General features: G+C 45.5%; 1 protein-coding gene and 1 long non-coding RNA gene across 5 annotated transcripts in view; both read right to left on the minus strand.

Annotated features, from left to right (window-relative positions):
• Positions 1-7,283: 7,283 nt before the first annotated feature.
• On the minus strand, positions 7,284-73,457 carry SLCO4A1 (solute carrier organic anion transporter family member 4A1). Of its 4 annotated transcripts, XR_013987913.1 has the most exons (13): positions 73,366-73,457; positions 39,514-40,506; positions 37,766-37,856; positions 33,718-33,839; positions 31,230-31,341; positions 21,254-21,408; positions 19,588-19,783; positions 18,616-18,781; positions 16,635-16,804; positions 15,228-15,292; positions 13,729-13,877; positions 8,289-12,447; positions 7,284-8,155 (listed from the first exon to the last, which is right to left on the minus strand). XR_013987913.1 is itself a non-coding variant. In XM_081011162.1 (12 exons), exons 2-12 carry the CDS (start codon positions 40,331-40,333, stop codon positions 12,298-12,300), a joined length of 2,196 nt encoding a protein of 731 aa, XP_080867288.1. In that variant the 5' UTR covers positions 40,334-40,506; positions 73,366-73,457; the 3' UTR covers positions 7,284-12,297. The 4 variants fall into 4 exon arrangements, 3 of the variants coding, with proteins under 3 accessions (XP_080867288.1, XP_080867289.1, XP_080867290.1); XM_081011162.1 differs by having other exon boundaries at positions 7,284-12,447; XM_081011163.1 differs by lacking the exon at positions 73,366-73,457 and adding an exon at positions 65,079-65,267 and having other exon boundaries at positions 7,284-12,447.
• Positions 73,458-128,115: 54,658 nt separating this feature from the next.
• The window catches only part of LOC308480314, a 97,737-nt gene continuing 81,673 nt past the window's right edge, over positions 128,116-144,179 (minus strand). The window contains exons 2-3 of the long non-coding RNA XR_013988028.1: positions 132,784-132,877; positions 128,116-128,439 (exon numbers count right to left, since the gene is read on the minus strand). This is a non-coding gene — a long non-coding RNA (uncharacterized lncRNA). The remainder of the gene's footprint in view (positions 128,440-132,783; positions 132,878-144,179) is intronic.

The following is a 144,179-nucleotide window of genomic DNA, read 5'->3' on the forward strand; positions in this document are numbered from 1 at the left end:
AATGGCAGCCTCATAATCAGCTGTGGGGCCACCATTTTATTTTATACAGAGGATACCACAGTCAGAGTGGTGCTAGGCCAACAGATCCCTCTCTTTAAGTGTTATGCTGCTACAAAGTTTACTTCTTGTTTTGTTCTTAGTAAAAATGAATCTAGATTCAGGTAGGTGTTGGTTTGACACAGTCGAAAGAAGAAGAAGAAGAAGAAGAAGAAGAAGAAGAAGAAGAAGAAGAAGAAGAAAATGGTCTAGCAGAACCTTATAGACCAACTAAGTTTGTTCTGATATAAGCTTTTGTGTGCATGCACACTTCTTCATTCAGTAAAAATGAAGTTTGCCACGGATTCCTGTGAGTTCCTGAAAGGCTATGTGTACCTAACAACTTTGCCCCCATGTATGCAAGAGAGAGGGATGTGGGTGGCGCTGTGGGTTAAACCACAGAGCCTAGGGCTTGCCGATCAGAAGGTCGGTGGTTCGAATCCCCGCGACGGGGTGAGCTCCCGTTGCTGGGTCCCTGCTCCTGTCAACCTAGCAGTTCGAAAGCACGTCAAAGTGCAAGTAGATAAATAGGTACCACTCCGGCGGGAAGGTAAATGGCATTTCCATGTGCTGCTCTGGTTTGCCAGAAGTGGCTTAGTCATGCTGGCCACATGACACAGAAGCTGTACACTGGTTCCCTCGGCCAATAAAGCGAGATGAGCGGCGCAACCCCAGAGTCGTCCGTGACTGGACCTAATGGTCAGGGCTCCCTTTACCTTTACCTTTATGCAAGAGAGACAGGCCGGAGTGGTCGTGAAGATGCATTGACCTCTGGCGCTGTCTCTGATGATACAGACACAGACCCCACAAGTGTCCCTATTTTCCAGGGACAGTCCCGGATTTACAGAAGCCGTCCCAGTTTCTGATTTGATACCGGAATGTCCCGCTTTTCCTTAGGACATCCCTATTTTCATTAAATAAATGTTGGAGGGAATGGTAGGGTTTGTTACCATAAAGCACCAATGCTGCAGCAAGCAAAGGCTCCAGCAGCTCAGCCAGCTGCTTGTGGCTGGAAAGCCAGACAGGATGTTTGTGACTGTTGCCATGGGAACAAAGGGGCAGTCCATTCTGTACTGAGCACCGGATGTTAGCTCAGTGTGTGTGTGTGTCATATGACCCGTACTGGATGTACTTGGGAAGAGTTTTCTCCTTGCTGTTGTTGAGTGCAGACATGATTCTCTGTACTGATGTAAGAGGCAGAAATAAATGATGTAAATAGTTTTCTGTCTGCTTCTTTCCCCTCCCTGGGGACACCAAAGGGGAGAGGAGAAGAACGGTGTGTTCCTCTCATACATCTGAGAAGAATCGCCGGACCTCGCCTGCTTATCAGCAGAGGTTGGGAGACGCGGGGAGGTCGACAGGAATATCTGCCGGTGCCTACGCTCTGGCACATTCCTCTGACCAGGCAGAATTCCAACAGTGGTAGCAGAGGATGGTTGCGATTCATCGGACATCTGCATGAGAGGCTGGTGGATTGTCCTCCTCTGCTCCAAGGAGGAAGAGAAAAGCGTCTGAGAAATGCCAGAGGCTCCACAGACAGCTGGTGGAAAGAAGAGGTGTTTTCCAGAGCAACAGAGCCCAAGGTATGCTGCATTTCGGGCTAAAAGTGTGAACGCAGGAAGATTAATTCCCTGGTTCACGGAGCTGCGTTTCAAAGAAAACAAAAGCTCCGGAGGAAGAGGCCTGCAGCTTGAAGGCTGAAGCCTGAAATTCCACAAATTTTTGTGGTAGATAAGAAGTCCTCTTGAAATGCATTGTTGCTAAGTAACGGAAATTTACTGGCAAAGGGGCTGGACTCTGAGTGTAAGCCTGGGAAAGCGAAACAAAATCAGAGAATGTTTTGGCTACAAGGTTTACGAGCTCTTGGAAGGGACTTTTCAATAGCAGCCTGAGTTTAGCTGCCAGGTGCAAAAAGCACAAACAACTTGCAGTTTTGCTGCGTGAGAAAGGAAAAAACAACTGTTGGATTTTACAGTTTGTTTGACATTGTGAGCCGGAGGCTTGGCTTCAAGATGGATGCCAAGAAAGAAGGAGGTTTGCCTTGCCCACCTTCCTTAACCAATGACAATTATTCATCTTGGTCTGTAAAGATGAAGGCCCTGCTGCAGAATCAGAGGCTTTTTGATGTAATTGAAAACCCCATCCCTGCAGCACCAACCAGAGGTTGGGAGTCACAGAATGTAAGGGCCAGGACTGCTATAATTCTGTGTGTCTCAGATGATCAGTTGGTGCATGTTCAGCATTTAGAAAATGCGAAAGAGGTATGGGACACGCTGCGTACAACGCATCAGAGAAATGCTGGTTCTTCAGCGTTGCTGTATTTTGAGAAATTGACCAATCTGAGACTTGCGCCTGATGGAGATGTTCAAGCGCACCTGACAGAAATGAAGTTTCTGCGTCAACAGATGGTGGAACGCAATTTCCGTCTTCAGGAGGAAGTGTTTTGCTTCATGATGATAAACAGCCTTAGCCGCACCTACAAGGTTGTTGCCAGTCAGCTTGGTTCCCTACCGGCCGCGCAGCTGACCGCGGAGAGAGTTTGTGCTGTGGTCCTGAATGAACACGACAGACTTGCTGCACTGGAAGAAAACGACAGGGGGAGGGAAGAACAGAGTTCTAATTCCCCCACTGCTGATGCTACTGGAGAGCATGGTGTAGCATTGAGTGCTGTCCGATGCTACAATTGTGGACAGACTGGGCATCTACAGCGAAACTGTAAGAAGCCGCGCCAGTCAAGAGGAGCAAAGAGCAGCTCTACGAAGCCTCAGGCGTCAGGCAAAAGCCATACCAAGTGCCAGGTGAAACCTGCAAAGGCTATGATGGCGAAAGGAACCACGCCAGATGTTGGGAACTCGTTCATAATTGACACGGGCGCCACGGTTCATATGTGCCCGCACAGAGAACTGTTTTCGACGTTGAAGAAGCAAAGCTTCACTGTGAAACAGGCCAACGGTCAGGAGTTGGAAGCGACTGGAATTGGGACTGTGTATCTTGAGAGTCTGAACTTGACTATAAGCAATGTTTACCTGGTTCCAGAACTGAGATTTAATCTGCTGAGCGTGTCGCAGATTGCAAAGAAAGGACTGAAACTGTCCTATGATGCTAAAAGCTGCAAGATCTACAAAGATGGAGAACTGTTTCTTACTGCCAAAGAGAAAGATGGACTGTATTTGTTGACTTTTGATCAAAGTGATTACATGAAATGTAATTCTTCTGTTTCTAACGAAATCTCTCTTGCAGGGGTGAGCATGACCAGTGTGAGCACCAGGAAGGTGACTAAGACGAAAAAGGTCGACAGAGCATTTCAGCGGGTGTATGCTGATGTGATTGGTCCTCTAGAACCATCTAGAGGCGGTGCACGATTTTACCTTGTGTGTGTGGATTGTTTCACTAATTATTCTTGGGTTTATATGATGGAGAAACCGCAAGAAACTTTAGAAAAGTTTCAGGAGTTTTGTGACAAGGTTAAAAATATGCATGATGCTAACATTGATTGTCTTTTCACAGATGACAAGCAAGTTTTTCTGTTACAGAAGTTTCAGAGGTTCCTAGATGGAAAAGGGATAGACCACAAAGTGGCAGTTTCGCAAGAAGCGTGGAACAGAGGGGTCTGTGTGAGAGTGAACAAAGAATTGCAAAAGGGGATGAATGCGCAATTGCTGAGTTCACATTTGCCACATGAATATTGGGCCGAATCGCTAGCGTCCTATCTTCATGTGTGGTTGAGAAAGGTCTCAACAGAGTTGGGATGTTCTCCTTTTGAGAAGCTGTTCAATAGAAAACCTTCTGTTGCCTATTTTAAGGTTTTCGGGTCTCATGTGAGAACAGAAGCTCCAGGTGGTGTAAAGAATGCCAGAGGCATTTTTGTGGGTTATGAAAAAGGTCTCTACAGAGTAATTTTGTCTGAATCTGGTCAGGTGATTCTCACAAAGTTCCTAGAGAGTGCTCCAAAGCAAGAGCGGGTAGTACAGACATTTCCCACAGGAAACGATTCAGATGATGATGATGATTTTTCTGATGTAACAGATTACAGTGGTACTGATGACGATGACACTGATAGCTCAGAGAGTTCAGTTGTCACAGTCATTGAGAGGAAATCTCACATAATGACTAGACCCTCAGAAGAGGAGGATGAACCATTGATTAAACTTAGTACTGGTTCTCCAGAGAGTTCAAAGGTTGAACCGGTGAGCACAGAGGATCAGAACCTCATACGCAGGTCTGAGAGAGCAACGAAGGGTGTACCACCCAAGAGGTATTCAAAGGAGTTTGCTAACCTTGCATATGTTGCTATTGTAAACGACCAAGGACAGATTGAAGCTGTGTCTGAGTCAGAGACAAAGGCACAACAGAGAGTTGTTAACCGAGGTAATGCGAAGTCACACAACCAGAGAGGTACATTGGTTAAACCAGTGGCGGGTAGTTCCAAGGGTGGAACTGAAACAACAGGGGAATGTTATAAGTATAACAACTGTTTGTTTTCTTCTCTGGATGACGCTTTGCTCGCAGCACACATTGATACTTTAGGGGGAGTATGTTACCATAAAGCACCAATGCTGCAGCAAGCAAAGGCTCCAGCAGCTCAGCCAGCTGCTTGTGGCTGGAAAGCCAGACAGGATGTTTGTGACTGTTGCCATGGGAACAAAGGGGCAGTCCATTCTGTACTGAGCACCGGATGTTAGCTCAGTGTGTGTGTGTGTCATATGACCCGTACTGGATGTACTTGGGAAGAGTTTTCTCCTTGCTGTTGTTGAGTGCAGACATGATTCTCTGTACTGATGTAAGAGGCAGAAATAAATGATGTAAATAGTTTTCTGTCTGCTTCTTTCCCCTCCCTGGGGACACCAAAGGGGAGAGGAGAAGAACGGTGTGTTCCTCTCATACATCTGAGAAGAATCGCCGGACCTCGCCTGCTTATCAGCAGAGGTTGGGAGACGCGGGGAGGTCGACAGGAATATCTGCCGGTGCCTACGCTGTGGCACATTCCTCTGACCAGGCAGAATTCCAACAGGGTTTCCCTAGTTTCATCAGAGAAATATTGGAGGTTATGGAGTTATGCGACCCCTGAGTCAAGGATATAAATAACTATACAACCTTTAGAAGACATCTGAAGACAGCCTTGTATAGGCATGGTTTTTTAAATGTTTAATGTTTTATTATGTTTTTATATATATTGAAAGCTGCCCAGGATGACTGGAGCAACCTAGTCAGGTGGGCAGTCTATTATTATTATTATTATTATTATTATTATTATTATTTGTCAGGGCTGCCTCAAGTCTCAGCTCACAAAAGACCAACGCCTATCTCTTCTTATATACAAAAGTGTTTATTGCAGTTCATTGTTTGCTTCACATCCGAGGCGCGCAGCCCTACGTCTGCTAGGCTTAGACCGCTGAAGTCCCCTCTGAATCTGTCCCTCCCCTGCACCAGTTTAAGAGGCTTGCGCTGCTCCACCTCTTTCTCTCTTTCCTTTTCCGCAGGGTCTTTCTGCCCGCTGGGGTTTCGCCCCTCCTGGATTCCTCTGACGCGGAATCAGACTGCTCTTGCCCCCTCCTGCGGGCTTTGGGACCTGGCCCCTCCTCCGGGCTCCCTGTACTTCCGCGCGCCTCTACATTTGAACTTGGCGCGCGCGCCCAACCTCTAACCTTCCTTTTAACAGCTACACTACTCCCTTCACTACTCCCCTCCCCTTCCGGGAGGGTGGCTTGCTCCGACCTCCCTCCCTTCTCTGCTGCCGGAGCCGCTTCCCCTGATACACTGAAACCTCCACCCCCTTCGCTGCACTCTGGCGGGGAGGCTGGTCCTGACGCCCAGCTGCCACTTTGGGATCCCCCGCTGGCCCCCTGCTCCTGACACGTCCCCCCTGGGGCTCCCCTGGCCTTGACCACCGGCGCCCCCTTCTGGGAATCCTCTGATTCGCTGGAAAGACTCATGGAATCTCTTGAGTCATTGTCATCCTCTTCCTCGCTGTCCTGGGATTCATCCCCATCGCTCTCCATCTCCTGCCTACCCTGTGCCTCTGTCCCTGAACCCCTGACATTATTATTATTATTATTATTATTGAATAGGACATCCCTATTTTCATCTGAGAAATGTTGGAGGGAATGCAAACATTTTGCATTTTGCAGGAGGGACTCATAATGATAGTCAATACAGCCAAGATAGAGTCCAAAAAGCAAGGAGCTGTGTTAATGTATTATGTAAGTTGAGCAGTAAAGTGCACAACAACCGGTCATTCTGCACATTCCCCAGGCTGCATGGAGAATGTGCAGACAATCCTTAATTGAAGAGGGACTTGTCGACATTTCCTGGTGAATACACATAATCTCCAGCAGGTCTTGGGAAATGTTCATATACCAACTGAATATTTTGTCCATACACTTTCCTTACAGATGTGGCATGGCTCACTTGTTTGAGTTATATTGAAATACCCTCTTGATGTGATACACGAAGCCCATCCCTGCAGTGACTCTTGGAGATTGCACATGTGGATTAATGTGGAGATCCAATGGACAGTGGGCCATGGTTTTGGATGGAGGCAAGGGGCTGCTTAATACTTTTCTAATCCGTTCTGCTTTATATTTCCACAATTCTATTCCCAGTAAGAATGAACTCCCAGTTACCCAAATAGGACAATTTGATGAAAGTGTTGTCTTTGCTACCACCTAGTGGCCATATGGAACCAGTGCAGAAAGGTTATCCTTTCAAAAAAAAGTAGGTTGGAACCCATTTCCTTCGTGGCTGATTTAGCGTGCCCGTTTAGGAATGGATCAAAATTCCCCCTCATCTGAATTTCTCTCCAGATTCTGGAGCTCTCAACACTTGGTCTTGCTTCTGAAGTGGAACAGATGCATCAAGTGTCTTCAATTGGTTCTGTGCATGTTTTTAGAATCTCATAAATATGTACATCATTTTGTGTGGCTATCGGTTAATCCTGCCCCAGCCAATGCCCAGATAGGGACATATCAGTGCAATTCAGTTCGGGATCTGGGCCTCAGCCTTATTTGGTGCATAGCCCTCATATTAGCAGAAAGGCACATTAAAATGCTGGTGGATTTTTGTGAGAACTTTTTTTTTTTTAATGGCAAACTAATGCAAAAATGTGGCAAGCAAAACTTAAGAGTAGAAACTGAAAATGGCAGTTTTCATCCACACCTATTCCCAGCTGGCACCCCTGTGTTTGTGACAGGCATTTAGCATGAATACCTAGTGAATGGGAAGCGGGGAACAAACAATGACCATTCTGATTTTGTTTTTTGCATGTATCTAAAATCAGTTTCTTTACAGAGTACAGCAAGCCAGACATTGCATAGATCCATTTTTTCTTTAAAAAAGAAAAACATGTTTCCCAATGGAAACATCAGCATAGGTGACAAAGCACAATCACAACCAGTAAGTCAAACCTTCGTTACAGTACATTGAAAGAAAGGTGTCCATCTTAAAACAGTAGGACAAAAGCAGGTTGTGGCTACGTAATATGGTAGTTCTTCTCTTCGAGCCCTGGGAAAAGGGATCGGGATCAGACTCAGAAGTGCCAAGTCTGAAAAGACTTTGGTGGAAAGCAGGTGAAAAACAACAACTCTCAAGTTTAAGCATTTGAGTTTTGAGACGGCGGCATTGTGTGGGATCCTCTGACAGGGCTGGGCAGATAATCTTTCCCCTTCTCTCACCCTTCTTCCATTGCAAAGTAAGTAACATGAAGCTATCAGGGCTGTATGTACAATATAAACAAAGGGCTTAACACTTGGGGAGGGAAGACAAAGACAGCTGCAAGAGCGATTGGGGAGGAAAAAGTCATGGGAGGAGAATTTCATTCATCGCATATCGGGAGGCAGAAACGTTGCAAGTCAGATTATTAGCCTGCTATAGGGAAGATATTTTTGGATCCAAAATTGTCCAGAGAGAAGTCTGTATAAATTCTAAACATATGAGCCCTGCAGTTTCAGGCTAGGGTCTCATCCTGTCCATCGTCCTGTTCTCACAGTGGCCAACCAGATGCTTACAGGAGACCTGTCCTCAACACAACATCGCTCTCACCTCCTGTGGTTTCTGACTGCTATTCAGAGGCATAGCGCCTCTGACAGTGGAGAGAGCATCAGTATCAGTAAATATGGACTACCTATTATTCCACGAATTTGTCTACTCCTCTTTTAAAGCCATCCAGGTGGTGATCATCCCTGCCTCCCGCGAGAAAGCCACTTCCGAGCTGGAGAGGAGGTGGGGTTGCGGGCTTCACGACCTCCCCGCGGGACTGGGGGAATCCTCGGCCGCGTCATCTCCCTTGCCAGCCAATCGGCTGGCCCGGGAGGCGTGGCCCGCGCTATTTAGGGCCGGCACAGCCGAGGGTTTTCCTCTTTCGTCGCTCCAGCTGCTCCGGTTTCCCACCCTTCCCACCCTTTAGGTTTGGCTCTCTGACCTTGCTATGGACTTCGGTTGGTCACCGTCAAGGGGCCTGGTAGGAATTTTTTCCACTTGGCAAATTGGCACCAGACATATGGTTTTTCGCCTACCTCGTAGCAAACCGTCACAACTTTCTCGGCATTGGCGGTTAGGCATTGGTAGGGGTATTGTTATGTAGATGAGGGGGGAGAAGCGCCATCACCTTCCACCAAATCGAAGGGTAGTCTGGTAAAGGATTCCGGGGGGCGTGGCCCTGTCCGAAGCCTATGGAGGTGAGGGCCTAAGGCACGCCTCCAAGCGGTGACCCCGGGGGAGCTCCTAGTTGACGTGCATCAGCAGGACTCCCCCTACTGGCGGTTAACCCTTCCCGGTCTTCAAGCAATCAGGCTGAAGCCGGATAGTCGATAGGACCAATGCCTGAGCCAATTCTCTCAGTTCCTGTAACCAATAAAGTTGTGGCCAATTTTCGCCCATTAACCTAAAATGCTGGTGTCCTGTGTCTTTATTTCCGAGGGGGAGGCGGAAACTTGCCACGCAACGAATTCCGTACCTTCTCTGTGTGTTGTGCGAAGAAGGATTTCCTGCTGTTTTAAAAACCCGGAAAAATATGGTTTTGTACATCATCAGGAGATCTGAGCTGGGGGATTTTAGCCAATTGATACAATCAACAGAGTTGTGTGATATTGTCTACTCTGGCTGGCAGCTGTTCTCCAGGGTCTCAAGCTGGAGGGCTTTTCCCATCACCTGACACCTGATTCTTTGACCTGGAAATGGTGTCCAGGATAGACTCCAGGTCCTCCCTCACATCCTACCAGCAACCGCTGACCGCCCCCCCCCAAGATGAAATCCCAAAGCATCTTCGTTTGCTTCCCCGCATATGCAAAAGTAGCAGGTCAAAGGGAAAGGGCTCAGTCTAGCCTTCTCCTTGCCATGCCATGCCATGCCATATTATTATTATTTCCTTAATTGAGGAGTATTTCAATATACCACCACCACCCCAGCAGTCAGAAGAAATGCAAGTCTCGACAAGTTGTACTCCAAGATTTGGCAGATTGTGTAAATTAATTGATCCCAATTAAAGCAAACTCAAGCAATCACCAACAAGAGAATACCCCACTCTTTTGGCAGTTTGGGGGCGAGCTAGAAGAATGGAGCATGCCTTCATTTTCTCCCCCCGTTTTGAATCCCCATTGAAACTGTGCTTGGCGCAATTTCCCCTCATTTTGAAATTGACCGTGGCCTTTGGCACCGTGAAATACAAGTCTCGTCACGCTCCCTTACTAAATATTGTGAGGAAGGGAGAAAGAAGAAGTTCCATTACACTCATCAGAAAATGGAACTCCTCACCATGAACTGATGTCTCTCATACACTCATGAGATCTCATGGGTGCTTACTTCACATATGCTGAAGAGCTGAAGTCAGCTCCTAGTTGGAAGGGGCTCTCTGAAAAATGTCTTTTGACTGGCCCTGTCCTCTGTCAGTGGGGCTTTTTCTTGTGAGGAATCCTATTCGGAATAAGGGAATTTCCCTAAAAAAAAAGGGAAATGTTGACAGCTATGCAGTGGAGTCTCTTGGTGGGCTTACTTAGCAGTGACAGTGGTCAACAGTAGTCCTTTGACCAGCACTAAGTAGTGTCTTGGAGATACCATTTTAATGTTTCACGATGTCTCGAGGCATTATGGGAAATTAAAATGGTGCCTCCAAGACCCAGTGGCCTGGTGTTGATGGAAAGTTGGGGGCAGGGTTAAAGGGGAGGGGAAAGGGCAGCAGGAATTTAAAGGGGTCTCAGTAGCTGCATTACAAAGCAGCAGTCTCAACTAAATCATATAAGACAGGGATGTCCAGCTTCCAAGAGAATGCGATCTAGTTCCACTATAAAAAACTGGCAGTGATCTACCCAAAGCTGTTGAGCTTCTTTTTTGGGGGAGGGGTCAGGATCACGCGATTGACCAGGATTGACCAGGGATGCTCCACGATCGACCGGTAGATTGTGATTGGCCTGTTGGACATCACTGATATAAGACAACCACCCAACCTCTGCTTAAAAACCTCCAAGGAAGGAGATTCTACTACCTCTTGTGTGAATCTGTTCCACTGTTGAGCAGCTCTTACTGTCATAAAGCTCTTCTTGATCTTTAGTTGAAATCTCCTTGCTTGCAACTTGAAGCCATTGGTCCCACCCTCCAGAGCAAGGAAGAACAAGCTTGCTCCCTCCTCCCTCCTCCTTGAGATATTTGAAGATGGCTATCATATCTCCTCTCAGTCTCTTCTCCTCTTTTTCCAGGATAAACATACCCAGTTCCCTCAACTGTTCCTCATAAGGCTTGCTTTCCAGACAGCTTAAATCCCAGAGGAGGGAAAAGGCATAAATGAATATGAGGAAAGATTTTGTCTCGGTGCTTCTTCTCACACCAGAAACAGCTGTACACGCAGTCCAGGCCTGAAAAAGAATTGATTCTGGTGCCACACACCCACATCGGGGAGTGAACTCACAGGGGTACAGAAACAGTAAAATGGTTTCTGGCGGGAATGGGGTGCCAACTCCAACCACCCATGCTGTGCACACATTTAAAGCACATTGCTTCCCCCAAAGAATCATGGGAACTGTAGTTTGCCACTCTCAGAACTATAACTCCCAGCACCCTTAAAAAAAACTATTGCTCCCAGGATGCTTTGGGGAAAGTCATGTGCTTTAAATGTATGGTGCATTTTTGGCATCAGTAGACAGCAAGTATAAGGCCTTCCTTTTAAGATAGAGCAAGTCCAGAGAGCTTCCTTCCCATGGGGCACTTCCTGGGGAGGGTTACAGTGCCTGGGAAGCCACTTGGAGCACCAAGAGCAAAATATACATGACAGACAAAACAGCTGCAAGAGAGAAGCCTAGACAGGAGTTGTGTTGTTAAGAGGATTGTTCACAGTAAAAAAATAAAATTAAAAAGGCCGATCCAACACAATTGCATGTTCCTCACTTAGTGACTCATAGCTAAATATATGAATGGTTTCCGTTAGAAATGATGTTTCAAGGTGTGGCGATATGGAAATTCTGCCTGTCATATTTGATCTATGGAGGCCAATACATATCTGTGAGTCACCGCAATGTTGCACCCCCCGAGTGATGAGCAGAAAACCCCCAAAAAAGGAAGAGGACCAAGAACGTTACCACAGAACTTCCTGTCTGAGGAGCAGTGACAAACCAGCCAAATTACATTTACACCAGAGAAGAGCTTGTACCAGCATCCACACACGGCCCATGGGGTGAACTCTGCTTGCCTCTTTAAGTGCTTTATACAGGAATGGTCTAAAGCTATGTTTAGCCCTTCTTGACATAAATTAACACTGTGAGGTTGGTTGACGCCACAAAACATTGTGGCATGCTGAGGTTACGCTTAAAGTTGGTCTCTAAATGCAGGGCTGGGACACTTCGTAAAGTGAATGCTGCCCACTCGAGCCAGGTAGAACACATTCCAGTGCCTCACAGGTGCTGTCATCTTGGTTTAGAAAAATAAATAAATTTCAAAATGGCGGCGCTCCATTCCAAAATGGCAGCAGCCACGTGTGAGAGACATCTGAAACCGGCTGTGGCCTTTCCATAAATCCTTGCACCTCCATCTTCTACACTGGGAAAAAGGGTCCCAAACCCTGGTGATAGGCTTTAAGGTGGCAAGGCCAGTGCACAAGTTTTGCAGTGTGCTTTTGCTGTTCAGAAAATACTAAATTATATACCATTAAATTATTCTTCCCCGGAGGAGGGGGAAATGAAGAAAAATAATACCAATCATTTAACAGGAAAAGACGAATACATATTCTTTAGACACAGTATCTTGGAAATGGTGTGAAAGTCACTTGTCGTATCCTCCGTGCTATACGTCGTCTTGAGATTGATGTGGGTATTTGTTCTCTTGGACATCGCAGTTGCCATTTTCAGAGGCGTCAGAGCTTCCCGGAACAGATTCAGGGGGAGGTGGTTTGTAGAGCGCGCAAGCAAGCAGGAAGAAGAAGGATCCAATCACCTAAAAGACACCAAGGCTTTCAACTTATGTACTCTTTCCATAAGTCCTGATCTTCTCAGCAGACGGCAAAACTAAAGACCACTGTTGTCCCTTTTGATGGGCCATCCAATGTCGGAGCCAGCCGGCAATATTACAAGCCTTTGCCGTGGCTTTATGACTCCCACAATCCAAGGTGTTCCCCAGCCTTGTGTCTTTCTGTTTTGGAAAAAAACTCCCATCACCCCTGATCCCAGGAGTATCAGAAGTTGCCAAGCACTGAGTTAGACCACTGGTCCATCTTTCTCATCATTATCTACAGAGATTGGTGTTGGCTCTCCAGGGTTTCAGGCAGAGGACATTGCAAGTCCTACCTGGAGATACCAGAGATGGGACCTTCTCCATGCAAAGCAGGAGCTTTATCCCCGAGCTATGGCCCTTCCCTATAGCTCTGGACATGCTGGGTGGGGTTGGTGCAACTTGGGGTCCATAAACACCTAGCACTCCTGGCTCCCTCCCTCCCAGTGCTAGAACATTGAAGTTTGTGCCAGTCTTCATAATGATCACCACTTCTAGAGGAAGGAAACCTCTGAGTACACAGACTAGAAGCAAAACCAGGGGAACACCTATGGCAGTGGTGGCGCACCTATGGCACACGTGCCAGAGTGGGCACTTAGAGCTCACTTAAACCTGTTGCTTGCTCAGCCTCCAACCCGTCTGCACCCTCTTCCTCCTCTGGCCTGTCTCCTGAACCCCACCACCATTCTCCTGGCTTCCCACTTGGATGCTTCCCTGGGAGCATTCCCCAGCTGTAGCCCCCCACCAATTCCTCCCTGTCTAGTCAGTCCCTGACACACCTGGGCTGTACCACTTCAGACTGCAAGTGAGTGCAATCCCATTTAGTTTTGCATGCGGAGCTAAGCTTCTAAATGAAGAACCATTTGGTCGTATGAACAGCAAGCGAAACCTGAATTAGTACAACACAGCCACACGTGTGTGAGGATTCAGCCCTAGTTTTGGCACGCAGCAGAGGTTCCCCCTTGAACAGCAGAATCTGACTTATACCAAGTCAGACCACTGGTCCATGTAGCTCAATATTGTCTACACTGACTGCCAGCAGCTCACCAGGTTTTCAGACTGGAGACTCTCCCAGCCCTACCCGGAGATGCCGGGAATAAACTTGCAAAGCCAAGTGACCAGTCCTCATGGTGCCCCATGCTGACAGATGCAGGATGGAACAGAGGGCTGGAAAAGTTCTCTGTTGAGGTTCACTAAATGGTGGAGACGAAAATAATTTAGGACTACCTTGTATATAACACCTGCGACCAGGGTATATCGGCTCATAGCAAAGTTCTGGTAGACATAGCACGATCCTTGTTCACCGCACTGGTTCTGCCAAAGGAGACACGACCTGTCAATCATCGACCCAAAAGCAATTGGTCCTGGAATACCACCTATGCAAAGACAGAAATGAGAGAGATGCCTGCTGTTGGATAAATCTCACACTAGCCGTGCTCCACCCAAACCGATTCTAGCATATCTGGAAATGCTGGTATTGTGGACCTCCGCGGGAAGCCTTCTGTTGTGTTAGTTGGCATTAAATTTGGTCTGAAAATCCTGCTTCAGTGATTAGATGGAAATAATCACTGGAGAAGACTTGGGAAAACAATACCTGCTTAGGTCATTTTATGATATCTTTTAAAAGGCCAGCTGCAAGAGCAGTGTTTTATATATACACAAGGACACACCCTTGAATAATAGCATGAATGTGTGTTTCTTGGGTGAATCAAAGTTCCCAGTCTGTTGGCACAGCACAAGGATCTCTGCTCCACACTTTAATTCCTCAGAATGCAACAGTGCTCTCTAGAAATACAGGGCCGGATCCAATGCTAGCCATACTCGGAGCAGAACCACTGAAATTAATGGACATGACTAACATGGGTCCAATCTTTTCAATAGTTGTACTCTGACGCGGGTGGCGCTGTGGGTTAAACCACAGAGCCTAGGACTTGCCGATCAGAAAGTCGGTGGTTTGAATCCCCGTGACGGGGTGAGCTCCCGTTGCTCGGTCCCTGCTCCTGCCAACCTAGCAGTTCGAAAGCACGTCAAAGTGCGAGTAGATAAATAGGTACCACTCCAGTGGGAAGGTAAACGGCATTTCCGTGCACTGCTCTGGTTTGCCAAAAGCGGCTTAGTCATGCTGGCCACATGACCCGGAAGCTGTACGCCGGCTCTCTCGGCCAATAAAGCAAGATGAGCGCCACAACCCCAGAGTCGGTCATGACTGGACCTTTACCTTTACTCTGAGCAGAACACAATGGACACAGAAGGAGCCAGACTCTAGGCCCAGCTAGTCCAATTTATGGAGATCTCTATGCTGTAGTCTTTTCAGAATGGGGAGGTAGCCCAATGCTAAGCATTGGGTCATAGGAGCATCACTGCCACAACAAAAGTAAAAAGAGGAGAGTGTCATCATGCTTGGACTAAATGTGTGCAGGTCCAAGACATGCTTGGACTAAATGTGTGCAGGTCTGCAGATGCTGACCATTTCTGTTCAAATACACACCATCCTACCTTCTCAGCTAACTTGTTTTTGTGGTGGTGGTTGTTTTTAAGAAGGAGGCAGTTGTATATTAAAGGTCAATGTGCCAACTGGTCCAGCATTTGTGGGCTGTTGTTGTATTTTGCTTCTACAGACATATAGAATGTCTTCATAGCCTACATGATTTTATCCTGAGCAAGAGTTATGTCAATAAACATCATATGCAAGGAGTAGATTATGAGATCTTAGCTGTATAGTGTACCAAGTGTCCGGACTACAATCCATTGGATCCCCAGAGCAAACGATCGCTGCCTGTCTGAGACGCACCTAGGAAGCATAAGACAAAACATTTATAAATGACAGCGAGCAGGAACAACCCTTGAGCAGCGCAGCAGCTCTGTTTCCCATAATACCACCAAATTGTGGGTCTCAATAGTTAAGGGCACAGTGATCTGGTTCATGTTAAATATTAAAATGCCTCTGATATATAATTTTGTAAAAAGATCCTGATGGCTCAAAGTCATGGCAGTTGTTTCTGCCTACCAGAAAAAAAGAGACACAGATATTCGGTCCAACACATGTTCCAAAATCCTGGAAGCTATGTGATTCTCATTATACAGAACTCAAGCATGCCCATCTGGCTGCTAAGTGTCTCTGACTTGGTTGCATATATATGTGCAGCCAATATTAAACCAGACTGTTAAGTCAGGGGTGTGGCCCTCCAATTGTTGTTGAAGCCTGAACCCCAGTAGCTGCAGGCAGCGTGGTCATGTCAGTTTGCATTTCTTATTACAGAAGAGGGCCGTCTTTACCTGGGGGTGCAAGGGGTGCAGGGCACATGGGTGCCAAATTCTGGGGGACGCCAAATGTATACCGGCTCCCTCTCAATTGGCGGCAGTGAAAAGCAATGGAGCGAAAGTCTCCCCCCTCCCCCCCTCCACAGCATCAAATATTTTTTTCCCTGCTGCGTCGTTGTTACAGGTGAGTGATTCCCCCCCCCCCAAAAAAAAGCTCAACAACTTCCTCCCTCTCCCAAAAAAGCTTTAAAAAGTTAATTTGGGGGCAGCTAAACTAAATTTGGGGGCGCTGGGCAGATCTTTGCACCCCGGCGGCACATACGCTAAAGACAGCCCTGTTACAGAAAGTATTGATCTGATGTGTAGAGATCTTTCCTATTCTACTTAATTCAAGAGGGTTCTGTAAGCTTCTCTGTGTGAAAGATGCAAGCAGAAGGTTCATGATGTTTGGGTTATTCTTTCAGAGAAGCTGAGTACAGCTGGCTTAAACTGGTTCTGATATCTTTATTCAGTCAAGGTCATGCTGGCTATAAAAATAGGCTGGAAGGAGCCTGGCTTTCACTCACTTTCTCTTCCTATCTCTTTTCTCTCTGGTGTGGTCTTCTGTATGCTTAGACTTATTATAAGTTATTGTAAGTTTAAGTTAAGTCTGCTGCAACTGGATTTCTTATGGACAGTGGCAATCCTGAATGTATTGGATTTTTGACCATTATGTTCATTTGCCTTCAGTAGCAGTAAAGCTCTGCTAGATGAAATATTAATTGCCTCTGGCCTATTTTTGGGGAATCCTACAACGTGTTTAAGTTTTTGCTCTGCTAACTGTACATTGGAATCTGCTCTGGATCAATATGGAGTAGAATTTTGCGGCTTACCGTAAAGTGGCCGTCAGAGCAGGAATGCTGCTCAGGAATGTGAAGAGGATGACCACAAACATGAAAAGCAGGAGGAGGGTCCTTCTCTCACACGAGGAGGTACACTTTCCTGTGGTCGCCAAGCCAGATGCAACGGGAGCATCAAGTATACAGCTGCACTCGTGGTAAACCTTGTCAAGCATACAACAAGAGAAGGTCCCATTTAGAAGAAATCCACACGCTCTGCCAAAACATGCTACTTGCCCACATGCTGGGAAGCAAAGATGCTTTTCATTTGCATATTGAGGTGGCACCACAACTTGGTGATAGAACCTGTGTTTTGCATGCAAAATGTCTCAGGTTCAGTCTTGGACATCTCTAGATGGGACTTGAGAAGACCTCTGTCTGAAACCCCAGAGAGTCACTTCCAAACAGCACTGAGCAGCTTCCGACAACCTGGTGAGCTCCAGATGTTTTGGACTACAACTTTCATCAGACTAGTCCAAAAACATCTGGTGGTTACCAGGATGTCGGAAGCTATTATAGACAATGCTGAGATAGAGCAACCAATGAGGCACACACCTCATACATACCAGGATGGATTCTACACTTTGTGTTAATACAATTGAATAAAAATTACATGCGCGCGCGCACACACACACACACACACACATCTGAAGGGGAAATTGTTTTAGAACCCCCTCCCTCCCAGTTAATTTTAGCTCTGTCCACAGCTTGACTAAACTGTGATGAAGCAGGCTTCATGGCATCTACAGGTGTCAGGCGTCAGAGGATCCAACCACCATCGGTAGATTGCCAGGAATGTATAAGACAAGGAAAGTTCTTACCAATGCTTTTTATTCAATATTCACAGAGAGAGGCTTCGAAATGCAGCATATTGGAGTAATGGTGTTGCTCCAAGTGAAACCCCACCCCCTCCATCTATCCCACTTCCTCATGAGTCATCACTACAGGTGCTGGAGAGGGCCTTTTGCCTTTGAGTTATTTGCTCTCCTACTTTCAAGGCCCGCTGTGTTCTGGGAGGGGGGGGTCTGGAATGCTTTATAAAGACACTGAGTCCATCAGCTGTCTCTCCCCTGGTGCTTCTTCTTTTTCCTCCTTCTCTCCCATTATTTCCCAGCTTCCCCTCATCTGCCTTTGAGCTGTGACTTCTCTCAAACCCCTGTTATAATTCTGAATTATCTCCTTCTTCTCTGGAAGGGTCAGGCTGGGGAGGCTGTTAGAATATTCTGTTCCACCTTAAGAACAGACGTGTGGAATTGTTGTATGTCACATGTCTGTTTACACTCCAGCACAGCTTGCTGGGAACTTCTGTTTTTCTATAGCTTATGCTTATGCTGCCTTGCTTTGGACACGACAGGGATCAGACATGTTTTCCTTTTGTCCTGATGTATGGGTGGCGCTGTGGGTCAAACCACAGAGCCTAGGACTTCCCGATCAGAAGGTCGGCGGTTCAAATCCCCATGACGGGGTGAGCTCCCGTTGCTCCGCCCCAGCTCCTGCCAACCTAGCAGTTCGAAAGCACGTCAAAGTGCAAGTAGATAAAAAGGGAAGGTAAATGGCATTTCCGTGTGCTGCTCTGGTTCACCAGAAGCGGCTTAGTCATGCTGGCCACATGACCCGGAAGCTGTACGACGGCTCCCTCGGCTAATAAAGCGAGATGAGCGCCGCAACCCCAGAGTCGGCCACGACTGGACCTAATGGTCAGGGGTCCCTTTACCTTTACCTATGCTGAATAAACTGCTTGTAAATCTGCTCACACATACTCTCCTGGCACTTCTGTTTGTGTGTTGTCTCTGCTTTTGAAGCTGTGAGTCGCAGATGCTGCACCAAGGACTGGAGATTGCCCGGCACACTGGCTGGTGGGCTGGAGCCAGCTGGGGGCCTGCCAACTGCCCCCATTTCCTTGGTTGTATGCCACCATTCCTCCTCTGCCCAGACCCTACAACAAGACAGAGCAGATCTTTTCCGTAGATCATACCTTTTTCCCGCTGTCGTGGCTGGTTGATACCTTCTTGCACCCTGCATGGCAGGGGGAGTAATACATGATACCATCATTTCCACACACAGGGCTGTACATCTCTCGCAGACAATCACACTCCACATTGCAAGGGGCGGACAGGTTGAGGCGGCCTTCGGGTAAGATGCTGGACAAAGCAGAGAAGTTGCCAACACACACAACATTTAGCCTCTCAAAGTGTCCACAGATGGGCCACATTCATAAGATACATTTAATGCATTATGATACCACTTTAAGGGACATGGATGGCACTGTGGGTTAAACCACAAAGCCTAGGACTTGCCAATCAGAAGGCTGGCAGTTCGAATTCCCGCGACGAGGTGAGCTCCCATTGTTCAGTCCCTGCTCCTGCCAACCTAGCAGTTCAAAAGTACTTTCAAGTGCAAGTAGATAAATAGGTACCGCTCCGGCGGGAAGGTAAATGGCCTTTCCGTGTGCTGCTCTGGTTTCCCAGAAGCAGCTTAGTCATGCTGGCCACATGACCCGGAAGCTGTACGCCGGCTCCCTCGGCCAATAAAGCGAGATGAGCACCGCAACCCCAGAGTCGGCCACGACTGGACCAAACGGTCAGGGGTCCCTTTACCTTTACCTTACACCACTTTAGACAGCCATGGCTTCCCCCAAAGGATTATGGGAGCTGCAGTTTGTTAAGGGTGCTGAGAGTTGTTAGGAGGCCCCTCACAGAGCTACAATTTTCAGAGGGGCTTAACAATCAATCCCTCTTCCCAGGGGAAGTTTCCCATAGTTTCTCTCTCTACCCTTCCATTTTAACTAGGCTGCAAGTCCGAGGTTACTGGCCTGAGGTCACCCAGGGAGCTTCATGGCTGAGTGGAGATGTGAACCCTGGTCTCAATTTCATACATTAATAATCCTTTGCTGCATCCTCAGCATCAATAGCATCAGCAGGGTGACATGGCTTATCATGTCTCCTACCTTCTGTCATACATCTGTGTCACTCCAGCCATGGGCATGTTGGGGCAGTCGATGAAAAAGATGAAAATGGCCAGCAAGCTGGACATGGTGCAAAACAAACAGAACTTGATAATCCCCGAACAGCGCAGCTTAAATTTGTTCACGATGAAGCCTCCGAGGAATGTGCCTCCTCCTCCAGCTGGAACCACGAGGTAGCCTTCCAAAAGGAGAAGAAATCGGCAAGATCACATATGTGGTTAAGGTGCTTTCCTTTATCTTTTGCAATCACGCCCGTCTGAAAACACAGAGGAAGCTCTTGGCAGCACAGACCAAGAACCCCTTTGTGATAGGACAGATCTCCCACTGATCTCGAACACAGGCTGCAGCAACATTGGAAGGAATAATGAGTATCTGTTCAACAAAACAAATAGCCCCAGAAAGCTTGTGATGCAATTGGGTCCCTCCAGGCTGGTAGGGTATTTGTTTGTGGATGGGCAGACTCTGCAACTTGCATTTGATGCAATAATTGTGCATTAGTGGTGCATTTATATTGGGCCACCCCAAAACCATTCTGCTTTATTAGTTGCTCTGCTTCTTCAATATTATCACATTTTTTGCAAGCTGGAGGGGCACTCTTTGCTACAGCACTTGAAATGAATGTTTGGCAGAGGGGACCCAGATCAGCAGGGAGCAAATAGGACATGAGCCAATTGGGAAATGAAGCAGCGTCTCCAACCTGAGACTTTACTGAAAGCAGGATTGCATAAAACCAACTTGATGCCAGCTGGAACATACATCATTAGGAATGCAAATGAAAAAGGCTGGCCAGTATCTGGATGGAACACCACCTAGGAACTACCATTTAAGCAGCTTTGAATACAAATTACACAGCCATTTACTGTGTGGGGTGCTATTTAGGAGTTGGCTACCTGGTGACTGTAACCACTAGGGGAGCTGGTTGTGCAGCCTGGCACCAGGCTAGAGCCAGCACCCTTTGGATTGGCCCTCTGCTATCCCAGACCCAGAGCTGGAGGTGAGAAGCTTCCATGCTTATACTGTACTCCTCGTTTCTGGAGAAATTCTGTTTACCCAGGCAGCCCTTCTGGAGCTGGCAGTGTTGTAGGGGCTTCTGGGTGGGGTGACCGCTTCCACTTTACAGAAAAGAAAGATAAAATCCACCAACACCCCTATTCCAAAAAGGGGGGACAGAAGAGGATGCAGGTTGGCATACAATTTACGTAATAGAACCAATCACTCCCCCCCAATATTTTATTCAAGTTGGCACCCCTACCAGTTCAGACAACACACTAAGCCAAACCTTGCCTTAGGCCAACACCATGTTGAGTTGCAAAACTGGGACACACATCTTCCCATCTGTACTCACGTGACCTGGGCAAGATAACAGAACCCAGAAGACGTGCTTTCTTTGGTGTGAGTTCTCAGCGCACAATTGTGCGAGATCACCGTTTTTCTGGGACATTTGTGGGGTATGCAACAAGGTGCAGCAGCAAAAAGGACTGGTTAGCAGCAAAGTGGCTGCCAGCCTCGGTTAAGGGACACTTCCATTCATGTGGGTCTAACTGTACCAACGTTTGGCTTGGCATGTTGTGCGAACCGGGCCGTACACGCCCAATCGCTTAAGAAGGTGTAAGCAACCTGCAATGGCCCCTAACCAATATTTCCTTACCGAACAAGGTTGCTGCTTCCGAGGCACTTAAGCTAAACTGGGATTCCAGAAACTTGGGGCCGAAGGTGGACATCCCAGCAATGAGTGTGGCTTCTGTTGCTCCAGCTAAGCAAAGGAAGATGAAGGTTGGGTTCTTCAGGAGCAGCAGCACTGACCTGCATTGAGCAGAGGAAAACCAGCATGTTGAAACAAGCTCAATCTCAATCATCTAAACTCCCATTCAAGTCCCATATTAATTGTAAATGCTTTAATTGGTAATTCTATGTGGTAGCCTGGTTTCTTCCAAGTTCTTGTATACTTTACATATATGTACAACATTTTTGTCCCATTTTTCTTCCAAGAAGCCCATAGTCCCCCTCTCATCTTCACAGTATCCTTGTGACGTAGGCTAGGCTGAAAGAGTGAGTTTCCATGGCCCAGCAGGGATCTGAAACTTGGTCCTCCCCAGTCATAGTCCAGCACTCCAAAACTTACACCATGCTGCACCTCTAGGTAAAGGTAAAGGGTCCCTGGACGGTTATGTCCAGTCAAAGGCAATTATGGGGTTGTGGTGCTCATCTTGCTTTCAGGCCAAGGGAGCTGGCATTTGTCTGCAAACAGCTTTCTGAGTCATGTGGCCAGCATGACTAAACTGCTTCTGGTGCAATGGAACACTGTGATGGAAACCAGAGCACACAGGAAGGCCATTTACCTCCCTGCTGCAGTGGTACCTATTTATCTACTTGCACTGGTGTGCTTTTGAATTGCTAGGTTAGCAGGAGCTGGGACAGAGCAACCGGAGCTCACCCCAGTGTGGGGATTTGAACCACCAACCTTCTGATCGGCAAGCCCATGAGGCTCAGTGGTTTAGACCACAGTGCCACCCACGTCCCTTCTATCCCTGTTATCTTCCACCCGCTGGTTCATTTTGGCCTTCTGTGCAATATTTAACATTCTGCTAGGGAATCCCAGAGCCACTGACACAGATATGTGGAAATCCTGGTGCTACACCAGATGGTTCCTTCTTACCCTCCAGCTGTTCAATAAGAAACACTTTGAGGGGATACTCTGCAAGAAGTTCTGGTGCAAGAGGACCAAAGCAGAGGAGGAAGTGTCTCAGCAGAGAGGTTGACTTGTGTTCCTTGCAATATGCCAAAAGCCATCCATGGTTCTTGTAACTGCATGCATGCAATTTTGGAGATGCACTTGCATTTTGAAGTTTTGGAAAGCTGTATGGCAAGACTTGAAATTCGGCTATTCATTTATCTTATCCATTTATCCTTATGCAGGCGTCACTTGATTATTTTGAACTTTTGCACGGTCAGGGCAGATAAAAAGTTTGTGTTCCTTTTTTAACAACTTGATGTGAGAATGTATGTGGAGAAAATAGAAGCTGAAACTTAAGTGGATTTACTGAGAATTAAATAGATGTCTCTGTTTCCATGGAAATTGTTTCCTGCATGAACTTGTGATTAGCATAAAGGTATATGGTTGTGTTTGCAACTGCCCCCACCCACTCTGACAGCTGGAATGTGGCCCCAACATCTTTTAATCAAGGAAATATGGCCCTTTATTCCTCCCCAAAAAGGTTCCCCACCCCCAATTTAAAGAAAACTAGATGGGAAAACACAGAACACTGACATTAATACTTGTGGAAATAAGAACCAAATAATTAAACAGTACCCAGGAACTGGACATATGAATAAGCCCTCTGCAGGACGGGTGTCGAAAGATATTTTAGCATATACGACATGTGGCAATTATTTCTGTATTTTTCTCCAGAAAGTGATTCCAGCTGTGAGCCTTTCTCTTGGGTACAGAAAAGGCCTTGGGGAACTAAGATGGTCCCAATTATCTATCCCTCTCTCGGATATGAAGAGCAACCAAATTCAACAGGATTTCTTCTGCACCAAGTTGAATCTCTTTGTTATACAACTTTATAAAGTCCTTTACCCCCTTTGCAATGGAAGTGACAGCACAGTTGCAGCCCAGGGAAGACTTGCAGTTGTTGGTACGTAGTAAACTGCACTGGGCTTCTGAACCAACTTGGAAAACGCCAGGCAGCTGCGTTCTTCCCCACAAGTGACTCTCGGAATGATTCATCACTGTTTTCTGATGCGCTTCTGTGACATATATCCGAAGATATATGCACCTAATCTGATAGCAGAGTCCAAGCAAAAGCTAGGCATTTGAGGTGTGGAATCTAAGCTACTTTATTACAGTGGTACCTCTAGTTACGAACTTGATTTGTTCCAGAGGTTCGTTCTTAACCTGAAACTGTTCTTAACTAGAGAAGAAGAAGAAGAGTTTGGATTTGATATCCTGCTTTATCACTACCCGAAGGAGTCTCAAAGCGGCTAACAATCTCCTTTCCCTTCCTCCTCCACAACAAACACTCTGTGAGGTGAGTGGGGCTGAGAGACTTCAGAGAAGTGTGACTAGCCCAAGGTCACCCAGCAGCTGCATGTGGAGGAGCGGGGAATCGAACCCGGTTCACCAGATTACGAGTCCACCGCTCTTAACCACAACACCACACTGGCTTTCGCTAATGGGGCCTCTTGCTGACGCTGCACCGCCGGCACACAATTTCCGTTCTCATCCTGGGGCAAAGTTCTCAACTCAAGGTAACTCTTCCAGGTTAGTGGAGTTTGTAACCTGAAGCATTTGTACCACGGGTACCACTCTATATACAAGTGTTACAGAACAAAGGAACATGGCTCCTCTTTCCTTCTTCTTCTCCAAGAGAGAAAACAGACTAAAAGCAATAGTACAACATAACGGAAGAGTATAACTGAACATCCATTCTCATGACTCCAACAGTATGGAATGTCAACACATACATGTGATGAAAACAATCACACATCCAGCAAGGGAGGAATGAAATCCCAACAGTAGTATCAGCAACCTGATCCATGGGTTGAGGTCTCCTGGCTTTTGAGCCATCACTATAACTCATACTGAACCACTGCACTGATGTGATGAGTGTCGACTCCTTGGAATACAGGTGTATCTGCCCTGCCTTGGAATACAGGTGTGTTTAGCTCTGCCTTCTGAGAAGTGCTTAGAAAAGGAATGAGGAAGATGTTGCTGACAAGCTGGTCCATGGCTGTACCAGCCAGGTCTACCAGTCTTTGGGGGCACACTTGCAAGCCACAGTTACTGTCATTGGTGCTACACTACACTACAACTCAGAACAATCTGCAAGCTACAGTGGTACCTCGGGTTAAGAACTTAATTCGTTCTGGAGGTCTGTCCTTAACCTGAAACTGTTCTTAACCTGAGGTACCACTTTAGCTAATGGGGCCTCCTGCTGCCGCCACCGCATGATTTCTGTTCTCATCCTGAAGCAAAGTTCTTAACCCGAGGTACTATTTCTGGGTTAGTGGAGTCTGTAACCTGAAGCATCTGTAAACTGAGGTACCACTGTATTCTTTTGGCTACAATAGGATGCTTGGTTCAAACATAATTTCAGTGAGGTGGAGAAGAGACAGGGGTGGCCACCGTGTGCCCAGGGGCACCACACTGGCCATGCCTAATGTAGAGCAATGCTTTGCATTCCTTCATAGTAGGACCAACACATAGGGTTGCCATATTCCCAAAATCTGGACAAAGCTGTTGAGCTGTTTCCCCACTCCCTTTTTGGTCTTTTTTTTTTTGAATTTTTAAATGATATCATCATCATCCACTTGCCAGTGTGAGTGTAGTGGTTAAGAGCGGTGGCCTCGTAATCTGGTGAACCGGGTTCAATTCCCCGCTCCTCCACATGCAGCTGCTGGGAGACCTTGGGCCAGTCACACTTCTCTGAAGTCTCTCAGCCCCACTCACCTCACAGAGTGTTTGTTGTGGGGGAGGAAGGGAAAGGAGAATGTTAGCTGCTTTGAGACTCCTTAGGGTAGTGATAAAGCGGGAAATCAAATCCAAACTCCTCTTCTTCTTCTTCTTCTTCTTCTTCTTCTTCTTCTTCTTCTTCTTCATACATCTGGGTTTCCCCAGACATTTTGCTGATTTGCCAAAAATTCACCCGGACAAGATTTTCTGGCCAAATTTCTGGACGTGTCTGGGAAAAACTGGGCATATGGCAGCCCTACCAACCCATGGTCTGCAAAAATGGCATTGTTTTGAAGCATGAAACAATTATTTGAGTACAAACTTTAACTGTCTTGGGACACAACCCATACAATCCAGAACTTTAAAGTCATTCTAATTTTCATGGGAACAATTTGTAGAACTAGTTATGGTGAATGGGCTTTCACCAACCTGGGAGCCTCTAGATATTTTGGACTACAGCCCCCCATCAGCCCCAGCAGGCTAGGTTATAACTATTGCTTTCTTCCTATATAAATACACATGTAAGGCTGTCACCACGCAGCTCCCATTGGAGAATTTGTAGCATCTCATCAGAATTCTGCATTTGCATGAAGCCAGGGGTAGTTAGGGTTGGAGAACAACAAAGCAGAGGTGGCAGCCACTAGTTAATTTATAAAAATGCAACACTGACTCCCTTCTGTTTCATCTTCATCATCTTCAGTAAACACCTGATGCAGGAAAATGAAAGGAAAGATAGTGTCAAGTTTTCGTTTATCGACTGAGAAACAGCTGACCTTCTCTGATCCTTTTTGATGATGTTCTGTAACAACAACTGTTGAACTATCCTCTCTCCCCGGGTGTTTTCTCAGATAGGCATGTGGTTCAGGAACACAACAGTTAGTGAGAATTACATGTCTCCAACCAGCAAAATCCACAGAAAGCTACTCTTGTTCTTAAATGTTACTTTGAGAACAAGACCTGCTTGTACCAGATTTCATTCAATTTGTTGTGCTTTGTGGGGGACAGTGCTTTGCAATGTTTCCATTCTATATGAATTTAGGAAAAAGAAATTAGCAACACCAGAAATATGTCGATCTGAGGAGTGCATAAGAAAATAAGAAGAGCCTGGTGGATCAGGCCCAGCTAGTCCAGCAAACTGCTCTCATGGTGGTCAAACAGTTGTCTGTTGGAAACCAGGGAGCAGAAACTATTTCTGCCGGCTTTGGTATAAAGGTAAAGGTAAAGGTAAAGGTAAAGGGACCCCTGACCATTAGGTCCAGTCGTGACTGACTCTGGGGTTGCGGCACTCATCTCGCTTTATTGGCCGAGGGAGCCGGCGTACAGCTTCCGGATCATGTGGCCAGCATGACTAAGCCGCTTCTGGCGAACCAGAGCAGTGCACGGAAACACCGTTTACCTTCCCGCTGGAGCGGTACCTATTGATCTACTTGCACTTCGTGCTTTCAAACTGCTAGGTTGACAGGAGCAGGGACCGAGCAACGGGAGCTCACCCTGTTGTGGGGATTCGAACCGCCAACCCTCTGATTGGCAAGCCAGTATTTCTGGCAGAAAATGTGCACCATTTGGACAAGATGCACATCCATACCAATTTGTTAAACACCCAGGTACGTGTGTGTCTGGGTATTGGGTAGGGGTGGCAGGTAAAGGTAAAGGGACCCCTGACCATTAGGTCTAGTCACGGACGACTCTGGGTTGTGGCGCTCATCTTGCTTTATTGGCCAAGGGAGCCAGCGTATAGCTTCCAGGTCATGTGGCCAGCATGAGTAAGCCGCGTCTGGCAAACCAGAGCAGCACACGGAAAGGCCGTTTACCTGTCTCAGTAGTGCAATGGGGCCTTCCACACCCTCTCCTTCCTCCATGCACCCCCATGGCTCCCCCAAATCAACTCTAGAAAAACCCCAGAACATAGCACAGGGAGGGGGGCGGGAGGGGAGATCATCCCATCAGCCAAGCAGAAACGTTTGTGCTGGCAGCACAATACCTTAGTGCTATGTTGAATTCCACCCTGAGTTTGCTGTTTTCCTTTTCCTTCCCTGCCCCCTTTCCTTTTGTGCTGTGTCGTTTTTATTCTGAGGGAAGGCTCCCTGAAGCTAGAAGGCCTGTAAATCATGGGTGGATAAGCACTTGAAGATAAGCACCTGGAGTGAAAAGTAAAGCAAACTCTTGAGTTCTCGGCTTCTATTTTGCATCTCTGTTGTTTGGGTCATACGCCGACCAGCATTTAAATGCTATTTCTGAATTTAATTTCCTTATAGAAGAACTGAGCCATAATCTTGGAAAGTGGCACCAAGTCAAGAATTTCACTCAATAACTAGGCTGAAATTTCTTCAGGATACTCTTTCTGCATAATACATACAAATTGCCTGGCAACCAACCCAGGTGGGCCACACGCCAGAGGAGACTTATGGGTGCTTAAGCCCACCGGCATCCTTTATTATCCTCTATTATTATTTATTTCAGCAGGCCTACCAAGGCATAGACTGCTGTTGCCTATATGTTTGAATGAGAATTATTTTGTGCACATTTTAATATAGTTACTGCGAGTTTTAGCTGTGTTTTACCTTTGATTTTATTACACAAACCCAGTGTTGTCTGGTTCCTATTGAGGCTGGTGAGGCAAAAGCCAGTATTCCTGGCAGAAAATGTGCAGCATTTGGACTTGATGCACATCCATAACTATTTGTAAACACCCGGGTACGTGTGTGTTTGGGTATTGGGTATGGGTGATGGGTGATGGGTAAAGGTAAAGGGACCCCTGACCATTAGGTCCAGTCGTGGCTGACTCTGGGGTTGCGGCACTCATCTCGCTTTATTGGCCGAGGGAGCCGGCGTACAGCTTCCGGATCATGTGGCCAGCATGACTAAGCCGCTTCTGGCGAACCAGAGCAGTGCACGGAAACACCGTTTACCTTCCCGCTGGAGCGGTACCTATTGATCTACTTGCACTTCGTGCTTTCAAACTGCTAGGTTGACAGGAGCAGGGACCGAGCAACGGGAGCTCACCCTGTTGTGGGGATTCGAACCGCCAACCCTCTGATTGGCAAGCCAGTATTTCTGGCAGAAAATGTGCACCATTTGGACAAGATGCACATCCATACCAATTTGTTAAACACCCAGGTACGTGTGTGTCTGGGTATTGGGTAGGGGTGGCAGGTAAAGGTAAAGGGACCCCTGACCATTAGGTCTAGTCACGGACGACTCTGGGTTGTGGCGCTCATCTTGCTTTATTGGCCAAGGGAGCCAGCGTATAGCTTCCAGGTCATGTGGCCAGCATGACTAAGCCGCTTCTGGTGAACCAGAGCAGCACACGGAAATGCCGTTTACCTTCCCACCGGAGTGGTACCTATTTATCTACTTGCACTTTGACAAGCTTTTGAACTGCTAGGTTGGCAGGAGCAGGGAATGAGCAGCAGGAGCTCACCCCATCGTGGGGATTCGAACTGCCAACCTTCTGATCGGGAAGTCCTAGGCTCTGTGGTTTAACCCACAGTGCCACCTGCGTCCCACTAAAAGGCAGGGAGGCTAGGAGGAGGAACCAAGTCAATGACAGGCAGTGGCAGAGCCAATGATAGGTGGAGCCAGAGCCAATGACAGGCAGAGCTAACTATGGTAATTCTGGTTCCATTTTTGCCCAAGGTGGGGGTCGAACCCATAACTCTGAGATGGAGAGTCTCCTGCTCTACCGACTGAGCTTTGATTAAGCAGTTTAGGCATCGTTCAAAATAAATGAATAATAAAACACACGAGGTGCATAAGAACATTTAGCAGTGCATTGGAAATGTGGGTGGAGGAATGGCAGATGAAAATGATGGACTACATGGAATTGGCGGAAATGACTGGCAGAATCCGTGACCAGGGAAAAGAGTTGGTGGAAGAAGATTGGAAGAAATTTAAAGATTATTTACAGAAACATTGCAAAATTAATGAATGTTAGAGTGATGATGGATTGAAGTTAAGTGGCTCCTAGCTGTACAGGTTTTAAAGCTATAAATATATCAAGATTAAGGATTAGGATCAAAAAGGTTAAGAGAAATGGAAAAATTGGTTCTAAATAGGTAAAAATCTAATGTCATAATATATTAAGATTTAGGATTGGAATTAAAAAGGAGGGAAAGAAATTGCTGGGTTTACAAACTGAATTGGAATACAAAAGAGGGAGGTATGAGGAAGTCCGGGAAACAAGTAAATGTAAAAGAAGTTATGAAAAGACGGAGCTATTTTTAACTGTTTTTTTCTTTTTTTCTTTTTCTTTTTTTACTTTTTTCTATTTTGTATTTTTTATTTTGTATGGTGTATTTTTCTCTGTTTTTGTTAAAAATTTTCTTGTTTATTAATGTGATTTTATTATTTCTGAAACTTTAATAAATATTAATTTTAAAAAAAAGGAAATGTGGGTGTAAAGAACGTCATGTAGTAATGATTCTACCCTGATCACATGGGGATGGGGGAGAAATCTAGTCAACTAGGGTGGTCATGAACCCTACTTCACAGAGGACAGTCCTCTGACTGACTCAAGACCCAAACATCTAAAAGACCATCTCCTGCCTACAGACCCTCTTGGATGCTGAGATCTGTAGAAGAGACCATCTTGTTACTTTATAAGCTTGACTGCACTGTCTGGCATCACAGCTGTTCCATGCAAGGGGGGAGTCTCAGTTGGGCCAGGATCTGTGCCCTTACACTAGTATGGACGTCGAATCACTTCACGTGTTGCCCAAAAGCACAGAGAGGGAGCCTGACTGGCTTGCAGAGCCTGAAGACCCCACTCTTGTGTATTCTCCCAATGTCTGCTGCTGTAGCAGGGGTCATCTGAACTCCCCTGTGATGTCCAAGCACATACTACTACAGTGGTACCTCAGGTTAAGAACTTAATTCGTTCCGGAGGTTCGTTCTTAACCTGAAACTGTTCTTAACCTGAGGTACCACTTTAGCTAATGGGGCCTTCTGCTGCTGCCGCACCACCGGAGCATGATTTCTGTTCTCATCCTGAAGCAAAGTTCTTAACCTGAGGTACTATTTCTGGGGTAGTGGAGTCCGTAACCTGAAGCGTCTGTAACCTGAAGCGTCTGTAACCCGAGGTACCACTGTATTCAGTGCCTCTCTTTAGCTCTGATGTCACTTAGCTCGGCCTGACTGGGGCTGATGGAAATTGTAGTTCAAAGCATCTGGAAAGGTTAGCAAAGGCTGCTCTAGTCAAAGCGATGCACTTTCAGGTCGACCAGTTCTCTAAATCATTCCCAGTGAAATCAGGAGGACTTGGTTTTATAGGTTGTGCCTACAAAATGCTATACTGCAATAATTATCAATCACCATGTAAATAAATGTCTTTTGCTTAAGGCAGCCTTTCCTAACTTGGTGTTCTCTAGACTAGGTGATATGGAAGATATCTCCCATCATGAGGATGGGAGTTGTACTTCAAAATATATGGAAGATCCCAGGTTGGCAGAGGACATGTTAGCCAATAGCAATGGATTGTACTCAATGGGCAGTAATGGCTAGTGTAAGGCAGTGGTGAATATGTCAATTTCGATTTCCCTCAGTTTTTCATTTTTCCACTCATAAGTTCAGTTTTCAACATTTTTACACTAGTTTGAAATTATATATATATATATATATATATATATATATATATATATATACACACACACCTCATGAAAATGTATACCATACTATTTTTGTACAAATTTCTCCCAATACCCAGATTTTTGTATGCAATATTGTCTAATGGACACATTTGTTTTGGTAAAGCAACATTCCGTAACATAACACATTTTTTGTATGTTATTTTCACGCATATATGCATTTTTATTCATACTTTATTCTAATATATTTGCATTCTTGCTCAAATTACTTAAGCGGAGAACAGTACTGAAATGATTCTGAGAAGTGCGACTTTTGAAGGACGGTGTCAGTTTTGTTATGGAAAGTGCAAATTAGGAAGATTCACCTTTAATTGTGAAGTGAATCAAATTTATTCCCCAATCTGTAACATCCATTTCCCGTGCCACAATGTGGCAGAACATTAACTTGTTTGTGGTTGAAGATCCAGGGGGAAGGAGCAAGACTGTTGCAGAGTTTAAAGACAGTTAAGAAATAAATTGTTAAGATAACACTCCCTCCCCCAATAAAATACACAGTTATCTGAACGACAGGTACAAGAAGTTCTCACCGTGGCAGGTCTTTCACCGTCTTCCCAAAGTCAGGATCTGAGGCTGTTTTGTGGCTGCCGTCTTTCAGCTGATGGGCCTCTGAAACTCTCATGACTATGTAGCGCTGAGAACCTGAAAACATACAAAATTCAGTGTGCACCTTGCAGCCGGGGGATTTGGCCAGACTGGGGGCTCGTCCCAATTCAGAAACGTCCTCCATGCAGTGTTCAAATGGCTGGGGGTTGTAGAGAGTGCCCTTTCCAAATATCAACCTGCTTGCCAGTTCTGACCTCTGATCTCCGTGCCTTTTGAGCCTGTGTAGTGTCCTTGGCTAGAATATGCATCTGGGACAGGGGAGAACAGCATTCAAATCCACACTTGCCCATGAATATCACTGAGAGGCCATGGGCTAGTCACTATCTCTCAGTGTTGCCTACCTCACAGTCAGGGAAGAGTTTCCTATGGAAATAATGAAGTTTAAGCTTCAGGGCTGCAGAAGCAATTTTAGTTCACATTGCTTAAAATTCTGGGGTCTAGCAGACCCAATTTGAGTGGCACGACCCGTATTCATTTATTTTTTTGTTGCATATATTTCCACAATCCCATATCCTCCAAGATTTCTCTGATGAAAATAAGGACTTCCTATTCCATAATAATAATAATTTTATTATTTGTACCCCACCCATCTGATTGGGTTGCCCCAGCAGCTCTGGGTAGCTTCCAACATATTCAAAAACATTAAACATTTTTTTAAAAAACCCTTCCCTATACAGGGCTGCCTTCAGATGTCTTCTAAAAGTTGTATAGTTACTTATCTCCTTGGCTCGAGGGTCACATAACTCCATACCCTCCAAGATTTCTCTGATGAAAATAGAGATGTCCTACCATACCCTCCAACATTTTTCTGATGAAAGTAAGGACATCCTAAGGCAAAGCAGGATGTTATGGGATCAGATCAGAAACCAGGATGGCTTCTGCGAATCTGGGACTGTCCCTGGAAAATAGGGACTGTTGGAGGGTCTGCAATCTCAAAGTTTGAGAGTCAGTAGCACAGATGTTGTAAAGGTGTGCTGATCTGTTATGGAACAACCCCACTGAAGCAGGTAACAGTGGTTACCCAGACCTCATTGTTGGTCGTAAAGAGGCCCCTGTGACACTTCAAGCTTCGGGGCCACAAAAATGTAGGTCCACCACTGCTCACAGGATAGGATTGGGCCACAAGTCATCAGCTATCTATGGTGGCCCAACAGAGACCCAATCAATGTCCTGGTTTTGCTGCCTGCACAGGCGTGCCACCAACTCATGGAAGGCCACAGAGTTTCCACCTTACACCAACCAGCAGTGGCAAAGGCTCTCTAGACAAAGGTATTTCCTAGCTCTGCTTGCAAATGTCAGGAATTGAACCCTGGGACCCTTTTACATGCAAATCATGTGCTCAGCAGCAAGATATCAACCCTCCCGTGTAGAGTTCAGTGCATGAAACATTATCCGCAACTCCAACAGACCAAGAGAAGGTCAATTGACACATCAGAAGGAGGTGAGCAGGGTGGAAATGGCATAAAAGGCAGCAGCAGGCCTGATCCAGAGGCTGAGCGGAGAATTTCAGTGCCTTGTCTGCTCTGAGCTTGGCTATCCAAAAGTATCGCACAATGAAAAGGGAGGGTGAGGGAATCTTAGGACACCATGTGTGTGTCATCAAGCAAGTTGCAAAAAGCTCGTCAGCTTGCTTCAAAGTGATTTGGGACAAGGCCTGAGAGGGGAAGGAAGGCAACTGAGCAAAAGAGACGCCAGAGGAGGAAGATGCGGGGGAGAGAATTTGCATTGCTTTCATTTCTCCCCCTCCACAGGCAAATATGCACAGCATGACCGAGGTTCAAATGATAACACACAGGGCATAACAATGGCAGATTAACAAAGGCACGCTGTTCTGCAAATTCTGTTTCCTTTCCCTATTCGTCTCCCAGGGCTCCAGGATTCAGTCGGTCCGCTGCCAGCTAGCTGGTACATCCGTGCTAGGCCATGGTTTGGTGGAGCATAACGTACAAACAAGACCACTGGTTATTTTGTATTTTGATTAACAGAATGGTAAGCAGAATGAACTATTTCCCAAGCCTTACCATTTGTTATGCTGCCTATCTGTATTGTCCAGCCACATGCTGAAAGAGAATCTGACCACATTCTTAAGAACATCATGGGAAACTGCCTTATTCTGGGCCACTTTGTTTGTCCATGAAGTCCTGTATTGCCTACACTGGGTTACAGCAGCTCTCTAAAGTTTCAGGCTGGGGACATTCCCAGCCCTACCTGGAGATGCCATGGAACTGAACCTGGGATTTTCTGCATGCAAAGCAGGTGCACCAATGCTGTGCTATGGCCTCTCCTGCTCCTTATCAGGACAGGAGGGGTACAGTATTAGTATCCCTGCCACTTGGCAGCCCTCCACTCTCTTGAGAAGGGCAAGGACTGCTGTGCTGCAAAATGAGTTTAGTTGGGACACTCTTGACCTACCTGGCAGGCGATGAGGGTACCCCAAGATGGGGATTGAGATCAAAAGGGATCCAGCCCCTGCACCCAGGAATCCAATCCACCAAGCTCCAACCCACAGAGTATTGTCCGGTGTAAGATCAATTCTGCAGGTAAAGGGCAGAGGAGGAAGGTTACTCATTTATGAAAATTCTCTTCCCGTAGTCTGACAAACTGACGTCAGCCAAGAACAAGCCAGGGATGATCTAGACAAAAAGCTTATGACGATGTCATAGTGCCCCTACTTCCCAGACAGGTGGAGACTTTTGAAGGCGAGGGAAGCATTTTGCAATGTTTAGAAATGAACCTGAATTCCACTTGAGTTGGAGTTTAGCAGGCTGGGCTCACGTCAAGGCTCAAAGGCCCACTCTGGGATTCAAGATTAATAGATTGTAGGCTTAACTGCTTAAATTAATGTAAGATGAAAGTTTCTACGCAAGATCGAAATACCAAAACAGAGCGAGTGAGCAGAGTTTTTAATATCTGCCAATAGCTTTAGCAAAATTATCAGCACAGGTCAAACGGCCTCCCTTTCTTTTAACCAAAATTATCTGTGCATTTGGCATATGCCCTTAATTCATAGGACCACTTAATTGCTTATTGCTGCAGTAATCACTCCATGAGCAGTGCTTTGGCCAGAGATAAAAGCACTCCTGAAAAATAGCAAGGCATTATCCTTCTGCCTTCCCAAAGGTGCCCTTGACCCCAGAGAGAACCCTTAAATCACCCTTATGTTGAACAAATTTTTTTTGCATGGGACTTCCTTGTAGAAACAACCATGAACAGATAAACCTTCCAAAAGGAACCGTTTGGTCACATAATAATAATAATAATAATAATAATAATAATAATAATAATAAATTTTATTTATATCCCGCCCTCCCCAGCCGAAGCCGGGCTCAGGGCGGCTAACAACAATCAAATAATACAACATTCTAAAATCATTTCATTAAAATTAATTCAACTCAAATTGATGGCAACCATTAGGCTAAAGTTCTGTGAAGATTGCCAAAGGAGGGAGTCAGGCTGTGCCCTGACCAAAGGCCTGGTGGAACAGCTCTGTCTTGCAGGCCCTGTGGAAAGATGTCAAGTCCCGCAGGGCCCTAGTCTCTTGTGACAGAGCGTTCCACCAGATTGGAGCCACAGCCGAAAAAGCCCTGGCTCTAGTTGAGGCCAGCCTAACCTCTCTGTGGCCTGGGACCTTCAGGATGTTTTTGTTTGAAGACCGTAAGTTCCTCAGTGGGACATACCAGGAGAGTCAGTCCCGTAGGTCCTAGGGTCCTAGGCCGTATAGGGCTTTAAAGGTTAAAACCAGCACCTTAAACCTGATCCTGTACCCCACCAGGAGCCAGTGCAGCTGGTATAGAACCGGGTGAATGTGATCTCGCAGCGAGGACCCCATAAGGAGTCTTGCCATGGCATTCTGCACCCGCTGGAGTTTCTGGGTCAGTCTCAAGGGCAGCCCCACATAGAGCGAGTTACAATAATCCAGTCTGGAGGTGACCGTCGCGTGGATCACAGTGGCTAGGTCAGGGCGAGAGAGGTAAGGAGCCAACTGCTTAGCTTGGCGGAGATGAAAAAATGTCGCCTTTGTTGTAGCTACAATCTGCTCCTCCATGGAAAGGGAGGTGTCGAAGATTACACCGAAACTCTTAACGGACGGTGCTGGCACTAATTGCACCCCCGCAAGAGATGGGAGTTGCCCCCCCAATCCCATATCGTCCCTTCCCAGCCAAAGGACCTCTGTCTTCGAAGGATTTAACTTCAACCGGCTCCCACGTTACCATCCAGCCACAGCTTCCAAACATGTGATCAGTGTGTCTGGGGCCGAGTCAGGATGGCCATCCATCAACAGATAGAGTTGGGTGTCATCAGCATACTGATGGCAACCCAGCCCAAAACTCCAGACAAGCTGGGTGAGGGGGCGCATAAAGATGTTGAAAAGCATCGGGGAGAGTATCGCACCCTGAGGCACTCCACACACCAAGGAGTGGCACGATGACAATTCCCCCCCAAGCGCCACCCTCTGTCCCCAACCAGAGAGAAACGAGCGCAGCCTTTGAAGGACTGTGCCCTGGATCCCCACGTTGGCAAGGCAGTGGTCCAGGAGTTCATGATCGACCATGACGAAGGCTGCTGACAGATCTAGAAGAATCAGCAGCCCCAACCCGCCTTGATCCAGCTACCTGCGGAGATAATCTGTTAGGGCGACCAGAGGCGTCTCGGTCCCATGACCAGCGCGGAAGCCGGACTGGAATGGATCCAGAGCCGATTAGACCATTATCTAGACCATTATCGTCTAATGTTATGGTTGGTGGCTGTCCAGGGCATGGGCAGAAGTTTTTCCCTCCCAGCCCTACCAGTGGGAAATCACATGTGACCTTCCACATTCAAGTCATCTGTTCTGCCATGCAAATACGGCCTCTCCTTTAGCATCTAGAGTACCACAGTTGTACTGGAATGGCTAGGATGCCATAATACCTGGAGTGTACCTGAATTGTGATGTTTTTGATCCTGGTTCACCTGATTATCCTGATGTCTCTCTAGCCCTGATGTTCTCCTGTTCTGCCACCAGGTTTACCCTATGCTCTGGATTCCTTTTTATCCCCAGCTTCTAGTTCCTGGTTCCAGGCTGCTGTCTCCAGCCCTGCCTGGTTCAAAGACTGAACCTGAGACTTTCTACATGGAATATAATAAGAGCATCAGGAGAACCTTGCTGGATCAGGCCAAAGACCCATCTAATCCAGCACTCTGTTGTCACATTGGCCAGCCAGAAGCCTCTGGGAAGCAACAACACCTTCTCCCCACTTGTGATTCTCAGCAACTAGGATTCAGAGAAAGGTTATCTCCATCAGTGGAGGTAGAACATAGCCAGCAGGGCTGGTAGCCATTGATAACCTCATCCTCTTTTGAAAGCCCTATACAGCCTAGGACCTTCATACCTACGGGACCGCCTCTCCTGGTATGTCCCACAGAGGACCTTACGGTCTTCAAACAAAAACATGTTGGAGTTCCCAGGCCACAGGGAGGTTAGGCTGGCCTCAACCAGAGCCAGGGTTTTTTTCAGCTGTGGCCCTGATCTGGTGGAACGCTCTGGTCACAAGAGACCAGGGCCCTGCGGGACTTGACACCTTTCCGCAGGGCCTGCAAGACGGAGCTGTTCCACCAGGCCTTTGGCCAAGGCACAGTCTGACCCCCTCCTTTGGCAATCCTCATAGAACTCTAGCCCAATGGTTGCCATTAATTTGATTCCGAATTGATTTTAGTATGAATTGATTTTAGAATGTACTTCAATTAATTGATTGTGATTTTATGTAAACTGTGTTACTTTTACTGTTGTTAGCCGCTCTGAGCCAGGCTTCGGCTGGGGAGGGCGGGATATAAATAAGAATTTGTTTGTTTGTTTGTTTGTTTGTTTGTTTAAAGCTATGCATGCTTCAATATGGTCCAAGTCATCAGAAGTGAATGGGCTAAAATTCTGAATGAATGTCATTGGAGCTTCCTGTGACTGATGATAGAGGCCTTCACAGTTCTTATGCTCTTGCAGCGAGAAGCTAATATTTAATTAATAAAATAAATAAAATCAGCAGTTGAGGAAGAGCCCAGCCATCACCGCTATGGGGCTGTCATCCACTGGGGCTAGAAAGTTGCAGCCAATTGAAGTTGATCATAGGATCATAGAATTGGAAGGTTTGAAATGACCACGAGGGTCATCTAGTCCAACCCCTTGCAGTGCAGGAAACTTTTGCCCAATGTGGGCTCAAACCCATGACTCTGAGTTTAAGAATATCTTGCTCTATCAACTGAGCTAAGATGCATAACAGGACTTGTATGATACTTGGCCTTACGTATAATGTGTGAAGTGATTTTCTGAAAATGCTGGAGTTGAGCTACATTTCATGTTTGAAGCCTGTTTTAGAGTTCAGCAGGATGAGAGCAGATCGCCTGTGTCTTTACTTAAAAACAACAAAAAACCTAGGTAAAAGGTTTAACAAGAATTTGCTGTGTCTGAGATAAAGAATGCTAAACTTACTGTCTTCCGATTTCGGTGTAGATGTTCAGAAAGATCCCTCCAACCAGATAGCCAGCTGCAGGACCCAATATGGCAGCAGTGTAGAAAATAGCTGAAAAAGAAAGATGTCAAGAGAGACACTTGAAAAAGTTCAAAGTTCAAAAAGTCAGTTCTGAATTCTAAAGTTTTGCTGAAGTTCAGATTTTTTTTGGAGGGGGGAGGGAATTCATTGCAGATGTACCATCAGTTTCTCCAAGTTCCCAACGTTCTCTCGCTATCACTGGGGAACAGATGTTAGTTCGCCCACATTAGTACTGCAAAGGGAAAGCTTAAGTGCTGTTCACTTATTAATTTTTGCCATAGGTGGGTCCAGAGATGGAGGAGAAATTTGATTCAGATTGCATTTAAAGGCGAATCTGTGTAATTCTCACTCTCTGAAACAGTACGAGAAATGAAACACAGCCATCCTTTGAAATTCAGACTGCTCCAACTTTGGCAGTTCTCCAACCAAGCAATGTATCCAAAAATGCATATCCTGTGTTAAAGTGTGAAAAATCACATAAAAATGTATTGTTTCAGAGGGAAATGCGAAAATTGCATACAAAGACGCACGTTTGGAGAATTTTGCACTCAAATGCTGATGAATTCTCATGAAGACTTGCTTTTTTAAAAATAAAATAAAATTGCAAACAGAAATTGAAATGTGGAGAACTGAATTTAAGGCTTAATAATCCTCTGTGCAAATTGCACTGAGATGGTGGCTTAGAAGGCAATTATAAAATTAATGGTAGTATTAGTAGTAGAAATAATAATAATAGGACTGCAATTAATTCACTGTGCCTGAATAAATCTTAGGGCTTACCCCTTCTGTAGATGACAAGAGGAGGGATGTTTCTTGATTCCATTTTGTGGCTGATGAATGATACGCAGGCAGTCGCAGAGGGAGAACTCATTAACTCCTTTGCATTGCACAGCTCTTCAGCACTCAAGCTGGCTAATTGCTACACCTGTGACTAATGCTTCCTTTTGTGTGTACTATAATTCATTGAGATGGGGCGGGGAAGAGCATTGTGTGACAATGCCGCAAGGATCAGGCTTGCCTTGTGGAGCTAAGGATGTAGTCTGCTAGACAGCTGGTGCTCTTGCACAAGGAGGCAATATAAGGATAAATAATAACTAATATCTTATTCTACCCTCCAAATCTATCCAATGGGGCAGGTGTATGGGAAGGAGAAAGCAACACCAACATGCCCGCCATGACAGAGGAGGGCTGTACTGAGGAGGAATGGTGGGAGCCTCCCCCTTCCCCTCCTCCTGAATCTTCCCAGGAGCAGGAGGACAGTATAGATTTGGAACAGTGGTTTGCAGAGGGGCACAGTTTCAGAAGGCAGTAGCTGGGAAATACTGGGTGGGGAACAGCTAGGAGATGAAACACTGGGAGAGAGAGGGTTAACAGATCCACTGTCTCTGGAAAGCATTCATCCGCTCTCCCCAAGGTCAAGAAGAGCTGAGAAAGTGGCAGAAAAGAAAGGACACAAATCACAGAGGGGACAAGCTCAGATTACAAGACGCAGCAGTGACATGGATTTATAGGGACGTAAAAGGGTGGGATTCTTAATTGGGAGCACTGCACTTTCTTGGAGATGGGTTCTTTGTTCTCTGGCTGTGATTATTAAAGTTTCTAACTGGTAAGAAGACTCCTTTCCCTTTGTTCTGCTTATCTACTGGCACGGAGGGAGGAAGCTGATTCCCTGAAGCCTGACACTTACCGATATACACGGGGGAATAGTTGGACTTGACATTTTCATCCAAATAGGTCACTCCAAGAGTGTATAATGGCGTTGCTCCGATCCCGTGAAGGAACTGTCCGAGCATGAAGACAAACCGGTAACTGGAGAGGCTGGAGACGCTTTCTGCGCACCCCATGCTCTGATTGGAGGAGCACATGCCAATCTCCTCTGAGAAATGTACTTCGTATTGGCTGGTGGTGAACTGGGGCAGCGCAAAGATGACCGACCCAATGCCCATGATCAACACCCCCCACCCCAGCCACCGCGGTTTGTGCCCATTCCCCCCAAAGTAACTGACAAACGTCAAGCACACACAGGCAGCGATGTCGTAAGAGCTGGCAATCAGCCCGCTCTCGTAGCTCCGGAGATCAAACCGCCGCTCTATGGAGGTGATGACTGTATTAATGAAGCCATTCACGGTCATCCCCTGAAGGAAAGAAGCCACGCAGAGGAAGAACAAGACCCCCTTGGGCGTGTTGAAGAACTGTAAACAACTCGGCGTGAAGGCTCCCCATCCGCAAACCAGCACTTCCCCTTCTGAGGAGACGTATTTAATGCCTTTGCTGAACTGGCTCTTGTTTTCGGGTCCCTCGTCACAGAGGGGTTTAATGCAGGAGTCCGAAGGGCTGTTTGCGCTGGAGTATAAAGTGCCATTGCTCTCGGAAGTGTTGCAAGATTCCTTGGGACTGGTCGTATCAAAAGTAAGGCTGTTCTCCGCTGGGTTGGACGGGCTGGAGAAAATGAGTTTCTGGGTAAAGTTGAAGCCATTTTCTCCTGCCAAGTTGTGAGGCATTGCCATCAAAGAGGAGCCAAGAGGTGTGTTGTGCTTTTTTGCTTTTTTTCCTCCCTTCCCCAGGCTGGCTTGTGTTCTTCTAACAGTGGGCAGAGGTCTCGGCTTTCAGAAGGGGAGAATTGGCAATAAGTGCACCGATGGGTATACAGGCAGTGCTGAGACCCTGAAACAGCTTCATTCTGGAAAGAGGTAATCAGATGGAATGAGGAGGTGCACTTTTTATTTTATCACATTACATTCTTATCCTGGTTTTCCTCCACAAAGCAACACTCCCAACCATGCATTTTATCTTTTTTAAAATAATAATAATAATTAGTAAATTAAAATATCTTGAAATAAACACATACAATATACAGTAAAAGTAATAAGCGTAACCAATACAAATGCATGTAGAAATAGAAATATTATAGAATTTAAATGTAGACACAATGGGGAGGAAAACCTAAAAGCAACTGAGAATCTTTACACAGTATGTGGCTATCCCAAGGTCACCTAGTGAGTGACCACCAACTTCGATGGCTGTAAAAATGGGTTACACAAATTCATGGAGGATACGGCTGACAGTGCCCACTAGCTATGTTGCCTATGCCCTGCCTCCTGGCTATATGCCTCTGAATGCCAGTTGCAGGAAACTACTGGTGAGGTCATGCTGAGGTCCTGATCGCTGGCTTCCCATGGACATCTGGTCAGCTATCGTGATTTTGTTGAGATTCGTGCATACAGAGGGTTGGACCATGTGACTCGTGGGGTCTCTTCCAAATCTACAATTATGTGATTCTATGTGCTTCTCACAGGTCAGGCCATGGTGTGGTTGCAATTTTAGCCCCAGACATTGCACCCACTTCCTGCAACAACAAATCTAACCAATTCAACTCAATGGTGCAACACTGGAAAGTGTCAATCACTTCTCCTACCTGGGCAGTTATCTTTCCAAAAGGGCCGACATTGATGCCGAAATCCATCATCGTTTGAGCTCTGTGAGTACAGCTTTCTCCCTATTGAAGTGCAGGGTGTTTGAGGACCAGGAAATTCACAGGGAAACCAAAATGCTTGTTTACAAAGCTATTGTACTACCAACCTTACTGTATGCTCGTGAAACATGGACCACTTAAAACCCCATCTCCAACTCCTCAAAAGATTCCATCAACGATGTCTCCAAAATAATTTAAACATCTCTTGGGAACACAGGTGAACTAATGCCAGTGTAGTGGAAGAAGCAAAGATCACCAGTGTCGAAGCAATGATTCTTCAACATCAACTTTGTTGGACTGGTCATGTTGTGCAGATGCCTGATTATTGTCTTCCAAAGCAACTACTCTATTCCGAACTTAAAAATGGAAAGCATAATGCTGGTGGTCAATGAAAGAGGTTTAAAGACTCTCTCAAGGCAAATCTTTAAAAATGTAGTATAGACACTAACAACTGGGAAACACTGGCCTGCGAGCGCTCCAGTTGGAGAACAGCCTTTACCAAAGGTGTCATGGTCTTTGAAGACGCTTGAACTCAGGACGAAAAGAAGAAACACGCTAAGAGGAATGCACGCTTGGCAAACCCTCATCATGATCAACTCCTGCCCAGAACTATGTCCCCACTGTGGAAGGACGTGTGGATCCAGAATTAGCCTCCACAGTCACTCATGGACTCACTGCTAAGACTGTGGTCATGGAAGAAAATCTTACTCAGCTACAAGTGATCTTCAAAGAAGAAGCAGCACTTTTAGCACTTTTTAGCCACTTTCTGCAACAGCTGGTCACTGCACATGGTTTCTATGCAGACCATGGATGTTCTCACTGTGTGGAGCTCCTACACATGAGTAGAATCTGATCCACTAGGATTTCTTTATAGTCAACTGTACACAGCACATGGTTGTGGTAGGAAGCAGATAGGATGTCACACATTACCGGCTGATGAAAAGTAGGGCTGTTATGCAACTAGTTCATATTTAGGATCATTTCATTAAGGATGTTTCTCTATTTCTCCTTTGAAATAGGTCAAGTTAATCCTATGGGGACACTTGTAATACAAGGACATTATCAGGAGAAGCAATACTTCCCCCGCAAAAAGGATAAGGATGAAAGAAAGTCGGGGGGGGGGGAGGAGAGAAAACAACGTTTTAGAAGAGAAGCCCAGCATTCCATGGATATGTTTTTTTGGAAAAAAAAAAAGCGATATATAATGGATCATTTTCCTGGGCTTTTAAGCTGTCTTCAGAATAGAAAAGGTTCCTTTTGTGGAGTGTTCTGACTGGCAATAAATAGGTTCACTCTTTGTCCCATCTCAAAGCTGCGGACAGTGCAAGACTGGGGTGCAAATATATTTTGCAGTAATTTGCATGACTTTATTAAAATACTAATTAAATACTAATTAAAAGCAGAGCAGAGCAGAGCAAAAGCAGAGACATCACCTTGCCAACAAAGGTCCGTATAGTTAAAGCCATGGTTTAACCAGTAGTGATGTATGGAAGTGAGAGCTGGACCACAAAGAAGGCCGAAGAATTGATGCTTTTGAATTATGGTGCTGGAGGAGACTCTTGAGAGTCCCATAGACTGCAAGACCATCAAACATATCCATTCTGAAGGAAATCAGCCCTGAGTGCTCACTGGAAGGACAGATCGTGAAGCTGAGACTCCAGTACTTTGGCCACCTCATGAGAAGAGAAGACTCCCTGGAAAAGACCCTGATGTTGGGAAAGATGGAGGGCACAAGGAGAAGGGGACAACAGAGGGCGAGATGGTTGGATAGTGTTCTCGAAGCTACAAACATGAGTCTGACCAAACTGCGGGAGGCAGTGGAAGACAGGAGTGCCTGGCGTGCTCTGGTCCATGGGGTCACGAAGAGTCGGACACGACTAAACGATTAAACAACAACAACGAATTAAAATACTGCTTAAAAGTTTGCAGAAATCCACACTTTCTAACTCATTAGGAACATAGGAAGCTGTCTTGCATTAGCCAGAGTAGACAACAGTGTGCTAAATGGGCCAATGGAATGACATGGTAGAAGGCAGCTACCTCTGTTTCTGCACCAAGTCAGACCATCTGATTGGTCCATCTCGCTCAGGATTGTCTACACTGAATGGCAACAGCTCTCCAGAGATTCAGACAGAAGTCTCTCCCAAACCTTCCTGGAGATGTGAGAGACTGAACCTGGGACCTTCTCCCTACAAAGAAGGAATTCTAACACTGAGCCACAGCTCTTCCCCTAAGATGCCTTTAGATGATGTTGCTTTCGGTCCACATATAAGCACAGACAGCAATACCCACGCAGTCCACGGAAATGGTTTGGGATGCACAATTTCCTTTGCAATGGAGATGGAAATTAGTGCCACCAGATAAACGGCCTCAGCCCTGTATACCTGAAGAAGTGTCTCCATCTCCATAAAAATAAAAAATAAAAAATAAAAAATTGTCCAGTAGCACCTTAGAGATCAAATAAGTTTGTTCTGGGTATAAGCTTTCGTGTGCATGCACACTTCTTCTGTAACTGTATGATATTTAAGTTTCTATTTCAAAATACTAGACTGTCTTTGTCTAGCATCCTTGCCCACCACCATGTTAGTAAAGTGAACCGCCCTGAGACCTGCAGGTATAGGGCAGTATAATAATAATAATAATAATAATAATAATAATAATAATAATGTTGCTCTTGAAACTTCTCTCAAGTTTGAATTTAGTCTTTCAAAACACCTTGAAGAATTTCAAAAGGAGCCCAAACATAAGGTTTCTATTGCTGCAACAGTTGCGTTCTGCTAGCACAGCAGGATTTCAGATTACTCTCTTCCTCCTCCTCCTCTTCCTTCTCTGTGTACCCCAAAATCAGCTCTAGAGGGTCTCCCAACCAGTAGTAATTGGCAGAAGAGGGAGATCTCAATCCGTTCTGCTCCTGTACCTTTTAACAGCAGCCTGATTCTGCAGAAATTAGCAAATGGGGGTTTTCTTGGCGTGGAAACTATGCATCATCAGTTGTTAACATCTCCAGATAAGACTGCTGTTAAAGGCACCAATGTAGCCTCTGATTTTTATTTTTATTTTAAGTTGGTAACTAATTCTCACACAGCAAACTTTACTCTCTTCCTTTCTTTAAGCATTGTGAGAAGATTATGAGGGTTACGTGCATCAGACAACCCATTAAAAGAGGGATAGCCACACTCTTTGGGCCTGTCGGCGCACCTGGATTTTTGAGGGAGTGAGTCCCGTTGCCTCTGATCACTTTTTTGCCAACCCTGAGAGACAGAAAGTGTGTGCATATGCATAGCACTTTCCCAAGGAAACTGGGTAAAAGTCAGATCCAGCACAATTAATCTGAGCCTTGAAAAAAATATTATACTGAAAGAGGATGGTGGGGCAAAGAGAGAGGAGCATCACTTTTCCAATTTCTTCATTTGGTTCTAGACATTTTTCAAAGATGAAAAGCTAACCACTATAACTGCCTCACTGTGCCACATTAGCAGTCCCTGCTTTAGACTTACCGTATTTTTTGCTCTATAAGACACACTTTTTCCCTCCTAAAAAGTAAGGGGAAATGTGTTTGCATCTTATGGAGCGAATGCAGGCTGCGCAGCTATCCCAGAAGCCAGAACAGCAAGAGGGATCGCTGCTTTCGCTGCGCAGCAATCCCTCTTACTGTTCTGGCTTCTGGGATAGCAACACAGAGCCTCTTCAGGGCAGCGGGAAGAACGTTCCCCCTGCCCTGAAGAGGCTTCGCGCAGCTATTCCAGAAGCCAGAACAGCAAGAGGGATCGCTGTGCAGTGATCCCTCTTGCTGTTCTGGCTTCTGGGATTCAGAATATTTTTTTTCTTGTTTTCCTCCTCCAAAAACTAGGTGTGTCTTATGGTCTGGTGCGTCTTATGGAGCGAAAAATACGGTACATAGCAGCTTGAAGATGAGTGCAATGTGGGGGCAGAAACTGGCAACATTGAAAACCCAATAAATATTAATTAAAAAAACCCCACAACTTGTCCCCTAACCCCACTGGCCTTGGAAGCAGCGGTTTAAGAAGCGCTCCGACAAAGCTTTTCATCAGAGATTATCGTTTTAATCAGCATAACAAGTCACAGGGCCAATTAAAATCCCTCCCTGAAAACTCAGCTGCAACTACTCAGTGCAATGAATGTTATGAGTTAGCTGCCAAATGGCATGTAAAATAATCCTATTTCCCAAGGCATTTCTCAGTGGTAGGTAATCTTCTCTTTCACTCTCGCTGGCTTTGTGACTTTGATAAGGAATTACTATAGCAAATGAGATCCGCTCTTATCTTGTGTTTTCTCATAGTCGGGAGAGGCTTACGCCCCGCAAAGTGAAATTAGTTGCCGTCATTGGATGATGTGGCAGAATATAATGCGAGGCCTTGAATATGAGGAGGAGGAGAAAAGTGAGATGCAGAATTACCTGCAAAAGCATCAGAGAACCCAACTCAGATTTGTACATTTGCAGCTTGGTAACCACTGAAATTGTGGAACTATGGGGATGCTACGACATGGGCACAATGTCTACGAGCACAATTCAAAGTGTTGGTGCTGACCTTTAAAGCCCTAAATGGCCTCAATCCAGTATACCTGAAGGAGCGTCTCCACCCCCATCGTTCAGCCCAGACATTGAGGTCCAGCTCCGAGGGCCTTCTGGCGGTTCCGTCCCTGCGAGAAGCCAAGTTACAGGGAACCAGGCAGAGGGCCTTCTCGGTAGTGGCACCCGCCCTGTGGAATGACCTCCCACCAGATGTCAAAGAGAAAAACAACTACCAGACATTTAGAAGACATCTGAAGGCAGCCCTGTTTAGGGAAGCTTTTAATGTTTAATAGACTATTGTATTTTAATATTCTGTTGGAAGCCACTCAGAATGGCTGGGGAAACTCAGCCAGATGGATGGGGTATAAATAATTTTTTGTTGTTGTTTTGTTGTTTAGTCGTGTCCAACTCTTTGTGACCCCATGGACCAGAGCACGCCAGGCACTCCTGTCTTCCACTGCCTCCCGCAGTTTGGTCAAACTCATGCTGGTAGCTTCAAGAACACTATCCAACCATCTCGTCCTCTGTCGTCCCCTTCTCCTTGGGCCCTCCATCTTTCCCAACATCAGGGTCTTTTCCAGGGAGTCTTCTCTTCTCATGAGGTGGCCAAAGTATTGGAGCCTCAGCTTCAGGATCTGTCCTTCCAGTGAGCACTCAGGGCTGATTTCCTTCAGAATGGAGAGGTTTGATCTTCTTGCAGTCCATGGGACTCTCAAGAGTCTCCTCCAGCACCATAATTCAAAAGCATCAATTCCTTGGTGATCAGCCTTCTTTATGGTTCAGCTCTCACTTCCATACATCACTACTGGGAAAACCATAGCTTTAACTATACGGACTTTTGTTGGCAAGGTGATGTCTCTGCTTATTATTATTATTAGAGCCTCAAGTCTTTCAAAGGCCTTCAGGACTAAGACTCTTAACAGGCTCTTTCCTTGGCACCACCATGAGTAGTCTGTTCTCTGCTGCCTCTATATAATTTCACTTTCTTGCCAGCAGCTTTTGGCTATGCAACAAAGCACTGCATCCTCCCCTCTAAGGCCATCTCCCTGACCTCTAGCTCCTTAACAGCTTTATGGCATGTTGCCTATATCTAGCAATGGGTGGTGACCCTTCTCATAAGAATGTAAGGAGCTGTTTTATATTCAGTCAAGCCATCGGTCTCTCCAGCTCAGTAATGTTTACATTGGCTGGCAGTGTAATTCAATCCATGGCACCTCCATGGAAGGGGCGAGGGAGCTGGGCATGTTTAGCTTGGAAAAGAGGAGACTGTGAGGAGATATGATAGGGCTCTCTGAGGGCCTCTCACAGGGAAGATGGAGCAAGCTTTAAGTGACAAGAAAGGAGATGCCCACTAAGCATTAAGAATAACCTTCTGAGAGTGACAGCTGTTTAACAGTGGAACAGTCTCCTTTGGGAGGTTGTGGACTCTCCTTCCAAGGAGGTTCTAAAGCAGAGGTTGGATGGTCATAAGTCATGGATACTCTATTTGAGATTCCTGGACTGTCAGCGGTTGGACTAGAAACAGGGGTCAGCAAACTTTTTCAGCCGGGGGCTGGTCTGTTAGGATGTTGATGTTCCGTTCCACCTTAAAAGGAACAGACATGATTGTTGTATGTCACATGTCTGTTTACTCTCCAGCACAGCTTGCTGGGAACTTCCGTTTGTGTATAGCTTTTGCTTTTGCTGTCTTGCTTGGACATGAAAGGGAGAAGACATGTTCTTTTTCCTTTGTCCTGATGTATGCTGAATAAACTGCTTGTAAATACGCTTTACATATGCCTCTATCTGCCCTTCTGTTGCAAAGAGTTTGTTTATCTGCTGGCTTGTGTGCTCAGCTCCTGAAAGGCTTCTGAAGCTCTGAGAGCAGTGTGGTGTAGTGGTTAAGAGCGATAGACTCGTAATCTGGGGAACCGGGTTCGCGTCTCCGCTCCTCCACATGCAGCTGCTGGGTGACCTTGGGCTAGTCACACTTCTCTGAAGTCTCTCAGCCCCACTCACCTCGCAGAGTGTTTGTTGTGGGGGAGGAAGGGAAAGGAGAATGTTAGCTGCTTTGAGACTCCCTAGGGTAGTGATAAAGTAGGATATCAAATCCAAACTCTTCTTCTGAGTCGCAGTTTTGATGCAGAACCAAGGACTGGAGTTCGACCGGCAACTGGCTGTTGGGCTGGAGCCAGCTGTGGGCCTGCCAATTGCTCCAGTTCCCTTGGATGCATCCCAACACGGTCCACTGTCCCTCAGACCTTGTGGGGGGGCAGACTATATTTTGGGTAAAAAAATGAACACATTCCTATGCCCCACAAATAACCCAGAGATGCATTTTCAATAAAAGCACACATTCTACTCATGTAAAAACACTCTGGTTCCCGAACCGTCCATGGGCCAAATTTAGAAGGTGATTGGGCTGAATCCAGCCCCCGGGCCTTAGGTTGCCTACTCACGGACTAGATCCTTGGGTCCCTTCCAACCCTGGAGAGTCATTAGTTCAACCAATGCCTGAGGACAATACAGATGGGCCATTGGCCTGAGTTGTTATAAGGTGGCTTTCTAGGTGCCTATGAGATATCACCTTGCCAACAAAGGTCCGTATAGTTAAAGCTATGGTTTTCCCAGTAGTGATGTATGGAAGTGAGAGCTGGACCATAAAGAAGGTTGATCACCAAGGAATTGATGCTTTTGAATTATGGTGCTGGAGGAGACTCTTGAGAGTCCCATGGACTGCAAGAAGATCAAACCTCTCCATTCTGTAGGAAATCAGCCCTGAGTGCTCACTGGAAGGACAGATCCTGAAGCTGAGGCTCCAGTACTTTGGCCACCTCATGAGAAGAGAAGACTCCCTTGAAAAGACCCTGATGTTGGGAAAGATGGAGGGCACAAGGAGAAGGGGACGACAGAGGACAAGATGGCTGGATAGTGTTCGCGAAGCTACCAGCATGAGTTTGACGAAACTGCGGGAGGCAGAAGACAGGAGTGCCTGGCATGCTCTGGTCCAAGGGGTCACGAAGAGTCGGACACGACTAAAGGACTAAACAACAAAATGATGCCAAGAGCTCAGTGAACAAAGATTGGGATCAAAATGTAATGAAAACAACGTGTAGTGACTGCATGACTTTTGATTAAAGCAAGAGCATAAGACTAGCCTGCTGGATCAGGTCCACAGCCCATCGAGTCCAGCATCCTGTTCTCGCTGTGACCAACCAGATGCCTGTGGGAAGCCCACAAGTAGGATTTGAGTAAATTTGCATTCTCCCCACCTGCAGTTTCCTGTAACTAGTATTCAGAAGCATTCCTGCTTCCAGCTGTGGAGGCAAAACACAGCCATCATGGAATCAACTCAAGGGACTGAAAAGGCAAGTAACACCTGTTAGCTTGGATATTGTACGAATTGGGAGACAGCAGGTCTCGGCCACAAGGCTACTTCTTCAATCTCTAAAGCCCTGCAATGTGCATGTGAGACCCCAGAAAGGGAGAAGATGAGTCAGTTCCCAGTTCTGCTATTGCGTTGCTCATTTTGGTAAGCCACACCTGACTTCCAGTCAAGCAACCAAGTGGTTCAAAGTGTCACCTAAATTGATCTCTATTTTTCTTAGAGTCACAGAACCGTGAAGTTGGAAGGGACCAAAGGGTCATCTAGTCCAACCCCCCTGCAAGGGTGACCCCCTCTCTTCTTTAGGAGAAGGTGTCACCAACCCTTTTTGGCCCTTTCGGATACATTCACAGACTAGATAAGCTGTTGCCGGCACCACGCACACACACACACACACCACAAACTGTTCCATGGGCTACAACAAAGTGCTGTTTTTGAGCCTAGTTTCAGAGCAGGGGGGGCAGGGTAGGGGACCCAGGGGGACCTCTGTGGGTATGTGAAGACCTATGGGGACACATTGGTGACCTCCACTTCAGGAAAGGATCACCGGATTCTGTTCTCTAACCCAGATCTCTGGGTCTCCCCCAAATGACTGAAATTGATAGGGGGAAACTCCACAAGTTGCAAATCCCAAATTCTAAGTCCAAATCTCACCATTGAAGATAAGATGTTCCCTGCTGGAAAAGGCCAAAGACCCATATAGTTCAGCATCCCCTTCTCATAGCAGCAAAAGGGTGATTGCTGATTGAAAGGCTGGTGGTTCGAATCCCCAAAACTCTGTTGCTCTGTCCCAGCTCCTGTCAACCTAGTTCAAAAGCATGCCAGTGCAAGTAGATAAATAGGTACCACTGCAGCGGGAAGGTAAACGGTGTTTCCGTGTGCTGGGGTTCTCCATTGAAAAATTCAGAAAAGCACGATATTTTTAGATGTTCCTGTTTTATCTGTAAAGCCGCCTTCAGTTCATGTCAATAAAAAAAGAACAGGATATAAATAAATAAATAATAATATTTCTTGCTCCACCAGCAAATTAGCATGTGGCCCCCAGAAGGCTGCCCACTAGGGCAATGTGGCCCTTTGAGTAAAAAGAAATTACCGTACTCACTCTTGGTTCCTCTCTGCAATTCAGTTTTGTATCAGAATAAATAAAATAAAGATTTTCAGCCTGATTAACTTGGGACACTTTTTTGGACGAGCAAAAGATTTTTTCAGCTGAGAAAGTTGATCAATTAACTGTTGCAGCTGTAAATAGATTTAATGGAATAAAAGAAAAGAAAAACTTTGGAAACTGTTCCTGCAATCCTACCATATGTCTTTCTCAAAGAAAGTCCATTTGAGTCTTTTGAGGGTTTATTCCTAGGCAAGTAAGGCTGCAGCCCAAGTCATTTCCTTGAAAGCTGATTTCTTTTTGTTGGATGTTCTCAGAGAGCTGCGTCTTCAAGGCAGCATTGAGCCTGCTATTTTTGGACGTGCTCACGAAGAACCTGAGCGAGACCAGTGAGAATATACAGCCTGTTCTTGCTGAATCAAGGCCTGTGATTTGATTTGTCAGAGTCATTAGAAGCCATTAGTGCTTTGGAGCAACTAACGCACTTTTGCTGGAAGAATTAAAGTTTATTAGCAATTTGCTGGGACTGGAGACGCAATGGAGGATATGAAAAGAAGAAGTAGAAGAAACAGGATCCACTTCTGGTTTGAGTAATAGGTTGCAATCTTATGCACAGTTACCAGGAAGTAAGTTTCGTTACCAGGAAGTATGTTTTGTGGAACAACGTGGGTCTCACTTTTAAGAAAGCATGCATTTAATGCACTGATTAGTAGTTAAAACCTTTCAAAAGAAGACTGCACCTTTTTGCAACACATCCATGCATATTATAATGACTACAGAGCCCACCACACAGTAGATTATGTGATGAATCCCTTTTTTCCTTTTTTTAAAGCAAAAAATAATTGGAAATGCTGTTTTTAAGTTGTTTGTATGACTCCTGTCTGTCTGTCTGTCTGTCTGTCTATCTTACCTTTTATGAGCATGGTTGTAAATATGATGCCTTTGTGATGCAAGGTCTTTATACAAATACATTATCATAATACAGTCGTACCTTGGAAGTCGAACAAAATCTGTTCCGGAAGTCCGTTCGACTTCCAAAATGTTCAGAAACCAAAGCGCGGCTTCTGATTGGCTGCAGGAAGCTCCTGCAGCCAATTGGAAGCCACATCAAATGTTCAACTTCCCAAAAAAGTTTGAAAACCAGAACACTCACTTCTGGGTTTCAATCGTTCAAGAGCTGAAACGTACGAGTACCAAGGCATTCAACAACCAAGGTACGACTGTAATAATAATACTAGGACAAATCAAGAAAAAATTACAACAGTTAATTTAAGACATACAACAGTTAAAATGCTAAGATAGATTAACATTACTTTCTAACGTGAGTCATCTTTTTTTTATAAAAAAATGGATGCCTTTCTTTTGTCGGAACTTCTGTTTAATTCATATGCAAATATATGCAGATTTAATCAGTTAATTAAGTGGTTAAAGTTCACATGACTAACCCATTATGTTTGCTTTCATCAGGTGGCAACCTTACTAATGGCAACATACAATAAAGACACAAAACCATTAGTGGGCAAAAGTGCTTATATATAATGCACCTAACAGCAACGAGGAAGCATGTAAGGTTTACGGCAAGCGTAAGTATAATAAAAGTACACTCCAGAGCAATATCTGTGCTGCAGGTATTGCAAAGGTGTTGAATGAACTCTAGCTAAGTGGTAGCTGGTATCCAGGCTGGGCTTACAGGAAACCATTTATTTTCATAACAATTAGTGTGGCTGTGCAAGAAAGTAACTGTAGAGTTTAAATAGTCTAAAATTAATGACACTTTGGGCCTTACTGAATGGTGTTGTTACCTGAACAGTGCTAGACTCAGTAATACTTAACTTTCATCCTTGTAACTATTCTATTAATAGCCATCAATCTTAGATAAGTATCTGGCCTTTGCAATGAAAACCACGAAGATAAATTTATATCCACGACTCTCAGGAGAGCTAAAAGCAGAACCAAATCTTGTTTAGAGAAGTGAAATGAAAAGAGCCAAAAGGTTTGTTCACTCTTATGGCTTACTTTGGAAAAAGAGGTTCACCACCCAGATGCTTGCTAGTAATTGATTCTTTATCAGCAGCAACACACGCCTCATTAATTGTGAAAATTAATTTGCAGTATCTGGTTTCCTAGGGTAATTCTACAGGGACTACGACAAAGGAACATTTTTGAGGATCTTTCTAGGTCATCAAACTGGGCATAGAAAGGCTTTGATGGGGGTGCAGGGGCTCTCTTCCAGTGCACCTCCCCTGAAACTTCGTAAATCACTATAAACATGCCAAGGGGAAGAGTTGGTGCAGAAAGGCATGGTCTTGTTTCAAAAAGCCTTTCCTGAATATGATGGACAAGATTCTGACAGTCTTGGCTGAAAATATGCAAGCTTCAACAGGGCACAATGGAAGAGCAAAGTGTTATGACCTTAGAGCCAGCTTCAGTGCTGTCAATTAGTTCTGGCATTTCTTAAATCAAAGAACAGCTCCTTGGCTTCAATAGGACTATAGGGTGGAGAATGTTGGCCGAAGTGACTCGTGCACTGGGACTGCACATAATGCTAAATCAGAGATTGTGACATCGACTGGTTGGAGAGGGGGGAAGAGATGCTGGAAGCTGAGGAGGTAACAGGGCTAAGTGAACTGGGAGAGTCTGTGGCAGAGAGTTCCAGAATCAGAGGCAGGAAATTGGGTGGTGAGAGGCCAAGAAGCAGAGATGAGTCAGTATGGTAAAGAGTTGCAAGTATCTCCCCCTCCTGCTGTGACAAGATTCCCTTCCTGTTTGTCTCCCAGAACCAGAGGAGGCATGGAAAGGGTGGAAAAGAGATCAGCATTGCACAGGCACAGCCTCCAATTGCTTGGAGGGGGGAAACCCTGGAGGGGAGTGGACATAGGCAGTTATAATAATAATAATAATAATAATAATAATAATAATAATAATAATTTATTATTTATACCCCGCCCATCTGGCTGGGTCCCCCCTGCCACTCTGGGCGGCTTCCAACAGAATATTAAAATACAATAACCTATTAAACATTAAAAGCAGTTCGAAAGCACGTTGAAGTGCAAGTAGATAAATAGGTACCGCTCTGGCAGGAAGGTAAATGGTGTTTCCGTGTGCTGCTCTGGTTCGCCAGAAGTGGCTTAGTCATGCTGGCCACATGACCTGGAAGCTGTACGCCGGCTCCCTTGGCCAGTAAAGCGAGATGAGCGCCGCAACCCCAGACTCGGTCACGACTGGACCTAATGGTCAGGGGTCCCTTTACCTTTACCTTTAAGCAAGGCTGCCTTTAGATGTCTTCTAAAAGTTTGGTAGTTATTTTTCTCTTTGACATCTGGTGGGAGGGCGTTCCACAGGGCGGGTGCCACTACCGAGAAGGCCCTCTGCCTGGTTCCCTGTAACTTGGCTTCTCGCAGCAAGGGAACCACCAGAAGGCCCTCAGCGCTGGAGCTCAGTAAAGGGCAGAACAATGGAGGTGGAGACTCTCCTTCGGGTATACTGGACTGAGGCTGTTTAGGGCTTTAAAGGTCAGCACCAACACTTTGAATTGTGCTCGGAGCCAGTGTAGGTCTTTTAAGACTGGTGTTATTTGTGGGGAGATGGGGACCTTCAGCCTCAGCAACTGCTTCATGGGGGCAAGACTTCCAGATACGAGTTGTTGTGCTCAGTAGGCCTGACAAACCCTGTGCAGATCCTGTTGTTGCAAATAAAGAGCTGACTCCAACTTGCATGGTGTGATTTACTGTTGGCTCATTCCTGACAGATGAGGAACTGCTGGGCTTCTGAATATTGTTAGACTTCAACTCCCATTGGCCATTGGTAAGAGATGGCAGGAGTTGAATCCAACTGTTCTCCAGCCCTGTAGTGTAGCATGGGTCACAAACTGAATAGTGTGATCATCTTCCATATCAGCATTCCCCAACCAACCTGACACCCTCCAGATGTGGGACGCGGGTGGCGCTGTGGTCTAAACCACTGAGCCTCTTGGGCTTGCCAATCAGAAGGTCAGCGGTTCAAATCCCTGTGATGGGGTGAGCTTCCCATTGCTCTGTCCCAGCTCCTGCCAACCTAGCAGTTCAAAAGCACACCAGTGCAATTAGATAAATAGGGACCACTGCCGTGAGAAGGTAAACAGTATATTCATGCACTCTGGTTTCTGTCACAGTGTTCTGTGGTGCCAGAAGTGGTTTAGTCATGCTGGCCACATGACCTGGAAAGCTGTCTGTGGACAAACGCCGGCTCCCTCGGCCTGAAAGCGAGATGAGCACTGCAACCCCATAGTCGCCTTTGACTGGACTTAACCATCCAGGGCTCCTTTACCTTTGCCTTTACCTCCAGATGTTTTGAGCTATAACTCCCATCAGCCCCAGCTAGGGATAATGGAAGCTGCATCCATAACATCTAGAGGGACTTGTGATGGGGAAAGATGTTATATTACCCATTGTCTGGGTTTGTTGTGAAAGCAAGATTTAAACTGAATTAGCAGTGCACTCTCCTCCTCAGACTCCAGATTCCTTCTACCTCTCTACCTTTCAGTAGAGGGAAACTGGTTACAGACTTGTAATAATAGCTCTGCCAGGGAGCTGTATATATAACCTCATTAAAAAAATGTGTGTGGTTATCAAGACATCAGAAGAAGAAAAATCACTCTGCAAATGTTAAGTATGCTTATGGCTAAGCATTATTATCATAATAACACAAGAGCCAACTGGATCAGGCCCAGCATCCTGTTCTCACAATGGCCAACCAGATGCCTCCTACCTGGTAACTATGCCTCCGGGTATAGGGCGGTATAAGTAAAGGTAAAGGGACCCCTGACCATTAGGTCCAGTCATGGCCGACTCTGGGGTTGCGGCGCTCATTTCACTTTAGTGACCCAGGGAGCCGGCGTACAGCTTCCGGGTCATGTGGCCAGCATGACTAAGCCGCTTCTGGCGAACCAGAGCAGCACACGGAAACGCCGTTTACCTTCCCCCTGGAGTGGTACCTATTTATCTACTTGCACTTTGATGTGCTTTTGAACTGCTAGGTTGACAGGAGCAGGGACCGAGCTCACCCCGTTGCGGGGATTCGAACTGCTGCCCTTCTGATTGGCAAGTCCTAGGCTCTGTGGTTTAACCCACAGCTCCCCCGCGTCCCTATAGGGCAGTATATAACGTCATTAAATAATAATAAAATAATATTAAAAACTAGAGAAACATAAAACCAGCAATGATGGAATCTATACCATGTCTTGCACTTGAAATGGCTTCAAGGCAACACAGAACAATAAAACAAATCCTAAGTTAATTGCCACCCAAATAGAAAGAAAAAGGATAAAAACTGCAAATTGAATGACCAGCAAATGTTCTCAACCATCACTAAAAGAATTGGAGACCATTTGTTGTCTCCAAGCATGAATGATGCACTTTTAAAAATGTACTGGGCGAGAGGAGTCAGATGATACCCCCCCCCCCAGCCCTGCTCTTTATTTTGTTTCCAATCCGTAATCAATAGATTTATTTTGGCAGCATGCAATGGGAAAGGATGCAGAGCTCATTTCACGTCACATTCATTGAACTGGAACTGTTTATAAAACATTGATTCTAACATGCTATGAGATGTGAGCTGACCAAACAAATTAGTCCAGCTTCTGGAGCTTGATAGAGCCAACCAGTCCATTGACAAGAGTTGCACGGAGTTCTGCATAACTCAAGGCCTGCAAGGCAGAACACAGCCCATTACCGATCATGTCGTAATAGCTCACCAGGGACGCTATCAACCTCATGTTTTCGTTTCTTGCTTGGGACTGCAAGCCAAAGAAGGAGTGGGAGATTTTAAACACCTAGCAGATTGCAACAAATGACATGGGTGGGCTGCATTAGTTCCTGTTGCCAGATCAGTTCCCAAGACAACCAGACTAAAAGTGGGCATCCTTCATTTTGGTCCTTCTAGAACAGGCTTCCTCAACCTTGTCCTTCCAGTTGTTTTTGGCCTACAACTCCCATGATCCACAGGTATGAAATTTACGGCATGTAATGCCTTAAGAGAGAATATTATGAAAATGATATACAGGTGGTACATAACCCCAGTCAAGCTTGCAAAAATCTATCATTTGCCCGATAATAAATGTTGGAAATGTAAAGAAACTGAAGGTACATTTTTTCACCTTTGGGGGACGTGCCCAAAGATTAAGGCTTTCTGGGAAATGATATATAATGAATTAAAAAAGGTATTCAAATATACCTTCCCCAAGAAACCAGAGGCCTTTCTCCTGGGCATAGTCGGCCAAATGGTGTTAAAAAAGGATAGAACTTTCTTTATGTATGCAACAACAGCAGCAAAAATACTCATCGCAAAGTATTGGAAGACACAAGAACTTCCCACGCTGGAGGAATGGCAGATGAAATTGATAGACTATATGGAACTGGCGGAAATGACTGGCAGAATCCGTGACCAGGGAGAAGAGTCGGTGGAGGAAGATTGGAAGAAATTCAAAGATTATCTACAGAAACACTGCAAAATTAAAGAATGTTAGAGTGATGCTGGATTGAAAATAAGTGGTTTCCAGCTGTACAGGATAAAGTTATAGTTAGACTAAGATTAAAGATTAGGATTAAAGAAATTTAACGAAATGGAAATTTGGTACTTAAGAGGTAAAATTTTAATGCTATATTATATTGAGATTAAAGACTGGGATTAAAAAAGTGGAAAAGAAATTGCTGGACAAACAATTTGGACTGGAATACAAAAGAGGGAGGTATGAGGAAGTCCAGAAAATAAGTAAATTTAAAAACGGAAATGAAAAGGTGATATTGTTTTTAATTGTTCTGTTCCTTTTTTTTTGTTTTCTGCTCTCTGTGTTTTTCTTCTTTTTTTGGATTATGTACTGTGTATTTGTGTATTTCTTTTTTATGTTTTTCTGTTTAACTTTTTACTGAAACCTTAATAAAAATCATTTAAAAAAAATAACTCCCATGATCCCTAGCTAGCAGGACCAGTGGTCAGGGATGATGGGAATTGTACTCTCAAAACATCTGGAGGGCTGAGGTTGAGGAAGCCTGTTCTAGAACAAAGAATCTGTACCCCTCCAGAAGCCCCATCAGCCCCAGTCAGCATGGCCAATGGTCAGAGATGATGGAGTCTTGGCAACATCTGGAGCAACACAAGGTCTCAACCCCTGCTTTAGAACTTCTGAAGGAAATACCAGCCCACAGCTTTTAAAAAGTGGCAGAAAGCTCAGTGTTACATGGTGGGATAGTGGAAATTTTGGGGGTGCATCAGTTCTATGTGGGGGATAAATAATGACCTAAATCAGAATTATTCAGGGATCTTTTTTCCCACTCCAGAGTTGACGTGTGATTTTAATACCTCCCCCTCTTAAGTGGGCCAGGGCCGACACAAAGCCTTGTGTCATTTCCATGCTTTTCTGAACCACATGGCTGGTTGATTTGATTTTTCTTTTAAATTTGTTATATTTCTATGCTACTTTTCGTTCAAATGAATCCCAAAGCAGCTTACGAACAATAAATAACAACATAGAGCATTGCAAGTACAGCATAAATCGTATAAAATAATTAAGAAACCTTCAGTAAAATCATCTGTAAAGCACTAATAAAGCAGCAATTGCAGAAAAAGTTGTGTTATTGACAAATCATTACAGCATTTATAACCTATAAAACAATATTAACAAAATAGGAACCAAAAAAGACCCACAAGCTAAGCACTGTAAAGTTCATACACACTTTCCATGTTCCCATGACTCATAATATTATATTTCACTCTATTCAGTTCATTAAAATATACACAATGCTTGTTGCTCAGCCAGCTCAGCCATGAGATCCCAGAGTGGTGTGCAAAATAACAAATTAAAACAGAAAGCCATACCAAACAGCACAATCAGGTTAGAGATTAAAACAAACAACATTCACTTCAAAATATATACCACCAGGGGTGCCAGCTTGAATAAAACATTGGGGGGCCGGCCCCATACAATATTTTATTGGGGGGGGGTGAAGACTTTCGGCCCCTAGGAGTTGGTTCCTATGTATACCGCCACTCCAGCAATTTAGGAATAGACAGAAAATTGCAGACAGAATAGACAGAAAAACACCACGTTGAAAATATACATCTTAAGCTGACACCAAAAGACCACTAACCAGAGAGACCTGGACCTCCAAAATGGGGTGGGCAAGATCCGTAACCAGGGCACCACCACCACTGAAATCGCCCATCCTATGACACTGCAACCATGGGTTACCCCTATTGGTGGAACCATGAAAAAAGACCTCTGTTGCAAATCTCAAGGTCCAGACCAGCAGAGGTTGTCCTTTAAGGCTTTGGTTCCCTAAGTCATTCGGGGCATTATATGTAGAAGTCAACACCTTGAACTGAGCCCAGTATGAACGGGCAAGCCAGTGCCATTTGGACCCCACCATTTGCAAAGGAAGCTTCTTATGTATTTGAAAACATGAACAAAGGAAAGCCTTTATCTGGACCGTGGTTTCTGGCTCTCCTCCCAGGACAAAGCAAATTAAAGAGATAATGATTCACCATCTTTGTGTAAACAAAGCATCAGCTTTTGTGGAAACATTTGCATGCTTCCCAACAGTTATCAGATAGAAAATAGATACACTTCTGATGAAGTAGGCTGCACACTGGCTCAGCTCAGATACTGTAGCAATTCCAAACAATGGGCTTGTATCCAAAGCAGAGCTAAGTCACTCGCCCCATTGTTAGTGCAAGGACTTCTGCTTCTGCAATGGAGCTCCCCAGCTCTCCTCTCCTCCCCCACTGCACACCCGCCAAACCCAGAGCACATTTGGGATGGGAAAGGGCATGAGGAGAAAGGGGACTTCTGTTGCATGCATGGCTAAGAAAACTTAACTATGGTTTGGGGCAATGTGTGAATTGAAAGATGTAGCTAACCAGATGCTGTCTAGGTTTGTCATTGCTTTAAAAGCAGAGACATCACCTTGCCAACAAAGGTCCGTATAGTTAAAGTTATGGTTTTCCCAGTAGTGATGTAAGGAAGTAAGAGCTGGACCATAAGAAGGCTGGTCGCGGAAGAATTGATGCTTTTGAATTATGGTGTTGGAGGAGACTCTTGAGAGTCCCATGGACTGCAAGAAGATCAAACCTCTCCATTCTGAAGGAAATGAGCCCTGAGTGCTCACTGGAAGGACAGATCCTGAAGCTGAGGCGCCAATATTTTGGCCACCTCATGAGAAGAGAAGACTCCCTGGAAAAGACCCTGATGTTGGGAAAGATGGAGGGCACAAGGAGAAGGGGACGACAGAGGACGAGATGGTTGGACAGTGTTCTCGAAGCTACCAGCATGAGTTTGACCAAACTGCGAGAGGCAGTGGAACATGACTAAACCACTAAACAACAACAACAAGCTAACCAGAATTGGAAATCGGGGTTGTCAGTGGCCTGTACCAAGTTTTATTGTCTGAAATTTAAGGCAGGTGCACTGCCTCTGGAAGGTATTGAGTCTAGAATCTACAGCACCAAGGAAATGGGAAATGGAAACAGACAACCAGCCTTCAACCATAGTTGGTATGTACATGTTATGCATTGAGTTGAATAGGATCCAAAATGCAGCAGTCTGTTTGGTCCTAGAACAATAGGATCCAAAATGCAGCAGTCTGATTGGTCCGCAGGAGCCACCCAATCCAGCTCCAGGTGGAAGTGAATCCGCAACCTGATTGGTCTACAGGAGAATCCTGGAATTAGCCAGTCACGTGGGGCCCATTGTGTAAATAATGTATATAAAGCAGACATTTGGGGGGAACTGGCATTCCTCACTACTATGAGCTGAATAAAGAGCATGAAATCCACACTCGAGTATATTTCAGTACATTTGGAAGCTCCATGGTTTGTGTGCCATAGTTCGCAGAAACCATGGTTTGTGTTATGTTCAAATAATGCTACTGTGGAGTGGATTAGGATAACGGCAGAAGCAGCAGCAGCAACAACAAAAATTATTATTTATACCCTGCCCATCTGACTGGGTTGCACCAGGCATTCTTGGAGGCTTCCAGCATACATAAAAACATTAAGCATGTAAAAAATTCCCTATACGGGGCTGCCTTCAGAGGTCTTCTAAAGGTTGTATAGTTACTTATCTCCTTGGCATCTGATGGTAGGGCATTCCACAGGGTGGGTGCCACTACCGAGAAGGCCCTCTGCCTGGCTCCCTGTAACCTCACTTCTCCTGGTGAGGGAACTGCCAGAAGGCCCTCGGAGCTGGACCTCAGTGTCCGGGCTGAACGATGGGGGTGGATGAAAGTAAGCAGAATAAGTAAGTTGGGTGTGTTTGTCTTCCTGTTTCTATATTATTTCACATTCTGGTATATATTAGGGTCATTACCTATTTTAGCAGAAACCTCCTTCCCTTTAGCCTACATGCAAAAAACCACTAGAGCTATCTCAGAAATCTATGCTCTCCACCCTGTGAATTGGACCTTTTTGGCCTTCCCTTCTGCCTCTGGTATTTAGCATGCAAGAAGCAGAGCAGTGAAAATGGAGTCCTGATGTATTTTGCATATGTTACGGGTCTAGGACCTCCATGCTCTGGCGCTCGATGATGATGTCACTGCCGAGTGCTAGAATTCAGAAGTCTCTGTGCAGGTCCGGCGTACATATGAAAATCCAGGCATTTTTTGAGCCCAGCAGGCTGGGAAACCAGCACAAAAGCAGTGATCACTGACCAATGCCAACCTATGAACAAGCCCTTTGATAAAGAATCTTAAGAATTGTTCAAAGAGAGAATTTCAGTAATTCACCAGCAGAATATATAGTTGGAGCTCATGTCTAGTATGGAGAGCACACCAAGAAACAGTATGTAGAGTACAAAAAGGAAATGCTCAAAAGCCATAGCTGGAGGCCGTGCAAATACTCTGATATCTCCTTCCTTTAAAAACCACAACGTCTGCCTTTCAAGCAACACCTAAACCATGGGTAGGCAAACTAAGACCTGGGGGCTGGATCCGGCCCAATCACCTTCTAAATCTGGCTCACGGACGGTGTGGGAATCTGTGTGTTTTTACATGAGTAGAATGTGTGCTTTTATTTAAAATGCATCTCTGGGTTATTTGTGGGGCATAGGAATTTGTTCATTCCCCCTCCCCCATATAGTCTGGCCCCCCACAAGGTCTGAGGGACAGTGGACCGGTCCCCTGGCTGAAAACGTTTGCTGACCCCTGGTTTAAAACTATCTGTGCAACTCCACCGGCAAGAGACTGGCCACGAAATGAGAAAAAAAAGGTCCCCTGAGCCTTGTAAATTGCAAGACGGCCCAAATATTTACGTCACAGATATTACCAAAGTGTCTGACAAAGAACGTTTGCATACAAAAGCCAAATACACTTCCCACTGCCAGCTAAACACTTTCCTCCAATTCTTCCCAGGAACAATATCAGTGAAAAACAAAACAGACTTGTTGGTTGGTTGATTGGTTGAATGGGGAGAGAACAATTATTGACGTGCAAAGCTTTTCTGCCAAATGTCTTTGAACCTTCGTGCCTTTTTTTTTTTTACTCTTTCCATTTCAATTGCTTGTGAGAGATTGTGCTCAATGCATTTTGGTCTATCAACCTGACGTGACCAATTGCAGGGCTGACTCACTTGGCAAATGAAAATCAGACTTTCACTCTTCGTTGTAGGAGTTGGGTTGCCTGTGCCTTTAAGTATACAAGGGTTGTGTATGCCCTCTCTAGTCCCTCAGCTTCTTTCTTGTTTCCTATTTGTTATTGAGATCCAGTGTGGTGTAGTGGTTCGAGTGCCGGACTAAGACCTGGGAGACCAGGGTTCAAATCCCCACTGAGGCATGGAGCACTTGGAGGCAGTCGCTGCCTCTCAGCCTAACCTACCTCACAAGGTTGTTGTGAGAATAAAACGAGGAGGTAAAGAAACACATTGCCACCTGTCAGGGAACTGCCATCAGTGCCGGAGGGAGAGAGAGAGCTCCAGAGGGATCCCAGAGAGCGTCACGGGATTGGGAGAGGCAGCCCATCTTCTGGGGAAGGGAATCAGCCCAGCTCCAGTAGAGAAGGGTGGCAGATGGGGGAATCTGAGAGGGAGTCACAGGACTCCTTGCCTGGGACCAGCGGGGGGAGGAAGGGTCCTCCGCTGCCTATGCCTTCCTTGCGCAGAAGGCTTCCGCGCAGGGAAAGTAGGAGGCGACTGGGCGTGAAAGAACTTCTTTGCTGGAAGAAGTTTAAGAAACGCCCACTGATGGATTCTGCCAGCGATTGAGACAGCCACGGGTGAGTGGCTGTCCGGACAGAAAAGGTTCACTTAGGCAACCCAGCCAGGTGTGGGCACCTGCTTACACATGAGCAACCCTTTGAACCACACCACCACCTTGGAGGGATCCTTGGATCTAGCCTTGTTCGGGGGCATTGCTCCTGTCAAAGTGCTTTTCCCTGGCTGGTACATGTCCTTGAACTGATAATACCCTCTTGCATGGCTGGCTGTAGAAACATCTGTGTGCATGGAAGTGCACCGAAACCTCTGGCTTTTGCAAGCTAGTTTATAACCTACTCCAAGAGCCTCCATCCTTGGGCTAAAGATAGTTGCCTGCCACTGAGTTAAAGGAGCACGACTGGAACATAACCAGTGACCACCAAAGTTGGATGAGAGGCTATCAAATCCACCACTGGTTTGTAACAAATGGACTTGACCCCAGACTTCTGGGTGGTGAGGTTAAACGGGGAAATTGATGTTTCGATGTGAATGATTTTTGGACTAGGGGGGAGGTGAGGTTTTGGATTTGTTAATGAGTGGGTCTGAGAATTGCTTTGTTTATTATTTGAGTATTTTTTTTAAGGGTGTTATGTTCTATGCAGTGTTTTTCTTCTAGAAAAAGAGGTGCCAGTATTCACCATAAAGTTGTTACAGTAAGTGCTACACTTTTAACCAGTGCTTTTCTTTTAGGGGAAAAAGGTGCCCGTACTGCGTACTCTCGAATATCCCCAGGAAAAAGCACTGGTTATATAAAATGTTGTTGTTGTTTAGTCGTTTAGTCGTGTCCAATTCTTTGTGACCCCATGGACCAGAGCACAGTGTATTGTATAACACACACACACCGACCCCCCCCCCTGGTAATATGTATCTCTCTTTTTTGCTGTAAATTGCTTGTAGACCTTTGGGTGACAAGTGGATAATAATATCACCAGTGTTGAAGCAATGATTCTTCAACATCAGCTTCGTTGGACTGGTCATGTTGTGTGGATGCCTGATTATCATCTTCCAAAGCAACTACTCTATTCCAAACTTAAAAATGGGAAGCGTAATGCTGGTGGTCAACAAAAGAGGTTTAAAGACTTTCTCAAGGCAAATGTTTAAAAATGTAGCATAAACACCTGACAACTGGGAAACACTGGCCTGAGAGTGCTCCAATTGGAGAACAGCCTTTACCAAAGGTGCCATGGTCTTTGAAGACACTTGAACTCAGGACGAAAAGAAGAAACATGCTAAGAGGAAGGAAACCCTCACCATGATCAACTCCCACCCGGAAACCCATGTCCCCACTGTGAAAGGACGTGTGGATCCAGAATTGGCCTCCACAGTCACTGTTAAAACTGTGTTTATGGAAGACAGTCTTACTTGGCTATGAGTCATCGCAGAAGAAGAAGAAGAAGAAGAAGAAGAAGAAGAAGAAGAAGAAGAAGAAGAAGAAGTTTAGTAAATGAAAATGAAACTGACTGCAAGCACAAATGCACCAACCATATGCACACCTTACAATTAAAGTTCATCCAATGCACATGTGCTTTAAATGGGTATTAGGGGCATTTTAGATGTATGGCATGGACCTGCCCCTTGAGGTCTATGGGGAAGGGGAGCATTGGGAAGAGAGATCAAAGGTGGGTGTCTACCATCCATCCTTCCTTCCTTCCTTCCTCCCCAGGAGGTCTTTTCGAAACATTAGCCATAAATTTTGTTCCCAGTGCCAAGGGGTGGAAAAAAAATATTCCTTTAAAAAACACACAATCACACTGCCAAATGGACACGGCATTTTCTTCCCAAGATAAGGGTATATAATGTTTCCGTTGCCAGGCACAAACATCTGTTGGCATTCCAAGGGGCTCATTTTGCATCTCTGGGAGAGATGGACATTTTGTCAAACCAGATCTCATACCCTTGAGAAACAGCAGCATTGCACAGCAGCTGTTGCAGAGGGATACGTTTCTTCGGAAACTGCAAATCCTTCCAAAGCATACTTTTCAGCTTTGATTGTATTTTAAAGAAAAAAAGGGGTGGAGGAAAGGTCACCCCACAAAAGCTGCCTTGCTCACCCTGTCCCATGCTATTTCCTTTTTCTGACCTATCCAGGCTAGCATTAGAGATGCCTGGCAATGCAGTTCTGGTTGGGTCCTAGAAGGAATCCCATAATAACCCAATCTCTTTTATATCCTGCCTTTCAGACCAACTTAGTGACTGACCCTGGGTGGAATTCAGAATTTGCCTTATGTGAAAAGAAGGTACTTCCATGCATGTAAAGGGCAGGAGGTCCTTAACTCCTACATGTTTCCTCCTCCAGATGCAGCCAATGCCCATTCCAGATTCCACACCATTCTGGAAGCACCCCTGACCTTTAGGAGTAGCTCAGAGAGGGACATGCAAAGGGCAGCTCCATCCTTTTAAAGTGGACTCTGGACTCAAGCTTTCCTCCTTTCAGAGTTCCAAAAGAATGGTGATAGCTCTTGAAATTTACTCAGTTGGATAGGACAAGGTCTAGCCATTCCTGCCTTTCAATTCCAAAAGCAGCCAGCCAGATCAACCAAGACATGAAAATACAGTCGTACTTTGGATCTCGAACACCCTGGAACTCGGATGTTTTTGCTACTGAACGCCACAAACCCAGAAGTGATTGTTCCAGTTTGCGAATGTTTTTTTGGAACCCGAGCGTCTGATGGGGCTTCCGCTGCTTCCAATTGGCTGCAGGAGCTTCCTGCAGCCAATCAGAAGCCACAATTTGGTTTTCGAACATTTTGGAAGTTGAACGGACTTCTGAAATATATTCTGTTCAACTTCCAAGGTACAACTGTAATGGCAATCTGTTCCCCAACATCAGGAAAGAAGTGAAATAAAGGGATTCACATAAATAATTTGTTTATCACCTACATGTTGTCCATAGAACATAGCATCTCCTCATGTGACTCTTGAACTCTTTCAAAAGTGGCAGAGAGCTAGTTCCATTCATTCTCAAGCCACAGGCACAAAGTGGCATGTTTGTGGGAAATAGCTTGGGTTTTTGTCAAGTATACTGAAGGGAGGGGGGCAGGCTTGTAGTAGGAGCCCTGCAAGAGAACTGTATATAACCTTGGGTGGATCTAGACACAGGAAAACCCCCCACTATAAATAAGTCAAAAATTAGATCGTTGTGACAAAAGAAAGAAATCCCTATGAATAATCACATTTTAAAATTTACTGCTCTCTGGTGCCATCTGGTGTTGCGTGTTTATAGTGCATTCAAATAGCTGTTTCTTGACTAATGTAGCTGAGTCCGTTGTTAATAAACCAATTAAGTTTCAAACCGCTCTGTGGTGTTTCAATTGCATACTCCAGGATCAACAGAAAATATCTTGGGAACACCCAGGTCTGGAGAGGAAAGGCACACATACCCTCAAACATTTCTCTGATGAAAATAGGGGCGTCCTATTCAACAACAACAATTTTATTATTTATACCCTGGCCATTTGGCTGGGTTGCCCCAGTCACTCTGGGCAGCTTCCAGCATATATTAAGAACATAATAAAACATTAAACATTAAAAAGCTTCCCTATACAGCGTTGCCTTCAGATGTCTTCTAAAAGTTGTAAAGTTACTTATCCCCTTGGCTTGGGGGTTGCATAACTCCATAACCTCCAACATTTCTCCAATGAAAATAGGGCCATCCTAAGGAAAAGTGGGACATTTTGGGATCAAATTAAAAATCGGGACAGCTTCTGTAAATCTGGGACTGTCCCTGGAAAGCAGGGACACTTGGAGAGTCTGAGACAGATTATGGAACTGAGAAATGACATGAAATTAGATGTCCGTATAAGCTTAAAATGTTTTGTGGGTAAACAGAGGTCACGCAAAAAGCAGTTTTTTTCTTCACTTTAATACTTGTGTGCATTAGGAATCCTGCCAGAGGCCTGAAGACAACTGATCTCACATACACGGAAGAAGAAACAAGAAGTTGTGGTCTAATGAACACATACGCCCTGGGTTGGGGCAGAATGAATAAGTCAGTTTACGGTTGCTGCTGCAAAGTTGCCTAAAGCAAGATTCAAAATGAGTTTGGGGATTCCCCGCATTGGCAAAACATTGCATGAATTGAGAGGGAACTCAGAGGATTTCCAGCAAGGCTAGTAAAATATGTCAGAGGAGTGATGCGGAGTTCCTTTACCAACACTATTTATGCTATTCCATAAGAAAAGTTTCTCTGGGCAGCTTATGGTAAATAAGGAAGAAACGTTTTTAAAACTGCAAAATAAATATGCAAAACCACAAAATGAACAGAAACATAGATACAGCAAAAACAAAACTTATGGCACACCCCAAATTCAAAGCAGATTTAAAACTGATAGGCCCAGTCCACCATTTCCTCCAGTTCCTTTATTCAACAGTGGCACTCAGTTCTGATAGGCCCAATCCACCATTTCCTCCAGTTCCTTTATTCAACAGTGGCACTCCGTTCCAGTGCAGCCAATCCTTTGCTACTACCACCCCTATTATGAAAGGACTTCTGGTGGGATGAGGGTAGTTGAGGGAGATTTTCGACAGGGCAAGCAACATTTTCCGGGAGTGTTCGCATTCTGACCCTTACAAAATAAGGTGGACGCTAGTCAGGAGGTATAAACCTCCCTCCCTCTCTCTCTCTGTTTGGGATGGGTGGAGAAGATATGGCTTGCACCATTCACAATGACATTGTAGTTAAGGTCAAGCTGATGACAGATGCACATTGCCAGCTCCCATTGTGCATGACTAGCAGAGATCATGAGAACGGATAGCGATTCCTCTGAAGCCTTAGGCATGTTTCCACTGGAGGCTTGCTCCAACAATGACCCTTTTTAAGCAGCTCAACTTGCTACTACAATCAGGGGCGGAGGAAGGAAGGTGTGGTGGGTGCAGACCGCCCCGGGTGTCACCACTGTGGGGGGTGACAAAATGCCGGGTGGCACTCACTGCAGGGCCTGCAGCATGCCCAAGCCACATGTCTCTCCTGGGAGACATGCAGTAGCTCGGGCACGCGCAGGCTCCATGCTGCCCAAACCCCTCAGCTGTAGGGCGGCTGAGTGGGAGGAGGAAGGCAGACTCTGGAGGCCCAACGTCGTGCTCCGGCCCTATGGGCAGCTCCCTCTGCCCTCGCGCTGTCCCCAAGCGCCCAAGCAGCTTCTTCCGCTGCTGAATACAGTTAGAATTGGGGGGGGGGGGAACCTGTGTAAAGAGGTTTTTCAACACTTTGGGTGTGTGGGGATCCTGAGCCACGCCTTTTCTACCCGGGCTGTCGGTGGATAAGGAGCAGCAGGGGCAATTGCCAGGCCTTGTAACGCTGTTACCACTGCCAAAATGATTTCCAAACTTCATGTGACAATTTACTGAGAGAATAGGGAGGCTGCCGACATTAGAACCTGCTGGATTTGCCCAAGATTACATGCAGAGCTAGAATTGTAGCTGGTAGAAGAACAGAGTCGGCTCATGGCAGTTCAGGACTTATGGTGCAATATGGTGCATGATGTAGTAACCTTTCATGGGGCAGGAGACCTCCTGGGTACCTGCATGAATCATAGGATCATAGAATTGTAGAGTTTGAAAGGCCATGTAGTCCAACCCCCTGCAATGCCGTCTTGACTTCCATAATGGGGAAAAGGTGAAATATTAGTTAATTAATCAATTAATTAAAAAATCAAATATAGAACTAAATAGATTTGAGAACCTGAAAGTTTCTTTTAATGGTATAGGTTGCTATAACCTTGCTGATACCAGATATAAGTGCTTTGTGTTTTATTAATAGTTTCATGTAAGTACCCAGAGGTTTTCAAACTTTTTGAGTCCATAGCTCCCTTAACCAACTACAGTCTTTCTGCTGCAACTCGTGGGGCTCAGGAGCCCAGTTATGTCACCCCTTGCCTGCTGAGCTAGCAGCCCCTTACCCCTTTTCAAAACACCTTCCCTTGTGGAGTGTTCCCTCAGCCTCCTCTCCTTTCCCCTCTCCTTGGGAGTCCTCCGGGCAGCTGCTACTGCCATCCCGGGTCTCTAAGCTGCTCCCCACCCCCACCCCAAGGAGAGTTGCCTCCCAGAGGCACCCTTTGCCTGCAGAGCTAATAGCCAGGGCTGCTGCAACAAACAGCTGTGCAAGCCTTTGGGAGGCAGAAACGTGAGAGGGAATCAGAAGGAAAGAGGGACAGAGGCCAATGTTGCCCTTGGCACCTAGGGTGCCACAGAACATTGGTTGAAAACCACTCCTTCAGAGTATGGTTTCTGGGAATCTCTCATTTTGCTGCTGCAAATTACAAAGAGTGTTTTTTTTACTGCATCCATTAGCCTCGTGACCATTGCCTCTCATGCACCATGATTATGTGAGTAATCCCAAACTCCTGGAGAGGGCAGCTACATGGCCATTGCATGGTGTGGATCTCCCCTGCTGAGAGCACAGAGTGAGGTCCACAGCCACAGGCTCTGCCACGGGTGCCACACTGCTGCCAGTGTTCCATGGATTGGGTCTGTTGTGGGGAAAGGCCTTGGATCCACTAGATCAGGGGTCAGCAACCTTTTTCAGCTGTGGGCCGGTCCACCGTCCCTCAGGCCATGTGGTGGGCCGGACTATATTTTGAAGGGGGAAAATGAACGAATTCCTATGCCCCACAAATAACCCAGAGATGCATTTTAAATAAAAGGGCACATTCTACTCATGTAAAAACACGCTGATTCCCAGACCGTCTGATTGGGCCACATCCGGCCCCCGGGCCTTAGGTTGCCTACCCCTGCACTAGATTCAAAGCTCCACTCACTTCCCCCGACGTGTCCTCAGAAAGACCAGAAGGTATGCCAGCCTCAGAGCTGGCATTTCTTCCCTCTCATTAGTATAAAAAAATTAAAAGACTGAAAAATAAAAAGATTGAAAATCCACTCACTGGCCAGGCTTCTACCCTGCCTAGTGCAGGCCAGTGAAGAGGTGGAATAGCTCAGTCAGTAAAGCATGAGACTCTTAATCTCGGGGGTTTAGCCTCACGCTGGGCAAAAGATTCCTGCAAAGCAGGGGGCTAGACTAGATGACCCTCATGGTCCCTTCCATCTCTAAAATGATATATGATTCTCCTTCCAAACCTGCTAGGAATGCTTTGCCCATCTCTTCATGCTCCACTCGCTATTGTCTGAGCTGAATTTCCCCACATGTGATTCAGTTTCCCCCCAACCAACCAAGTGACCTCACTCAAGGTTCTGCACTTTCAATCTGAATGAAATAGAGACCTTTCATGAGTCACCTCCAGCTCCCACCTACCCACATACAATTAGCCATGAGTATTAGTGATGCACAAGAGCATGAGAAACCTCAAGTGCCTCTGCGATTAGGTTGTTTGTTCAACTTATCTCACGAAGGCCTCTCCCTCAAGCGAGGTCGGGAATAACCCAACCCTGTGCTACTGCTAGGTGCACTTAACCACATTGATTTAATTGGGCTTGTGCATGGCTGAATTTGCAGAAGAGCCTTCCATTAGTTGTCGCCCAGCTGCAAGCGAAGTTTCAGAGCTAGCCAACTATTTTGTCTGGCAAGGCTCCTGAGCCTTTCACAGCTGAAGCGCAGTGGGAAATAGGGCATATGAAACTTTTGTTGTGTGGGAAATCTTTACATGCTGCAGAAATATTATTATTATTACTTGCATTTAAAGACACAGGAGCCTTGCCAGGAAAAAAAGTTGGCAGCCCCTTTTGCATTTCGCATTTCAGAGCGAGGCAGCCATGAAATATGCAACCTTCCAGCCGCAGTTTGCAAAGCTGGCCTCCAAGAAGGCATGATGCCAGAGTTTATTTCTTCATAGTTCAGTCTATGTTCATTGCATCCCTGCACATCCAAACACTTCCCCAGCTGCACAAGAGCCAGTTCCCAAAGAATCAGGATCCTACTAGTTTTAGAGGCCCCAGCTGACGGCGATGGCAATTTCGACATATTACCTGCCCTTCATCATAAGGGTGGGTGACAGCAATTTGAAATACAACTCTAAAACCATTTCAAATATTACAGTTCCCCAAATAGGGTGTTGCCTGTGGTCAAGACAATGTTGCGTGTTCCCAAGTCTTTTTTCTCCCTTGTGAATCATCTGAAGACACCGACTAGGACCAAAAGGGTGCATAGCTCTATCTACTGGAAGACACAAGGGTGAGCAATGGGGCCAAGAACTAATCAATCAGCTGCGGGCTGCATTTAGCTCCAAGGCTGCCAGTTGCCTATCAGTGGGCTTAGGCAACCACTTAAGGCCGGGCCCACACCCACGCACATGCGGTGTGTGTGTGTGTGTGTACGAGCCCGGTGCCCTCAAATGCTCCACAAGGGTCGTGTGAACGTGCCCTCCGGCTGCCAGTTGCAGTTCCCACGACTTCTCCAGCGCAACCACCCTGGGGCTCTCCACGTCCCACAAACGGGGCGGGGCTTCATTTCATTGCAATATGCAGCACCACGTCGCTCCACAAGGCCGATCGGTGGCCGAGGAGAGCCGGCTACCCGGCTTCTCCAAACCAGCGGAGGGCGGGGGAAGCAGCAGCCCGCGGCTTCCTGTGCGTGTCGGCGAGCAGCCGCAGAAGCGGAGCGCACAGGTGGATGACCGAACATAACCCCGGGCGGCAGACGCTAGAGACCCGCGAGCGCGCCTCCCCCGCGCCCCTCCCTCCTCCGAGTCGCCGCAATTCAATTAAGCGCCTAACCTGCCCCCGCCCTCGAGAACCCCTCCCTCCAGCCACATCCCTCTCTCTTTCTCTCCCGCATCGCCAAGCGTTTCCCACCGGCAGCTCCCAAAGGCAGGAAGGCAAGGCAGGGACCCCACCACCACCACCCCGTGGGGGATTAGAGGGGGTGCTGCTGCGCGTCGCTTCCCACGCTCCCACGTGGGCCGGCAGCCGCAGTGAATCCGGATTGTCAGAACACGGGGGAGACCCAGCCTCTCCGGCCCTGCCGGAGCGCAGCCTTATCCCAGGGGCAGAGAGAGCGCCTGCCTTGCAAGTCCCACGTTCAATATACAGTGGTACCTCAGGTTAAGTACTTAATTCGTTCCGTAGGTCCGTACTTAACCTGAAACTGTTCTTAACCTGAAGCACCACTTTAGCTAATGGGGCCTCCTGCTGCTGCCGAGCCACCGGAGCACAATTTCTGTTCTCATCCTGAAGCAAAGTTCTTAACCTGAAGCAATATTTCTGGGTTAGCGGAGTCTGTAACCTGAAGCGTCTGTAACCCGAGGTACCGCTGTACTCCTAGGGGCCAAGGGGTCTCCCCCCCCTAAAATATTTGAGGGGGCCGGGCCCGTCCAAAATTCATGAGCACTGCCATTCATGGTCGATTATGCGGGCGCGGCTTACTCCCCCCCCCCCCCCAATATTTTATCCAAGTTGGTACCCCTGGTTTGGTGAGACGCCTATCTGAGATGCTGGAGAACAGCTGCCAGTCCGTGTAGACGATACTGAGCTAAGATGGGCCAACGGTCTAACGCGGTATAAGGCAGCTTCCAATGTTTCTTAGAGGGCGCCCCTTTTGACGCACGTCTAGACTACTGCCTAATCGCCACTGAGGGCTGACCCTTCTCCATTTCCTTGCCAGTTTCGAAAGAGATTGAGGACCACCGCGATTGCTCTGACCCTCCCTATCAAAACCCATTCAGAACATTCTGTAGTTCTGATTTAAAAAAAACAAAACACAAGAAAAAATCTTGATTGTTTTTGCAGCCCCGTCTTTCCAAACACAGTCCCTCACTCTGGGATAGCTCAGTCGATAAAGCATGAGACTCTTCCTTCCAACTCTACAATTCAAAAATTTTATACCTGGTAGCCCATCTCGCCCCTTTCCCTCTTCCACAGTCAGGGAGCCCCCCCTCAGTAATTCCTCAGGGGTTTAAACTCCAAAGGCGATTCTCTCCCCCGCCCTCGCGCATTGGAAGGTGTAAAGAGCAGCAACACAAGGCAGCGTTTCTGAACATGTGCAGAGCGCATCTCCCTTAGACGCCAGAACCAGCCCTCATACCTCAAGAAATACAAAAGGGAGTCAAAAGGTAGGTTGTTTTTTGTTTTTTTTAAGGCACTGAAGAATGAAAGCGTCGCAGCTCCATTCAGGCAAACCGGGTTCCAAAATAACTCAGCCACCTGATCCGCCTCGCCCTCGCCAGAAATGTTCCGCCGCACAAAGAAAGACCGAGGAGATCGCTGAGTTTGCGAGGAAACCCCCGTCGCTTCCCCGGTTCATTCCCCTATTCACCACACATCTCAGCCCCCTCGCCAGCCCACAAGAGCTCCTTAGCTGATGCTGAATCATAAATCCAGGGCTTCTTGGTTGGGCTGGGCAGATGTGCGGCGGACGCGCGCGCCAGATCCCCACCCCACGGATCTGTCCTCTCCCCACCCCAGACACAACCCAAATTCCCCCATCAGAGACAGTAGCTGATGCCCACAATACGACGTGACAAAGGAAAAGCTGGCGAGGTCCTCAGGCATCCTCTCCCCAGTCCATATAGACATTCATTCATGGTCTCTTTTTTTCCCTGGGTGGGGGGATTCCACTTCTCACGTGTGGATTTGGTCCCGATCATCGGAAACATGCACGCTTTTCTCTCCCTCTCTCTCAACCACCCTTTGCCTGCCTTCCCTCTGACTCCTACAACAACGGCTCCTCATCCGACCGTATTTGCCCCTCTCGGACTGGACATTTGTTAAACGCAGAGTCCACAGTGTGTTTATAGGGATCAGGATCACACCTCTGGTCCTTCTTGGAATCTAGCAGGAAAACAAGCTAGCCAACATGCATTATTTTTTTTCCCCTAAGCATATTACATATAGGGCATCGGAAATTGCCGCGCGCATTTCTCAATACCGCCCGTTGCGTTCCCCATCCCGCATCCCGTCTACCTGGTCGGGTTTGGTGTGTGTGTGTTTTTGGCGGGGTGGGGACCCCGGAGATGCTGCTCCTCTCTCTTCCTTAATCAGTTCTTCATCTCTCTCTTTCTCCCCTCCCTTCCATTCAATCCCTCTTTAATCCCACCCACCTGGCATGACTGATGCTTCACCAAGCCAACCCAGGCGCCTCTGAGGTGGTGGCCTTATCTTAGCCGAGCCAATGGCGAAGAAGCCGGCACGTACCTTTGAACCGAAAGTGACAGCTCCTAGAGTACGTGTGTGGCTGCAGATAATAATAAGGGCGCCGGGGGAGGAAGGGCTTACAGAGGCGAGGCGGGGAGGGAATGAATCGGGGCAGAGCCAAGACGAGGTGAAGACAAGCCACGCGCGGGGAGCAGATTCAGGCACAACATGAACTCGTGGAACTCCCTGCAACAAGATTAAGGTGGGAGGGCAGCAATGCATGGGCAGTAGATTCAGAGCAGGCACAAAATTAACTGGTGAAACTTCCTGCAATAAAGTTTAAGTCATCCATGGACAGTAGATTCAGGGCAGGGACAAAATTAACTTGTGGAACACCCTGCAGCAAGATTTGGTGCTGGTGTTGTTGTTTAGTCGTTTAGTCGTGTCTGACTCTTCGTGACCCCATGGACCAGAGCACGCCAGGCACTCCTGTCTTCCACTGCCTCCCGCAGTTTGGTCAAACTCATGCTGGTAGCTTCAAGAACACTGTCCAACCATCTCGTCCTCTGTCGTCCCCTTCTCCTTGTGCCCTCCATCTTTCCCAACATCAGGGTCTTTTCCAGGGAGTCTTCTCTTCTCATGAGGTGGCCAAAGTATTGGAGCCTCAGCTTCACGATCTGTCTTTCCAGTGAGCACTCAGGGCTGATTTCCTTCAGAATGGATAGGTTTGATCTTCTTGCAGTCCATGGGACTCTCAGGAGTCTCCTCCAGCACCATAATTCAAAAGCATCAATTCTTCTGCGATCAGCCTTCTTTATGGTCCAGCTCTCACTTCCATACATCACTACTGGGAAAACCATAGCTTTAACTATACGGACCTTTATTGGCAAGGTGATGTCTCTGCTTTTTAAGATGCTGTCTAGGTTTGTCATTGCTTTTCTCCCAAGAAGCAGGCGTCTTTTAATTTCGTGACTGCTGTCACCAGTGCTGGTATCCTGCATTCATTACACTGAGTGTGCTGGCCCCATTGTTAGGGACCTAGCATTTGATACCCAGCCCTGATGTGCATGATGAGTCTGTTTGGTTCTTTACAGCCAGTGTGGGGTTGACCCACATCTCTAACCAGGCTATTGCTAGAGATGACTTTGAACGGGAGCCAGAATAAATGCAGGGACAGCTAAGAAATGCCTGTAGAAAGATAGAATTGTAGAGTTAGAAGGGACCTCAAGGGTCATCTAGTCCAACCCCTCAATTTTCCAGGGCAGTGGGCAACTGGACAACAGGGCGCTTTTGCTTTCTAGTTCTGTTTATGGGTTTCCCAGATCTATCTGACTGTCCGTCGTTGGAAACACGAGTCTTGTCTAGGTGGGGCTGATCCAGCTCAGCATATGTTCTTAACATATAATTCATACCATAGAATGTGGCGCTGGATGCAAGTTAAGATGGTATTTTTAAAAAAGAAAGGAAGAGGAGAGCAGCATCAATATGAAGCAAAAATCAGAGGTTTGCACTGAAAGGTGGTAGAAAGCAGGGATGGAGAATCTATGTCCCTCCAGCTGCTGTTAGACTCCAATTCCCATCAGCATCAGATATCATGGTGAATGGTGAGGGATGGTGAAATATACTCAGAGTCGAGAGTGGATTTCATGCTCTTTATTCAGCTCATAGTGGTGAGGAGGAATGAAAGTTTCCCCAAAGTATCTGCTTTATATACATTATTTACACAATGGGCTGCACATGATTGGCTAATTCCGGACTTCTCCTGTAGGCCAATCAGGTTGTGGATTCACTTCCATCTGGAGCTGGATTGGGTGGCTCCTGCTAACCAATCATACTGCTGCATTGTTCTAGGACCAGTCAGACTGCTGCATTCTGAATCCTATTTTTCTAGGACCAATCAGACTGCTGCATTGTGGATCCTATTCAACTCAGTACATAACAGATGGATTCTCTACGGCTTTGGGCAGTGGTGTCTCTCCAGTCCTATGTGAAGAAACTGAGGATTGAACCCAGAACATCTTGCTCCACCCCAGAGCCACAGCCCTTCCTCTTTTCATTTTTGCTTGCGGGAATAATTAAGCAAATGGACGAGCATTTGCCATGACAACTAAAGGAAACTTCCATGTTCAGGACCAGTTCACCTTTGTATGAATGGGGGAAAAATGGGGACAAGGAGATAGAAGCTGTCACCTTTCTGCTTTGCTTACCAGAAGCATCTGCATGGCTGGCGTTTCAGGAAACCTGAGTCTGAGCAAACTAAGCTTTTTTTAAAAAATAAAAAGTAAATAAATGAAGCTCTACCTAGTAGTGATCTCAAATGTTTGAATGTTGATACCTATGCTGGCTGTTTGGCCGTAATAATAAACATTCTTTCATTCATTCATTCATTCAGTGTTCAGGCACTTCACACACTTTACAGTATCTCGGTTTATGGCAGTAGCCCTTAAAATTGCGAGGCATTATATTTCTGTTGCAAATGAGGCAGAGGGAATAGTGCATTGTTCAGTGACACCTGGTGAGTTTAGTGACACCTGGTGACGCAAGTGGGATGTGTCACTTGGGGGCTTTGCAGTTCATAGCCGAGGTCCTCTTAGGACAAAACTGGAGATGAGGTGGAAAATCTGTGAGAGCATCTGTAGCTCCACCCCTGCCTCAATACACACAGCTGCTTGAGTCCTCTGTGTGTGTGTGTGTGTGTGTGTGTGTGTGTGTGTAAGACAGAGTGCAATCTGCAGCAGCGAAAGCATAAGGCAGGGAACACTCAGCTCAATTAGACTGATGTTAAATATGCTTTTGCATTTAATGCACAAGGTTTGGCTTTTTTTAAAAAAGCAAATTGCTTTTGCTTGAGGTGGGGGTGAAATTTAATGGGACCATGGAGTGCATGGAGTTTAACCCTTTTGTCCCTTGCTGTGGTCCTGAGGGGAAAAACTGTAACCTGGAGCGAAATATTTGCATGAGGAGGAAATTCCCCATTGTGGGAGCCCTTTCTCCGCAAACGCCAACTGCATGAGAGGGATATTTCACAGGATCAAAGCAAGGAAGGAAAGGGTTAAATTCCCCCCCTCCATGCCTGCAAGCACCCCACCACACTTCATTTATAATTTTAATTTTAAAAAACCCTGCATGCTAGATGCAAAGGCTAGCTTAAAGCTCATGTCTAGCCTGGCAGTTGAACACCCGTCTCCTGAAGCACCACCTCTGAAACAGCCCCTTTGTGATTTATCTAATTAGTTAAAACACACACCCAGGGTAGCCTAATAGCTGATCCTCTACTTCAAATCTGCTGTGGCCCTGAGAAGCTCTGATATACTCACTGTTGTGCACAGCTAGAGCTGGACAGTGTTGATTGGTGCCCATTGGGACTGGTAGGGTAAAAGACAGGGAGGCTGTGTAGTCGTAGAGGGAGCCAAGGATAGGCAAAGCCAATTAATTCCATTTCTGTCCCCATCTGCCTCCCTGCTGAATTCTACAAGGGGAAACTATGAAGGAGGAGGAAGCTCACAGCCAGGGTCATCCTCTGTGCTGGTTGCAAGGAAGAAGGCAGGCAGGTGAGGGCTGGGCAAAGGTGGAGTGGAACAGAGTCTCGCCGCAATGTACCAGCCTCCACTGGATATAGTGGGACTTACTGGGAATTCTAGTCTTTGGGATGTGTTTGGGGGCAGAGCATTCTCAAACCTACTGGAACTGTCTCGATCGACAGACCTGCAGCTGTTGTTTTAGCCATGTGAGACTCAAGGTCAAAAAACCCCGCTCTGTGTAGGAGATAAATATCCTACTCTGAGCGGCTCTGTATTCTCACTCCCTTTCTTTTCTACAGCCTACTTGTGTTTCTGCTTATGGATGTGGTCTTTTCAGCTGTGTTTCAAGCTTTGCTGGGGACCCTGCAAGATTCCTGGACTTTGGAACCATTTTACGCTTTTCAAACCTCTGTAAACTTTTACTGATGAATTCTCTCGCCTGCGTGTGTTTCTTCAGACTCAGCAACAGTTTGATAAGAGTATATATTTAAAATAGATGAATAAATGAGCTAATGAATTTGGATATGCAGAAGATATTAAAAAATAATTTAAGGAACCACAGAAAGAGGGGGAAGGAAGTCAAGTTTTGAATGTTAAAATGATTGTAAAATTAGTGAAATGTATAAACCTGAAAAGCATACCGGTAAATAAAAATTTGAAAAAGACAGTTGGATGGTGCTGATCTGAATAGGGGCAAGCTAAATAAGTTGCCTTCTCCCCTAGTTGCTCAAACTGCAGTTTTTCATTGCTCCTTGCAAACTCCCCACCCCCCAAAAAAATCTGGGTATAGAAACTGTATTTTCTATGATTTGCTAGTATAACACCCATTTTTTGGCCCCTCACTTTCTTATCATTTGGTGCGTTGCAGTGAGAATAAGCTGACCTTCAGAAAAATACAAGGGAACTTCAAAGGAACTCAAAGACAGTTGTAAATTAAGAATGGAAGGTCGCAGCAAGCTGATGTGGACAACAGGCCAAGTTAACATTGCGACTTTGCTTAAAGTTCCCCATTGCTGTGGCTTTGTTTAATGAAGCTAGGAATGTGTTTCTGTAACCAATGAAATGTACATATGCATTGACCATGCTTCAAGTGGCTTATGCATATTCATAACATGAAAATTAAAAAATTGTCCAGTAGCACCTTAGGGACCAACTAAGTTTGTTCTAGGTATATAAGAACAAACCCTTATATATAAGGGTCTGGTGATCTTTGTTTCAGTGTATCTGAAGAAGTGTGCATGCACACGAAAGCTTATACCTTATAGAAGACATCTGAAGGCAGCCTTGTTTAGGGAAGTTTTTAATGTTTAATAGATTATTGTATTTTAATATTCGGTTGGAAGCTGCCCAAAGTGGCTGGGGAAACCCAGCCAGATGGGCGAGGTATAAATAATAAATTATTATTATTATTATTATTATTATTATTATTATTATTATACCACCTATAACAAACTTAGTTGGTCTCTAAGCTGCTACTGGACATTCCCCCCCCTATTTATTTCGACTGCATCAGATCAACACAGCTACCTACCTGAATCTATATTCATAACATGTTGTGTTCACGTGAAACTTTGTAGAAAAACTATAAATATGAGCAGGGTGCACAGACTTTTGGTGTTTTAACACACCTGTGCCTTTACGCTTAAGCCTGAAAGTAAACTTCTTCTAACTGTCCACCCCTGGCTGTTATTTCATTGGCTTTAAGTCACCCCAGGAACATGGCATTTGACCCCATGACTGCGCCCTCTACGCCTCCTTCTGGCAACTCCGACAGCCCAGCTGGTGACAAATGTGTTGCTCTGCTTTCCTTTGGACCACATCAGCGAGGTTGAGAAGGGAGTATTGTTGTCTGGGCAGCCCAGGAGCTTCATACACATGGACCAGGCCTCTGCCCCTGAGAGGTCATTTCAGGGCTGCTAATGCAACGGTTTGGCTTCACCCCCCGAAGGCACACTCCATTGCCTCAAGAGAGATGGATGTCAACAACAAAGGTAAGGTGTTGTTTTCAGCTAGCTCAGAGGACCTGATCCTCAGGTCTTTTGTGCTGGGTTCCAAATCTCCTTCCCTCCCCCCTTTTATTTTTTAATCATTATTTACAGGATAGCTGAGTGCACCATAGGAGACCCCAACCACTCACTATCCTACTTTGCTCAGAGGCAAACATATGACATTGGTCTGTTGCCTCAAGCCTTCTAACGACTGATCAGCACCCTTGATACATTCCTGGATGGCACCCTTTCAAAACCCCCACCTCTAATCTATTGATTTTGAAAATATGAGCAGGAGGAAAGCAAAGTTTCCTGTCTCTTGCGCCTGTGTGGTGTGGCTTGTTCTCAGCTGAGGTCTGAAATATGTGGTACATTTTGCACCCCACATTTAATTTGCATTTCTCCAGGTTCAGACTATTTTAGTCATCATTATCAGGAGCTCGGCCTACACTCGAGTAGGACCTGGTAGAGACACATGCCCAACTGGCATGTTCTCTCCCTCCTGGTCAATCGTTCGGGAGCTTCAAAAGCTTTCTTCAGCCCGAACATCACAGCGACAGTAGAGTCTTTGCAACTTGCGTGACACACCCCAGCAACTCAGCATTTTGACTAATCTACTTTTATTTACAACATGGCTCCCTCTCTCTCTAGCATCAGAGAGCAAAGAGAGAAAAAGAACAATAGTCCCACTTCACGGAACAAAGTAACACAAACATCCTGTCTCTGTCACTTCCCACTCTGTGGAGTCAAAACATATATTGTCATGTGATAGACAAAAATCCCATGACTGCAATCATGGAGCAGGAATTCTAACAATTATTAGGGTGTCCTGGGCTGCCTCGTTCTCTTTCTTTCCAGTGTTTGGGCATGAGGGGCACCGCCACAAGTGGAAGCTATCAGTGTGCTAGGAGGAACACTTTGCAGAACTTCAAAACGATAATTATGGGGGAAGACCCTAAGGACTAGAGCGGGAGACACAACCCCAAGCAGCCCAATGAGGAATAAGCAATCTCTGGACATGGAATACTGGGTGGGATGAATAGCCAGGTGAGAGGAATAATGGAACTGAGTATCCTGGAAAGGACATGGTTGACTAGAACCCTGACAAGAACATTCCACGCTGCTACATTTTGTTGCAGACTAAACTCATGCTCATGGGACGCGGGTGGTGCTGTGGGTTAAACCACAGAGCCTAGGACTTGCTGATCAGAAGGTCGGCGGTTCGAATCCCAGCGATGGGGTGAGCTCCCGTTGCTTGGTCCCTGCTCCTGTCAACCTAGCAGTTCGAAAGCACATCAAAGTGCAAGTAGATAAATAGGTACCGCTCCAGCATTTCTGTGCACTGCTCTGGTTCGCCAGAAGTGGCTTAGTCATGCTGGCCACATGACCCGGAAGCTGTATGCCGGCTCCCTCGGCCAATAAAGCGAGATGAGCGCTGCAACCTCAGAGTCGGCCACGACTGGACCTAATGGTCAGGGGTCCCTTTACCTTTACAAACTCATGCTCACCACTATTTGGCTTTTTAATCTCTTGTGGGAGTATACCGCTACTTTAGCAATATTTTTTGCCTCCATAGAATATGCTTCTATCCTCCACTCTCCAGTTTTTATGCACATTTTACATCTTTGTGAATGCATATTTTCCTCCCTCCGCCCAATGTGCATACATGGGCTTACGTGTCTGTAACATATTGGGGGGTGGGGGTGCAAAATGGATAATTTCCTGTCCTAGCCAATAAGAAAACTGAACTGTGCCCAAGGGCATCCACAGAGGGCAACTCTGCAGCTGCTTTCATCTATTCCAGGCTGATGGGGGGAGGGCAGTGCAAGCAGGAGTGCTATCATGCCAAAGTCCAGAAAAAGGACCCATTGCATTTTTGTTGTCTAAAATGAAAAAGGAAAGAAAGAAAGAGAAAGCAGAGCATTGACTTGGGGAAATCACTCTTCATTTATCACTAGCAGAGAAGAAAGCAGCCTCCATTAACACAATATTAGCAGGTTTTGCCATATGTTTTCTGTGCTGGCAACGAAAGGGGATGTGTGCAAGGCGACTTTGGGAAGAATAGTTACTCCTTATCCTTTGTTAATCACGACCACAGCAGCTCCTCCTTTATAATGCTGTGTGAATGCTGGTTGGCAGGCTACCAGCTCAAGAGCTTGCAAAGACACTCTGTTCCAATATTCCCTGTATGTGTGGGTTGTTTTTTTTTAAAAAGAATCATGCTTACACAATATATGTCCTTTCCTTTGATACCTGTGAGAGGTTTTTAGGACTCACTCTGTTCTTTTGGCTTAAGGGCGGTGCTGTGGTCTAAACCACTGAGCCTCTCGGGTTTGCCAATCGAAAGGTTGGCAGTTCGAATCCCCGCGACGGGGTGAGCTCCCATTGCTCTGTCCCAGCTCCTGCCAACCTAGCAGTTCGAAAGCACACCAGTGCAAGCAGATAAATAGGTACCACTGAGGTAGGAAGGTAAACAGCATTTCCATGTGCTCTGGTTTCCATCATGGTGTTCCGTTGCACCAGAAGCGGTTTAGTCCTGTTGGCCACATGACCCGGAAAACTGTGGACAAAGACCGGCTCCCTTGCTTGGCCTGAAAGTGAGATGAGCGCTGCAACCCCATAGTCGCCTTTGACTGGACTTAACTGTTCAGGGGTCCTTGACCTTTTTTTTTTTTTTTACTTTATAAAATTGTAGACTTGGAAGGGACCTCAAGGGTCATCTAGTGATCTAGGTCATCTAGTCTTGGGATGCCGTACCTTTTCAAGATCTTGCAAAAAACAAAAGCTCAGCAACTTTTGTGTCCAGATTTTCACTTTATGAAATAAGGCAGCCCTGTTTAGGGAAGCTTGTAATATCTGAAGGACTATTGTATTTTAATATTTTATTGGAAGCCGCCCAGATGGATGGGGTATAAATATATTATTATTATTATTATTATTATTATTATTATTATTAACCCTAATGTACTCTTCCTTCTGCAATGCAGGAATCTTTGCCCAACACAGGGCTCTTGCCATGGGCGATGCTCCCCTGAGATGCTAGCCCCTGCATGGGTGGTGGAGCAGCTAGCTCCGCCTCTGTGTAAAGGATATAGCTTTGGGTAGTGCAATCTAACCAACCACTACGGTATTACAATAGGGCACCCCTCCACTCCCATCACCAGAATATAAAAACCAAGCATGCTGTTGTTGGCACCTGCGTATCTCAAGAGACGATGGTGAAGTCAAACTGCTGTGTTCGCAGCACTGAAGTGACCTTCCTGGGGCGCAGACAGTAAAAACTATGCAGGTACAGTGGTACTTACCGTATTTTTCGCTCTATAAGATGCACCAGACCATAAGACGCACCTAGTTTTTGGAAGAGGAAAACGCGGGGGGGGGGGGGGAATTCTGAGTCCCAGAAGCCAGGACAGCAAGAGGGATCGCTGTGCAGCAATCTTGCTAGCTGTCCTGGCTTATGGGGTAGCTGCACACAGCCTCTCCCAGGCAGCGGCATGAAGGCTCCCCTTGCCTGGGAGAGGCTGTGCGCGGCTAAGGCTCCTCCAAGAGCCCCGCTCCCTTTAAAGAGTGCGTGGAGCGTGTGTGCTCCACGCAGCCCTTCTCCCTCCTCGGGGAAAAGCCCCCAAGAGCCGCACACACGCTCCACGCAGCTCTTTAAAGGGAGCGCTGAGCAGAGCCTCCCGCCTGCATTCGCTCCATAAGATGCACACACATTTCCCCTTACTTTTTAGGAGGGGAAAAGTGCGTCTTATAGAGCGAAAAACACGGTAATTCATTCCGGAGGTCTGTTCTTAACCTGAAACTGTTCTTAACCTGAAGCACCACTTTAGCTAATGGGGCCTCCCGCTGCTGCCGTGCTGCCGCCGCACGATTTCTGTTCTCATCCTGAAGCAAAGTTCTTAACCCAAGGTACTATTTCTGGGTTAGCAGAGTCTGTAACCTGAAGTGCCTGTAACCTGAAGCATATGTAACCCAAGGTACCACTGTAAAATACTTACATTTACATTATAGCCAGATATTTGCCTGAGTTGGAGCAGACACAGGGCACACCTGCCCCCACGGCTGGCCAAAGGAAGGGTGCAGAGGAACAAGAAGTACTATACGCTCCTTCCTCTCTAGGAAAGGAGGGGAAATTACATCGTACAGAGCCCTCTCTACCAACTGTATTTCTATGGTCTGAGTAACTGCCTATCAGCAGTACAGCTCTGTGGTGTCAGTCCCTTCTCATGCTAATTAGCAAGAATAGCAGCCAAACCTAACAAATGCATAATCTCACACAAGATTGTCTGCATGGGAGAGATGATCTGTGTGTTCGTTGTGACATCAAGTGTCCCTAAATGGCCTTGGCCCAGTATACCAGAAGGAGCGTCTCCACCCCCACCGTTCTGCCCAGATGCTGAGGTCCAGCGCTGAGGGCCTTCTGGTGGTTCCCTCACTGCAAGAAGCAAAGCTACAGGGAACCAGGCAGAGGGCCTTCTCGGTGGTGGCGCCCGCCCTGTGGAACGCCCTCCCATCAGATGTCAAAGAGATAAACAACTACCTGACATTTAGAAGACACCTGAAAGCAGCACTGTTCAGGGAAGTTTTTAATGTGTGACATTTTAATGTATTTTTAATTTTGTTGTAAGCCGCCCAGAGTTGCTGGGGAAACCCAACCAGATGGGCAGGGTACAAATAATAAATTATTACAATATTATTATTATTGGCAGGGAGGGAGATAAGGACCTGCTCTGCTGCTAGGATCCCGTTCCCCATGTCCATCATAAAGGGATGGAGATTAATACATAAAAGGGATGGAATGGACTTATTTATGAGCATGTTCAAAAGGTGACCCAGCCCCAAATTAGGTTGCTGTGCTCATTCCCAGCTGAGCCACGATGATGTGTGTTAAGCCTTGCATATAAACTCAAAAAATGTTTTGCCGTGCGAGTCCGGGTATGCCGAAGTCAGCAGTTTCCCTTCTTTATAATGCTTGTGTGTTCTGCCTTGCGCATTCCATTTCCTGTGCTGGTGGCTCGTAAAATTGGTCCGGCTTAACCAAATACCTGCATAATCTGCCCGGGGGGGGGGGGCGTAAAGCAGTCCGACATTCATTACTAGCACCTGTTGAAAGTCCTTGCCAGGTTTGGGTCGTGTGCCAGGTTTTCAGCCTGGGATACAAAAAAGAAAAAAGAGGAAAGGAAAGAAAGCTGCTTTTGCATTGGCTCCTCACAGGAAACCCCATAAGATGCCCCTGGCCAAATGGTTATTGAAGTTAAGCCAAAAAATAGACTTTTTTGTTTGTTTGTACGTCTCACTACTCCACCAAGTGGAGGGAAAAGTGAAAAGTGAATTGAAAGTTGAGGATTTCCAATCACAGAATCATAGAACATAGCTGTCAACCGTCCCTTATTTGGTGGGAAACTCCCTTATTCCAGCACCATGTCCCGCTTCTGTCCCTTATTGATGATGTCCCTTAAATTTCCTGGGTTTCATGCTCGTCCGGCTTTGGAGGGAAGCAGCGGCTTGGGGTCCTCTGGGGTCCATCTCTCCCTTTTCCCCCTCAGGGATGTGTCGTGAGGAGATGGGTGGCGGTGGGCAGGCAGGCAGCCCCTCTCTTGCAAGACTTCCGCCACACTGCCAGGGGAAGCTGGAGGCAGCAGCGGCAGCGGCGGCTGAGAAGGCGGCCTGAGGGAGGAGGAAGAGGAGGGGATGGGGAGGGACGCAGAAGGGTGGCGCTTCAGCGGCTGCCGTGGTGCCGCAACCACCTCATGCTGGGCTCGCAGGCGGCGTGGGCGAGAGTCTCCCTCCTTCCCCTCCCTCTCTTGGGCGGGGAAGGGCCGATGGAACTTGCACCAGGATGATGGGAGCCCTGACGTGCTGCTTAGCATACCCTCCAACCAGTGCAGCATCTTAATGTAGTGATTTCCCCCTCTGCATCCCTTTCATAACTCTATTTTTATAAATCATTTGTCCATCCATCGTTCAAATTTTACTACAAGTTTTCTGTCAATCCTACCAATGTATGTAACTCTTTAAAACAGCTTTTCAACTAAATTATAAACTTTCCCCATTCTTTATTAAAGAGGTCCTCTTCCTGGTTTCTAATTCTGCCTGTAAGCTTTGCCATCTCGACGTCGTTCATCAGTTTTGTCTGCCACTCTTCTTTGGTGGGAGTTGTAGACCCTTAGGATCATATAGTCCAACCCCCTGCAAAACACAGTCAGTCGCAGCCAAAGCAGCATGGCTCCACCAGTGGTGGATTTCTGTATAAGCGAAGCAAAATCCCTTATTTTGGCTGCTGATCTCTTATTTTCGAGGCTGCTGGTTTCTTATTTTCAAATCTGTAAGTCATAGAATTATAGAGTTGGAAGAGATCTAGTCCAACCCCATCCAATGCAGGAATCTCAGATAGATCATGCACAACAGGTGGCCACTCAACCTCTGTTTAAAACCCCTCCACACAAAAATAATACATACACAAAGAAAGAGCGAGACATAATTTGATAATTGCGTTTGTTTACAAATGCTTCCTAGCCTTTTTTTCTGTGCAAAATAAACTAGCTGGCAGCTCTAAACTGAGTGGGTGTGTCACATTTCGGTCTGATATGCATAAAAAAAGGTTGTGAAACTTTCTGATGGTAAGAGCTGTTTGGCAGGGGAGCAGACTCGGCAGAAACCTAAAGAAGAGTGTCTCCAGATTGCACAAAAACCACAAAGCCAATATAACACCCCATCCACCCACCCACCTGTTGTGATAGGAATGGAGATGCAACATGTTGTCAGTTTCCACCCCAAAGCCTCCATCTGCCTGATGCTCAGAAAGATAGAAGAATCAAACTTGAGAATTTGTACTTTTTTTTGAAAGAGAATTGCAATTACAGTGCAAGCTTACATGTACTCAGAAGTGTCATTGATTTCAGTGGCACTTGCTCCCGGGCTATTAAGCATAGGATAACCTTAGATCTAGGCTTTCCATGTGAGTTTTCTGCCAAAAAAAATCAATTTTAAAAAATATCCATGCTCAGCATCTGGGGAAATAGCTGCTTGGATGGTTCCCTTTCTGCACAGGGCAGGTTTGTCTCATCATCAACATGCACTGTATAAACACCCTTTTACAATTAATAAATGCTTCTCATCTTTTTTCTTCTCTTTAGTAGCATAAAGCTCTGTTGGGGGGGAAAAAAATGTCAAGTAGCACCCTGGACCAACTAAGTTTGTTCTGGTACAAGCTTTCGTGTGCACGCACACTTCTGCAGATAGAATAGATAGGTAGAAGCTCTGTTGTGACTGCCACCTACTGGACAAGAAGTAAATTACGGTTCATATTTATACAGTAGTGATGTATGGAAATGAGAGCTGGACCATAAAGAAGGCTGATCGCCGAAGAATTGATGCTTTTGAATTTTGCTGCTGGAGGAGACTCTTGAGAGTCCCATGGACCAAACCTATCCATTCTTAAGGAAATCAGCCCTGAGTGCTCACTGGAAGGACAGATCCTGAAGCTGAGGCTCCAGTACTTTGGCCACCTCATGAGAAGAGAAGACTCCCTGGAAAAGACCCTGATGTTGGGAAAGATGGAGGGCACAAGGAGAAGGGGACGACAGAGGACAAGATGGTTGGACAGTGTTCTCGAAACTACCAGCATGAGTTTGACCAAACTGCCGGAGGCAGTGGAAGACAGGAGTGCCTGGTGTGCTCTGGTCCAGGGGGTCACGAAGAGTCAGACATGACTAAACGACTAAACAACAACATCAACAACCTTGGTTTAAGAACAGCTTAGTTTATGAACAACTTGGAATAAGAACGCTGCAAACCCGGGTTTTGGTTTGTGAACTTTGCCTTGGAAGCTGAACATGTTCTGCTCCCTGCTGCGTGTGTTCCATTTGTAAATAGAGCCCCCCCCCACTGCTAATCAGAGGCTTACTGTTGAGTCTGTTGACTGTTGAGTCCCAAGCACCCACAGAGCACAGAGGTGATAGCTTTTGTTTTTGCTATTATTATTTTTGTGTTTTTGTTTGTGTGGCTTTTTTGTTTTTTTGACTGTGACTTGTTCTTAATTTTGTGGGACTGACTTGTGACTGCGGCTTGTTACTTCATCTTTGTGACTTCTTTTTGTGACTGTGTGGAACCCAGTTCAGCTACTGGTTGGTTGTGTGCCTGCAGAAAAGGATAAAAGTGTCCCCTCCATCCAAACAATGACTATCATCAGTGCACGTAAGAAAAAGAAAATAATTTTAATTTTTATCATCTACAATACTGTCTTATTTATTTTATAGTACAGTACATTGATTACTGCCTTCATTTTGGTATAATAATATTTATTCCAAATTTAAAATTACAAAAAGAGAAAAAAAACAGTACAAAATACAAAAAAGAATTTAACAATAACAGAGCAAAAAGTAAAAAAAAGAAAAACAATAAAATAAAATAAAATAGAAAACAAAACAAAACATTGCATTCAATTAAAATAGAACAAAAACAGATTAAACCTTTACATGACTTTTTTCCTTTACTTATTTCCTTGACCTCCTCTCACCTCCCAATTTTGTATTCTAGTTCAGATCATTTTTTCAGCAAATCCTTCCAACCTTATTTTCATTTACGTATTTTAATTTAAAATATTATAATTTAACATCCTCTCTTTCATCAATTTCATCAGCTCATTTTTACTTAATCCTTTATATCATATCTACCAAATCTACCTAATTTTCTTTTTCCAACATCTTTCTAACAATCTTTAATATTTCAATATTTTTGAAGATATATTTTAAATTTTTTCCAATCTTCTTCCACCGACCCTTCTCCCTGGTCTCGGATTACTGCCTTCATTTTGTGGATCAATGGTCTCGTTAGATAGTAAAATTCATGTTAAATTGCTGTTTTAGGGGTTGTTTTTCATCGTCTGGAATGGATTAATCCATTTCCCATTACCTTCTATGGGAAAGCATGCCTTGGTTTAAGAACGCTTTGGTATAAGAATGGACTTCCAGAACGGATGAAGTTCGTAAACCAAGGTACCACTGTAGTTGCATTTTAGTGCAACTATCCACTATTGTATGCGCTTAACAAACACTAGTATATATGTATTGTATGGGAAATGCACCTGGAAGACAAAAATGTATCGAAGAGTTAGTGATCTGACATGGTTACCCTTCCTGCCTCTGTTCCTTCCCCCTCCCTCGCTCTTGTTAAGATTTTTGATGGTGAGAGAACAGTCTTTAATGTCCTGAGAATATTGGGAGGAGGTGAAGTCCCACACACAGCTGTCTTAATCAGTTGTGAAGGATAATGCTGGGTACCTTCTTTGATGTTGAACATTGTTTTGAGAAAGTGAGGCATTGGGAGGGGGGCGGGTCCTGAACGTAGCCAGTCTGGCAAGCCACACTGTCTATCTATAAAATCGGATGGTTTGGGCAGAGTTTCTTTGAAGCTCGTGCACAGACTGATTGGCCACAGGGTAATGCAAAATGAGGCTACCTGGGTGAGCCACTTTGCCGCTTCTTCTTTTTTTTTTATAAATAATTTTTATTAATTTACAACAAAAACAAAAACACACAATAATTTCACATCCAATTTTTCACAAAGTATTTCTTTTCTGGACTTCCTTCAGCTTTTCCGTAAATCGTTTGTAGTCATTATTAATTTACGCATTTCCTAGGTTTGTATTGTCATTATTTGAACCTTTCTTTTTCTATTCCCTTTTAACAATACTTCTCACATTTCACAGTGCTTCTTTAAATCCCTCTAGCATTATTTGTCCCTCACTCACACTTTCCAGATATTCCACAAATTTTCCCCAGTCCTCAGTGAACTTTTGGTCTCTTAAGTATCTAATCTTCCCAGTCAATTTATCCAACTCAGCATAGTCTAACAGCTTCCTTCTCCACACTTTGCCGCTTCTTGAGGGCTTCCAAGTGGCAGATTGCAGTGGTTGTTTAGTGTGTATACATTGCTCGCTGTTCTTGGAATAAAATCTTTAATCTTCTCACTCACTTGTGTACTTTGTTTTGCTCCTGAATCTCATTTTGAAAGAACCACCTTGCCTTTGGCAAGACAAATATGGACATTTTTGTATTGTTATTATTTATTAAATGGAAACAAGAAGAATTACCGACGAAAGAAGAATGGCCGACGAAATTAATGGACTATGCAGAATTAGATAAGATGACAGGAAGGATTCGAAACCTGTGGGACCAGAGATTCTCAGATGACTGGAATAAATATGTGAACTATTTGAAAAGCAATTGTAATCAACAGATTACACTAGTAGGATTACAAGAAGTTTTGTAAGGAGGAACATATGAAATATTGCAAGGAAGGTTATGAGGAGAGTTATTAGTTAAGATTATTAAAAGTAATAGTGAAATTAAGAAATGTAAATTAAGTGGAAAAGATTGGAAAAAATTCAGATGTGATTGATGGAAGTCAAAAAATTGTATAAGATATGAAATTATGTTAAATAATTGTTGAAAATGATATGTGATTATATATATATATATATATATATATATATATATATATATATCTTCTCACTCACTTGTTTCCTTCTATTGCTTCTGAATCTCATTTTAAAAGAACCACCTTGTCTTTGGCAAGGCAGATATGTACATTTTTGTATTGTTATTTTTTATTTTTTATTAATTTTCTGTACTGCCCTTCATCCAAGGTTTAACATATAAAAATACATAACACAGCAACAAAAGCAATACCACCCCACAATTTAAAAGGCCACAGATTGTCCAATATTTATTATTATTATTATTATTATTACTAAGATTTGTATAGCACCCTTCATCCAAAGATCTCAGGGCAGTTCACAGCATAAAAATACAAAAGAAAAACATAAAATACCTTACAAAAAACAAGAACGAAACAAGCCCATAAAACCCCACCCCACAAACACATTGAAAAGGACATAGAATGCTAACCAGCCAAAGGCTTGGTTAAAGAGTAGTATTTTCACCTGGCATCTAAAGGTGTATAATGAAGGCATCAGGTGAGCCTCTGCAGGGAGAGCATTCCACAGATGGGGAGCCACTGCAGAAAAGGCCCCATCTTGTGTTGCCACTCTCTGGACCTCTCGTGGAGGAGACACATGAAGAAGAACCTCAGATGATGGTCACAGAGCCTGGGTCGGTTCATATTACAAATCAGATTGTACACATTCCTCGGAGAAGTTCAAATTTCAAAAGTTTGCCTCCTAGTGGTTTGTGCTCAAGTTCAAAAAGTCAAGAAATTGCCTGCCCTGAACGAAGACGTTGACTCAGTGTGTGGCAGCTGTGAAAAAGGCAAATTCCATGCCAGGGATTATTAGGAAAGAGGTTGAAAATAAAACTGCCAATATCATATTGGCACGATACAAATCTATGGTGCAACCACATTTTTAGTATTGTGTGCAGTTGTGGTCACCTCAACTCGAGAAGCATATTGTTGTGTCGGAAAGGGGCAAGCAAAATGATCCAGAGGATGGGACAGCTCCCCTTATGAGGAAAGGTAGCTGAGTTTGGGACTTTTCAATTTAGGGAAAAGGCAAGTGAGAGGTGGTGACATTTATAAAAGTTTGCATGCAATGGAGAAAGTGACCAGAGACATCTTTCTCCCCTCTGTAGTAACTCTAGAAGTCAGAGGCGTCCAATGAAGCTGAGCACTGAAAGATTCAGGAGAGACAAAAGGAAATACTTATTCACACAGGGCATAGTTAAACTACAAGGTACTACTACTACTACTAATAATAATAAAAATTATTTATACCCTGCCCTTCCCAGCCTAGACTGAGCTCAGGGTGGCTAACACCCGCTATAAAAACAAATTGATTGAAATACAACTTAAAAACAAGATTAAAATACAACATTAAAACATTAAAATACAGCCTCATTTCAATGGAAACTCAAATCAAAAACTTTTTTGGGGATGAAAACGTCATGTCTTCACCAGGCTCCAATACTTTGGCCACCTCATGAGAAGAGAAGACTCCCTGGAAAAGTCCCTGATGCTGGGAAAGATGGAGGGCACAAGGAGAAGGGGATGACAGAGGATGAGATGGTTGGATAGTGTTCTTGAAGCTACCAGCATGAGTTTGACCAAACTGTGGAAGGCAGTGGAAGACAGAAGTGCCTGGCGTGCTCTGGTCCATGGGGTCACGAAGAGTCGGACACGACTAAACGACTAAACAACTACAACATGGGCCAGAAAAAAGCCAGGGAAGTCCCCAAATAAGAGTTCCATCACAGAAGGAGAAATGAAAAAAGAGGGGGAGGGAATCAAATTGATTCCAAGCCAAAGGCCAGGCGGAACAACTCTGTCTTACAGGCCCTGCGGAAAGAAATCAGATCCTGCAGGGCCCTGGTCTCATGAGAAAGAGCGTTGCACCAGGCTGGAGCCAGTGTTGAAAAGGCCCTGGTCTTGGCTCTGGTTGAGGCTAAAGGTAAAGGTAAAGGACGCAGGTGGCGCTATGGTCTAAACCACTGACCCTCTTGGGCTTGCCAATCAGAAGGTTGGCAGTTTGAATCCCCATGATGGAGTGATCTCCTGTTGCTCTGTCCCAGCTCCTGTCAACCTAGCAGTTCAAAAGCATGCCAGTGCAAGTGGATAAATAGGTACCGCTGCGGCGGGAAGGTAAACGGTGTTTCTGTGCCTTGTGGCTCCCGTCACGGTGTTCTGTTGCGCCAGAAGCAGTTTAGTCCTGCTGGCCACATGACCTGGAAAAGCTGTCTGTTGACAAACACAGGCTCCCTCGGCCTGAACTTGAGATGAGTGCCGCAACCCCATAGTCACCTTTGACTGAACCATCCAGGGGTCCTCTGTTGGAATTCTGCCTGGGTCAGAGGAATGTGCCACAAGCGTAGGCACCGGCAGATATTCCTGTCGACCTCCCCGCGTCTCCCAACCTCTGCTGATAAGCAGGCGAGGTCCGGCGATTCTTCTCAGATGTATGAGAGGAACACACCGTTCTTCCTCTCTCCCCTTTGGTGTCCCCAGGGAGGGGAAAGAAGCAGACAGAAAACTATTTACATCATTTATTTCTGCCTCTTACATCAGTACAGAGAATCATGTCTGCACTCAACAACAGCAAGGAGAAACTCCTCCCAAGTACATCCAGTACGGGTCATATGACACACACACACTGAGCTAACATCCGGTGCTCAGTACAGAATGGACTGCCCCTTTGTTCCCATGGCAACAGTCACAAACATCCTGTCTGGCTTTCCAGCCACAAGCAGCTTGCTGAGCTGCTAGAGCCTTTGCTTGCTGCAGCATTGGTGCTTTATGGTAACATACTCCCCCTAAAGTATCAATGTGTGCTGCGAGCAAAGCGTCATCCAGAGAAGAAAACAAACAGTTGTTATATTTATAACATTCCCCTGTTGTTTCAGTTCCACCCTTGGAACTACCCGCCACTGGTTTAACCAATGTACCTCTCTGGTTGTGTGACTTCGCACTACCTTGGTTAACAACTCTCTGTTGTGCCTTTGTCTCTGACTCAGACACAGCTTCAATCTGTCCTTGGTCGTTTACAATAGCAACATATGCAAGGTTAGCAAACTCCTTTGAATACCTCTTGGGTGGTGCACCCTTCGTTGCTCTCTCAGACCTACGTAAAAGTTGCTGCTCTTTTCTGCTTTCTGGTTCAGCCTCTGAACTCTCTGGAGAACCAGTACTAAGCTTAATCAATGGTTCATCCTCCTCTTCTGAGGGTCTAGTCATTATGTGAGATTTCCTCTCAATGACTGTGACAACTGAGCTGTCTGAGCTATCGCTGTCATCATCAGTACTACTGAACTCAATAAGATCAAATTCATCATCATCATCATCTGAACTGTTTCCTGTGGGAAATGTCTGTACTATCCGCTCTTGCTTTGGAGCACTCTCTAGGAACTTTGTGAGAATCACCTGACCAGATTCAGACAAAATTACTCTGTAGAGACCCTTTTCATAACCCACAAAAATGCCTCTGGCATTCTTTACTCCACCTGGAGCTTCTGTTCTCACATGAGACCCGAAAACCTTAAAATAGGCAACAGAAGGTTTTCTATTGAACAGCTTCTCAAAAGGAGAACATCCCAACTCTGTTGAGACCTTTCTCAACCACACATGAAGATAGGACGCTAGCGATTCGGCCCAATATTCATGTGGCAAATGTGAACTCAGCAATTGCGCATTCATCCCCTTTTGCAATTCTTTGTTCACTTTTACACAGACCCCCCTGTTCCACGCTTCTTGCGAAACTGCCACTTTGTGGTCTATTCCTTTTCCATCCAGGAACTTCTGAAACTTCTGTAACAGAAAAACTTGTTTGTCATCTGTGAAAAGACAATCAATGTTAGCATCATGCATATTTTTAACCTTGTTACAAAACTCCTGAAACTTTTCTAAAGTTTCTTGCGGTTTCTCCATCATATAAACCCAAGAATAATTAGTGAAACAATCCACACACACAAGGTAAAATCGTGCACCGCCTCTAGATGGTTCTAGAGGACCAATCACATCAGCATACACCCGCTGAAATGCTCTGTCGACCTTCTTGGTGAGCTTCCTGGTGCTCGCACTGGTCACACCTGCAAGAGAGATTTCGTTAGAAACAGAAGAATTACATTTCATGTAATCACTTTGATCAAAAGTCAACAAATACAGTCCATCTTTCTCTTTGGCAGTAAGAAACAGTTCTCCATCTTTGTAGATCTTGCAGCTTTTAGCATCATAGGACAGTTTCAGTCCTTTCTTTCCAATCTGCGACACGCTCAGCAGATTAAATCTCAGTTCTGGAATCAGGTAAACATCACTTATAGTCAAGTTCAGACTCTCAAGATACACAGTCCCAATTCCAGTCGCTTCCAACTCTTGACCGTTGGCCTGTTTCACAGTGAAGCTTTGCTTCTTCAACGTCGAAAACAGTCCTCTGTGCGGGCACATGTGAACCGTTGCGCCCGTGTCAATTATGAACGAGTTCCCAACATCTGGCGTGGTTCCTTTCGCCATCATAGCCTTTGCAGGTTTCACCTGGTACTTGGAACGGCTTTTGCCTGACGCCTGAGGCTTCGTAGAGCTGCTCTTTGCTCCTCTTGACTGGCGCGGCTTCTTACAGTTTCGCTGTAGATGCCCAGTCTGTCCACAATTGTAGCATCGGACAGCACTCAATGCTACACCATGCTCTCCAGTAGCATCAGCAGTGGGGGAATTAGAACTCTGTTCTTCCCTCCCCCTGTCTTTTTCTTCCAGTGCAGCAAGTCTGTCGTGTTCATTCAGGACCACAGCACAAACTCTCTCCGCGGTCAGCTGCGCGGCCGGTAGGGAACCAAGCTGACTGGCAACAACCTTGTAGTTGCGGCTAAGGCTGTTTATCATCATGAAGCAAAACACTTCCTCCTGAAGACGGAAATTGCGTTCCACCATCTGTTGACGCAGAAACTTCATTTCTGTCAGGTGCGCTTGAACATCTCCATCAGGCGCAAGTCTCAGATTGGTCAATTTCTCAAAATACAGCAACGCTGAAGAACCAGCATCTCTCTGATGCGTTGTACGCAGCGTGTCCCATACCTCTTTCGCATTTTCTAAATGCTGAACATGCACCAACTGATCATCTGAGACACACAGAATTATAGCAGTCCTGGCCCTTACATTCTGTGACTCCCAACCTCTGGTTGGTGCTGCAGGGATGGGGTTTTCAATTACATCAAAAAGCCTCTGATTCTGCAGCAGGGCCTTCATCTTTACAGACCAAGATGAATAATTGTCATTGGTCAAGGAAGGTGGGCAAGGCAAACCTCCCCCTTTCTTGGCATCCATCTTGAAGCCAAGCCTCCAGCTCAGACCGTCAAACAAACTGTAAAATCCAACAGTTGTTTTTTTCCTTTCTCACGCAGGCAAAACTGCAAGTTGTTTACGCTCTTTGCACCTGGCAGCTAAACTCAGGCTGCTATCGAAAAGTCCCTTCCAAGAGCTCGTAAACCTTGTAGCCAAAACATTCTCTGGTTTTGTTTCGCTTTCCCAGGCTTACACGCAGAGTCCAGCCCCTTTGCCAGTAATTTTCCAGGACCGTTACCTAGCAACAATGCATTTCAATAGGATTTCTTATCTACCACAAAAATTTGTGGAATGCAGGCCTCTTCTCCCGGAGCTTTTGTTTTTCCAAAACGCAGCTCCGTGAACCAGGGAATTAATCCAACTGCGTTCACACTTTTAGCCCGAAATGCAGCATACCTTGAACTTTGTTGCTCTGGAAAACACCTCTTCTTTCCACCAGCTGTCTGTGGAGCCTCTGGCTGCTTTCAGACGCTTCTCTTCCTCCTTGGAGCAGAGGAGGACAATCCACCAGCCTCTCATGCAGATGTCCGATGAATCGCAACCATCCGAAGGCTGCCACTGTTGGAATTCTGCCTGGGTCAGAGGAATGTGCCACAAGCGTAGGCACCGGCAGATATTCCTGTCGACCTCCCCGCGTCTCCCAACCTCTGCTGATAAGCAGGCGAGGTCCGGCGATTCTTCTCAGATGTATGAGAGGAACACACCGTTCTTCCTCTCTCCCCTTTGGTGTCCCCAGGGAGGGGAAAGAAGCAGACAGAAAACTATTTACATCATTTATTTCTGCCTCTTACATCAGTACAGAGAATCATGTCTGCACTCAACAACAGCAAGGAGAAACTCCTCCCAAGTACATCCAGTACGGGTCATATGACACACACACACTGAGCTAACATCCGGTGCTCAGTACAGAATGGACTGCCCCTTTGTTCCCATGGCAACAGTCACAAACATCCTGTCTGGCTTTCCAGCCACAAGCAGCTTGCTGAGCTGCTAGAGCCTTTGCTTGCTGCAGCATTGGTGCTTTATGGTAACATCCTTTACCTTTTTTACCTTTAGTTAAACTACAGACACTGCAAGAAGCAGTGATGGGCACCAGATTGGATGGCTTTAAGAGAGGATTAGATGAATTCATGAAGAAGAGGTCTATGAATGACAGCTAGCTGCTGTGGTTATGTTGCACTTTTGCTGTCAAAGGCAGCCTGCCTCTCAATAGCAGTTGCTTGGAACCACAGGTGGGGAGATGGGTGATGAACTGCTCAGGTGCTACTTGTGTCCTTCTCACATGCATCTGATTGGCCACAGTGAGAACCAATTGTTGGGCTAGATGGGCCTTTGACCTGATTGAGCAAAGCTCTTCTTAAGTTCTTATGGAAGTCAGTTTGTTGCGCAATACCTCCCAATCAACTACACAATCAATTGCACAGGGGGTGAATGTCCTGTGTGGGTGTCTGGAGGCAGTTGGAGGGCGGGAGGATGGCAGTTTAACAGATTGAGGTTGAATCAGACAAGACAGAAGTACTGTTTCTGGGAGGATGGGAGGCGGGCAGGTCTGGGGGACTCCCTGGTCCTGAATGTGGTAACTGTGCCCCTAAAGGATCAGGTGTACAGCCTGGGAGTCATTTTGGACTGTTCATGGAGGCCCTGTAGACCTGAAGGAGTGTCTCCACCGCCATTGTTCAGCCTGGACATTACCAAAGGCAAGGTGGTTCTTTTAAAATGAAATAAACAAACAAACAAACAAACAAACAAATAAAATAAATGTCCAGTAGCACCCAAAGAAGTGTGCATGCACATGAAAGCTTATACCCAGAACAAACTTAGTTGGTCTCTAAAGTGCTACTGGACAATTTTTTATTTATTTCAACTGCGTCAGACCAACATGGCTACCTACCTAAATCTCTTAAAATGAGATTCAGAAGTAATAGAAAATACATAAGTGAGTGAGAAGATTAAAGATTTTATCCTAAATCAGCAATGTATACATACCAAGCAAGCACTTCAGTCTGCCACTTGGAAGCCCTCAAGAAGTGGCGAAGCAGCTCCCCCAGGTAACCTCAGTTTTCACGGCCCTGCAGCTGATCAGTCCGTGCACGAGCTTCAAAGAAACTCTGCCCAAACCATCTGATTTTATAGATAGACAGTGTGGCTTCCAAGATTGGCTACATGCAGATCATTTATTAGCCACCCCCGCAATGCCTCACTTTCTCAAAACAATGTCCAACATCAAAGAAGGTACCCAGCATTATCCTCCACAACTGATTAAGACAGCTGTGTGTGGGACTTCACCTCCTCCCAACATTCTCAGGACATTAAAGACTGTTCTCACACCATCAAAAAACTTAACAAGAGCGAGGGAGGGGGAAGGAACAGAGGCAGGAAGGGTAATGTCAGATAACTAACTCCTCAATACATTTTGTCTTCTGGATGCATTTTCCATACGAAGTCCAGCTATGAGGGCCTTCTAGTGGTTCCCTCATTGCAAGAAGTGAGGTTACAGGGAACTAGGCAGAGGGCCTTTTTTGGTAGCTGCACCGGCTCTGTGGAACACCTTCCCAGCAGATGTCAAACAGATAAACAGCTATGTGTTTTTTAGTGTTTTATGTTGTATTGTGTTTTTGCTATTTTTTGTTGGGAGCCACCCAGAGTGGGGGGGGGCACCCCAGTCAGTTGTGTGTTATCGTCATCATCTTCATCTTCAGCAGCAGCAGCATCGCAACAACAACATTTTCTAGTATGTGAATGAATGCTATTTAAAAACATTGATAGTCTGTAGGTGCCCTTAAACCACGTATAAACAACAGCAATAAAAAATGCTTAAAGAAGTGCATGTGTTTTGCAACAGGGTTCTTTTAAAAAGCAAAGTAAAACTCAGAGGCTTGAAAATCATCCAGCTCTTCTCTAGCCGATCCGGATACTTTTGTCAAGTCGCTCGCTCCATTAACTAAACTGAGATTGATCCTGTGCCAAAAGGCAAATATTTGCAGGGAGCCTGTCATTAGGAGCTCAGCTCCAAGCAGTCTTTCGCCTTCAGTCTGTAGCTGGAAGAACGTTCATATTTGCAAAGCTACTATGCTGCATTAAAGATGACCTGAAATACCCCAGTGTGTCGGAAGAGGGCACCCTTGGCCAGTCCCAAACCACGTTGCAACTAAGGAGAGGATGTTCTTGAAGGGCAGGCTGAGGACAGAAATGCTTTGGACAAAGCACAGGCTGTGGGTCAAAGCAGATGGGGCAAGTTTCAGTTCAGCATATTTCAATATCGAAGAACTACCCCGGCCCCAGAAAAAAGAGGGAGAGGGAAGGGGGTCCAAATTAAAAGGGCCATAACTCAGTGGCAGAGCATTTGACTTGCATGCAGAAGGCTGCATGATCAATCTCTAGCCTCTCCAGGTACGGAGAGGAGAAACAGCTGCTCAAAATCCTGGAGACCCACTGCCAGTCAGACTAGATACTGATCTAGGTGGACCAATGGTTTAATGGAGAGGGCATGATTAAAGGCAGGCATGTCCAACAGATAGATTGTGATCTACCTGCAGATCACTGAACGTCTTTGGTAGATCGCTGGTAGATCACTGGCTCCCCCCAAAGAAGCCCTGCACCCCCCAAAATGGGGCTTTCTTCCTCCCTCAAAAAAGCTGATAAACTCTGACCTGAGCTGTCAGGAGCTTGTCTTACACTCGAGTAGGACCCTGGTAGAGACACATGCCCGACTGGCATGTTCCCTCCAGGGTCCTACTCGAGTGTAGGACGAGCTCCTGACAACGGTCATGGGCCCAGGGATCAGGGCCACAGACCCAGTGCCAGCAGAGGAAGAACCGGGGGCTGTTTTAGTATCTAAGTCTTCAGCAATGGGGTAGCCTAGGAAAATACACACATTTCCTTCCCACTCTTCTCTGCACTCAACATCCCCAGTGAGTAAAATCAGCTCGGTAATAGGCTTTAGTACACTGTACAAGCCATCACCAATCACCATACCCGAGGAAGAATCTATGCTTCCTGCCTCGTGACGTCTCAACCCACATGTCAGACTCATCCATTGGCATCCTGGCTTTTTCCAGGTTTATCTTGTCACAGTTCCCATCAGAAACTCTGTCTGAATCCAGGGAAAGACCTTGCAAACTATGCTTGCCGAGAGTATCGCTCTGTGACTTTGGAACCCACATGTCAGATCCAGTCATTGGCATCTTGGATTTTCCGGGTTTGCCTTGTCACTGTCATCCTCACCAATAGGGTGCCTGTGATGTTTGGGCTGAAGAAAGCTTTGAAGCTCCCAAACGATCGACCAGGAGGGAGAGAACATGCCAGTCGGGCATGTGTCTTTGCCAGGGTCCTACTCGAGTGTAGGACGAGCTCCTAAAAAATGGGGCTTCCCTCCTCCCTAAAAAAAGACCTGAATCCCGCAAAACAGGATTTCCTTCCTGAAAAAAGCTAAACAACTTTAATCTGAACCCCCCCAAATGGGTAGATCACTGCCAGTTTTCAACTCTGTGAGTAGATCGCAGTCTCTTGGGAATTGGCCACCCCTGATTTAAGGTGTTTGGCTGTCACTGGTCTAGAGTGGGGTGGCTTCAGAACCCTAGACATGGTACAGGAAATGCCCTCAACATTTATGGAGTGAGTTCAGGACCATGGCTAGCAACCTTGCAGCTAAGGCATAGCACAGGTGTTGGGAACCGTTGGCCTTCCAGATGCTGTGAAACTACAACTCCAGTCATCCCTGGCCACTGACCATCCTTGCTGGGGCTTATGGGTGTTGCAGTGCTATTCTTCATTTGAGGCTCATGTCTCCCAAAACAGCAGCCACTCAGCTACGATTCCTTCTTCTACAAGGTAACTGTTAAAGGAAGAGAAGTCACTTTTCTGCCAGTTGTTTCCAGTGTGATTATAGTGGAGCTATATATCCTTCAGATCTGGCTCCTGCGCACAAAGGCTTGATGTAATGCAGCCTCGTTGGCTTGTGCAAGGCCATCCTGGATTGCTCAGAGAGAACCGGGAGAAATTATTCTGGGCTCCTACTATACTCAGTATATTCAAAGCAATTAAGAGAAAGCCACACAGGTGAAGAAGGGCCTTGATCAGCCCATTTCTCTAAGCATATCTCTTGCCAGTCCTCATTATATGCAAGATGGGTACTTAAGGGGGGGCTACCAGGAACAGCCAAGCCAAGACACACCGCCCCAATTACAGGGGAGCAAGCCTTTAATTAGAGGGGAGCAAGCGGGTGGAGCTGTGGGTTAAACCACAGTGCCTAGGACTTGCTGATCAGAAGGTTAGCAGTTCGAATCCCTGCGACGGGGTAAGCTCCTGTTGCTCGGTCCCTGCTCCTGCCAACCTAGCGGTTTGAAAGCATGTCAAAGTGCAAGTAGATAAATAGGTACCGCTCCGGCGGGAAGGTAAACGACGTTTCCGTGCGCTGCTCTGGTTCGCCAGAAGCGGCTTAGTCATGCTGGCCACGTGACCTCTACGCCGGCTCCCTCTGCCAATAAAGCGAGATGAGCGCCGCAACCCCAGAGTCGGTCACGACTGGACCTAATGGTCAGGGGTCCCTTTACCTTTACCTTAAACCTTTAAAAAGGCTGAGCTGCTTATTGCGGCTTTCCCCCACCCCAACATCAAGGGATCCAATTCCTTTTCCAGCATCAGAGATCCAGGACACAATCTTCTATGAAGCTGACCAGCATTGCTCATTCTTTGTGAGTAAATTTGAATAACAGTGAGTGCAGTGAATCGGCTAGTATTAGTTCAGCTGTGGTGCCACAGTGCTCAGGTTTATTTTGTATTCTGCTGTGACCTTCTGCCTGCCTTCTCCCACCTTTGTTCATAACAAAGTTCCTCAATTTGACTGTGTATGTTTGCCAGCCTCAGGGTTTCAGAATTCCCACATGGCAAGACACTTAGCATCCAAGCTATCGCAAGTTTAGAATTTGAGTTGTAAGTGACCAGCATGGTCTTCTGGGGTCTGGGAGAGACTTGGAAAGAGCATGGGCTGCCTTTGGGCCATAGCTTGTCTCAATATTCAGGCCATTAGTCCTTCCAGTTCAGTATTGTCTACACCAGGGTTTCCAAGACTTGGGTCTCCAGCTGTTTTTGGATTACAGTTCCCATCATCTCTGACCCCTGTTCCTGCTAGGTAGGGATGATGGGAGTTGTAGTCCAAAAAACAAGTTTGGGAAACTCTGGTCTACACTGACTGGCAGTGGTCCTCCAGGATTTTGGGCATTCCCAACCCTACCCAGAGATTCCAGAGAGTGAACCTTGGACCTTCTGCATGCAATGCTCTATCACTGAGCTGTGGTCCTTTCCCTGAAGGAAGTGATCCCAAGAGCAGTGAGACTTTACTAGGGTGCTCAAAGATCACTCAAGCCTGCAGTGAATAGCCTCAGAATCCCAGGGAAATCATGAACTTAATAATGCATCCCAGTTAAACTCGAGCTCTAAAAGGTCAGGGCCAAAGTGCAAAAACCCAGTGGGAAGACAGCTGTAACTATTGCATCTACCAAATGGGAAGAAATGGCGCTTGTGTGTTTTATAGCTCACAGTGCAGAATGATTTCCTCCGGCCCCAGCAGGGTAGGTCATTGCTAATTACTTAGGATGAAATCCAACCTTAGCCTTGCCTCTCTCTTCCTCATTAATAAGAAATGAATACGAAAATTCATTCCAGAAAGATTTCAGCCGTGCACACATTCCTATGGTTTATTTAGAACTCACGGCAAGATGTAAATGTTTTGAGCTGTTAACACGTTGTTCATAATCCTTCCCTGGAGATTGTGGCAGGCTCCAATCTCATGGCAAGCGAGTCAGGTTTATTTATTAGGAGAGGCCTGTTTGTTTTAGGTGGTGAAGCGGCTTCTTGCAATCAGCTGTTCAAGAAGAAATACCTCCCTTGCAATTCGAGTGACGGCCAAATTACACATTACATTATTCATGCTTTCTAATAGGGGTGGGGAACCTCCATCCCATGAGCAGAATCTGGCCTGCCAGGCCTCTCTCTCTAGCTCTTGGGACTCTCCTCGGCTGCTTTTGGCTAGTTGGAATCAGTCTTATGTTGGGGGTAAAGCAGCAATGCTTGTAATACGTTGCCTGGACCAGTTGGGGGAGATAGACAGAAAGGCAACCTATTTTTCCTTACTGATTCCTTCTTGAGTAACTACTTTTAGATTGCTTTCTCTCTCTCTCTCTCTCTCTCTCTCTCTCTCTCTCTCTCTCTCTCTCTCTCTCTGGCTTTACTTCCTTCCTTCCCCCTCAGTTAGCATTAAACCTTCCTCTTCTGTGATGCCCGCAGAAAGCTTGTACTTAGTATGGCTTTGTTTGCCAAAAGTAATAAGCCTTCTTTATTCCTCCAGCCAGCAATCTTACCAGACTATTTATTTCTTCAAAATATAGGTACCAAACGCCAACATCGTCAGACTATGGCGATGTCTCTTGCTTACCTGGAAAGAGAATTGAAGTGTAAGTGTGTGTGTGTGTGTGTGTGTGTGTGTGTGTGTGTGTGAACCTCTGACTTTTGCATAGGTAGAATGTAGCCTACTATCAGATTCATATCCATTGTCCCACCCAGGTTTGACTCTGGCTCTACCCACTTTTAACCCTGGCACCAGCAAACCACTGGGAGTTTATTCACAAGAATACTTGGTCCTTGGGCTATAGAAGATTCCCCATGCCTCCTTTTAAACAGGGAGGAGGAGGAGGAGGAGGAGGAAGAAGAAGAAGAAGAAGAAGAGGAGGAGGAGTTTGGATTTGATATCCCGCTTTATCACTACCCGAAGGAGTCTCAAAGCAGCTAACATTCTCCTTTCCCTTCCTCCCCCACAACAAACACTCTGTGAGGTGAGTGGGGCTGAGAGACTTCAGAGAAGTGTGACTAGTCCAAGGTCACCCAGCAGCTGCATGTGGAGGAGCGGAGACGCGAATCCGGTTCACCAGATTACGAGTCTACCGTTCTTAACCACTACACCACACTGGCTCCCAGTTCTATCCTAAAGAAATGACAACTGTGAAGTGGGGTCCTAGTTCCAATCAAGGCTTCTGTGTCGATTTCCTGCTGACAGTTTCAGGACTGCTTACAATTGTATGCAGACACTTTTCCCCTTCTGTTTTTCTCTGCTAGGTTCAGTGGCCGTTTCCCCCTCTACACACACACACACACACTTTGTTCCTCCTTAAGTAACCTTTGTGACCACATACTAGATGTGATGACACCAGAGCACTATGCAGGGTAGCCAGTCAAATGCAGCTATGTGTTGATGTCACTGAGGGCACAGGTAGCCCACTCCTGTCCTGGCCATATGGTTGATCCCAACTCAACAGGGATCACTTTGAGAGTGAAACAGTACCTCGGCTGTTCCTTAATGTTGTTGTTGGCACCCATCTACCTCAGGAGACAGTGGAGGAGTGTGCCTTTGTGGGTGAAGGCAAACTGTTGGAAGGTTGCAGCACCTGCTGTGCCCAGAGCTGTAGAGGCCAATACGGGAGAGACTTCTTTACATGATGATCTCTCCCACCAACAAAGGCAACCTGTAGCGTTCGTACCTTGCGCCAATCAGGATGAACTTAGAACTCGTAACCGCTGCTTCCCTGTATTGTTTTTGCTGCAAGTGACCTCCCCGGGGTGCAAGCCTGGGCAATGTATGGAGGTCCTGGGTTGCCTAAACAACAAGATACCTCTTGAAGTCTCACTGATGTGGTTCAATGGAAAGCAAAGCCAGTTTTCCTTTGGCACCAGGTTGGCTGCAGGGCTCTTTTGGGGATTTGTGTAGGGTTGACTCATGAAGAGAAGGCAGTGGAGGTTTTGGGTCAGAGTTTTCCTACTCCTAGATAGGCTACCTTCCCAGGCTGATGAGCCCCATCTGCCTCTCATTTCTCTCTACCAACTCATGTGCCGCCTTGACCATTGAACCCACTATGGGTCTTGTCCAATCAATCTACTGAAGCCTGTCTTTGCAAGTCTGTAACTCACCAAGGGTTTGAGATCTATCAGCTACCCTCAACTGGATTAGCCGGCTGGTTGAAAATAAAAGAAAAGGGCCCCTCATTTTGCTCTGACGAAGTTTGCCATGAAATTAGCCCCCCCCCCCCATCTTCTATTTCAGTTTAGTCTCCAAGAAATCCCTGCTGGCAACCAGTAAGCAATATGTCTTTCACTCAAAAATAGTTCCACTGTGATTTGCTTGGATGATCTTTCCTGCTTTTTAGTTTACCAGCAGCGTCTTCCAGCCCCCGTCCCATCCCCCCCCAGCGCACTAGTCTCTGCAAAAGACAGACCGTTTTTCTTTGTTAACATCAGCCGTCTGGGAGTTCTGAACTCCGTAATTCATTGTTAATTCAGGAAGCAACCGCTTGAAGTGTTAGAAGTTGGAAAACAAACATTCCGTGGGTTTTGATGATGGGTTAAACACATTGGCTATGTGACAAAAATAATCTATTCAACAACAGTGTAAAAAGAGGATCACATTCCAATAAGCAGCTAAGGCCTGCCTGTCGGTTTCCACTGAAGGCTCCAAAATTGCTTAGTTGCATCCACAGGGTATTATTTGAAAAGCCCGTGTCATTCTGTAGGTAATACTTATGCTGTTCGCTTTCCAGAATTGCTTGCTGGCCTTAGAATTTAAATGCTAAGGTCCACCCAGTCTCCCTTAGTTTTTAGATGCCTGGCTTAAGGCCCTGCAATTTCTTTGCAATGTTAAAGACAATAGGCAGCTAAAATGGATCCGTTTCCTGCCAAGTCCCATTATGCCATTAGGGGTGGGCAAAGTCTGGCCCATGGGGCAGATGTGGCCCATAGGGTCTGCCTATCTGGACCACAGGGCCTTAACATCTGGACCATGGCCATCTCCCCCCACTGCTCCTTGTCCTGTCTCTGTGCTTGTTAAAATCAGAGCAAGCAATGGCAACAAGAGGAAGCTGGTAGGTAGCGTAGAGGTAAGAAGCTGGGGAGGCGATTCCAAGGGTGAATAGATAAGAAGATGGAGAGGAAGGTGAACATCTGCTGAAGGAGGGCCAAAGGCGCCTGAACACAAGTCGCTTCTGTGAGATGCTGCTGCACACATGGATGGAGCCAGAGCCAGGAGCTGGCATCACTGGGCATCTATCATGGCTTACACCCCAAGCACAGTGCTCACTGTTGACTCTGATGAGTCCATGGGCTCTTCTCCTCAGCCTTGCTGCCTCTTCAAGCCTATGAGTTGTGGCTATGCAATGTGAAGGAGTAGCAGCTGGAGGTAGAAGTAAGATGAATCGTCAGTGAAGGCAAAGGACAAGTGGATGGTCAACGATGACAGTGGCCAGGAGGTGGGCCTACTCAGAGCACCTTCCCCAAAGGTTTGCTGAAATCTAGGGTTCATTCTACAGATAGGTTGTGGTTCTTGGGATCATAAAGCAAGTTGCCATCACATTATGGAGCTTTCCCAACTCCCTTCCTGCTGCAATCTCTTGTGGTCACCCTCAAATTCTGCAGAGGGTCAGAGTTGCAGTATGTGATGCTCCTCAAGGGTCCAGCTTCACAGAAATGGTGGAAAGGCTCCTTGGATTCAAGCCAGCATACTATTCCTATTGTTATGAGTTTGTGGGTGCCTGACAGACCTTTTAACCCCTGCAGGTGTAATAATATAAGCCAGGCTATCTTCTGGATGAGGTTATTGCCTAGAATGATGGGACATTAAGAAAACAAGGCAGCTCTGTGCCAGATAGCAAATGTGAGGAGGAGGAGGAGGAGGAGAAGAAGAGGAGGAGGAGGAGGAGGAGGAGGAGGAGGAGGAGGAGGAGGAGGAGGAGTTTGGATTTGATATCCCGCTTTATCACTACCCGAAGGAGTCTCAAAGCGGCTAACATTCTCCTTTCCCTTCCTCCCCCACAACAAACACTCTGTGAGGCAAGTGGGGCTGAAAGACTTCAGAGAAGTGTGACTAGCCCAAGGTCACCCAGCAGCTGCATTTGGAGGAGCGGAGACGCAAACCCGGTTCCCCAGATTACGAGTCTACCACTCTTAACCACTACACCACACTTGCCCCTCCTCCAGCTCTGAGATAGTTAGAAGGACAAAATAATAATAATAATAATAATAATAATAAATTTTATTTATATCCCGCCCTCCCCAGCCGAAGCCGGGCTCAGGGCGGCTAACAACACTAAAATAGTGCAACATTATAAAAACATCAAAGAATTAATTAAAATCAAAATTGATGGCAACCATAAACTAAAGTATTGTAAAGATTGCCAAAGGAGGGAGTCAGGCTGCGCCCTGACCAAAGGCCTGGTGGAACAGCTCTGTCTTGCAGGCCCTGCAGAAAGATGTCAAGTCCTGGAGGGCCCTTGTCTCTTGTGACAGAGCGTTCCACCAGGTTGGAGCCGCAGCCGAAAAAGCCCTGGCTCTAGTTGAGGCCAGCCTAACTTCTCTGAGGCCTGGGACCTTCAAGATGTTTTTATTTGAAGACCGTAAGTTCCTCTGTGGGGCATACCAGGAGAGGTGGTCCCGTAGATACGAGGGTCCTAGGCCGTATAGGGCTTTGAAGGTTAAAACCAGCACCTTAAACCTGATCCTGTACTCCACCGGGAGCCAGTGCAGCTGGTATAGCACCGGATGAATGTGATCCCGCAGCGAAGACCCCGTAAGGAGTCTCGCTGCGGCATTCTGCACCCGCTGGAGTTTCTGGGTCAGTCTCAGGGGCAGCCCCACGTAGAGCGAGTTACAATAATCCAGTCTGGAGGTGACCGTCGCGTGGATCACAGTGGCTAGGTCAGGGCGAGAGAGGTAAGGAGCCAACTGCTTAGCTTGGCGGAGATGAAAAAATGCCGCCTTTGTTATAGCTGCAATCTGCGCCTCCATAGAAAGGGAGGTATCGAAGATTACACCCAAACTCTTAACGGACGGTGCTGGCACTAATTGCACCCCCGCAAGAGATGGGAGTTGCCCCCTCAATCCCATATCGTCCCGTCCCAGCCAGAGGACCTCTGTCTTCGAAGGATTTAACTTCAACCGGCTCCCACGTAACCATCCAGCCACAGCCTCCAAGCATCTGATCAGTGTGTCTGGGGCCGAGTCAGCATGGCCATCCATCAGCAGATAGAGTTGGGTGTCATCAGCATACTGATGGCAGCCCAGCCCAAAACTCCGGACAAGCTGGGCGAGGGGGCGCATAAAGATGTTCCAAGTTAAAAATGAGTGTGAAAGAGCTAGAAGCAAGACAACAAGCAGAAAGAGAGAACCATGCCAGTTCTCTGCTTGAATCCAAGGCTGTGGCTATGGGAGAAACAAGACTCTTTTGAGGTGTTGATGCTGTTAACACCTTAATTGCAGGCTCAGGTTGTATATCTGTGTAAATAAACCATATATCATAAAGACACTGCAGCCTGTGCTGTGCTTCATTTCCAAAAGGAAACATGAACCTTGGGTGAGCACCTGAAACCCCTGGAATCTCTCATCACTCGGAGATTGGGGTGGCATGCAACAATATGTAATAGGGGCTAATGACATTCGCAACCAAGCTCAGTCAGAAGCTATTTTAAGGTGGCCCAATAGTTTATTTCCTTGGAAGAATTTTAATTAAGATCTGATTCGCATGGCCAACTTTAGACTGAGCTGGACTGCACTTTGGGGACATGAGGAAGTTTTAGAGGTCACTACAACACTAGCACCTACAATTCAGACTGATGAACAACATCAATCCAGTTAATCAGGGAGAAGCCAATCAGATGATTACATAGCACAGAAACCACTTCTGTGACTGCATAGTAACCGCTCTGTAAGCGAAAAGCCATGGCTGCTAAATAAAGTGGGAGGGAAGGGGTGGAGTTTTGTTAGGTCAGTGGAGGGGTGCACCAATCAAACTTAAAATGGCTCAGAAACAAGCCAATATAATTCTTGAATTTTGACGGCAGGAATGAATAACTTGATTGGTTTCAGAGCCAATTTGTTCTTGCCCATGGCCTGTTCCAACTGAATTCCGTGAGTTTTGTAGCTGAGCGGAGATTTGAACGCTACTGCTGCCCAAGTATGAGAGACTGGCTCCCCAGTTCCAGAATCAATTAATTGGTACAATTTGTCGATTAAAAGTATTCATCACAAATTAAAATCCACCCCATGCCAAGTACTGGGAGACTTTATATGCAGCCTCTGCAAGACAGTTGGTTCTCATGAGGTCCTCCACATTTAACCCACAAGGCCGTTTTGACCAGTTCACGTCTGCCGCAACCTGATGTCATGTATGATGTCACGTGTGGGGCATATACAGCTGCAGCTCAGCCAAAAGGAGTTTTCAGACATCAGCAGTCAGCTGACCAGTGGCACCTGCAAAGTCCTGCGCATAGTACCCCACGAAGCTCTTTGCAAGTCCCAATGATCAAATGTTTGGTGGTGCTACCTGAGAGCTGAGAGTGGCACTTGGAAGTCCCATCTATCAGCTGCTTGTTGGGGCTTCAAAGCACCGTGCATCCCACTGGTCACCTGATGTCTCAGTGATGTCACTGTGATGTCAGGTGAATGACAGGTGGGTGATGCCACCAAGTTATGAAGCTTGGCCCATGGGAGACAATTTGAATCCAATTCTTCAGCAATGGGCTAGCAGAAACGGATAGCAATGGGGAGCCAGGAAAAATTCTCTGGCTTCATCTGAGCCAAAAAGCAGTTCAGGGCTTTAAAAGCTCACCTGTCATTTGCAGGATGCTTTTATGAGCTGCGCCATAGTCCATTTCTGAGCCTGGCTAGTGAGAATTGCACATCTACCCCTTTTAATACACACACTTAATTCCTCTGTAACTGATTACAGTGAAAAACGGATCTTTGAGTTAGCCTCTCCCATTCCTGTTTGCTGCTCATTTACTCCAGTCCTTCTTGGTAAACTAGGTAGTTTAATCATTTTTCCTCTCGCCAATTTTACGTCACTTAGGAAAAACATTATTACGCTCCACCTCTCTTTTATGTATTTCTAATTATTTTCCACCCCTCTGATTGCACCAATTAAGGAACGGCATCCTGATGGCTCTACGGTAGCCTGGGATTCTCATTCATCACGGCATTTGCTCTGCCTAGTTAGAGCCTGCGATTTCTTTTGCATTATGATTTGAAATAATTCAATACAAAAGTAATCTGAAGTGGGTAAGAATCAATAAGGATAGACATTGTATTAGTCAGCAGGGCAGCTGAGCGGCTCTCAAATCTACTTAGAAATGTTTTGCCGTGCGAGGAGAAGCCGCCACTAATTTAGAAGTCGTAACAAGGTAAGCCTGGAGACTCCAATTAGGGGATGTTGTCCCCTTGAGGGGGCGAGGGGCTGGAGGGGCTTTTGATCCCATCCAGCAGGGTTCCTCTTCTGACCTCCTGCAACCTTCTCCTGGGGTTTGCAAATATTTTGCTCTCGGAGCAGATCTGAGACAAATTTCATAAATATTCAGCAAAGTGCTCACATTTTCAATTTCAACCATTCAAAGTTGACTGGGAAATGGCAAATGCAAAGATCTGCCCTTGAATTTTTGAGTCCCCGTTTTCAACTCAAGAAGTCTGAGTTCTATGCGTGTTTGCTCAGAAGTAGAGATGGCCAGCTATGGACGGGGTTGCAGTCCCCTGAAGGAAGCATATGAGTACCTGAAAATACTCATTAACCCGTCTATGTTGCTTGAGGCACAGGTGGCCATGTTGTCTAAGAGTGTATATTTTCAGCTCTTGCTGTTCACCAGCTACAACCCCTGCTGCACAGCGATAGCCTAGACACAGTGATCCATGCTCTTGGAACCTCCATATCGGACCATTGCAATGCCCTCTATATGGGGCTTAGCTTAAAAATAGTATGGAAGCTGCAACTGATGCAGAATACAGCACTGCAGCAAGGCTGCTGGTAGGTGTCTTCTTCTTCTTCTTCTTCTTCTTCTTCTTCTTCTTCTTCTTCTTCTTCTCCTTAAATTTCCATACCGCCCTTCAACCCTAGGTTGCAGGGAGGTTCAGATCAAAGAAATACATGATAGAAGCACAAAATACACAACAAGAACAAAACAAACCAATAACACCAACCCCCCGCAAACATGGGTGCCTAAGTGAAGCTGCCAGGCAGGCCTCCCTGGAGAGAGCCCTCCACAATCAGGGAGGCACTGCCGAAAAGCCTGTTCTTGTGTTGCCAACCTCTGGACCTCTCGTGAAGGAGGCACATGAAGAAGGGCCTCAGATGATGATTGCAGGGTCCAGATAGGTTCACATGGAGAGAGGTGGTCCCTGAGGTATTGTGGTCTTGACCTATTTAGCACACATTATGCTGATCCTGAAAGATCTGCACTAGTTTCCAGTTTGGTTCTGAGCCCAAGTTGGGGCATGTGGGTTTGAGATTGACATATAAAGCCATGAATGACTTGGGCCTCCAGTATCTGAAAGAGTACCTCCTCCCATATTGAGATGCCTCAGTGTCTCATAGAGAAGTCCCTATTAGCCATACTGCTGCCCTATGAGGTTTGAGGTGCAGCAGATCATGAGAAGACTTCCTCCGTAGTGGCCCTCAGGTAGTGGAATGAACTTCCATGTGAGGTCCACACATTTTGACAAAATGCTACTTTAGCCTGCAACAGACCCTCCAAGTGTCCCTATTTTCCTGGGACATCCCTGATTTAGAGAAGCTGTCCCAGTTTCTGATTTGATTCCAGAATGTCCCACTTTTCCTTAGGGTGTCCCTATTTTCACTGGAGAAATGTTGGAGGCTATGGAGCTATCCGACCCCTGAAGCCAATCCTGCATAGGCGAGATTTTTTTAATGTTTAATGTTTTATGTTTTTATGTATGTTGGAATCTGCCCAGAGTGGCTGAAGCAACAAAATAGTAAAATTATCATTATGGAATGGGACATCCCTATTTTCATTGGCAAAATGTTGGAGGGTATGCTGCAAGACATATGTCTTTATCCAAACCGTTGGGTGACTGGCTGCTTCCTCATCTGCTGTATCTCTGCTCTGCTAATTTAGCTGTTATATTAAGCCCATGATTTTTAATTTTGTGGTGTTGACGTTCATTCTTCTTTGCTTTTAATTGTCATCTTGGTAACCCAACATTTGTTGACGGGCAGAGCATAAGCACAAATAATAAAATAATAAAATTGCTCCATAAAGCATCCACCAAGTGTCCACTATAAAATCAGCTGATTGGACCTGTGCTCCTGGAATTTTTTTTTGACATTCTGGTCTTTCCTGCTTGTTTAAAATCCAGCAGACCAAAGGCTAGCATCCATAAAAGCATTAAGAAATGCCCTGCTGCTTCAGGCCATGGCCCATGGATTCCAGCATTCAGTTCTTACAGTGGCCAATCGGATGCCCATGAGGAACAATAAACATTACCTGAGGGCATCAGCACTCTTCTCACGGGGTTCCCAGCAAGTGGTACCCACAGGTGTACTGCCTCTAAGAGTGGAGGCAGAACATCGCCATCATTGCTGGTAGCCATTGAAAGCATGATCCTCCATGTGATGGCCTGATACTTGGGCTCAGACTCGGAACCAGAGGGTTCTCAGTCTGCACCGTATCCTTTGCCTCAGGCATCATCTGAACCAAGTCTGGGGTCTGATCCTGAAGAGTCCCAGTCTGCACAGGTGCCCCTGCAGCAAACACCAGCTGGGCCGAGTCAGGGGCCTGAGCCTGCCCTGGTTCCAGATGTAGGGATTACCTTGTTGCCTTCAGATGGGCCATCACTTACAGCTGCTCCACTACCGGTTTGGTCAGGGGAGGCTGAGGCAGCCCCTGAGTCTAGTAACCCACTGACGTCTCCCGAGCTGCAGAGACTAAGGTCTGAGAGAAGGAGAGACCTGAGTACTCACAGGAAGAGTGCTCGCCTTCGGGCGAAACAGGGAGGTGAGTCACTGGGGGATCAGGACCAGCCATTACCCCGACAAAGATAAAAGGCTGTTGGACCCCGCCCCAGGTTGTGGGAGCAACATTGCTGTATGTCAGATCCTGCCTGAGAACCTGTACCTCTCCTTGTCTGGTTTCCTGCCTTGGCCCCGTCGGACTGACTCCTAGCGGAACCTTCGGATTCTGGACCGGACCTGGACTGTGTTCCTCAGGTTACCTCCGGGGCCAGCACACTCCATGAGTTTGTCTCACCCTATTTTCTGCCTTCCAAGTCGGCACCCTCCACTACTGTGAATGTGGTAGTTTGACTATGTACAGTAGGATGTTGATTGGCATCCATCTGTCCCAGGAGACAATGGAGGAACATGCCTTTGGAGTTGAAGTCAAACTGTTCAAAGGTTACAGTGCCTGCTGTAGGGACTGATATGGGAGAGACACGTTATGTTGCAGCTGGGGCAGATGTAGGCATTTGGTTCTGCTGATACGGATGCAGTGCGACATTTCTTTTCTCTGTGCTCCTCCCAGTGCTCATTCCACCTCTGGTCACTACACTGGTACCTTGGGTTATAGATGCTTCAGGTTACAGATTCTGCTAACTCAGAAATAGTACCTTGGGTTAAGAACTTTGCTTCAGGATGAGAACAGAAATTGTGTGGCGACGGCGCGGCAGCAGCAGGAGGAGGCCCCATTAGCTAAAGTGGTACCCCAGGTTAAGAACAGTTTCAGGTTAAGAATGGACCTCCAGAACAAATTAAGTTCTTAACCCGAGGTACCACTGTACTATGGATGCATGACCTGACTGTTTGTCTCCAGGCACTGTAGTCGTCTGCAAGGGATTCCCACACAGTGGGGTTGATGTTGCCAGCCAACAATTTCACAATCCCAAACATCTGGTGTGCCAAAGGGCATAGCGCCTGAAGAGAACATCCCTGCAGTTCCTGGCATCTTCTGTAGACATGACCAAGGCAGCAGAGAAGAAATACTTCATTTTGTCTGCTGTGAATCTTCCAACATTCAACGTCATTGGATGTCCCTGCGTTCTAGTATTACAGGAAAATCCTTTGTAGCGGACATGATGATGGGATCATAGTGCCCTTTATGCTTATTTACACATGGCCAGCTTGCTTCGGGGGTGATGCCTCAGTGCTCTCAAACAGCCTCCCTCTTATAAGGTTGCCTCCTGTCATTCCGCCGGCCCATAAAGCATTTCACTCCAGATGCTCATGTTCATCTGAAACCGCAGTGCAGACCAGTCCAACAGCCACCTAGATGCAAGGCTGAGCAGCAGCATAAGTACCATTTGTTTAATAGGCTGCAATGATGCTAAACAGAAGAAGATTACTTTTCAGTGAAAATGCTGACATGCAGGACTGGTCTAGTCAGCCGGGGGCAGGGGGGAGGGGAAAAAAGAAAATAGAAAGTGAGTGAGTTTCCAGCCTACAAATCTATAATATCTCTCCTGGTCCGGAGCTTAATCAATCCCCAACCCTCAGAACTAAAATAGCTGTGATTTATAAGTTTCCACCATCCTTTTCCCTTCTCTCCTTGCCACATGCTTCCGTTGCCTTCTGAAGAACTCGTAGCTTTTGCATTTTTGACTGCTATTATCCAGGAGTATGAATATTTGTGAACCCACACCACCTCTCCCCACTTTATCCTAATTACATTTGCTGCCAAATTCCACATAAAGTAGCATTTTTTGGGGGGGAGGGATTCAAGTGCTGTGTGTGGATGGAATATGGGATCAAAATCTAGGGGGATTTACAAGCATGCATAATGTCTGCAGCCTGGATAGCTCAGTTGGTTCGAGCGTGGGGCTGATAACACCAAGGTTGTGGGTTTGATCCCCGCATGGGATAGCTGCATCTTCCTGCATTGCAGAGGGTTGGACTAGACCAGAGATCAGCAGGGGACTGGTCCACTGTCCCTCATACCTTGACTATATTTTTTGGGTGGGAATGAATGAATTCCTATGCCCAACAAATAACCCAGAGATGCATTTTAAATAAAAGGACACATTCTACTCATGTTAAAACACGCAGATGCCCGGACCATCCGCAGGCTGGATTTAGAAGGCAATTGGACCGGATCTGGCCCCCGGGCCTTAGTTCTGGCACAATGGAACACTGTGATGGAAATCAGAGCGCACGGAAACACCATTTACCTTCCCGCCGCAGCAGTTCCTATTTATCTACTTGCACTGGCGTGCTTTTGAACTGCTAGGTTGACAGGAGCTGGGACAGAGCAACGGGAAGGTCGGGATTCGAAATGCCGACCTTTCGATTGGCAAGCCCAAGAGGCTCAGTGGTTTAGACCACAGTGCCACCCGCTGTATAGACATACATTCGCTGTGGATCTCATGCAAGGTTATTTTGCATCTCCACAGAGCACCATGAACTACGAACGCAGCAATCTACCTCAATCCTATGGTGACCACACCTGTTTGGAAGTCATTGCTCAGATCAGTTTCCTCCTTGTATTTCAGTGAGACTTTGCTTACAACAGTTTTTTTCTAATTATTCATGTCAAAGCACCACAATGTCTTGGATGAAATCATGAATGGGCATAAATGGCCCCTCTCTGGCGCTACCTGTATGTGGTTGTAACCACTAAATCAAGATCACTAACACCAACCCAATTTATTAACTCCACAGCCAGGTCTTTGGAGTTTAGGGAATGATGATCAATATGGATTTTTATTTTTTAGTTAGCCTCTCTGAATATACTTTGAGTGTCTCAAGACATAAATATATTTCCAGTGCATGCCACATTGTGATACATGAAAATGTCTTTCTTATTTTGCTTCGCCTGTGGCTCAGAAAAACTTGAGGAATATAAGCAAATCCCAGAAGTTCTACATTTTCTATGCAAGTAAAACATTTTGGCCAACACAGGCATATATATATATATATATATATATATATATATATATATATATGGAACTTGTATTATTGTATTGCGCTACTTCCCAACTTCAAAGAAAACAAAAACCAGGGAGCACATTGCAGCCAGCTCCTAGAGGGAATCAAGCTGTTCCAGCAAATAGCATTTAAATGACATGCCCAAAATAATAAGTAGACTTTTGAGATCAAATGGGAGGCTCACCTGCGCCTGATTATTTCCCTAACATCTCCCTATTCAAAGCCAATTCTGGGCGGTGAATATGACCTTTAGCCTAAACGAGAATTTTCTGCACACAACATATCTCTTTTGGAAAAACATGTTGGATTCCCCCCCCCCCATTCAGACAAAGAGCTGAATGCATATTGCGGAAAGGGAATGAATGGGGAAGCCAACTTTAATAGCAAGCTTCAACAGGAGAATCTGCTTTTTTTCATCTTCCCTTGGTGCCATCATGCCAATTCTTTCCCTAGAAGTCAGATTCTTCTCTTGCAGTTGTCTATGTGGAATATGTGTAGGATTTTCAGAATTGCTAATCTATTGCACAAACATGTTCAGCAAGGAGGGGGCTTGTCTAACCTTAACTGGAAGGGGGTTCTGTAAAACAGGTCCCACAATACTAGATGCAAGTTTCCCTGGGGATATGAGCTATGCATCCAAGCTATGGGAGACCACTAACATGAGAACATAAGACAAGCCTGCTGGATCAGGCCAATTGCCCATGTGGTCCAGCATCCTGTTCTCACAGTGGTTGATCTGATGCCTGTAGGAAACCTGCAAGCAGGACCCGAGTGCAAGAGCAACCCCCCCAAATTAGCTTCCAGCAACTGATATTCAGAACTAGTACTGCTTCCAGATAGAGCATAACTATCATGACTAGTAGCAATGGTTAGCCTTCTTCTCCATGAATTGGTCCAATCCTCTCTTAAAGCTACCTTAGCTGCTGGCCACCACTGCTTCTGGTGGGAATGAAGTCCATAGTTTATGTGCTGCATGAAGAAGTATTTTCTTTCATCTGTCTTTAATCTTCCAACAGGCAATTTTATTTTATTTTTAAATGATATTTATTGAGAATTTAAAATTACAGAGGGGAAAAAAAGAAAAAGAAAAAAGAGAGACAAAAAAAGGAATTAAGCAATACAAGTCAATAAAGAGAAAAAAGAAAACACAACACACAATACATGAAAGCCCAAAACAAAAGCAAACAAAAGATTAAAAACAAAACCAATATTCCCAAATCTTTATCTTTCGTTAACTTGTTTCATCGACCTCCTCACACCTCCCTTTTTTGTATTCTAGTTATTAATTATCTCAGCAAATCCTTTCCATCTTTCACTATATTCTGTCATTAAATTGTCTTAATTTATTTTAACCTTATCTTACCATAAAAAGCCCTAAAACTTAAAACCTATTTGTACATAACTCTTTATAGCATTTCTACTAAAGCCAAATAGTTTCATTCCAACATTTTTTCTAACACTCATTAATTTTACAATAATTCTCTAAATGAATTTTTAAACTTTCTTCCAATCTTCATCCATCGTCTCTTCTTCCTGGTCTTGGGTTCTGTCAGTCCTTTTTATCCATTCCATCTAGTCCATCAACCTGGTGATCTTCTATCCGAGGCTCTTAACTCTTTTCCATGTCCCTTCTGCAGATCTTCTTCATGTTTATACCTGCACTTTACTTTGTCTTCTGCTGATCTTATTCTTAATTTCCTTCCTTTATCACTGAGGAGTAGATCTCGGGGAGACTCCAACCTAACAATGTCTTTATCCCTTCTCGACAAGTCAGCCCATTCTCCATAGTCAGCACTGAGATCCAAAAGGTATTTGAAGGCATGTTTCAAAGTCCCTCCAAAGTTAAGGGCCCCCACAACTCCAGACTCCCCCTGGCCCAAAACCAGATCCCAGAAGCCAAAACATCCCTGCTTAGGGGGATCTATCCAACTTCCCATCTCCAAACCAAATGATACTCCATCTCTCCAAATCTGACTTTCTCCAGATTCAGTCATCAAGAACAAGAGCTTATGTTCCTGCAAGGCCGCAGCTCTCTCCATTTGTATTACTTGAGGTTCAACAACAACCTCCTCCTTTGTCTTCTGCACAACTTGCCCTGTCAAAACAGATTCCTGGGTCGGTTCCTGAGTTTCTATATAGGTATTCACTGTTTGTCCAAAATTATTAACTGCAACAGTCATCAAATCCATCTTCTCATGTAGCTGTTCCAGTAAAGCGCTTGTCTTGCAAAAAGCAAGCACTAAGGCTTCTTCTGGGCACATTCTTGTTCAAGGTCAATGTCTGGTTCTCACGATCTTTAATCTCTACAGCTGTAGAATTCCCCAGATCGACTCCAGCAACAGTTTCACAATCTCCCTCTAGAGGAAACAATTTCTGTTTGTATCCGTCTTTTTGAAAGCGGATCCAGCAACAAAATTACTTTCGTTTTTCAAATATTTTGTTCCTTTTAAATGCAAAAGGAAACATTGGAATCAATATGTCTCTCTTTTTTAACTATCTGTCAAGAAACGTTTTATTCACAGTCAATGGACTTCCCCAAAACGTCTGTCTCTGGCACCCCGTTCCCAGGTTCAAGACGGTGGAAATTTATCTTTCTTTGCTCTCTCTCCTGCAGGCTTAAAGAATCTAAAATCCCCCCCCCTCTCCTGCTTCCAAGGGGGGTTTAGTAGTTTTAGCCGATGGAAATTTAGTCCTTTACAAAAGACTTTCCAGACTTTAGCTTGCAATGTCTTTGCTTCAATCTATTTACAAAAGCAGAAGGCAGACTTCCTGTTTAGAACCTTCCCACTTCGGTGCCAAATTAAGATGTTTCATAGTCCAATTTTCCGTTCTACTCACGGGTAGTTGTTTAAAGTCCAATTGTCCACAGGAAAAAGTCAGCGCTCTCCGGCAACAGCAATGCGGCTTCACTTCGTGAAAAGAGCAGTCGATTCGAAGCACCGCGCCGCTCACCCCACGTCGCTCCGGATCCCTGAAACCAGGTTTCCCCGTGAGTAGGGGAGGCGCAAAAGGTGCCAGCCGAATCCCACATCCACAGGCTTCTCCCGCCTGTGGTTTTTGGTGGGTCTCCGCCTCGCCGTGGCGGTCCAGACCCTAATTTCCACGAAGCGGATTCCTCCCGATCAGAGGAAATCCGCCATTGCCGGAGGCGCTAACCCGGAAGTCCCAACAGGCAATTTCATTGGCTGCCCATGAATTCTAATTTTATGAGCTGGAGAATGACAGAATCATAGAATTGTAGAGTTGGAATTGACCCCACGGGTCATCTTGACCAACCCCCTGCAATGCAGGAATCTCAACTTAAAGCATCCATGACAGATGGCCATCCAACCTCTGCTTAAAAATCTCCAAGGGAGAAGAGTCCACAACCTCCCAAGGGAGACTGTTCCTTTGTCAAACAGCTCTTAGTGTCTCCCTGATGTTCGGTTGAAATCTCCCTTCTTGTAACTCCTGAACAGAGCAGAAGGAAACAAGCTCGCTCCCTCTTCAATGAGACAGCCCTTGAGATATTTGAAGATGTCTATCATATCTCCTCCCAGTCTCCTCTTTTCCAGGCTAAACATACCCAGCTCCTTCAACCATTGCTCATAAGGCTTGGTTTCCAGACCCTTGATCATCTAGTTTTCCCTCCTCTGCACATGTTCCAGTATCCAGAATTGAACACAGTACTCCAGGTGTGGTCCAACCAAGGCAGAATAGAGTGGGACTATTACTTCCCTTGATCTGGACACTAGACTTCTGTTGATGCAGCCTAGAATAGCATGGCTCCATCTCCTTAATCAACAGTGGCGTCCCCAAAATACCTTAGGGATCAGGCGGGATATGAGAACATAAGAAGCACCTGCTGAATCAGGCCAGGGGTCCATCTTAGTCCAGCTTCCTGTTCTCACAGTGACCAACCAGATGCCTGTGAGGAGCCTGCAACAGGGCTCCATTTCTCCCACCAGAGAACCTTTAAGCTAGAGGTCTTGGGGACTGGACCTTGGAACTGCATGAAGGGCAACTGCATGAAGGGTAGAGAGCTCAACAATGTTCCCAGATGAAGTCTTGCCATAGCAACTCTTTGCTCAGTGCTAGAGTTGTTTAACCACTGCACTGTGCAACATCTGTTGAACCATACAGAACACTTCCCACACCTTCCATTATATTGGATGAGATTGTTTTGCAAAAATGGACATATTGGACAAAAATGCACATGGATATGCATGCATTAGAATTGTTTCACACCACAATGCTGATGAAATTTCACAAGGACTCTTACAAAATATATCGCTAACTGGTGTAACAATGTGGAGAAGTGTAAGATTGGAAAAAATGAGAGACTGAAATGGACAGATCCTCACCCTCCAATGTGGCTAGATTTCTTGGGGCAGGGGAGTTCAGTTTGTTGCCAGTGGGCAACTATCTTCAATGTGGCACATGGTGGTAAGGTAGGCTTTCTGGTACCATGACTCAGTAATAATAATAATAATAATAATAATAATAATAATAATAATAATAATTTATTTTTGCCCCGCCCATCTGGCTGGATTTCCCCAGCCACTCTGGGTGGCTTCCAACAAAACACTAAAATACAATAACCTATTAAACATTAAAAGCTTCCCTAAACAGGGCTGCCTTCAGATGTCTTCTAAAAGTTTGGTAGTTATTTTTCTCTTTGACATCTGATGGGAGGGCGTTCCACAAGGTGGGTGCCACTACTGAGAAGGCCCTCTGCCTGGTTCCCTGTAACTTGGCTTCTCACAGCGAGGGAACCTCCAGAAGGCCCTCGGAGCTGGACCTCAGTGTCCGGGCAGAACGTTGGAGGTGGAGACGCTCCTTCAGGTATACTGGACTGAGGCCATTTAGGGCTTTAATGGTCAGCACCAACACTTTGAATTGTGTCGGAGCCAGCCGTATGACTCCCACAGAATTGTGCTCGGAAACATACTGGGAGCCAGTGTAGGTCTTTCAAGACCGGTGTTATATACTCAGGAGTGAAAAGGTAAACTTTCCCTCCCTGCACTGCATTCCCAGTAAGAATCTTCCCAGTCTCTGCAAACCTCAGATGCCCCACACATTCAATGCAGCCTGCATATTGGACACCCTGATGCCCTGGGAATCTGCCACCCCAGGCAACCTATTGTACTGTCTATTAACACCAGCAGGTCTTGAGCATGCTCAATATGAATAGATGACTGGAGTATGAGAGAGAAAAAGAATAGGGAAGATGAGAGAGAGAGAGAGAGAGAGAGAGAGAGAGAGAGAGAGAGAGAGAGAGAGAGAGCAGCCTTTAGGGTGTTTGATAATACGGCCCTTAAGAGTCTTTACACAGCTATCTACAAAGTAAAGGAAATTATATACATATACACACTCTCTTTCATGGGGGTTGGATATGAAAATTTCCAGTGTTTTCCTTTTGTTGGTGGGTCATATATTTTGCAAGGATTTTTTATAGCACTGTGTGGGATTAAAGAGGTTTAACTGCCTGTGACTGAGCACTGGGTTGTTTGGCTATTGTGTAGTGTTGCATAAGATCACAAAGCAAATATCATAGTACACCAAAGACGTGATTGCTTTGCACTTTGCATATTCCCTCTGTGTATAGGGCTGGGATTCTTCCTTCCTTCCTTTTTCTTCCCCTTTTTTCTCTCTCGTTTCCATGCATAATTCATAGCTTGCAGCAGGCTGTTCCAAGGAGCTGGTACAGACCTTTCAACTGGAAACGAAAGAGCTACAATGTGAACACACAAACCGATCCTTCTCATATGCCAAGTCTGAAAATAATACCCCATGCAAACGAACAATTTCAATGTATTTGTACATTACCGTATTTTTCCGTGTATAAGACAAAGCTTTTTGCTAACAAAAAAAAGAGAGAGGCAAAAATTGGGTGTCGTCTTATACACAGATAGTGAATGCAGAAGGGGGGGGACGTGTAATTAATGGCAGCAGCAAGCAGGAGATTGGCAGCAGCGCTTGGGTGGGTGATTGGTGGCTGCGGCAAGGCCTGCTGGCGATTGGCTGCGGCAATTGGGCAGGCGATTGGCGGCTGTGGCGAGGCAGGCAGGCGATTGGTGGCTGCAGCAAGTGGGCAGGTGGGCTGTTGGTGGCGGTGAGCGGGCAGACAATTGGCGGCTGCAGTGAGGTGTGCGATTGGCAGTGGCTGTGGCAAGTGATTGGCAGTGGCGGGCAGGTGGATGAGTGATTGGTGGAAGTGACCTTCCCTCCCCAAAGCTAAACAACTTAATTTCTTAATTTGGGGTTAAAAAAGGGGGGGTCATCTTATACATGGGGGCGTCTTATACATGGAAAAATGTGGTAATTTTCTGATGCATTTTCCCCCTTTTTTAAAAAATCTGCAAAATATGAGATGGAATGGACTCATGACCAATAACTGAAACAGGCTGGTTCATCCCCCAGCTACTCTCTTATTGACAAATGCAAACTTTCTCCTGTATCTCTAAACACCAAATATATGATGTCATGTTCAAAGTCTCACTTCTCATTTTCTTTTCATGGAACAACCTGCTTTCCAATCTATTCCCATAAATTTCTTCTTCTTTCACAATCCAGTGTGCCCCCCCTTCCCTTCCCCCCTATCCTTTCCTTCCATAACATACACCCAAGAAAACTCAGTTTGTCAGAAACTAAATCGTTTTCTGCGAGATTAAAATGTAAATGGTTATACTCCACTTTTCAAATGGATGGTTTATGCTTCACTTTGGATAGTGGGAGGAAATAGAATTTTTACAACCCCCTTGAAACGGCTGCCACACAGGTGCTTCAGTAAGTTGCTAAAAACCTTGATGAATAAATCCTGTGTCAGCAAGGGCCATGGAGCAAGGTTGATCCCCATTTATGGGGATATCTGGCATTTCAAAGACATTTCATGTGAAAGAGGACTTCAGAATTGCACAAGCACCTACCTGCTTTCAGCTTTGAAGCAGACACAAGACTTTTTGCAAACATTCTTTCAGCCAAACCGGAAATAATCCCTACAATTTTTATTTATTTATTTGCTGCATTTCCTGTTGTTGTTTTAAAAACAAATCAGCGGACATTGATTTTCAGTGGTTAGTGTGATCGTCAAGTGAATCTGCAGGCTTAAATTTTCAAACCAGAGTGAGAAGCATGAAAGTAATTTGAGCCTAATATATGGAAACATTGGGGGGAAATAACTGTTTAGAGGATACACTGAGGCACAGAATATCTGCAAATAATAATGTGGTGGTGGTGGAGGAGGAAAATTCTGGTTCTGGATACGGATTTGTAGCCAAGATGAATTGGGTTGTCCAGTTCACACATTCATGATCATCACTTGACTTCTCAGAATCTGTTAACTCAATACTTGGGCCAGATTCCCACATGGATGCCTCTCACTTGATGACTCCAGCCGTCATTAGCTGTTTCAATAGGCCACCACAGATCTAACATCACAGATGAGATGTGAAACCAATGAAGTTGGTCAATGGGCAATGAAGTTGGTGGTGAAGTTGGGAAGACCATTTCTCTGAACTTCTCAAGGGGTGGAGAAAGATGGCGGTCTGCTCACATGTAGCAGTGAAGTGAGCAGATTCGGTTTTTCAAATGAAAACCGAACCAATTTTCCCCTCCAACCAAAGTCTCCCCATTTTCTTCATCTTGGAATGCCCTGGTTGCAGCATCATTTTAGGGCTTTTGAGAGAGAGAGAGAGAGAGCTGTTTCCACAAAGCAATGGAGATCCCCACTGGTCTCTTAATTTAGGTCTAGTTTATGAGGTTCACTTTCCTTTTGCTTCTTCTAGTCCACTTGTCTCCCTGAATATATCTTCAATCAGATATCAGGGGTGGACTTGGGTCTTTCAGACTTCAGCAGTGCCCTCTGGGAGGCCAAAATTTGGCACCCCTCCTGCCTCTCACCTTCCATTCTGCTCAATTCAGTATGTCATAGCTGCAGCACCCTGCGGCTCCCCTTAGGCTCAATGCCCAGTGTGACGGAACTGGTCGCACTGCCCTAAATCTGCCTCTGCAGATATCTTGGCTTAGATTGCCACCGATAAATAACTTGATTGTATAACAATAATCCATCAGTTGAAGGCCAATGTACTAAATTGCTATGATCTCATTTCTTTGGGAGAAATTTCTAGAAGATCTTTGGAAGATTTCAGAACAGGTTTTTGGGTTTGTTTGTTTTGTTTTGTTTTGTTTTTTAAAAGGGTGGGATTATCACGGAACACATAACTGAGTGCTTATTGCTGAGACAAGCTTCAGAGAGGATGTTTTGTAGCACTTGATAGTAAGCAACTATCCAATCAACATACATTCCCTGTTTGCCACTCTTAGGTATCTATCTCTACAATTTTGCCATTTTGCCCATAATTAATTTTATGGCATACTGAGTACCCTGACAATGTTGTACTGCTTGCAGCCAATTAATTGGGGAATGATCTGCAAATTAGTAACGATTAACAGAAATTACAAGGTGAACCATCTTAACAGAACATCAGGCTAATAAGCCTCTGATGGGCAATTTCCATTCAGGTGGAAGCTGTGAGTTTCTTTTGTTTATCACAAATGACTTCTTTATGTATTCACACTGTTATTTATAAAGCTGGTCAAAAATTCCTGTCCTAGTTTCCTCAAAATATTCTCCCCTTCCTGCAAATCATCAGATTGACTTTCTGCTACTTTCTTCAGGACGGAAAAATAAATTTCTCAGGATTTTCAAAAGGGAGTTGGTAGTTTTCACTGGGGAGTGCAACCAGTATTGGAGTCTTGTACCATCAACACTTATTGGAATGTACTGGGAAAGATGCAATTCAGTGTCATATGACAGCACTCCCAAGGCATTCCACCTCAGTCTACCCTCAACTAACCCAAGTCTGCCTGTGTCAGGGACTGGCTAGATGATGATGAGTGGTGGGAAGGGAAGCCTCAGAGGAGGAAGGACGAGAGCCAGGGGATTGGCGGTGGGACACTGAAAACAGGGCAGAGGATGAAGGCGGGGCAGAATGGTTGGATGCTGGACAAGCAACAGGCTTAAGTGAGAGAGATGAAGAAGAGGCAGAAAGCACTGCAGATGCAGAACAGGCAGCTAAGGAGGAGGAGAGGACAGAGCTTGCAGCAAAGTCACAGGAGCCATCCGGTCCTACTGCATCAAACTATTCTCCTCCCTTGTCTCCAAAGGGATGGAGGACCTTGCATGTAGCAGAACAAAGAGCACAGGGGCCCCCTCCTCGATGGAATTTAAAGCTGCTTGGAAAACACCTGGATGAGGAGGAGATGTAGAGGGACGTGGGAGGCACAGATCATCAGTTCTGGCAACTGCTTTACTGGGAGCCAGTCTTGCTGGTAGGTTCTGCTGTTTGTATTCTGTTTCTTTGAATAAAGAATTAACTCGTCTCTGAGTATCTGTGCTGACCTGCAGCTGAACAAGCCCTATCAGCCTGCCTTCTTATATTCAGCCAACCCAGGGGTTGTCAGCATCTTCCTCCTCCTTAGTCTCAGGGTTGCCCTTGTAGAACTCAGCAGGGAAGAGAATGGGGATAAAACTAGAATTAGTTGGCTCTGCTTGGCTATTGGCTCCGGCTCCACTGACTGTTGGTCTCCCTCCTTCTACCCTGCCCACGGAGTCAGCCTGTTGGACGCAAGCCCCACACTGCCATTTTGGGTAGCAAGGGAGTCCCAAGCCACCACATCACTCCCAGGAGAGACACGTGGCTTGGGCGTGCTGCAGGACAGGCCCCACGGTAAGTGCCATTTTGTCACCCCCTCAGGGATGGCACCCAGGGTGGGCTGCACCCACACACACCCCTTCCTATGCCCCTTCTTGCTAGTCCCAATGGGTAAAAGTGACCACTGGTTGTTGGGAAGCTGTGCAGCCAGCCATCTACTACTGTGAGTGGAATTATTTAAGTTTTCAAAGCGGGGGGGAGGGGGGATCAGAAAAAAAAAACACCTTGGCCACTTTGTGTGGTCAAGGAATGTAAGTGTGATGGCCTGGGACTCGGGTTCAGACTCAGTCTGCACCGGATCCTTTGCCTCAGGCATCACTTGAACCAAGTCTGGGGCCTGATCCTGAAGAGTCCCAGTCTACACAGGTTCTCCTGCAACAAACAGCAGCTGAGCCGAGTCAGGGGCTGGAGCCTGCCCTGGCTCCAGATTACCTCATCGCCTCCAGCTGGGCCATCACTTACAGCTGCTCCACTACCGGTTTGGTTGGGGAGGCTGAGGCAGCCCCTGGGTCTAGTAACCCACTGACGTCTCCCTAGCTGCAAAGACTAAGGTCTCTGCAGAGAGAAGGAGAGACCTGAGTACTCGCAGGAGGAGTGCTCACATTCGGGCAAAACAGGGAGGTGAGTCACCGGAGATCAGGACAGGTCACTACCTCAACAAAGATAAAAGGCTGTCGGACTCCACCCCAGGCTGCAGGAGCAACGTTGCTGTATGCTAGATCCTGCCTGAGGTCCTGTATCTGTCCTTGCCTGGTTTCCTGCCTCGTGTCCTGCCTTGGCCTTGTCGGACTGACTCCTAGCAGAACCTTCAGATTCTGGACCAGTCCTGGACTGCGTTTCATGGGTTACTCCTGGGCCCAGCACAGTAAGCAATAACCCTCTACTGAAATTTTCCAAAAAATTCTTTTCCATCTGCATGATTTTCCAGGAGGGTTTCATTCTCCACTACTCCACCCCCCTCCAAAAAAAAAACCCTGAATGGTTGAAAAAGACCATCTCTAGTTATTTAGAACTGGGATAGGAACTGGATTATTCAGTGTTAGTGGTGCATGAGTAAGTCCCTCTGTCCTACAACACTTCACACCCAGTAATGCAGTAATGCAGCATTTAAAAATAACACACAAACATCCCACCACCTCTAAGGTCCCTTTATTAGGAAAAAAATACTGGACAAAGGCAGTGGGTTATTTCCATTTCAGCTGATCACAGCAGTTTACAGACCGATCTCCTCTATTACGAAAGCAAAACCAACAAGAAAACTGGGACACCTTCCATCCAAGATGGCGTCTTCATGGTTTCCATTCAAATCATTTGAGTTTCCATGGGGATCCAGCACAAGCCCCGTTGAAATGAATGAAAGATGTGCAGTGCTTAATGGAATATTCCTTTGCTGAGTAACCCACCTGATAATACACTTGCAGATAAAAACAAAGCAGTTTGTTTTTCAGAAAATGGGCTTAAGATAGTGCTTTGTTGGCCTTGGTCCCAGTTTTAAGGTCAGCGACTGGGACAAGCTGAAGCCTTCAAACTCCCCTCAGCATCTTTAAATAGTCCATCTCTGTCCTGCACCTGAAACATCACTGGTTTTGTTTTGCTGCCATTTGCTTTCCCCCCTCACGTCGCCATCCAGTGATATATTCCTCCCTTAATGGTGCAATGCTCATAAACCGCCTTGGCCCCATCCGCCAAGCAATGCTTTCGACGGGGATTGCAAATTACATATTGCCTTTTGCATTAAAACCAAATGAGTTCATCACCGTTTTTAAATAAGGATGTCATTTGTAAATGCTTTATTCATAATTAATGGAATTATTACTGGATGCAGACACATTTTTCATCTCTCTAATATCGGATACGTTGTAAAACGCATTAGTAGAAAGTTTTACTGACTCGGGCTAGGACAACTCTCCTGCAAAATGCATTATGCAATGTTCTGACATTGATCCTATTCTTAGGACAATGTACATGCGCGGATGTAAAGTTATCATTCTGGCAATGAAGTGATAATTGGTGCCAAAGGTATTAACAGTTGGACAATGCTGGAAATGTATAAGTCAGCATTTCGAAAAAATAATATGGAGTCTTCTTGAATCATTAAAGGTAAGCTTGCTCTTCAGTGCCAATTCCAGTGTGTGTGTGTGTGTGTGTGTGTGTGTGTGTGTGGTTAAACCTCTTTTGTTGACCACCAGCATTATGCTTTCCATTTTTAAGTTCGGAAAAGAGTAGTTGCTTTGGAAGACGATAATCAGGCACCCGAACAACATGAGCAGCCCAATGAAGGGTCAACTCCCACCCTGAAACCAATGTCTCCTCTGTGGAAGGATGTGTGGATCCAGAATTGGCCTCCACAGTCACTCGCGGACTCATTGTTAAAATCGTGTTTATGGAAGACAATCTTACCCAGCTACGAGTGATCACCAAAGACGAAAAAGAAGTGTGTGTGTGTGTGTGTGTGTGTGTGCTTGGATGGTTGGAAATAGCATAGGGGACATTGTATTCTGCCCCTCCAGCCTGCCAAATTAGGCCACAAAAACTACCCCTCCTACGCACCATCTTAAATATGGAAACATTCAAGTTGCTCTCTAGAAGGCCCTCTGTGTGGATTTGCATCTCAAATGGTGCTTCAAATATGGAAGACGGAATGAGGCAGGAGGAGCGACCCCATTGTTTTTGTGACACTCTCTTAGCAGCTACTGTTTTGAGAAGACAATGACCAAAACTAGGGGGACTCAATGGATAGGGATTAATCCTTATCTTTTCCTCCATGATATGAGCCATAGACCTTTCAGAAGATCCATATCCAAGATGGCGCTGGATGTAAGGGGTAAGGCTTTTAGGGAGCAAGTTGAATGGTCCCATTATCTTGACCATTTCCACAATGTTTTCCCCCTTAGAAATCCATGCATAGATTTGATAGAAGCCTGTGATGGTTGATGCTCAGGCACCATCTTGAATCTGGATCCATAAGGTGGGCAGACTTTCAGGTTTGTGCAATCTACTTCATTTTTTGCTAGAATCCCAAGATCCACCAACCAGGGCCAGGTGCAAAGACATAGAACTAAAGTGTCTGAGCCCAACACTTTGTTCTGAATACCAGAACTGGACTCCTAACCCTTCCATGCAAAAGGGCATGTATATAATTTGGAGCAGAGGAGTCATTTTGCTCCTGCCCTTTTCAATTTTTTGGGAAACATTAATCCATGGATAGGCAAACTAAGGCCCGGGGGCAGAATCTGCCTTCTCAATCTGGCCCATGGACGGTCCAGGAATCAGTATGTTTTTACATGAGTAGAATGTGTCCATTTATTTTAAATGTATCTCTGGGTTATTTGTGGAGCCTGCCTGGTGTTTTTACATGAGTAGAGTGTGTGCTTTGATTTAAAATGCATCTCTGGGTTATTTGTGGGGCATAGGAATTGGTTCTTTTTCTCTCTCCAAAATATAGACCATCCCACCACAAGGATGGTGGACCGGCCCCCTGCTGAAAAAGTTTGCTGACCCCTGCATTAATCACTCAAATATCTACCAGTGGATCCCAGTCTCACCAGCACTGTTCTAGGAAACTTAATTAAAATGGTACAAAGCACCAGATAACTTGTTGCAGTAACTCTGCCACACCTTCCCTTCCAGAGGATCCCTGAAATTACCCCACATATCTTTAAGGGGAGAAAAACATGGTTGACTTGACCCAGCCTTCTTATTAGAACCAGGACAATGCTATGGAGATTCAGAATCAGACCTGGAGTGTCCATTATCCAGTGAAGCAACTCTAAGAAGTTGCTAAAGAAGCTGGAGTTCTTTTAAGTAGGGTAAGGTCAAAATATAATCCACAAGTTTTTTATGATTTATTCCCAGACATGTCATTCCAGAAGTTCATTTGGAACATCTGCCAATTGTAGTGACCAGCAGTGCCCAAATCTATTTACCTTTTTTTTTTTTTTGACCTTGTTCATTGTTTCCTCTGTCTGAAGCTTATTTGGCACTTCCTCTCCTCAGTGACATCTTCTTCTTTCTCTTTCCCAGAGAGAAATACACCCCCATCAGGAATCACATAGCGAACAGGACAGCACCACAGTGCTAAATGGTCAATCAGATTTGATTGTGCAATGACTTCAGTGAGGGTGAATCAAGGCGATGGAGAGTGAGAGCAATTTCAACAAACAAATGTTTGTTCAGGAGTGCTGAAAAACCATTTAGAAAAGGAGGTTTTGGTTTTCTTGTTCTGCTGAGAATCTTCACGAAAAACAATCAGCTGGTTTGGGTCAGCCCAGATGAACACAATTTGTAACTAGAGGTCTGTGAATCTGTCATTTACAGTTTCTCATTAAATTCTCCCCATTTCTACAATGTGTGATTTTTTTAATAATAAAAAATCCACATGCAAATTCAGGGTTTACTACAAATTCCTTGCAACATACAACTTTTGCATGCAATTTTACCGAATATACATTTTTTTGGCAGAGCAAATTTCCTTAATATAATACATCTGTTGTAGTTATTTTCACTAATATATACATTTTTATGTACACTTTGCCCCGGTATATACAGTTTTGTAAAAACTACTTGGCTGGAGGACCACACTGCCACATTCCAAAACATGTGAATTTTGAGAGATGGCTGTGCTTTGGTCCCTGGAGTCTTTAGGATAGTGTGCATTAGCTAGGCTCTCCTTTAAATATAATGGTTGCCTTCTGTTTCAACTTTTTAATTCCTGCTGAAAACTTTCCTATTCCCTCAGGCTTTTGCAGGCTATTAAGAATATACCTTTCCATAATCGTCTGTTGATTTTCATGGTTCTTACATGGTTTCTCTTGTATGGTTTTACATATAATTGTTGTAAACATGCCAATATTTTCATGATATATATATTAGTAAAAAATAAAATAAAATAAAAGTTAACTAAATGCTTTTCCTCCCCCATCATGATTTGTGACTATCAGTCCCTCAATGCCAAGCAGTTCACAGCTGTGAGGAACTGAGTTTTATGGCCAAATACACATACTTCATCCTACTGGACTGGAGAATAAAGTCTACCCTTCTGATTTAATGATTGCATGGGAGAATAGCTGGGACTTATTCCTATATATGGGACGCGGGTGGCGCTGTGGGTTAAACCACAGAGCCTAGGACTTGTTGATCAGAAGGTCAGCAGTTCGAATCCCCACGACAGGGTGAGCTCCCGTTGCTCGGTCCCTGCTCCTGCCCACCTAGCAGTTTGAAAGCACGTCAAAGTGCAAGTAGATAAATAGGTACTGCTCCGGCGGGAAGGTAAACGGCGTTTCCGTGCGCTGCTCTGGTTCACCAGAAGCGGCTTACTCATGCTGGCCACATTAACCGGAAGCTGTACGCCGGCTTCCTCAGCCAATAAAGCACGATGAGCGCTGCAACCCCAGAGTCGGTCATGACTGGACCTAATGGTCAGGGGTCCCTTTACCTAATATTCCTATATATACACACAGTATATTAAATGTGGAAATGTGGAAAATACACCCCTCTTAGACTACTGCCTTGCCGTTGCAATGCCATCTTCTCCTCCACATTCACAAATGCATTTATTTCCCTTTCCCGGCCTTGCATGTAAGATCAGCTGCTTCGATGGCTCTCCGATCCCAGCTCCATGCTTTCTGCTGCACTTCCTCCCTTCCGAGTGGAAAGATTGAGAAAGAAGCCTGCAGATGCTGATTGATGTTGGTTCAGAGGCTTATATATTATTATGAGAACACTGACAAGTCGTTTGACTGGGGGAACATGAATTAGTCAGATTTGTCATCCTCACTATGGACTGTGACAAGAAACCAATGCACTGAAGTGGCCTCCACGAGGAAATGCCTTAAACGCAGAAATTGCCTTCATACATTTTATTGGCAGCCTGCCGCAGTCATTGGTTCCCACTCACCCCCCCTGCATTTCTCGTACATCTGAAAAAAGAACAGCTTCTCATCCTGATATAACTATTTGCAAGAGTACAGGGACGATTCAGAGATCCTCCTGCACTCATGGAGCTTTAAGGGCAATCAATTCCTTTTCCAAGGGAACTCTGGGAATTGTAGTTCTGCGAGGGGAACGGGGGAAGGTCTCCTAACAGCTCTCAGCACCCTTAAGAAACTTCAGTTCCCAGGACTCCTTGGGAGAAGCCATGGCTTTTTGAAAGTGGTGTGATACTGCTTCAGGGGACAGTGCAGATGGGGTCCCGGCTGTGCAAAAGCCAGGTGTTTCTAAGAGCCTCACTACACACACACCCAACTTTCTCCAGCCAGGCAAGTAAGCAGCATTATCACCGCTCAAGGACACCTTCCACCCAGGAAAATGCATTTGAGATGCGTGTTGAGAAGAATCAGTGATGGAGGTGGTGTGGAGAGAGGGTCAGATGTCCTGGAGAAGGGTGCAGCTAGGAGAGAGTCCCAAGGACCAGAGAGAGAGGTTTGGAGGGCTGTATTCTGCCCCTGAGAGCTGGACCATAAAGAAGGCTGATTGCCGAAGAATTGATGCTTTTGAATTATGGTGCTGGAGGAGACTCTTGAGAGTCCCATGGACTGCAAGAAGATCAAACCTCTCCATTCTGAAGGAAATCAGCCCTGAGTGCTGACTGGAAGGACAGATCCTGAAGCTGAGGCTCCAGTACTTTGGCCATCTCATGAGAAGAGAAGACTCCCTGGAAAAGACCCTGATGTTGGGAAAGATGGAGGGCACAGGGAGAAGGGGACGACAGAGGACGAGATGGTTGGACAGTGTTCTCAAAGCTACTAACATGAATTTGACCAAACTGCAGGAGGCAGTGGAAGACAGGAGGGCCTGGCGTGCTCTGGTCCATAGGGTCATGAAGAGTCGGACACAACTAAACAACTAAACAACAACAACATTCTGTCCCTGGACCTGAGGTTCCCCACTTCTTGCTTCAGAATAAAATAAGGAGATACACATACACACTGAGAGATGTACACAGATTCCTCTCCGCAAGGAGCTTACAATCTAAATGTCATTTGAGGAGGAAAGCACAAGGAGAAGACAGGCAGACACACACACGAGGAACAGATAAAGTATATGTGGAAATGGGCCTAGGCTCAGCTTCAGAAGGTGAATAGGACAAACTTGCCTTTCACTGAGGGCAAACGTTTCTGTCAAAACAGAAAACTGGCAAGGAGTTCAGAGGTTGAAGCAACAGTTCACAAGAACCTCCATTCCAGCGACTCCCTAGAGCCCGGGCAGCAAGGCGGCCTTGCAGTTAACAGAAATGAGAGGATGATTTTGTGACATCTCCAGACAATGCCAAGATCAGTGGTCTATGAATCACCTCCTAAGTACCGGCGGGAGGGAGAGAATAAGCAAGAGGGAGAGGGAGCAAGCTCTTTAAAAGACAGTGTGTCCTTTTAAAACAAGACAATGTTTTCAGAATTTTCAGCTGACATTACACTTTCTGTGATTTGATATATGGCGCTGCATCTCTCCAGCCATTACATCATGTTGAGTGAAATGCACGTACATTTGCCCTTGGGTCTACGCAGCTGCCTTGCAGGAACAAGTGGCTGCATTTGAATGCAGCCTCCCGGACTTCATGCATCGATGGGGGAAAGCAATGGCGTAATGCTAACGAAGCAGTGCGTCGTTAAACGGTGGCTTCTGCAGGAGGCAGTAATGGCCACCAACACGGATGACTTTAAAAGAGAATTGGACAAATTCATGGACGGAAAGGCAATCAGTGGCTACTAGCCACAGTAGGTATACTCTGTCTCTGTAGTTGGAGGCATCAAAGCTTCTGAAAACCTCTTACAAGATTGGATGTATTGCCCTCGGCTGTACTTGAGGGACGATTCCTACAGATTCCACATGAAAAACGCTTATGTCCCTGTGGAGATAGCAGTACCGAATCAGTGGCGCATACCCTTCTGGCTTGCACTCTGTATAAAGAGTTGAGGAATGAGATTATCACCCTTCTCTTATTGTCCATTCTGGGTCGCCCAACCACTGCCACAGTGTCCTTTCTTCTGGCAGATCAAGAGGAGCAGATGACAGCAAAGGTTGCAAGGTTTTTAGCTGGGGCAATCAGAATAAGGTCCACTATTTGACTGCTGATTCAGGACCCTAAAGTGCGTTTTATATAATCGACTTTTTATTTCTGTTCTTTGTATACTGCATTGCTGTTTTGTTGCTATGGCCGGTGGCTGATGCAAATAAAGATTCATTCATTCATTCATTCATTCATTCATTCATCTGAAAACCAGTTGCTGGAAGCCAAAGTAGGGCAGAGTGTTCTCATGTTTGGGTCCCACAGACATCTGATTGGTTGCTAAGAGAACAGGATGCTGGACTAGGTGGACCACTGACCTGATCCATCATGCTCTTCTTATGTTCTTAATGTGGAAAGTGGTGCTTCCTTATGTATAAGGGCTACCTTTGAAGGAGACTCAGGAACTACAGCTAATCCAGAAGGTCCCAGGTTCAATCCCTGGTATCTCCAGGTAGGTTTGGGAGGAACTCATCCCTGAAACCCTGCAGAACTTCTGCCAGTCACCACAGACAATACTGACCTCAGTATAAGGCATCCTCTTGTGTTCCTGGTCTTGGGACCTGGTATATATTGCAGTGGAGTGCAGAAAACAAATAGTCTGGTAAGACTGCTGGCTGAAAAAAATCAAAGAAATTTAGAGTTTACTACTCCTGAGAAACAAATCCATTCTGATTATTACCTTATATGTGGTCATCATGGAGTCAGGAGGTTAACGAAAGATCAAACACGAACCAACTGGAGGAGGAAGGTCGCAGTAAAACCTGAGATAAAACAATCGACAGGTATCTACAACCTATCTTTCCCTCACTGCCTAATCCCCTTTCAAAGCCATCTACAGTGGTAGCTATCATCTTCATCGAGTGGTAGACCCTTCCCTTTTTGTGTCCTCCCTCCTGCGTAGCATCTAGTCTGGCTCTCAGTCACCTGCATGAATAATACTTAGCATTTACAAGGTGCATTTCTGACATACAAAGTGTTTCATGAAGATTAGCCAAAGAAAAAAGAAAAGGATCCTGTTTGACTCCAGACAGGAAGCTGAGGTTGCAATATATAACATACATACATACATACATACACACACACACATATACAGTGGTACCTTGGGTTACATACGCTTCAGGTTACATATGCTTCAGGTTACAGACTCCACTAACCCAGAAATAGTACCTCGGGTTAAGAACTTTACTTCAGGATGAGAACAGAAATTGCGTGCCGGCGGCGCAGCAGCAGCAGGCGGCCCCATTAGCTAAAGTGGTGCTTCAGTTTAAGAACAGTTTCAGGTTAAGTACAGACCTCCGGTACTAATTAAGTACTTAACCCGAGGTACCACTGTATATAGTTTTCATTTGTGTCAAATAAACAATTCAAACAAAAACAAAATGGACATTACATATCATAATTCGACTTCCCTCCCCCTCTTTCTGTGGTTCCTTATATTTACTCTTTCCCCCCTGCATTTCCATATTTCCCCCATCTGTTTCCTAAATTTTTTTTTTAAAAAAACTGCACGTTTTTACATTAATCCTGCTAATTTCTTGATTTGTTTACAATAAGTTTGTAAATATTCAGTAAACGATTTCCATTCCCTATTAAAGACTTTGTTGTCTTGAGTTCTTATTCTTCTAGTAAGTATCACCATTTCTGCATAGTCCATGCATTTCTGTAATCAATCTTCTCTCGCTGGGACTTCTTCTTCCTTCCATCTTTGGGCAAATACCATTTTTGCGGTCGTGGTTGCATACATAAATAAGTTTTTATATTGTTTAGGTAACTTTGATCTCACAATTCCCCAAAGAAAAGCTTCTGGGTTTTTTTATATAAAAATGTTTCCCAGTAATCTTTTGCCTTATTATAAATCCAGCGTTGGCCAGTGTATTCTCAACACGTCTAAGCGCCGGCATAAAAACTTGCAAGCATTATATATATATATATATATATATATATATATATATATATATATAATGTCTCTGAGGTCTGCCCAGGAAAATTCTTCTTGGTGATGACAGAGGTATGAGGAGAAGCAAATAAAGGAAAGGAAGGTAAAGTAGATGAAGGCAAATTTTAGTGGTGAACCTCATATCATCCTAACTCCTTATTTTCTTCATAAAACCAATGGGATGAATGAACTCTGAGCCAATGTCTGTGTTTCCAGCCACAGCTAGGTTGCTAATAAAATAGCAGAGATTCAACCTTAAATATTATCTAGCACAAAAAATACAGTAGATGACCAAGGACCAGTTTTCTAGTTACTACAACTGCTGTAGCCTGGATTCCTTCTGTGCTGATGGGGCAATAGCATTGTCCTTTCCACATCTGTCCTCCTGAAAATGGGGCAATGGTAAAGCTAGGTCAAAAAGTTCTGCTGGATCTTTTGGGGGGAAATTGAAGGTGGTGGCAGAGAACTGGGATGGGAAGTTTTCCTAAAACACCTCTTGGCTTAGCGTCTTCACTGCTACCACATGTTTCAATGTCTTACCAGAGGCACCTATGGTGCTTCCAAGAATCTTGGTCTCTGGCACTACTATTTCCTTCCCTGGAGTCCCCTAAGTTAAGAACACTAGAAGGGATCTGCTGGGTGAGGCCAAAAGCCCTTCTAGCAGCCCAGCACTCTGTTATCTCCGTGGTCAACCTGATGCCAATGGGACCTGAACACAACTTAAGATTCCCAGCGACTGGCATTCAGAGGCATTGGCTCCAACAGTGGCAGTGGAAAATAGCTTTCTCCAGAGAAGCTTTCCTGAATTTTGGGTCTTTGGGCATTATTGGACCATATGTCTCATTAGTTCTGCTGGCTTAGGATGATGGGTAGGGGGTGGGCTGAGCAGCTAATTTTGTCCTATTTCTGTATCATTGGTACTCAGTCATGGGCCCAACAGCTTATAGGAATCCAAGGTTGGAGAATGCTGCCCTACAGTGAGGGCAGGAGGCATTGCCCTCATTCTGATTGACTTTGTGATGATGCTACATTATCATGCAGCAACACCATCTATAGCTCTATCGTGAAGCCAATTGAGAGTGAGGGCAACATTTCCTATCCTAATTTAAACCAGGGGATCTGTGAGTTGCCAGCCAGCCAGTCTCTAGGGAACATGGCCAGTGGCGATAAGTCATTGGCTCCCAAACTTTTCAAAATGCTCCACTGCAGGTAGTGCTATGGTCTAAACCACTGAGCCTAGGGCTTGTCGATCGGAAGATCGGCAGTTCGAATCCCCGCGACAGGGTGAGCTCCTGTTGCTTGGTCCCAGCTCCTCCCAACCTAGCAGTTCGAAAGCAGGTCAAAGTGCAAGTAGATACCACTCCAGCGGGAAGGTAAACAGCATTTCCGTGCACTGCTCTGGTTTCGCCAGAAGCAGCTTAGTCATGCTGGCCACATGACCCGGAAAAACTGTCTGCGGACAAATGTTGGCTCTCTTGGCCAGTAAAGCGAGATGAGCACTGCAACCCCAGAGTCGTTTGTGACTGGACTTAACTGTCAGGGGTCCTTTACCTTTACCTTTAGCATGGGAAGAAGTTTTATGTGTGGATTTCTTTTACCTGCTTTAGTGCTTATGCTATTATTCCAGGGGAGTGTGCAGGAGCAGCTCTGCAGCAAACTCCAGACAAAACTTTGCAGGAATGAGAGATCGTCTTGTTTTCATTCTCTGCCAAATACTGCAGATCTCAGGTGACTTATTTCAGAGCAGTCCATGGGGCTGTTCTAAAATAAGTGCTCTAAAGATTGCCTCCAAAGTCCTATAGGTCAATCCTTTGCATTTTCTAAAGCTTATAGGCAGACAGCTTGAGGAGAAAGAGATACAGGTGTTTTTCAAACATTTACCTTCAGTTGGGGTGGATGAGACTGGCAAGGGCTGAAATCCTACCCACATTTACTTGAGAGTCTAAATCAATACATGTTAACATAGAAAGAAGTTTAACTGAATCTAATAGGATGTACTCCATTTAAACTCAGTTGAACATATTTCTATGTAAACAGGCATCACTTCAGACTGTAAGAGCATTTTGTACATGAGATTCATGGAGCAATCATATGCATGTCTATATCATTGAGTTCAATGGAGCTTACTTCCTGATAAGAGTGCATGGGATTGCATCCTTAGACTGGAGACAGTTTGTAGAATTGAAAAGGGTTGACTTGAGAGAGTCTCTGTTTCCTATGATATACAATATAAAAGGTAAAGGGACCCCTGACCATTAGGTCCAGTCGTGGCTGACTCTGGGGTTGCGGCGCTCATCTCGCTTTATTGGCTGAGGGAGCCGGCGTACAGCTTTCGTATCATGTGGCCAGCATGACTAAGCTACTTTTGGAGAACCAGAGCAGCGCACGGAAACACTGTTTACCTTTCTGCCAGAGCGGTACCTATTTATCTACTTGCACTGTGACGTGCTTTCGAACTGCTAGGTTGGCAGGAGCAAGGACCGAGCAACAGGAGCTCACCCCGTCGCTGGGATTTAAACCACGACCCTCTGATCAGCAAGTCCTAGGCTCTGTGGTTTAACCCACAGCGCCACCCGTGTCCCTCGATATACAATATACATACCTGTTTATTTGTCATGTTGCTTCCAGTTAAACAGGTTTTTCAGGCTTTGGAAACAATATAGAACCCTGAAACACCTGTTTTCTAGGGAGAAAACTTGGTGGACTGTATACAACACCAGCAATGATTCTTCTTTCAAATTCCTTCAACTCTGAAGAAAATATGGTCATTCTCCATCTTTAAATTGCCTCTGACGTTTCAGATGATGATATGTGAACAGTGGTTGTTCATGCAGAAAAGTGCAAATCTATAATGCAAATAAGCATTGCAACCAGCATGTTCCATTCACATTGCACTGAATGAAGCAAGACGTAAAGCTTTGAACCACATAGGTATGTGAGAAGACCTGGCAGCACTGCCAACAGATGTATTCTCAGACATTACATAGAACATAGCCCAAGTCGAAATTCATGTCTAGATTTATTTCTTGCATTTATATCCCACATTTTTCTCCAAGGAGCTCAAGATGGCATACATGGTTCTCCCCCTTCTCATTTAATCCCCACAACAGCTCTGTAGGGTAGGTTAGACTGGAAAGCAGTGACTGGTCCAAGATCACCCAGTGAGCTTCATGGCTGAGTGGGGATTGAACCCTGATCTCCCAGGTCCCAGTCTGACACTCTAACCACAACACCACACTGGCTCCCAGTGGTGGATGGGAGAAAGGGGGAGAAAAAGAGATGGGGAAGAAAAAGGGGGGTGAAATTAGATGGATTCATAAGTTACACAAAGCATCCAGGAGTTCCACACACACTGAATGTTGGTCTTTTGGGTGCGTGGTGGGGAATCCCAAAGACATTTTGTTAATACTTTTATTAGGATCAAAAAGACACAAAGCCATGCACAAGTTTTCAAGTTCTCCAGAACGTCTCAACAAGCTGGATGTTAAGCAAAATTTGGAATGGGGTGGGGAGAGAAAGCATGACATGTTTCTGTCTGTAACTGATAATAGTCTTGTGATAGAATTTAGAATTTAACTGTGATGGAATATAGGACATTACTGGATTGACCTCACTAGGTGCAACACATTATGGTCCCTGTCCTTGGTCCTGAAATGGTGAAGCTTGGATTACTACATCTATAGAAAAATGGAAAGGACATTTAGGAAACTGCCTTATATCTAGTCAGATCACTGGTCCATTTTGCCCAGCAGTGTCAACACTGACTGACAGCGGCTCTCCAGAGTTTCTGACAGGAGTCTTTCCCTGCTCTACCCAGACACACGGAGACACCAGGGATTAAATCTGGGGTCTTCTGCATGCAAAGCAATGTGTTCCAACACACAGAGCCCTTGCCCTCTGTTGGCTTTAAATATTAGCTTCCCAAAAGGAGGACTTATGGTGCCAGCTATCTCCATGGACAAATCTTATCCAGCTACAAACCAACCATTTATATAGCTCAATATGAAGGTTTTCTCTCTCTCTCTTAATGATGCTTATTAATATAAGAGAGACAAGGGTTCACATCTCCTCATATTGCTGCTATTTTTACAACATACTGTTCACCAGTATTGGTTATATACTGTTAGTATCCCATGGACTGCAAGAAGATCAAACCTATCCACTCTTAAGGAAATCAGCCCTGAGTTCTCATTGGAAGGACAGATCCTGAAGCTGAGGCTCCAATACTTTGGCTACCTCATGAGAAGAAAAGACTCCCTGGAAAAGACCCTGATGTTGGGAAAGATGGAGGGCACAAGGAGAAGGGGACGACAGAGATGGTTGGACAGTGTTCTCGAAGCTACCAGCATGAGTTTGACCAAACTGCGGGAGGCAGTGGAAGACAGGAGTGCCTGGCGTGCTCTGGTCCATGGGGTCACGAAGAGTCGGACAAGACTAAATGACTAAACAACAACAGTATCTCTGGAGGGGTCACATTTGCTGGAGAAATTCAAAGCAATCCCCCCCCCCAAGGAAGCCAAGATTTGCATCAATCAACAAACAGTTTCATTCCAAGGCACTGATTTGCTCCTTTTCCATATTTCCCCTGCATAGTCCAGCACATCATTAAACAACCCTCTTGCTTCTTGGTCCAGCTACGCCACTCTCTGTCATCTCTCCTTGTTTTGGCCAAAATCTACAAAGCATGCTAATGGGTGTTTTTTTTAACAATGCCTGGTACAGTCTCTTGAGAACAGGTATTGGTTTGCTCATGTCCTGCTTTCAGCACCTCCACCTTCAAATGGAAGCATCAAATCCAGATCCCAAATGGCCTTTAAAACAAATATTTGTACAGTGCAACAGTTTTCTTCTCTTTGAGTCATTCAAAGAGATGTATAGTCACAGACAGCATACGAGAAGGTCAAATCTTCTCATGCTCTTCAGACAGAACTGATTGAGAGTGCTCTGAGCCCAGCTTCAGCTGGGGAGGGCAGGATATAAATAAATTATTATTATTATTATTATTATTATTATTATTATTATTATTCCAGACTCTTGCTATTTTGGGGTGGGAGTCAGTCACATACTGGCAGATTATGGTTGCACAATCTTAATTGGTTGGGAGGTCCTCTGTAAAGAACCTATTTTCCCTGAAGGAAAGTGATGGGTAAATGAGCTGGAATGAGCTGTGGGATAACGTATCTTAGGAGACTGGTCCATTTGATAATCATATTTGATAATGCCTCAGAATGGGTGGAACCTAAACTGAACGCTAAAGCAAAGTAACACAAGTGATATAAGCTTTCTGCATGGAAAAGGTAGGAGCTGGAAAACACAGGAGAAGGGCAGGCGACCATGACTGCTTCAGATATTAGAAGTGTATCTTATTGTGTATGCTTGACAGGGACACTCTGTATGTGAGTTGTAGTATTGTTGAGTATGTGTGGTTGACAGAGGTAATGTTTGAGGTAGTGAATTATAGGAGTGGCTGTGTGAAATGAGTGAGACCGGTTGGATGACAGTATGTTGTGGTGCTTGAAATTTTCTATCACACTGCTGATTATATTCATTTTATATTATGTGTATGAGCTGCCCTGGGAACCACCCTGAAACCTGCAGGAACAGGGCGGTATATAAACTCAATCAATAAATCAATTATGTATATGGATTTTGGCTATGTGTTTTGTTATGTGAATAATTTGATGTGGGGTTTCTTTTGTTTTTGTTTTTTGGTACTTATTGTGTATGTGAGCCACTTCAAGATCTTTTAGTCTATAAATAGAATTTAAAATTTAAAAAGCAAAATTAAAAAAAAAACACTTCTGGATATGCAAGTACAGATGTGTTGTGCGTGACTTCATACGGTTTTGCAGAAGAACCTAGCCCTGATATCTCAAATGAACAATTCACCCCATCCCTGCAATTATCGCTGGAATTATTGCTATGCCATATGAGAGTACATCGTGAAAGTCTGAAACCACTAACTGCACAGAGCACCTTCTACTGGAATTAATAGGGTTTTGTATCTCGTAAACAAGGTGCACTCCTTGAAGCCCACTTCTGCTCTCTTGTTTAAATAAATGGACTTGGCCGTCACGGCAGTGATTTAATGCTCTGGGAGACGCAGGATGTGAATGAGTGTTTGCGTGCAAGCTTTCCATTAAAAACAGCAATGTGCAAAACAAATAAAAGGCTTCCTTAATTAAACAGCAAAGTGTTTCCATAAAGTCTGTTGTTATGAAGGGCTGCATCAGCCTTCCCCAGCCTGGTGTCTTCTAGATGCCTTAGACAACAAGTCCCATCAGCCCCAGATAGCATGGCTGTGCTGGCTAGGGCTGATGGGAGTTGTAGTACAAAAAAAATTCAAGAGCCCCAGGTTGGGGGAAAACTGCTCTGTAATTAAAATAGGCTTGGTGCTGCATATGTTTAAGTACATTTTTAAACCTCATTGATTTCAGTGCAAAAGCGTTAGGTAAATGCTTATTTATCCGATTGAGTTCACTGTGATGTAAGAACCATGAACCAATCTTGCTGACCGTGGTGCAGTTAGGTAATTCTGGACTCTGGATTTAATGGTCCTACTGTGGAAATAGGGAGAGCTCTTTGGTGGTAATGCATATTCAGAATATGGCAAGGCAGCTGTCTTTTCTTCATTTGGGGATCCTCCTGGTCATTCTATTTAGGGTGGTCCTGGAGCTCTACTCCAAATACCTACCTCTATAGTACCAGTGATTGCTGATAGGATTAATGTAATAACCCTGCCTCAATGAATCATGTTGGAACAAAGAGGAACTCAGGATACATGAATGATGATCCAGTTGTTTTGTTTGCTTTGGGTAACCCCAAGAGATGCACATGTCGTGGATCCAAGACAAGAATAATACATATATATTAATTTTAGGATGGAGGCCTTGCACAGTTGGGGTAGGGGGAGACAACTGGCCTTTATCTCCTCCATCCATCAACATTCCCTGATTTCTCCTTTTGATAGGATTTTTGGGTGTTGGATTTGCTGAGAAGACTGGATAACTTTCCCTGAAAGACAGTGAAAAGTAGCCCCCTAAAATTCTCCATGCTATTTTGGGTAGTGAAATTGGGTGGCGGCATTTCACTTAATATTCTTGACCAGGGAGAGGGAGGCAAAATACTTTAATCCCCACCGCCCCCCCTCAGAATCTCTCTTAATGTTGAATGAAACTCTATTGTTAGTTTATAATGGGGGACAAAGGCAGTCATGGGCTAAGAAGGAAGAAATGAAAGGAGTAGGAGAAAAACCCATCATTTCCCTCAACAATGTTAAAATAATATGAACCAATACTGAAACTGGATCCAGTATTGATTGGCTTAATCCACTCTGGAGGAACTCCGGGCCGGTAAATTTCATCCACTTTGGCCAAAAGGTGAAAAAGTTTTAACAGTTTTTCGATTCCCCATTATAGTGAATGTGTAGCACAGAACTACATTTAAATAGAGTAGCTCAGAACCTGAAAGTGATTAAAGGGAGGGGAGAGAGAGCAAAGAGCAACACAAAAACAGACTGATTTTTATTTTTAATGCACAGATACAAGGCACATTTTGGGGCCCCTACTATTTGAAATCCTTTCCACTGGCGGTGTAAACCTGGCACTGTCTGATGTGGCCCCTCACCTTGCCCTATTTAAGGACTCCTGTGGCCTCTGTTGCAAAGCTGCTCAGAGATGGAACACACACAGAGTTGCTGTTTGGTTGATACTGCTGTGTCACTCAAGGCAGAATGCACCTTCAAGGCAGCCTGAGGCTGTGGGTGACCAGTGAACCAGTTGACACACATAACCCTGTGGCAGCCTTCACCAACATGGTGACTTCCAGATATTTTGGACTACAACTCCCCTCATCTGCTCGTGGCTGAGAGTGATGAGAGCTCTGGTCCAAAACATCTGGAGGGCACTTAGTTGGGGTACCTAAGAAAGAAGGCCTCCTGAGATATCTCTTGAAGTAGCAGGGCCATTGTAAGGTAATGAGGGCAAGCAATGCTCGATCAGAGGCCTATGATTCTATGACTGACACACAAGAGAAGCTCTATCGTAGCACTGTTCAGTCAGTTATGTTTTTGTCTGCTGAGATCAAAGCATTAGGTAGCTTTCTTCATGAATTAGCAACCCATTTGAGGGGTATGGAGCTTTGAAAAGATATAGTCTCCTTATCTTTGGCACAGTGTGGTGCCCGATGCCCTTTTCAATAATGCACAAAGACTTTGGGGGCATGTACAGTTTCCTTGTTTGTAAACTGGATTGCTCTCCAGCTGGGGCCTTAAGGCTACCCATGATCTGTAGAGCGTATACCAAGGCCTGGAAGGAACTGGTCACGTGATAATGTCTTACTTTCTTTCCTGCCCCCCACCAACTCAGTACAGTTCGCTTTCTAAGTTGCAGAAACTGTGCCTTCAGCTCCCTTCTCCAATCTTGTTGCCTTGCCTCCAAAGAGATCTTGTGAAGTCAAAACTCTTCATGGGAAGATGGGGCCATTACGTCGAAAGATAAAAGCCATAGAATGGAGCTCAGTGGCTTGGGGGGATTCCATGACCTCAGTAGGAAGACAAGCTCTGATGTGGGGTGGGAGTTTGGCTTTCAGCTGGTTGCATGTGTTGCAGGTGATGTGATTTAATAAAGACATGGTTTTGGTGCAATGCATGAAACGGAGGCATAAGGAACCTCTAGCACGGGGCCTGAATGTGGCCCCCCAGACCTTTCTATCTGGCCCTTGAAACTCTCTCCAGGACATGTCCCCACTTCCAAGACAACAATGCTCTCCTGCCCTGCTCAGTGTCTCATACTCTCCAACATTTATCTGATGAAAATATGAACGTCATTAATAATAATGATGATGATGATGATGATGATTTGTTTTATTTTTTATATCCCAGCCATCTGACTGGGGTGTCCCAGCCACTCTGGGCAGCTTTCAACATTTATTATTATTATTATTATTATTATTATTATTATTATTATTATACAAATAATGGCTTGAGAGTTGGAGAGTTCAATAAATCCATACCCTCCAACATTTCTCTGATCAAAATAGGGATAGCCTAAGGAAAAATTGGACATTCTGGGATCAAATCAGAAACCAAGATGGCTTCTTTAAATCCGGGACTGTCCCTGGAAAATGGGGACACTTGGAGGGTCTGGTGCTTCCCTTGAGTGTATTGGTCTGGCTGGAGAGCCAGTGTGGTGTAGTGGTTAAGAGCGGTAGACTCGTAATCTGGGGAACCAGGTTCGAGTCGCCACTCCTCCACGTGCAGCTGCTGGGTGACCTTGGGCCAGTCACACTTCTCTGAAGTCTCTCAGCCCCACTCACCTCACAGAGTGTTTGTTGTGGGGGAGGAAGGGAAAGGAGAATGTTAGCCGCTTTGAGACTCCTTAAAGGGAGTGAAAGGCGGAATATCAAATCCAAACTCTTCTTCTTCTTCTTCTTCTTCTTCTTCTTCTTCTTCTTCTTCTTCTGGAATGTATCATTAAAGTATGATAATGCTTGGATGGATGGTGAAGAGAGCTGTTCATGCATGGAGTGAGCCACTGTATGCAGATTTGCATCCACTACTCTGGTTCCCCAGCACCATCACCAATGTCCTGTGACCCTCAAAAGGTTGCACATTAGGGAATGCAACCCTTGGGCTGAAAGGGGTTGTTCAATTCTGTTTTGGCACATCTTGCTCCTTCATTCCTGATTAGAGGGACAAAAAAAAATATGTGTCTGGAACCTTCATCCAGAACCTCTTGCAGGTCACACCAGTCTTGGAGAGAGAGTTTGAGAAGAAACGAGCGCTTGGTTTTTGAATGAAATGGATTTGTGCCTTAGTGAATCCAGCCTTCTGGCACCAGGTTTCGATGACGCCCTTACTGGATCCCTCAGAACTGACTGCCTCTCATTTTGTGCTGTCTCTTTGACTCCCTTTCCCTCATGTACATGAAAAATATCAAGGGGAAAGACCATAGCTCAATAGTAGAACATCTATCGTGCAT

The sequence above is a fragment of the Podarcis pityusensis genome (assembly GCF_964106645.2).
Source record: "Podarcis pityusensis genome assembly, chromosome: 6".
NCBI classification, from domain to species: Eukaryota; Metazoa; Chordata; class Lepidosauria; order Squamata; family Lacertidae; genus Podarcis; species Podarcis pityusensis.

Excerpts from the sequence above, each read along its gene's own strand:
- SLCO4A1 (XM_081011162.1), bottom strand. The coding sequence starts at position 40,333 with ATGGCAATGCCTCACAACTTGGCAGGAGAAAATGGCTTCAACTTTACC. Across the intron at positions 21,409-31,229 it reads ACGGTGAAAGACCTGCCACG|GTCAGTGCTGCTGCTCCTGA; the intron begins GTGAGAACTTCT and ends TGCTCAATGCAG. Across the intron at positions 19,784-21,253 it reads GGAAGCAGCAACCTTGTTCG|GCTACCTCGTGGTTCCAGCT; the intron begins GTAAGGAAATAT and ends TCCTTTTGGAAG.